At 39.0% G+C, this 121,896-nt stretch overlaps 1 protein-coding gene across 5 annotated transcripts; it reads left to right on the forward strand.

The window, feature by feature from the left end:
- The first annotated feature begins 26,306 nt into the window (after window positions 1-26,306).
- UBE2H (ubiquitin conjugating enzyme E2 H) lies at window positions 26,307-118,666 on the forward strand. 5 transcript variants are annotated; one of them, XM_064487370.1, is made up of 8 exons: window positions 26,307-26,814; window positions 75,163-75,197; window positions 79,110-79,186; window positions 79,782-79,856; window positions 95,854-95,893; window positions 97,211-97,263; window positions 110,555-110,683; window positions 114,354-118,666. In XM_064487370.1, exons 5-8 carry the CDS (start codon window positions 95,859-95,861, stop codon window positions 114,476-114,478), a joined length of 342 nt encoding a protein of 113 aa, XP_064343440.1. In that variant the 5' UTR covers window positions 26,307-26,814; window positions 75,163-75,197; window positions 79,110-79,186; window positions 79,782-79,856; window positions 95,854-95,858; the 3' UTR covers window positions 114,479-118,666. The 5 variants fall into 5 exon arrangements, with proteins under 5 accessions (XP_064343440.1, XP_010973954.1, XP_031311219.1 ...); XM_010975652.3 differs by lacking the exon at window positions 75,163-75,197; XM_064487371.1 differs by lacking the exons at window positions 26,307-26,814; window positions 75,163-75,197 and adding an exon at window positions 48,675-48,738.
- Window positions 118,667-121,896: the final 3,230 nt, after the last annotated feature.

Consider the following 121,896-nt stretch of genomic DNA (forward strand, 5'->3'; position numbering starts at 1 on the left):
TTAGGCTCTGAATATACTTCCTGAACAAACCATTCTCAGTCCGGCCTCCATACTTGTGCCTTTCTCCCAGGAGCAGAATGCCCTTCCTTGGGTCCGTCTCCCTATCTAGATTGGACCTACCTTTCCAGACTCAGCTCTAACCCCAACTTCACACCACCTCACATGATTTATTCAGCTCACTAGCTCTGAACTCCTATGGCATTGACTGCCTACAATATGCCCATTTATTTCTTGCTCATTTATCATCTTGCAACATCTTTGCTCTACCATAGTGATTAAGAATGTGAGCTCTGGAGGAGGGAAAAAAGAGCTCTGGAGCAGAATACTATGAGTTGAAATCCAGACTTTGCCATTGATTAGCTGTGTGACCTTGAGTAAGTCACCTAACTTTTCTGTGCCTCCATCCATAAGATGAAGATCCTAATATGATTTACTTTATAGGGTTTGATGTGATGATTTAAATGACTTAATACACAAAAAGTACTTATAAACATAGAATTGTCATATAATCCACTTCTATTTCTAGGTATGTACCCAAAAGAATTAAAACTAAGGACTCAAACAGACTCTGACACATTAATATCGATAGCAGGATTTTCACAGTGATCAAAAGGTGGAAACAAACCAAATGTCCATCGACAGATGAATGGATAAACAAAATACGGTATTACATACAATGGAATACTATTCAGCCTTTAAAAGGACTGAAATTCTGACATATGCTATAATATGTTTGAACTTTAAAAAATTATGCTAAGTGAAAGTCATGGACACAAAAGGATAAATATTGTATGACTCCTCTTACGTGAGGTACCTAGAATAGGTAAATCAAAAGACAGAAAAGTAGAATAGAGGTTACCAGGGAGGAGAGATGGGGAATTACTGTTTAGCGGGCACAGCATTTCTGCTTGGGATGATGACAAGCTTCCGGAAATGAATAGTGGTGACAGTTGCACAACATTGTAACTGTACTGAATGCCTCTAAAGTGTAAACTTTAAAAAGGTTAAAATGGAAAATTTTATGTTATGTATATTTTACCACAATTTAACCCTCCTCTCAAAAGTGCTTAGAACACTATTTGGCATATATAAGTGTTCAGTGGTTGTTCGCTATTATTACCACCTCTCACATTACTGTCTTTCTTAAAACTTAATAGATGTCAAATGGAGGAGGTGGCAGCACTTTGGAGATCACTGCAGTCCAAGACTAGACTGCATGGATCCCAAAGTATGATACTATCAGTGCATCTGGAGTTGACCAGGCTCAGGAAAATTGACTCATTACGTCAAATTCCCTGGAAACTGATCAACTCGATCTCCAAATGCACATTCTTGGAAAACCTCCTAGGAAAACAACCTATTGTCTGAAGATTCCTTACCACATGGAATCAGAGGCTAAGGGTCAGGGGCTTTTAACCACTGGTGGCATTGGGGACTGGTGGCTTAGGGTTCCCTCATCCTCTGCAGGATGGCTTTTGCTGTCAGGTACACTGCTCAGGGCATCCACACCCTGAGGTTTGTCACTAGAAATCACACTGACTAGTTTTTGCTGTTCAACTTCCTTTTTTTCCAAATTGTGGGTAGATTCCCCCACACCTGCACCCTGATAGGACATTCTGCTTTTAGCCAAGTTTCAAAACCATTAATTCACTTATAAGCCCTTTTAGTTCTGGATCTGACTGTACATACCTTTGAATGGTCTTGAGGGTTTCCAGCAACACACTTAACCCACTTCAAGAGACACACTTTTGCACCTAGCAAATGGGTTCATTTTCATGTCTGCAGGAGACTAACCATCTCCAAATTTCTGAGGATATCCCACAGGTAAACACTGCCTACAATCTTCCTTTATGAGTTACAGCTCCTGCTATTACTTGGTGTATCATTTCATTCATTCATTCATCAAGCACTAATTGAGCACCTACCCTGGATCAGGCATTGTGCGAGGTGTTGGAAATACAGTGGTGGGCAAAATGGACATCTGCCCTCCAGAGCAGACAATCTAGTGGACAAAAGATGACCAGGGGGCAGTAAGATTGGCTTTCTAGGCAACATACGGGTTTAAGACATCCAAACAAGTCCTCTCCAACAGTCACAACAGGAGATGATTCCCTCCTACCCGCCTCTAACAAAGCTGTCACTGCTCAGAAGGTTTTATTTGTTTTTGTTTTGTTTTGTTTTGTTTAGCTTTTCCCATGAAGTAGCTTTTAGAGCCTCTAGTGTAGCCTTTTGAATAACCTCAGTGGTGGCAAAGCTCTGAAGAGTGCAGCAGATCTGACTTTCAGAAAGAGTTAAAAGGCACTCAAAGTTAAGTCTGGCAAATAATTTGTGTGATAAAGCTAGGTAATATCATTGTGGGTAGAAAAAACTTTTTTAATGTGACTCTCTGGAGACTTATTTTTGTCATGCTAAAAAACTGTTTTTGGAAGCAACAAGGAAACTGGAAAGCCAAGAATGTTTGGAGCCACAACGGCATCACTGTTTAGCCGTCCAAAGGTGAAAAGGGCGACACTTATTTGGATGTGAAGTTCCAGAGAATGGCTGGGTTTCTCACTCTAGAACCAAACTTGAGAGCCTCTGGTTCTCTTTTTATATAAAAAGTATTCTCATTATTTTATAGTTATGAACTCCCAGGAGAAGGAAGGGGCCATAGGCGGCATCTTCCCAGCCGCCATTCTATGCCGACAACATGGAGGACAGTTTAGTTCCAGGGTGAATGCCCAGCCTCAGGTGCTGATTCAAATCCCCACTCAGTCCCTCACTAGCTGTGACCTAGGGCAAATTGCTTGGCCTCTCTCTGCCTCAGAATCTCTACCTTGGGACCACCCTGTAACCACTGCATAAGGTGTGAAAATATAAGTGAGTTAGGAATATATGTATGTATATGTATGACTGAACTATTATGCTGTATACCAGAAATTGACACAACTTATAAACTGACTATACTTCAATAAAAAAAAAATTTTAATAAATTTTTTAAAAAGAGAATAAAAAAAAAAAAAAAACGAAATGAGTTAGGACACTGTAGGGCATTGAAAACACTGCCTGGCGCCCAGTCAGGCTGAGTAAGTGCGTGAGTGATTTCTGATGACACTGTTTGCTCTTCAGGAGCAGGGACAGGATTGCTCTTTTTGTCTCATGGTTCCTAGCATGGAGCTATTGATACGGTACATGCTTAATAAAAACCTACTCTGCAATAAAGCCTGTTCGGTTAGTTCTCTGCTCAGCTGACAGCAGAGGTTGCTTGAAGCGGGGTGAGCCAGGGGTGGGGTGGGAGCAGAAAACAGAGGGCCCTCTATTTTAAGCATTTGCTTCAGCTGTTGCATGGGGACCATCCTATCACGATTTAAAATAGAGCCCTCTGGGTGGCCAGAGCAGGCTCTCAAGGTCCACTGGGGCCCAAGAGACCCATCGTGGCAGTGAGGCTGAACCTTACAGCCTGCCGGCCTGACTGGCTGCTCCGAAAAAGAGTGGCTTTGTTTTGGGGTCAAGTGGTAGCTACCTGACACAGTGGGAGCTGCCAGGGCCGGTGCTGGAAGTAAGGCTGTGGTTCCCAGAGGACCGTAACGCCTCCGAGGCCTCTCCATCACCCGGGAGGGCCTCTGGATCCCTCACCAGCTGGCTTCTCACTGGCTTGATTCTATTTTTAGACACTTGTGGTAGGTTGGATTATCTCCAGTCCTGAACACACTCCCAAGCCACAGCAGAACTTAACAGCAACCCAGGCCATGTCTGTCTCTTCCCCAGAAATGACCAGAAAACAAAAACCATAAAGGTCATGGTAAAGGGTGGAAAGTGAAAGGTCCAGCTGCCACTTGGAGGTGGCAGGTCTTGAGCTGAGGTGACTGCCTGCTCTTCATGCTTGAGCTGGCCCAACTGTACCCACACAGAGAGGTAGCCACACTCTCCCAAGCCTCTGCCCCTCACAGAGCTGACCCAGGCCTCTTCACAGTCCCAGGCCTCAGAGCAGCTGAATCCTTGCCCTTCCCGGCCTTCCTCCGCTCAGACTCCTCCTCCAGCCGGCCCTAGTCATGCAGCTCTCAAAACACAGGTGGCTTGTTAAAATCATGTGGGTGGCTTGTTAAAAAATCCAGATTCCTGGGCCCTTCATTAAACCCATTAAATTAGAGTCTCTGTGGTGGAGCCAGGCATCTGAATTATTTAAACAAGGTTCCAGATGATCCTGATTCACACCAAACTCAGAGTCCGTGCCCTCATCAGTCATCTTCTCTTTGATCCTCACTTCCTTGTTTGATTGAAACTGGAAACCCCGAGGCTCAGGCTGGAGCCACACATAATTTCTGCCTCTCTAAAAAGTAAAGTTTTCTGTTTAAATTATGCAGACACTAGATCTCCAACGGGAAGAATTTCCTATTTGCCTAGGGTTGGCACTTCCTGCCTCTCAGACTCTGATTTTTAAATATAAAATATGAGGATTATTAGCAAGGCTACAGAGTCAGGAGAGGTGGCCTGGTCTAGTTCATTTATGTAAGAGGTTGGGCAGCTACTCTAAGCACAGACACGATTCTGGGCACTAGGGATACAGCACTGAACAGACCAGACTGGGTCCCTACCCTCATGAAGCTGACATTTTAGTGAGAGAGTCAATACATGAGCAAATAACTAAGATAATCTGAGGCAATAATTGAACCCGGTTGTTCTCAGGCACAAGTAACAGAAGATCCCAACTGAACCAGCTTAAATGACAGGGGTAGTTTCTTACCATACTGTATGGACTGAATTGGTCCCTGCCCCAGATTCGTATGTTGAAGGCTTAACCCCTAGTACCTGAGAATGTGACTGTATTTGGAGACAGGGCTTTTAAAGAGGTGATTGAGTCAAAATGAAGTCTTTAGGAACTATCTTGTTTAAGTCACCATTATTTGAGTTTTCTGGTACATGTTGCCAGGCTAAATCCATACCTGATACACCAAGAATCAGCTGTGTTTGTTACCTGTGGTGGCCGTGAGAATGGCTTCTCACATCTTTGAATACAGGGAGCGTAACTGATCAAGGGACCCAGTCACTGCATTCTGAAACCCATCACTGCATTTGGGCCAAGGCCAAGGCCGAATTTCCCATGGGCTGCTAATGAATGGACACAGATGGGCTATTAAAACAGCCCCTCTCCTAGGAGATGGATGGAAGATGGGTAACTTTGGCCGGAGGACTCCCCAGTGGCATCACAAAACTTTCCTTAGAATTGCACTGCAGTCTAAGATACTTCCACCCAACTTCCTTTCTTCCCTCTCTTCTTCACTCAGGGTTCGACTTGCAGCATGGTCTGATGGTTCTCCTAGGCTCATCTGACACCCTCTTCATTTTCCCTAACAGATAATTTCCCTAATAAGTGTCTTGTGTATTTAATCCCATCTTGGTGTCAGCTTCTCTGAAGACTTGGACTAACACATTCCCAAACCTGTGTATGCCTTTTATACTTGTTATTATAATCACATAATTGAATAAAGTATAACTCAACAACAACAACAAAATGAGGTTCTTAGGGTGGGCCCTGATGACTGGCATCCATATAAAAAAAGGAGATTAGGACACAGACAAGTGCAGAGGGAAGACCATGGAAAGAAACAGGGAGGAGATACCATCTGTAAGTCAAGGAAGAGGACTCAGAAGGAACCAACCCTGCTGACACTTTGATCTCAGACGTCTAGCCTCCAGAACTGTGAAAAAATAAATGTCTGTTGTTTAAGTCACCCAGTCTGTGGTTTGTTGTCACGGCAGCCCCGACAGAATAATACAGCTGTCCAACAAGAACTGAGGTCAGACCACTCCAGGCTTGAGAAACTCAGGGACTCAGTGGCTTCATCTCTTTCATTCCTCTCATCCTTCTGCTCTGCCATCCTCTGCCTAGCCCTCAGTTCTTCATATGGTTGTAAGTTGGCTGTTAAAGTTCCGGGAATCACACTCAGACAGGACAACACTCCCTGGAATGAAAGAGGGATTGTTCCATGCTAGGTATCTCCTTTTCAGAAAAAATAAAGCTTTTTCCAGCAGCCTCCTAACAGAGTCCCCTCACATTTCATTGGCTGGAATGTCATCACTGCCCAATCCCAACCCAAGCACTGGCAAAGGGGCTGGGAGCACCATAACAAGCTTAGATTAATTAGGATTCACTTCCGAGATGAGCTGGGGGTAGGAATCACCATCTGAACAAAATCAAAGTTTTCTGGGCAGGACAGAGGGAGAATGGGCTTTGGGGAGGCAGCCAAAGATGCCTGCTGTGGATTACTCTGCAGAAAATAAGAGCAGACTGATGTGATAAAGAGTGAGGAAGGTGGGGTGAAGATGACAGGGTTAGACCGGGAGATCGGGGATGGCTTCTCTGAGAAGGTGATGTTTCAGCTGAACCCCAACTGACAGGAAGGAGCCAGCAAGCAAAAACTGGGGCTCAAAGCATTCCAGACAGTGGAAGTGCAAAGGCCCGGGGGTGGAAACAAGTATGAGAAAGAAGTAGAACTGCACTACCTCTAACAAGACCTTCCCTTCCCTCCTCTCCTCTCCCTTTCTTCCTTTCCTCCCCCTCTGCCTCAGTCTACTTACCTGAAAAAGGGGCTTAATGAGGATTGTCAGTCACCTCCATGTGCCTGAACCATCATCAGGGCGGATACCAGTCTGACTCTGCCACAATGATGTCACAAGAGCAGAAAGCCCTGGAACAATCAGGCAGGCATTCTCTTTCAGGAAGGATGGGAAAACTCCAAACGGTAGCTTGTCCAACGGTCCCAGTGAGCAAGCACCTTGGTATTTCCAGCTTTCCTACTGGGGGAGAATTTACAGAGTTTGATGAAGAAAATGCCATATGTCTTGGGTACTTGTGAGAAATGTGTGCAGGTCCTCCAGGAAGATAAATTTCACATGCCAGCTGCTCACCCCTCCATCTCATTCACGTCACTTCTGCCTGGGCAGGGGGTCAGGGAGAGTGTGGGGAGCAGACCCCAGTCTCTCAGAACTCAGGAGTGTGAACTCAGCATCAGGAAAAAGGTGTGGCATCACCAGATGTCAGGTTGGAAGGGATGTCAGGGGTCATCTGTCTGACTGCTTCATCTACTATTTTTCTTTTTTCACTTAAAAATGTCTTTACATTCTCATTCTTAAAAAGTGAGCATAAAGCAGTCATCAATAGAGTACAAAAAATGGTAAAGTCCCATTGGCATATTGATACAACCACTTTGGTAACCTTACCCCATCAAGCTGGACATGTCCATAGCCAGTGGCCCAGCAATCCCACTCCTAGTTAGGTACCCAGAGAAACTCATGTACCTTAGAGAGATGACTGTGTACCAGGCTCTTCAAATGCATTTAAACCCATTACCTGTGTTCAAGGAGTTTTCAGTCTAGCAATGACAAATCAAAAGCAGGTCATTACTTGGTTTTAGAAACATAAGAGACTCACAGACATAGAAAACAAACGATTACCAGGGGAAAGGCAGTGGGAAGGGATAAACTGGGAGTTCAAGATTTGCTGATACTAACTACTGTGTATAAAATAGATAAACAACAAGTTTACACTGTATAGCACAAGAAACTATATTCAATATCTTGTAGTAACCTATAATAAAAAAGAATATGAACATGAATATATATGTATATATATGACTGAAACACTATGCTGTACACCAGAAATCGACACAACATTGTAAACTGACTATACTACAATAAAAAAGAAACAAAAAATAAATTTTAAAAAAACTCAAAAAAAATTATAAGGATTTAGTTAACTAAAAAAAAAGGAAAGAAAGAAATACAGATATGCAGAGATAACAAAATTCTAAAATAGAACATGACAGGGTCAAAATATGAGAGCCCAAGTATTTGCATCTCTGCTCTTCTCCCAGTCTCAACCTAAGAGCCTGAGTGCTAGGAACTGAATGTTTGTGTTCATCCCAAATCCGCATGTTGAAGACCTAACCCCAATCAGTCGTATCTCTATGGGAATCTTGACATCCAAGGGGGTGAAAATCTGTCCCGTGGCCTTGCTCGCTTTGCTGAGTCAAGGGTGGTCTGCAGTGAGAATACATAGGTTCAGATCGGCTTTCGCACTCACTGTATGTAGTGGGCAATCCACTTTCCTCTAAAAAAATTAGAATAAATAACACCTGTACTGTCTTTTTCATAGAATTCCTATGAAAATTAAATATGGAAACATTAGGGTTTTTTTAATTCTTACATTATATTGAAGTCTAGTCAGTTTACAATGTTAGTTTCAGGTGTGCAACAAAGAAATTCAGTTATAACATATACATACATATATATTTTTTGAGTCTTTTTCATTACAATTCATTACAAGAAATTGAATGTAGTTCCCTGTGCCATACATTAGGTCCTTGTAAATATGGAAACATTTGTAAAAGCCCTTTGTAAAGTGTGTAAAATCCTATACAATGTGAGATATTATGATCATTATCTTTGGCACTGGCACTGGAATGCAAGGGTTCTACAGATAGGTAAGGGGTTCTAAATAAATAAGATTGTATGGCTACCCCGTGTGACTTAGCTCCTGACTATGGACGGTCTGTCTGCTTTCTCAGCTTGCTGGTGGTCTGAAGTCATACCAACTTGGCAAGTGTTTGGCTGGAGCCTGAGAAAGACAGGGACAGAGAGATGAGGAGAATGAAGGACTGAAGCAGAGATAAATGGCAGACCTCACCTGTCTTCAGGGCTAGGATTTTCCAGGGTGTGTATCAGAGGACTGCCTTACCCTTCTTCATCCAATAAAAATGACTGTCAGAGTGAGTCTGAGTTCAGAGAGAGCTCATAGTGAACTTTGAGATACTCATTTGAGAGTAATCCTAAGGTCACCTGACCTACTTGTAGACCGCATGGAATATGGGATGTGGAACCTCCTCCCTCCTTCCCTGCACTCTAGCCACACTGAATTATCAGGAATTCATCTGATTCACATTATGCTCTCTAGGTTTGCAAGCCGTTGTCTCCCTCCTGCCCTTTAATTGTGCTTATTCTTCTTCCCTGAGTACCTCTTCCCATGCCCCAAATCCTGCCTTAACTTGGCTCACTCAGCTGTTCTTAGGTCTCTGCTAAAGGGTCACCTCCTCCAGGAAGCCGTCCCTGAATTCCTCACTTTGGGTTAGGTGTCCAGACTGAGCAGCCACACATGTAGCAGGTATGAACTATTCAACAAGGATGATGCCAATTAGGTTACTTTAAAAAAAAAAAAGTTCTTGATGTTACTTAGAACCACCTCAAGCCCACCCTCCTAGATTGGAGAGAAGTCTGATACCAATTGTTCCAGAGATGAATTCCACTCCCTTGGATCATCCCTCACTTAACCCCAGACTCCTAGTCCTCCAGCAGGAAGATGCCCTGGTTGGCTCTGTTGCTTCATGTCCCATTCCTGGCCATCTCTCTGTCATTGGTGTTCCATGGAATCCTGCGGCCTCCTGTCTAGCTTAAGGATTTCCCTCACCAAGGCTGGCTTCCAGCTTCTCCAGCACTCCCCTAAGCTCTGAGCCCTCTACCAATCCACAATTCTCTTCCTTGAGACTTTTCTGGAGTCTGGTTGCTGCACATTTTGAACCCCTGAACCTCCCATCCTTTCCTTAGACAATAAAATCTAATCTCACTGATTATACAAATGACCCTCACCACCTCCAAGTATCACCTTCTGGAGGTAAAGATTTCTCAGGAATCTGAATAGAGGCCTGCTTATTATACTATACTATACTATACTATACTATACTATACTATACTATACTGTACTTCATTCCCTCCTAAGGCATCCACAGCAGCAAAAGCTGATTCTTAACAGACTACTCTGCTTCATATATCACACATTTACATCATCCTAACCAAAAAACAAGGAAAGAAAAAGAAAGAAGTTTCACCTGTACCTTGTATATGTTTCTGTCTCCCTAATAAATAGCTTTAGAGCTATCTTGAGGACAGATACCTCATATTACAAACCTTTGTATTCCCAAGATGAATGCTTAAAAAACATTGGATGAATGAACGAATTGCCTGTGGAATTCAGAACTCTCTGTACAATATGGTACTTACTGGCCATGTTACAAGGCTTAAACACCAAGGTCTCTTTTTTGGCATTCTCTTTTATCAACAGAGAGCTCCTGATTTTCAGAGTGTGATAGCAGCTCATCCTCCTAGACTGGGGACAAGTTTGTAGAAGGCAGAATGTCTGTGCTGGAATTTTCTATCCACATGGCCAAGTCTTTGCCAGCTTGTGAATATCAGTTCCATGACCAGTTGACAGACTTGACCTTCCTGATTCCAGGTAGTTAATAGCCAAAGTGTTAATAACTTAGCAAATAACAGACTTGAGAAAATTTTCATGCAAGGAAACCACTGGAAGATTATTCGTGTGCTTGGGCAGATTTTTTGTTTGTTCAGTTTTGTGTGTAAGTGTGTGTGGGGTGGCGGGGAGCTGCTTTGTTTTTGTTGTGCTTTGTTTTGTTTTGGGCTTGCTCCATCAAAATCTTGGCTTCAAGGTGTTAAAACTGACCAAATAATAAACAACCAAATCAGTGCTGCCCCAGAAACCGAGGTGCCATGGGATGAAATGTTTCCACCTGTGCCGAAAATGAACCTTATTAGCACAAATGGCCAAGGCAAGTAGGGTTATATTCCATTCCAGAAGGCACACAGCCAAAGGAGGGCTTCTGGCACACTCTTCTTAGTATGCCTGACTCAAGATCTCCTTCCCTTCCCCTAAAAAAAGAGAAGGGCTTGAAAATGCACTTAGTTATCTCAATAACAGGCAAATTGTTATCCCTCAGTGAGAGAAATTTAATTCCAGTGATCTGTGTGTGGGAGCTCCAGGGATACCAATCAAAACCCAGCAGGGTTTGAGAGTGAAGTATCTAATAACCAACAAACAATTATTTCTCCAAAACAAGTCGTACCCAACACATTTAGAGAATCTTTTCTTTTCTCCCTGACTTAATTACTGATCTGGTAGATAGCTGGAATGCAACGGGAAGCAAATCCTTGGACTGTAATCAGAAATATTCCCCTCCGGATGCTAAACCAGCCACGCTCAGGTTAGATGTGAGGTTGTTCTACCTGTGACTGGCAGGGAGGAGCACCTGTGGGGGCTGCGAGTGGAGGCCCCCCGCCCTGGGCAGGGGCAACAGAAGTCAGTGCGTGGTGGGGACACTGTGTATCTTCCACACACAGACTACAAAGGGGAGGCCACAGAGGAGAACAGGGAAGTGGGAAGAGGATGGGAACTAATATTGGTGGATTGAAGGCCTCTGCCATGGAATCCCTGAGGGCTTCCTTAGATGACAAGGAAGTCCAGGAGAAAGATTCTCCACATAAGCCTGGGCAATGACCACCTGAGGTAGAATTCGAGAAAACAGCCTAGTGAAATAAAAAAGGAGGTAAAGGACTCCATCTAATCATTGATTAACAAAAAATTATTTAGCATTTGACTATAGCACTGACTGCGGGTACCAGGAATATATTTTAAGAGGGATCTGGTTTTCACCCTCACCGAGCTTCTAGCATCGTGAGAGAGCTGGACATCAGGCAATGAATTCTACCAAGACAATCATGAACTTCGGCATTCCACAAGGATTCCAGTCTCCTGGTATCAACCGGGGCCTTGCCTCAGTCACTCTCTACGTGATCTCCAGCTACAGCCAAAGACAGATTCAGCTCAGACACAACGTTCTGAAGATCTCGGAGAACATCTCTCTCTTCTCTCAACGTCCCAGAGAGGCAAACTGTTGTTAATGAACAAAATGAAGTTCATTTTGGGGAAGAGGGGAGGTCAATTACTGATTTAAATATTATTGCTGGGGGCTGTACAACCTCTGTGAAAATCAAGACTCTTACACAGTTCTGCCCAGGAGTTCCTCTTTATTTGAAATATAATCTAAGAGAGTCTTAAAAATTAGTTGTACACACAAGGATGCAGCGTTAATTACAACAACAAAAAAGAGATGCAGCGAGTGTCCATAAACCTATCAACAGTTAAAAACATCCATAGGATGGAATAGTTTGCAACAGCTAAAAACAACAATATGAGCAGGTGCTCATGGCCTAGTAGATGAAAAAAGTTGATACAAACTCATATAGACTATATACTTCAACTATGTAGAAAATGTGAACATAAAAATGAAAATATGCCAAATATTAAGGAAGCTTTCTTGGGGAGGTGAGGTCACGGATGACTGTTATTTTCTTAACATGTTGTAAGTTTTCCCCACTGGGAAGAAATTACCTTTTAAAAATGTTTTTTATTGAAGTATAGTCAGTTTGCAATGGTGTGTCAGTTTCTGGTGTACAGCACAATGCTTCAGTCATACATATACACACATATACTCCTTTTCATGCTTTTTCATCATAGTGACTAGAAGATACTGACTATAGTCGCCTGTGCTACACGGTACAATCTCGTTGCTAGAAATCACTTTTAAAATCAGAAAAATGTTATTACAAATGAAAAAGAATAATTTCAGGCCTATAAGCAGCTGTGGTTAAATTTTGAATTCTACATTTTTCTTCCGTTTTCTTCCCTCTTCTTTTTATTTCCATTTGAGGAACTACGGGCCTGTAAGGTAGGGGTGAACATTTGGTTCAATAGACTTTGAGGGGCCTCCTGGCACCCCTGGAAAAGAGCTGCTCCCCTAGGCTTGCCTGCCCTCCCAGGGAGGTGTGTGGGTGACCTCACACACCACATGGGCTGGGCAGCTGGCTTCCTTTAGGCCTCAGGAGGAAGCAAATGGCTCCAAGACTAGTGGGGACCCGGGGAGGGAGCTGAGGTGGGGCAATGAAGGGTCTGGGGTGGGAGCAGCAGGGAAGGCTTTGGGGACTTTGCAGGCCACCTTTCCTGTACTCAAGACAGGCATGCCCAGCAGTTACTGACCACGCTCCTTTTCCTCCCTTTCAAGATAGGGGAGGAATATTTGTGCATCTGGGGGTAACCTAGAAGTCAAGGATGTAACAAGAGAACCATCACGAAGGATAGATAAATCCTGGCTGAGTCTGGGCTGGGCCAAGTGTTGTACCCAACTGGTAATCAGTGACAACTGGTCACCAGCCTGGTTGGTAGGAAGAGGCCAGGCTGGTGGTTCTGAGACCCTTAGGGTGTTTCAGAACCTCCTGGGTGAAGGATGTAGGAGGTCTACCCGCTGTTTATGCACTGGTCAAAAATCTTGAGTGAGAAGATAGTTTAGACAATGTTGTAGGTCCTGGGATCCTTCCACAGTGCAAGAGGGTCTTCTGTCTTTATTCAGTGCCAAGAAATACCAGAAAGTTTCCTATCCAGGAGTTCAAAATTCAAGCAGCCCACGGATGAACAGGGCAGCAAACAAAGTCACAGGCAACAACTGAGGGGAGGAGGAGGAAGGTGAGGACTGGCACCTCTCCAGGGAGAAGGGATAATTTATTTGGAGGCTGGAGGAAAAGGGAACTGGACTCAGGGGACCAGAAAGTCTTCCACTATCTTTAGGGGAGGCAGAGCCAGAACCTCCTCTATGTTATTCCTGCTACTCCTGAGGAAATGGAAATAATGAAGGAAAGGAAGAAAGATCTCTCAGGAGCTGGAGTGGAAAGGCCTGAGGGAAGACTCTGCCGTCCTGCTGTTCTTCCTCCAGCAAACCCTCGTTCTCCCTTGTCTCCCTTTTGCAAATGATCTTTCTACACAATCAGGTAAATCGGGTTTATTTCCCCAGAAGGGACCGTAGGAAGACAAAGGTTGTCTTCATTTTGTGTCATTGATTCTCTGATTTACTCAACAAATATTTTTCTGACCTGCTTCCTTTTTTTTTATTGAAGTATAGTTGATTTACAGTGTTGTGTTAGTTCCTGGTGTACGGCATAGTGATTCAGTCATACACACATATATATACATATTCTTTTTCATATTTTTTTGTTATAGGTTATGATAATATGAACAGAGTTCCCTATGCTATACAGTAGGACCTTGTTGTTTATCTATTTTATATATAGTAGTATGTGTCTGCTAATCCCAAACTCCCAATTTATCCCTTCCCTCCCCCTTTCCCTTTGGTAATCATAAGTCTGTTTTCTATGTCTGTAAGTTTGTTTCTGTTTTGCAAATAAGTTCATTTGTCTCATTTTTTTTTTTGATTTCACATATAAGTGATATCATGTGATATTTGTCTTTCTCTGTCTGACTTACTTCACTTAGTATGATCATCTCTAGGTCCATCCACGTTGCTGCAAATGGCATGATTTCATTCTTTTTTATGATTGAGTAGTATTCCACTGTGTATATATACCACAGCTTCTTTATCCAATCCTGTCAGTGGACATTTAGGTTGCTTTCACATCTTGGCTATTGTAAGTACTGCTGCTATGAACAGTGGGGTGCATGTATCTTTTTGAATTAAAGTTCCCTCCAGATATATGCCCAGGAGTGGGATTGCTGGATCATATGGTAACTATTTTTAGTTTTTTTAAGGAGTCTCCATATGGTTTTCCATAGTAGCTTCACCTAATTACATTCTCACCAACAATATAGGAAGGTTCCCTTTTCACTACACCCTCTCCAGCATTTATCATTTTGACTTTTTAATGATTGCCCTGCTTCTTACATCAATTTTCTAAACATTCTCAATTAGCAGGCCACATCAGGGAAGGCAAAATAGCCTTTATTAAAGTGTGATTTATCTCAGTGCTTGCCAGACTTTTTCACGTCATGGCACACGTTATGGTAAACTGTAATATTTATATGACACAAAGGATAAACTGACAGTGTAAAGCTGGATGCTGTCGTCTAGTGCCAGCTGCTCCAGGGCTGCAGGGGTTCATCTCCTCTGCAGACCTGTACCCCATGTCTTGGCACACTATTGGGAACCCCCAATCTGACACTTGGATCCTTGCCTAAACTAAAAAAAAATCCCTAGAATTAATAAATGGAAGTCATATCTATCAGTGACACAACGATGACATAAACTGTGTCTTAAATATTGTGAACACATTTTAAATGTATCCCCAAAGCAAAACAAGGACATTTTAAATGAAGCTGTTATCCCTATTGCCAGTGCTATTCCTAAGAAGTCCCCACCCGCTCACTAAGCCTGGACGACGCTGGGAGAGCCCCGGTGGTCTCTGGATGTCTCTTCTAGCCTGTGTGAAGTATTAGGGCTCATTATCATTATTGTAACATAACAGTGTCCTTCCCATCCACCACAGGTTCTGAACCCAATGAGAACAAGGCTTAGGAGTGAGAAAAGTTGAGATGAAAGTAGAGCCTTATTACTGATAAAGCTGGATTGGAAGAAAGTGGCTGGTACGCACATCCAAACGGGCTTCCTATTTTTGTTTCCCAGAATCAAACTTACCCACACAGTCTTCAGCAAAGCAGCTGGATTATTGCAGGGCAAACACCCTCATCCTTCCTGCCAAGACTGGCTGCTTACCCCTTGATGTGCGGGAGGTTGGGAGAATTCAAGTTATTTTTCCAGTGCCATTCCCTCCCAGAGAAGCCAGCAGTAGTTTCTGTTTAATGGGGCAAGGTAGGAATGCAGGGTGGTGAAAATAGCCCAAAGAGCCTTTGAGGGTTTATAAACCTTTTACTCTCAAATAAATGCAGAGTGTGTCTTGGTTTCCTGGAAAACAGAGCTTGAGACAAAACCTAAGGGTTAATGTTTTAGTGGAGAGGGGAGGTTGCAAGCCCAGAGCAGCAAGAGGGAAGAAAAGAAAGGTGAAGCAGGGAAGGAAGGGAAGCAAATCCAAGACTGTGCATGACCAAGCTGGCTCTGGCCTCACAAGAAAATACGCAGCATTGCTCGCCAGGAGGCCAGCTGGGTTGGACCTGGATGCTGGAGCTCCTGTGCCCTGGCTCCCCAGGGGGGTTGAGGCAGCACCTGACAGGGCAGCACAGTGACAGCAGCTCTGACTGCAGGGCCACAGAAAGAAGCCCGTGCCTCTCTAGCCAGGAGGCAGGGCAAGACCGGGCAAGATGAGACTGCAGAAAAAGTGGGGCTTAGCCAATCTAGGAAGGTGTATAACTTATGAAAAAACTGTCTTGATTTTGAGTTTGCTTAGGGCCCTGATGCTCTGGGCAGTCAGATATCTTTTGACTGCAACTTTGGTTAAGTGCTGGTTAAAAAAAAAAAAGAGAGATGTGCTCTCTCCTTGTGATGAAATGATGCAACTGTCTGCAAGGGCCCAGAGGCCTTGCAAGTTTGAACTGGGCCTGCAACCACACAGAAGCCTGGACCATTGGTCCAACCACTGACCAGACAGCCAAAAACATGGCATTGAAACAGCATCATTTTTATATTTATTTTTTCAAGCTGTATATGGTTTTATTATTATTATGTATTGAGATATAATTTACATACTTTAAAATGCATTCTTCTGTTGGTTTTTTTGTTGTTTTTTGGGGGGAGGGGGAGGTAATTAGGTTTATTTGTTTATTTATTTTGATGGGGGTACTGGAGACTGAACCCAGGACCTCGTGCATGCTAAGCATGTGCTCTACCATTGAGCTATACCCTCCCATCTAAAATTCATTCTTTTCACATGTACAATTCAGTAGTTTTAGATCATTCACAAGGTTCTGCAACCCACAGCACAATTAACTTGAGAACATTATTATTACCCCTAAAAGAAACCCCATACCCATTAGTAGTCCCTTTCCATTTCCCATTCCCTGCAGGAAACCACTAATTTACTTTCCACCTCTGTGAATTTGCCTGTTCTGGACATTTCATATTAGCGGAAATACTCAATATGTGGCGTGTTGTGACTGGCTTCTTTCATTCAGCCTGTTTTCCAGGTTCATCCATGTTATGACATGTGTCAGAACTTCAGTCTTTTTTGGGGGGGGTGGATTAATAGCCCCTTATATGGCTATATCACATTTATTTTTCCACTCATCAATTAATGGACATTTGAGTTGTTTATACTTTTTGGCTATTATGAATAATGCTGCTATGAATACATATATACAAGTTTTTTTGTGTTTTAATTTCTCTTGGGTACATACCTAAAAATGGAATTGCTGGGTCACACATTAATTACATGTTCAACTTTTTGAGGAACTGCCAAACTGTTTTCCAAGTGGCTGTACCATTGTGCCTTCCCACCAGCAATCTATGAGGCTTCTAATTTCTATGTGTTCTCACCAGCACTTATTGTCTGTGTTTTTGATAAAACCCATTCAAGTGGGGGAGAAGTGATACCTCACTGTGATTTTGATTTGCATTTTCCAAATGACAAATGGTGTTGAGCATCTTTTCATGTGCTTAGTGGCCATGGAGAAATTTCTACTCAAATCCTTTTCCCATGTTTAAAATGGGTTATTTGTCTGTGTACTGTTGAATTGTAAGAATTCTTTGTATACTCTGGATAGTATATGTCAGATATATGTTTGCAAATCCTTTCTCCGCTCTGTGGGTGGAGATATGTCCTTTGAAGTACAAAACTTTTAAATTAAAAAAAAACGTTGATGCGTATCTTCTTATTACTTTATGTATGCATCTATCAGTAGGTACTGTTTAAAATCGAGTTGTAATTGACAGAACATTATATTCGCTTCAAATGTACAACATAGTGATTTGATGTATGTATGTATTTCGAAATGATCATTTTTAACCAAGAAGAATGTGACTGAATCAAAACAATCATGTTAGAGTTTGGTAACATTCCCTTCTGCCCCAGCCATTGCCGGCCAGTCAGCTGAGGGCCCGTTTCCTGGATCCTTTGCCGTGTGACCACTGGAGTAAGGCCAAGGCAGCCAGAGTGCCCTGGGGAAAACCAAACTGCCTCTTGAGACACTGGGAGAAAATCAGAGGAGGGAAATTTAGGAAGGGAAAGGAACCAGGAGTCCTGTTTTCTCACTTTAGCTTTCTTTTTCCTTTGATCAACTCAGCAAATTCATACATCTCACTTTCCCCAAATGCAAAATTAGCAGAAGAGACCTGCCTACCATTGAGAGGAATAAGGAAAATTCAGTTAAGTCTTTTTAGACTTACCCCCCAAATTTTAAAGGTCCTGGCTCAATGTAAACTCTCCAACGTGTGACCTTCCTGGTTTCAGGCAGTTTTCCCCCACAGTCTGTCAAGGGTGAGCAGATGAATTCCCCAGGCACCCAGTGATAGCTGAGACTGGAATTCAGAACCCCAGATTTTGAAGCCATCTGCCTCAGGGCCAGAGCCTCCCCTTTCCTTCCCAGAGAGCCAGATTGGAGCCCTGGGTGTGGAAGCCCTGACTCCACACATTCTGCCTTTAAAGTGCAAATGTCTGTTTTAGGCACAGAAAATATATAGATGTGTAAGAAAATTCCTGCTCACAGTGCAATAGGGAAGCTGCACCGGAAACGAGTGGTCACTACGACCACACGACACCCACAAGATAGAAGTGCTGGGTACACATGGAACCTGGCAAGCCTGCCCGCGACTCCAGTAGAGGGTCTCAGATGGGCAGCTGTGTCTGCCCTTGCAGGGGACCAGGACCTGCAACAGCTCCACAGTCTGGGGGAAAGGGAACTCTACCCCAAAGAGGGCAAAGTAGTACATTTAGTAAAAATAAAATTTGTGCTTCTTCTCAGTTGGCAGACTAGAAGATAAAGGCCTTTCCCCTAAACTAGGTAAAGCTTCCTTCTCTCCACTCCTTAATACCATGGCTACTGCGTTCAAAGGGGAGGAGAGGACAGAGGAGAGGAGAAGATGGGAGAGTAGGGAAGAGGATGTTTGGTCAACAATGGTTCCCACTGTGACCCAGAGAAACAGGGAAGAGTAGGACTTTTTTAAAAAAAAAAAACCTTTATTGACCTATAACTCACATATCATGCAATGTACTCAAAATGTACAATTCAATGTTTTTTTTAGCATATTCACAGAGTTGTGCAACCATCACCACAATTTTAGAACATTTTCATCACCTTAAAAAGAAACTTGTGCCCCTTAACCGTCACACCCGTCCCTCATATTTCCTATTCCTCCCACCTTAGGCAACTACCAAACTACTCTGTCTCTATACATCGTTCTATTCTGGACATTTGATATAAAAGGAATCATACAGTGTGACCTTTTGTGACTGGCTCATTTCTCTTTGCATAGTAGTTTCAAGGCTCATCCATGGCAAATCAGTATTTCATTTCTTCTCATTGCTGAGTAATATTCCATTGTATGGATATACCACTTTTATTTATTCATTCATCAGTTATGTTTGGGTTATTTCCACTTCTTAGCATTCTAAATAATGGTGCTTATAAACATTTTGTACAAGTTTTTGTATGGAAGAGTGGACTTTTCAGTTAGTCCTTAGTGATCATGTAGTAACTGCCTATCATGTGCATAGCACAGTGATATGTGTAGGGATGAGGGAAGGTATATAGGAGGGCTGAGACACAAGGAACTATAAATATAAAATGTAATGGTCCAGCTGTCCTGTGACTAAAGGGATCCACAATCAAAGTTCATTCTGTGAATCTTCAATGGATCCTGGCTCCAAAAAAAGCCATACAGGGGACAGTTAAGAATATCTAATTATGGACTGGAAACTAGATGATATTAGGGAATCATTGCTCATTTTCTTATGTTTATGGTTATAAAGGAACATGCCCTTATTTGTAGGATATGCATGCTGAAGTACGTAGGGTTGAAGTGTCACGTATCTGAAGATTATTTTCAAAAGGTTTGGCAAAAAAGAAAAAAAAAGTACACACACTCACACATATATGCCTACACGCAATTAAAGCAAATATGTTAAAATGTTAACAGTTGTTAAATCTGGGCGGTGGGTAATTGGGTGGTCATTGACCTATTTTCTCAAATTTTCAGCATATCTGAGTATTTCCAAAGTAAAAAGCTAAAACAATTACAAAATAAAAAAAACTAAAGCAAGGTAAGGAGATAAAAGTTAGAGGGTGTACCTTTCAAAAGAAGGTGGTAGAGGAAGGACTCTTTGAAGACAGGACATTTGAATAAAGACATGGGTGCAGGAAGAGGAAATTGGCCACGAGGACCCAGGGGAAGGGCATTCCAGGAAGAGGGAACAGCCAGCTCAGAGGCCCCAAAGTGGAAATGGGCTTCTTGTGTCCCTGGACACAGGCACAGAGAGAGGCTGAGAGGATGTGAGGGAGGCAGGAAGTGGGGTTGAAAACAGCCTCACTCCAGACTACATGGCATCACAGAATTGCTTTTGAGAATGACCTGCTGAAGGACTGTGAGTGGGCAGTGACCTGGGTTGAATTATATTTTAAAACATTTCTCTGGCTCCTGGGTGGAGAATATACTGTGAGGTTAGGGTGGGGATCACAGTGGACAGAGAGGCTGATAAACAGAATTTATTGCAGAGAAAATGTTATGTCAGATTAGATAATGGCACCAGGAGAAGGGCTCAGGTTTGGCAAATATGTCCAAGAAGGGGAATTCTCATAGAATTTGCTGATGGACTGGGTGTGGGAATATGTGTGGGGGGAAAGAGTCAAGGGAGCGCCAAGGTCAGTCTGAGCGACTGGCTGGATGGTGGTGGCCGTTTGCTGGGACAGGGAACACTGCGGGGGGGGAGGGGGGTTGGTGTGGACGCACGGACTTTCTCTCTTCAGAGGAACATTAATTTGGTTTAGAATGGCCTGGAAGTCTTCATGGTCATGGAGGAGGTTGAATTTGGGTTGGGCCTTCAAAATAAGGAGTTCATCAATGTCAACAAATAAAGGCTTTCATGTGAGTTGACAAATAGAGTGATTGCTAGAGGCATGGCCTTTGAAGTTGGGGACCTGGATTTGAATCCCGACTGGCTATGTGACATTGGGCAAATTGCTTAACTTCTTTGAACCTGAGGTTCTTCATCTGTGAAATAGGCAAAATAACATGTGTCCTATCAGGTTGTTAGGTTGTAAAACACCTTGGCACAGGGCCTGGCACAGAGTAGGTGCTCAGGAAATTGGTAATGTTTCCTGACACTCTGTGGAGATCATCAGGAAGAACTAACTTTGTGAGCTCCCAAGGAACTGCTTTAAGGGACTGTTAATCTTCTGATGCCTTTTCAGCTATAGCAGTCCTTTCCTCCTTTTATTCACCCAGTATTTGAGCACTTAACTGTGTACCACATGCTGTTCTAGGCATTGGATGTACAGCAGTGAGTTTTAAAAATCCCTGTTTTACAGGGATTTTCTGTTGGAGGGAGCTTACATTCTGGTGGAGGGAGAAGACAAACATAGCTAAGGAATATACAGTATGTAATATATGAGCTGGTAATAAGTCCTAGGGAAAAAAACAAAACAGGACAGAAGAAGAGGACGTGCTAGGGTAGAGCTGGGACTGTAATTTTACAGAGGTGCCCAGAGAAGGCTCTACTGAGACAGTGACATCTCTGCAAAGACCTAAAGGAGAGAAGGGAATAAGCTGTGTTTTTATCTAGATAAAGAATGTTTCAGGCTGAGAGAATGGCTAGTGCAAAGGTCCTGGGGTAAGAGCATGCTTGGCATATCTGAGGAACAGCAAGAAGGCCAGTGTGGCTAGAAAGGAGTGAGCAACAGAAAAGGGGAGGGTCAGCTCCTGTAAGTCCTGGGAAGCCTGTGATGGCTTTGGCTTTAACATAGAGTGAAATGGGAAGTCCTTGGAGGGTTTTGAACAGTGAGGAGACAAGGTCTGATTTACAGTTTAAAAGGCTCACTGGCTTCTATAGGAGGGAATTCAGGAGTTAAAGAGAGGAGGCCAGTTGGGAGGTAGTTATAGTAATGATGATGGCTTGGCAGAGGTGGTGGGGAAAAGATTCTGGATATATTTGATAGTAGAGCCAACAAGATTTCCCGATAGATTCAAGGTACAGCATTAGAGAGAGGAGTCAAGGATTTTTAAGTTCAAGGCGTTTGACCTGAGCAGCTGGAAGGAAGTATTTGGTTGAACCAAATGAAGCTGCCAATACTTAACTGTTCTTAACCTTTAAAAAAATGGCAACTTTACATATTTTAACTTAATAGCGGTCATTTACTGAGATGGGGAATACTCTTTGAGGAAGAGGTGAGGAGGGTATCAGAAGTTTATTTTTGGACAGGCAATGTTCACTAGGCAGCTGCATTCACGTGTCTGGAGCCCAGGAGCGAGGCCCCAGTCAGAAATGTACTCTAGAGAGTCAGAGTATAGCTGGCAGTGAAAGGTCTGAGACTGGATGAGGTCACCTGGGGATAAATGTAGATAAAGAAGAACAGAGGCCTGGGGACTGAGCCTGGGTCTCTAGCATTTCCAGATCAGGGAGATGAGGAAGCAGCAAAGGAAACACAGGAAGTCACGACTGGAAAAACAAAGGTTCCAAACAGGGGTGCTGGCCCAGCTAAGAGCTCCCTAGATGTAGGTGTGAATCATTTCCAACCTCACTCTCTCCTTGAGGCTTGGCATTAGGCAGTGTGTGTGTGACATGATAATATCTTATTCATGATAGAGAGTGCAACATCTCTTCTCCTATTTGATCCATTTCACAGATGAGTAAACTGAGACACAAAGGTTAGGCTATTTGCCCAAGATTCATCAATAACAGGTAGCAGACCTGGGACTAGAAGGGGTCAACTGTTTCTAAGTTCCATGCTGTCATTGAATCACACTTGTTTGGTGGGGTTTGGGGGTCGGTGTTTGCCCAGGGGAACTGCTACCAGAGGTAGTAAGCAAAGAACCCCCTGGGAATGATAGTAGTACAGGAGATGCAATCTTGCCGCTGCCAGCTGCTGCCTGAGCTCCTACTGACTGCTTCTGTGGGGACACATTGTAACAGGGTTACATGGAGATGACTTGAAATGAGTTTTAAGCTTTTATTTCCTGGCAGCAAGGAAACTGCTGATATTACTGCCCTCTTGAGGGATCTGGACCTGTGATCTCAGATACCAAGAGCGCCGGATTAAAATGAACCTATTTCTCAACCGAAATGGTCAGACTGAATCGGGAGACCTTATTTGGGGGACTTTCACATTTGGCAGGGACAGTGATAAATTCACTTTAGTTTTAGAGCCGTTGGGTTAATAGGGAGCTTCAGAGACAGAGTGGCTTCTGGGCTGGGCTCTTCCACTCACTCCATCAAATGATGGATTTCATCTTACTTTCTCTTAGTGTCTTGCTCAAATCATAATATTCTCTGCAAACTTATTTTCTTGTCTTTGAGAAGCTGCTCCTGAGATCGGAGGCTCCACTGGTCAAGCTTGGCCCTGCCCTTGGGAGAGATAAACAGGCCTGAATACATTTCCAGATTGCAACACTGGCGAGTCAGGCAGGGCTGGACAGCTGTTCCCTCGCAGCACCCCTGGTTGTCCCTGATAAGGAAGAACACGGCTCATTCCAGCGTACTGCCGTGTGTGCACATATATAAACAGACACTCCCAGGCCCCGGTGTTGTTTTAGAGTAAATTATTGACATTCTGAATGGCTGAAACATTGAGGGGAAAGGTGAACACAAACTCACTCTACTCAAGAGAAACTCCAGGTTCGTAAGCCAAAAATAAATCAACCAACACTATCATCTGGCAGCACTGTGGAGCCACCTTCTGAACCTACCTGGTCAAGGCCCTGAAGCTCTGGAAAGAGGAGGGAAGGGTTGCAGTGGAGGAAGGGGGAGGAAGTCAGAATAGGGAAGGTGGATTGATGAAGGAGCAGATGGCAAAATGCCCAGAGAGAAAGGTGTATTGTAAAAATGTGAACAAACCTTCACCACAAAGATTGACACTATGACATCTTAAAAACAAAAACAAACAAACAAAAAAGTGAACGCTCTTGTTAAATAATAGTATGTAAGGAGTGGGGCAAATGGGAGATTGACAATAATAACACCACCACATAACATTATTGCACCTTGTAATCAACACTTCATGTAACCTTTAGGAAAACCAATTTACAGTTTACAAGAGGCTTTCACATTCTTCTTTTCCATTTACTCCATCAACCCACTCAAGTGGATAGGGCATTTTAAGTCACATTTTACAGATGAGAAAACTGAGGCTCAGGGAGGATATAAGCAATTAACTGAAGCATAATTAAGAGGTGGGGAGGGGCTTGTTTGTCCTAAGTAATTCAGAGCTAAGATACTTACTAGGAAGGGTGATTCCTTTTCAATGACTGCTCAGAGGCTAAATTGCCATTGCATTCCTAGGTAGAGCAGCTCCACCTTCTCCAGTGCTGTCCAGTGCTGTCTAACTAAACACTCCTCTGATGATTTTTGCTTGGTACTTAGATCACAGCAGCATAACATCTGTGAAGATTAAAGTGCCAGGGAAAATGTCTAGATCCACCCTATACCCTTCATTCTCAAATGCCCCATCCTTGACCAGTTCTTTCTGTTTTGGCAAAAAATACCTTGGGTCCTGTAAGCGTGCTACCTCGCTTTCAGTTGGGGCGGAAACATCCTTATTTGCATAGGACATTATGGAAGCACAGGACCCACCTAGAAGGGTCAGGTAGGTGTTTTTGAAAGTGCCTATTGGAATCTTCCAGCAGTGGTTCTCAAACTTTGGCCTGCATCAGAATCACCTGGGGAGCTTGTTAGAGACCTGGATGTCCAAGCCCTACCCCAGACCTTCTGAATCAGAATCCCCAGGGGGTGGGGCCTGGACATTCATGAGCTTAACAAGCTCCCCAGGTGATTCTGGGGAGTACACCAAAGCTTGGGAATCATGGGAGTGGGAGGTACTCAGGTGCAGGAGAGTAGGGAGCAGCAACAGGAGCCTGGAGAGCCCAGAGGAGACACAGTCAGGAACAACCCTCTGCTCTGCCCTTATCTCTATTTCCCTTTAACAAAGTGTCAAGTAAAGAGGGTTAGAAATCTCTTTCTTCAGACACATCCTCCTAACAGAATTGCTATGTGCAGAAGGAAAGAGCAACATACCCCCTTTAGGGGCAGTTAAAATAGACCATATTTTTCAGAAAGAATAGAGGTTACCAAGGGCTGGGGAGAGTGAGGAAAGAGTGAGGAATTATTATTTAATGGGTACAGAGTTTCTGTTTGGGATGATGAGAAAGTTCTGGAAATGGATGGTAGTGATGGTTGTAGAACATTGTGAATGCACTTAATACCACTGAACTGTAAACTTTAAAATGGTTAAAATGGAAACTTTTGTGTTATGTATACACTTACCCCCCACACATGCACACAGCACACAGAATAGCTGGTCTTTTGAGGGATGGAATGATGGGAGCAAACAACATTCAATTTTATAGCAATTTTACAATCAAACAATGTTGATTGCTGCTGCCCCGGGTGCGTGTGTGTGTGTGTGTGTGGGTATGTGTGTGTGGTAGGCCACATAAGGGGACCCAACTCATAAAATACAAGTGTATATTCATGGAAACAAGGGAATAGATAAAAATTCTGAAAATAGATGGCAGTGAAAATATGATATAAATACAGAAGCTGCCTAGAACACTGTTTCCTGCCCCCTTTGCCTGGTTTACTCCTGGGTTTCATATCATTTCTTTTGGAGTGCCTTGTAGAGCAGTGTCTCTCAAACTTCACTGCACAAAGGAATCACCTGGGGACTTTGTTAAACTGCAAATTGTAATTCAGGAGATCTGAGACAAAGCTCAAGCCTGCATTTGTAACAGGTGATGCTGACACTAGATCTAGACCACATTGGGAGGGCTGTGTAAATTTAAAGTCTTTCTTAGTTCATCAAGATAGTCTCATGTCCAGCAGAGTGATGACCACTCATTAGGTGCTCAATAAATATTTACTGAGTGAATGATGGAGTAGATAGGGTTGATATAGGAGTTTGGAGGGCAGAGCAATGTTTGTCCTGAACAACAGCAGGACAATGTTTCTGCTTTTATCAGTCATTCACTTTGTGAAATCACCTCATACTCTGTAGAGTAAGGATGTTAGTCGTAAATTATTTCTGGCCTTATCACCTTGCAGCTTCAACTCTAATCCTCGAAAAAGTGACCCTACACTCATGGAGGGTAATGAACCCTGATTTGCAAGCTCTGAGGAGGACTTGCTACAGTCTACAATCGCTGCAAACAAATTCTCTCCATCCAAGGAGGACGCAGGGAACCTGCTGCTGTAGGAATTTCCAGATTTTGGTGCTTGTCTTGGTTAATTGCCACCTTGGCCTCCTCAAATCAAGTAAACAGACATTTTAACAGTGTATGTGGGAAGGAGGTTCATCACCCTAAAATACATGAATGTAATATTGCCATGACTTAACCATTATCATTTATGATGATGATGTTAACGACACTGGCAGTTGAGCGAGTAAGTGTGCAGGGGAGTTGGGGGAGGGGGCAGAGGGCTGTGAGGGCAGGAGAAAGAGGGACTACAACTCCCAGAATCCCCTGAGAAAGTCCACGCCGCGGCGGCGGCGCCCCACCCCTTTCGCCGGCTGGGCCCGCCCCTCCGATGACGTCACAGAGGTGACGTCACGGCGCCCAGAGCGAGGCTAGGGTAGAGAGGCCGACTGAGCAGGAGTCGTCCGCTTGTCGTGGAGGCTGCTAGGGAGCCGGCGAGAGGGAGAGCGGGCGAGCAGGCGAGCGAGCTAGAGCAGGCAGGAGGGAGCGTCGCACGGCGCAGAGGAGCGCCGGGGCCGGGCCGAGGCGGAACCTACAGCCGGAGAGGGGCAGCCCGAGCCGGGCGACGCGGAGTCCCCACCCCCACTCGGCCGGACAGTGCCCGGTGTTCCCCCGTGCGGGGGGCGGCTGCGGCGGCGGCTGACGGGTCCCGACAGAACCGCGGGGGTGTTGCCGCCTCCACCGAGGAGCCGGCGCGGCCGCGGGCTCTTCAGAGCCGGGGCCCGGGGCCCGTGACAGACGGGCCGAGGAAGGGAGAGAGGCGTCGGCGGCGGCGCAGGCGACGGGGAGGCAGCGGCGACACCATGTCATCCCCCAGTCCGGGCAAGAGGCGGATGGACACGGACGTGGTCAAGCTGTATCCTTCGTGGAGGGGGGATCCGGGCTGTATGTGGGGGGCGGTGTGGGGATGCCCAGGGCAACCCCTGAAACCTAAGCAGGGGCCCAGGGGCACTCCAGGCCACTGTCCGAGGCTTCCTCCCTCCTCTCCCTCCCCCCAGTGCCTACGGAGGCTCCTTGGCACCTCCCAGGAGCCGAGAGCCTTCTCAGCTCCCCCTTTATCTGCAGCGCCCCTAAATTTGGTTGTTCCACGCTCTTTCTGCACCCCTAATGCCCGTGACTTATATCCACGACGTTTTGACTCCCAAGACGGCTTTTTTTTTTTTTTTTTTTTTGGCAGGACCGGCCACCTCTTTTCACTAGCGAGCCCACCTTTTTCCTGTTTGCTCTCCCTGGATTTAGGGACTCGAGATAGAAATTCCCGGGAGTGAAGCCTTTCTCCTTTTCTTGAAATGCCTCCATTCCCTCCACTCACAATGCTTCTTGAACTGGGGTAACTCAAGTGACCTCCTTTATCCCTAATTCCTTTCTATATTAGGAAGAGAGTAGTCTGCTCGGTGCACCCTCTTGCAATAAAGAGCTCTGAGTGTTTTAAATCAGAGACCCTTATTAAGGTCTCTGGTCCCTAGAAGAACCCCACTGTTTTTCTTTGCACCGACAAAGCCTATCCCACCCATAGTTGTATGTGATGAGGACCCCCAGGCCCTCCAGCAAGCCACCCTCCATATTGTGGCAATGACAGCTAGGGGGAGGGAGAGAAAGAGGATCTCCTTGACAAAATAGCCCCTGTACTAACCACTTAAGCAAACTCCCTGTATGGGGATAAGGTTTTCGGGGAATAATTGCCCTGATCTTGCCAAGTGACACCCTTTATTTTCCTACCCCCCGCAACTTTATGTACTCTGGAGGTAGCAGTGGGTAAGCTATAACTGATAAGAGTCCTTCAGGCAGTGGTTTTGGTTGGAGTCCAGACTGATTATTTCAAGACCAGCTAGAGAAATTCGCGAAGGTTCCTGTGACAAATCGAGACATTTTTTGAGGGGTAATTTAGAGGGTGGGGGGAAGAGAGGAAATGAGCCCAGTGTTCTGAACAACTAATCCCTGGGGAGAGGGGGAACCGGGGGTGGGGAGTGGTAGTGTGTGAAACGCAGTTAAAAAGTCCTGTCTTCTGCTTCTCTTTCTCCGTCACCCCCATCCCCCCACCATTTCCCCCTGTTGCAGGGTTTTGTTTATATAACTCAAGTTGTTTGGCTAGATTCTTCAGGTGAATTCCTTCTTTCTTCCTTTTATTGTTCCTGTTTTTGATTGGATGTTTTACCTCTTTAAAGAGATCAATGATTATTGTCAAATACTCAGTTATGGAATTCGCTAAAGTTTTTAAAAAGTGGTTTTTGCATTCGGTTTGGAAGTGGGGGATGGGAGGGAAGTTTCCTGGGCAAGTGATTTTTCCCCCCCATAATCTTTTCAGGAATAAGGTGTTTTTCTCTTCGCTCAGGAAAACTTGATTAGAAATTAGGCACAGAAGAGGAACTTCTAAGTTTTAGGGTTTGAAGTTTAGAATTTTGGGGGGAGATAGGAGTGGGGATTAGAAAGAGGAACAAGTAATAAAGTATGTATTATGTACCAAATATATGTCTAGGCACAAGTGAAACTGACTGTAAGCTCTTTGTGGCCGTGATTGAGTTTTGTAAACGTGTGAATGATACCAGTAATGTTGGCTTTTCATAAAGTGGCAGGAAAACTTGTAACTATGGCTGTGTGTACATTTTACACAAAGCAGTTTCGGGTTTTATTTTTGTTTAGAAACTAGGAAATGACATGGTGGCAGAACCTGAGTTATTTTTATCTTGAATTGAGACTTACTGTCACACCTAATGCAGATTTCTACCTAATGTTTAATTGGGATGGGGGTGGGAGAGAGAATTCCAGCTGTCTTTGATCAATGTCAGATTCTCAAATTATATACTTATATATTTTTAGAAGACTGAGGATAAAGGGTGAGGCCTAACTTGACCTGATGCCTTTTCCATACAGTGCCTTTTGTTCATTTAGTAGTTGTGGCATCTAGAATGATTACCGTATTTAGGAGTGGGGTGTGGGGGGTGGAGAGGGAGAGGAAAACAGACAAAGAACAGCAGGGTGTCTTTCTTTTTTTTCCTCCCCTAAGTGGCTTATTTCATAGCTTATTTTTAGTAGAAGATGAAGAAAGGCAAAGATGCATTGGCCTTCTGTTCTTTTCCCACCTTCCTCCTTTCTGACAAAAGAAACCAGAGGCGCTTTAAAATCGTGGGTGTCTGAGATAGGAGAACAGTCTCGGGATTTAAGAGCCAGAGGTTATCTTTGTTTCGGGTTTGTTATTTTCTGGTGTAAGTTAAATTTTCTGTTATTTCCTTTTGTGTGTGTTGGGGTGAGAGATTTTGTGGCCTCCTTTCTCTGTTGAATTCACATTAGTAGGCCCAAATGGAGACCACAATTTTTGAGCAAGGTGTATTTAGCAAAACATTTAAGGAAAAAATTCCCCAACCCACTACTAAAATGAATACACTTGTGTGGAAGTGCCGAGGGTTGAAAATGAAAGATGGTGGAGAGGAAGTAGGAGAGGTCTGAAGGAATGTACTTGCTTTTTGCCCCTCAGTGCCCCTTGATGATTTCTTTGGTGTGGAAGCTGATAGCTGGTTTCATTGCAACCTCCTGTTTCAGCCCATTTTTGGATGTCTCCTGAGCATAATTATGCCACCACGATTTACAGCCTGGCAGGGAACCTATATAGTAGGAAAGTAGCAGTGTGGGGGTAGGGAGAGAAGAGGATGTGTAACTAATTGGCCACTGCCTTCCACCCCTCGTTAGGTTTTTTCCGAGACACCGTCTCTGGTTGTTGTTTGGAGCCAGTGATATTTCTTTTGTGATGGGTTGGTAGGAGGAGAGCTGACTCCCAAGTTATGCAGGGAGTGAGTGTTTTGCACCAATGCACTTAATAATCTGCTGGGTGATTATGTTCTGAAACTCTGACTCATTCATTGTTTCTTTTCTGATCCTTTGCTAAGGGTTGTGCAAACCTCTCCAGGAGCCTAGAAACTGATGTACATGACTTTTGGGCCCCGTAGGAATGTGTCCCAATCAAAAAACTTGCAGTGAGCCCAACTCCTGTGGAATGGTGGGTTGAATAGTGTTGCCATTTGTTTGCAAAGTCAGGTAGATGGGTGATACTGTGCAGTTCCCAGCCTGGCAAGCTTTGAGGTTTCCATCTCAAACCCGGCTGATTATTTAGATTGTCTGAGAACTGGGACTCTGGTGACCTTAAAGCGTGATTTGCCCTAAAGGAATATCGGTTTAAGTTCTCCTGGGTGGAGGAACAAACAGCTCAGATTACACAGGTTTCCTTGTTAGTGGGGGTTACTCGTCTCACCCTGTTGCACAGCCTAGTGATCCTTTTATCTGTGAACCAGTGGCCCCTGCTGAAGGCTGGAGCTGCTTGTTTTGGAAAGCGTATGCAGGCAAAAGGCCGCAGGCACAGCTCCTCACAGCTCATTGGCTGCTCTGTTACTACCCGGAAAAGGAGGAGGGGCGGAGCTACCAAACAGCTGATGGAGTGTGTGACCAGAGTGTGTTTACATACAAAAGAAGTAGGGGCTGGGGAGGCCTTGCTAGTGGTGTTACGGGATCAAGCATATTTTCAAGGGGTAAAAAGAGGAGAGGAAAACCTGACCTGGGAGAGTACAAGATATGTTCAAGAAAAGTGAATCTGATAACGGGGGCTTGGCATACACTGTGTTTGTTACTCGTGTGAGATTTTGGAACTTCTATAACACCAAGAGTTTTCAGAGTCCCTTTTTCAGAGGGAGTGTGGTTACTTGAAACAGGATAGCCACTGCTTTAAATGTATTTAAGTGACGCCTGCAGGGATTCAAAAGTATGGCAGAAATGTAAGTTTCTCTTACAGAAGCTTCAAGAGTAATGGTTAGAGAGGAGCAATGTCTTATGCTAAAGTCATTAACAGCATTAGTGAATCTTACAGGATCCTGGGTGACTGCCTTAGGGTTTCAGAAGCTTTCAGTAACAAGTTCATCCCCTCAGATGTTTCTGCACCCTGTTTGTGCCAAGCTTGGGGTGGCAGATAGATGCTGGGGGTTTAGTAGTGAAAAACTCAACGTGTGTGGTCATGATGCTTATGTAACTAGTTAAAGAATTTTTTAAACGTTAAAGTACAGGCTGTTTATAGCAGGTGAGCACTGTATGTATCATTTTGTTTTTTGAATAACTTGTATTTACTTTGAGAATTGACTTTCCAAAGAACAGAAAGGTTAAAGTGAATTTTACATGATGGGTGTATGGGGATATTCCTGTTACTTAAAAAGATGTTAAAAAACTGAAACAAAAACAAACATTAAAATGTGTAGCCATTTGTCTTTGACTTCAACTTCAGTATTTTGCTGTTAATCGGTAGTTATTCTATCCCTAGGTTGGTAGTCTTTGTTGCTCTTTAATTTGTGCTCAAAGTGTAGACTGTTCTGTAGTCTTTTAACTAACTCCAGTGACAGCTGGGAACCAGTGGTTTGCCTTTTATTTCCTGTGGCCTCTGTTTTAGTGGGATGAGATGGAAGATGGAACAGTTTTATGGTCTTCAAGCTAAAAGTTAAATCTTTGGCAACTCCCAGTGTTCTGAATTCGTCTTCTCTGCCTAGATTTTGGTGACAAATATAACATACTGGTACTTACTTTGGTTAAGCAGAACGTACATGAGTAAGCATTCACAGCTTCAGACCATCTGATTCCTGCAATGCAGTTCTAGTAAATTACACACAAGCCTAAAAATTCAGCTTTTAGGGGAGAACAATCTTTTGCAGATGTGATCCATAAAAATTCCTTACCCTGGTTTGTGTGTGTGTGTTTTAAGGACCTGGATTTGTTGGCTTTCTAGTGTTGTGCAAATTCCCCAGCACCTTGACCTGCATTTTATATCTATGTATGTATATATAATTATATATATATATTTAATTTAGTATCTTGTTTCAGTCTTAACAGATCTGATGGTTCTAAGAATCATTGGATTTTTAGGCATGCTATTCAGACCTGCAGAAGTGCTTATAGTGTCATAGCTTTAAAAACTGTAGACCTACGGTGTACATTTTAGTAAAATAGTGAAAAAACTTAATTGGATTATACAAGTAGTAAGGTAATTGAGAAAAATAAAGGTTACAGAAACAGAAAGAAAACAGTCACCCATAATCCTATCCTTTAAACAGTGGTTTCTCACACTTTAGTGTGATCTTAATTACCTGGAGCATTTGTTAAAACAGGTTGCTAGGTCCTACCCCTGGAATTGTCCAGTTCAGTAGGTCTAGGATGGGGCCTGAGAACTTGCATTTCTGACAAGTTCCCAGATGATGCCGATGCTGTTGGTCCAGGGACCACAGTTCAAGAACCATTGTCCTCTAATGTTAACATTATGGTGTTTTTTTCTTATCAGTCTTCCCCGAATATATTTTTTTCAACCTGTTTATCATACTGTATGTGCTTTGTTTTTGCTTAATGTTTTTGCAACAATTTCTCCCAGTTAAAAAGTCAGGTAGATAGCTCGTGTAATATGCCTTTCCAAGCCTGTACCATTGATTTAATTCTTTGCTTTATTTTCCATGATAAGTAAGATTGAAATTAACATCTTGTACATAAGGCTTTTCTTACATTATTTGGATTATTTCTATTTCCCATAAATGGGATTCTAGATCAAAGAAGGCAAACTTTTGAATTAAAATATTTAATTAAAAATCTTAGGGTCAGTGGGCTCTCACTTTGTTCTGTTGCATTCTAGTTGGTGTCATTTCAACACCGAAGCAGTCAGCCTGTCATAGTGAAGAAAGATGAGTTCTGATCTCTCTTTAAACTTTCATGTTTTTTGTGATAATGGCAATTCTTAAATTAGGGATACTGCTCCAAGTACCTACTGTGAGTTGGTAGGTTATACATATATTCATGAACAGATAGATCTGACTGGCAAGAGCTATATTATTAGTTTTTATATTTTGAGTTCTTTTCCTTTTGTTTTTTATTGAGGTATAATTGACATAAAATAACAGTACATATTTCAAGTGATAAATTTGGTAAGATTCGACATAAGTATCACCTATGTCACTTATCACCACAATCAAGGTAGTGACCATATTCATTTTCTCTAAGTTTCTCTTGCCTCTAGGTAGTCTTTCCCTCCTTCCCCTGCATAACCATTGATCTGATTTTTGTCACTGTATATTAGTTTGCATTGTCTAGAATTTTATATAAATGGAATTATACAGTGTGTACTCTTTTTGTGTGAATTCTCTGTACTTTTGTGAAAAGGTAAGCACACTTTATGTTGATGGTGCCCTTTTCTTTTTGTAAAGTATTGATAAAGAATTTTTAAACATTGGTTTTACTTAGCACCTCCAGTTACGTTTACAGCATTTACAAATATTTACACAGGACTCTGTTAAGGTTTAAATAGTATCGTCAAGTTTCATGTGGACTAAACGCAGATAAAAGGGACCAAATAGCAACTCAGTGGCAGAACTGGAAACAGATTCTGAGAGTTAGGGTATCTCTTAATATGTTTTCCTGGAATCTTTTTTTTAAAGTTAATTTTTTGTGTGTTTTACTTTTTGACATCCTATGTGAATTATTTGATTAGTTAATTAATAGACATTGCCATAATAAGAAATTAGACATTGCTTTGTAATAGTTGTTATTATCACATTCTCGTAAATTATGAACATTTGAATCTCTGTGTAGGTGTTTACATGCATGTTGCTTAAAAAGTTAACACCTTATTACTGACAGTTGGAATTTTTAGCTTGGCTAACAAGATGAAAGATAACCCTGTTTCATGTTGGAGTCAGTGGTGGTTTATTTGGTGGCTAGACTTTGGTTTGGTCCTCAAACACGAGGATGGTGCTCTGAGCATATATATTAGAGTGTATTATTTCTGTATTGCCAAAGTGTAATTCAAGTGCAATGTAGAAATTTTATTTAATTTTATTTTATTGGTGGGGAGATAATTAGGTTTACTTATTTATTCTTAGAGGAAGTACTGGGGATTGAACCCAAGACCTCAGGTATGATAAGCAAGGGCTCTAACCACTTGAGCTGTACCCTCCCCCTAGAAGTCTTTTAAACACCAGGAAGTCAGTGTGGACTTTTGAGAGGCTGTTGTTACCTTAGTGATTCTCAGGTTGGGTATGAGAAGAATTGTTACATGTTTATGGGGGTCCTGAGGTTATGGTAGTTTCTTCTCTGTACCTCACCAGATGCTTGAGAAAGGTGGCTGGTTGTTGCAGGCTGGTGCTCATGGTGGCATCTGTCCATGCCTGGCAGAACCCAAATCCTCAAGAGCTAGGTGTGGAAAGCCCCACGGAGCAGTTATTTATATGCACATGAGGGATGAAGGATCCTTATGCCTTCTCCTGCTTTTTAGATATCTAGGGCTTTGAGTAGGTGGTTTAAATAGGTGCTTCTGATCTTTTGACGTGGCCCTGCAGAGAAGTCGGGGAGAAGTAGGAAACTCATGTGAATTGGAGAGGTTTGGCTGGATTTGGTCATCCTGAGGAAGATAAGCATGGCTGGTGGGTCTATCTTTGGGCTCACAAAGGTGTCTGGACTGTAGCACTTGGAGGAACCATATTTAGGAATGTAGAATATTATTTAATTGATAGGGAATGGAATCTTTATGTCTTTTGTTCAGCTTCCTGGCTTCTAATTTTTAAACTACTTTTAGGGAGGTATTATGTGTCAAAATAAGTAAGAGATAGTCCTTGCATGTGAAATTATTATTAATGTTGTAGATTATGCATTTTCTTTTTAGTATTAGGCAAAATGTTTCTTTTTCCTTGTGTTATGTTTTTTATCTTGTACACTTTTCAGGGTTTCTTGGACTGTAAAATCTTAGTTGAGGTAATATAAATAGAAAGTTAGATACAGTCTGTGCCTTGTTCGTGTTACCTCAGAAGCAATTGGGTTACTACTCAGCTTAGTGAATGTAAATTTAGTTTTGTCCAAATGGGGCCAGTATAACTTTGGTTATCTGGATATTGCTTTTTAATCAGTTAACTTTCTATTGTGTAGGCAGTTCTGAAAGGTTGATTAATTCAAAAATTTGGGTAAACATTTTCATTGTAGTGTCTTATCTGTAGAAGATTGATTCAGTTAGAATTCTGTCTGTAAGAATTCACCAGGTGTAATATAGTTAGATATATTGTTTTATGGTCTTTTAGCCTACTGAATGTTTAGTACCCTTTTGCTAATCTATTTATATAAATCTGTAAATAAATTAATAAGTGTCTTTTTGGCAACAGAGCTTGAAAACTATATCACACTGTTTGTTTCACTCCAAAGGAAAGAAACTGGATTTACTTTTTTCCATTAACAAATGGTCACTTTTATATAACCTTGAGGGTCCCCCAACTGGGAATTGGTGCTTGGTCAGGTCACTAATCCAGACTAAAGCTCCTACAATGAAATCATTGTGTGATGTAGAACTTGGACATTTTGGATTATTTTTAAAAATTATATTTACATTGAAATGGATGAACACAGGAGGGAAATGTATTTTAAATGCTTCTGGCATTTCCTGACAAGAGAAGTTAAAACTTTAGCTCTTTATCTTAACTTGGTGGCTGATCTCAATGTTGCTTTAGAGTATATTTGAGTAAATATATTGAAATGTGGAACATAATTTATGTTTGATAACAGAATCAATGATGTTGGCAACACAATTTGACATCATTAGCATCTGTCTTTTTTTTTTTTTTTAATGATTTTAGCATCTTACCAACTAATTCATTCAATTCCCCACAGCCACCATTTTGATAATAAGCAGGGAAAAAAACCCTCTATTTCACCTTTCTGTTCATCTGTATCCTTAGAGGTTAGAAAAACAAAAACAAAATACTTTTAAGTCAGATTTGTTTTATGAGTGGCAGAGGAGAGGAAGTAGACCTTTGAGTGTGTTCTTTTGGTCTGATTATCTGGATTGCTTCCCATTTCTCCTGGGGGTAAGGAAAGGCTGCTCTTGAATGCTGTCTTTGATTGTCAGTTGACACACATTTGAGTATACCTGTATTGAGTCATTCACCCTTTTGTGAACACTCACTTGCTTTTATGTTTTCTTTCTACAGGCTCTTGGGTTAGGTACCAGATTGTATCTGTCTTTGAGTAATTAATGTGGCTTTTCCTTTGAGATTTAGCCAATAGTTTTATAACATGTTAACCATAATATATCAGGAAGACTATTGGTAGCTCATAAAGACTAATTTCATTTCATATATTTCAGTCTATATGTCTGTTTTCTATTAGTGTGCCTAGCTTATACTTTGACTAATTTCTAGAAATCCAACAAGAGAATTAAATTTACTGGCAGGAAAGTACACAAATAAACCTTTGGATAGAAGGTATTTCCAGATCCTTTACAGTATCTTATATTCAAGCTTAATTAAAAAAAAAAAGATAGATTCTTTTTTCTAGAAGATTGAAAGTCAGGAGTCTACTTGGCCTATTTCACTTTGTGCAGTTTGGCAGTTATTTGTCAAACTTACTTATGCTAAAACTGTATAGTCATTTACAACTTAGATATACATTCTCTGAATATAAAAATAGGCTATGCCTTAGATTTGCCTTAACTCTGTTCAATAAGTGAGACATGATGGAACTTGGCACCTGAATTTAATGTTCTTATACTTTAAAAGTCCTGGTCTCTCCTTGGTTTTGGGTTTTTCTAAGCCACTTTTATATAATCTGGCCAATGTTTCTGAGATTCAAAGCTGCTAAGTGACTGTATTTCCTTTCAGTCCTCAAGGTAGGAAGTCTAGAGATCTCTACCACCCAGCATCCTCCTGTGCTCCTCAGGCAAGTTAAATGGGAGTAGTCCCCTGCCCCACAGGCGTTTATTCCCGGCATTAAGTTTTAGCCCTTTTGCATCTTATAATTCAAAGAATGACTAATGGAATACAGTGTCTACTTGTGCTTTTTTTCATTTTTTGGGGGGTGACCTGGTATATATGCTCAAGCCTTCAAACTGGATTATCTTAATTAACAGAGATACATGTCTTATCTTTCTATTCACTTAATGGGGAATAGAGTTAGAAATCCTGTTTTTTATAGTCAGAAATTAGTGTATGACTTACCCTTTTTTGTTTGTTTTTTCTTCTGTTTTATTAGGTAGAATTATTATAGTTCGACTGCACATACACTATGTTGCATATAAATACATACATGCAATATACTGCACATTTTTAACTTATGCTTTTAAATAGGGGCTTATTAATTCATTTGGATGAATTGGATAAAATGATGATTTTAGTCTGTCACTTCTGGCTGTTTTATTTCTTAAATGTCATTCTTACAGTGTTTTGTCAGCTCTGATGAAGTTCTGATGGAATTTTTTTATTTGAAGTTAAATTTTAGTAGGTATTGCGCGTTCATAGATTTTAGCATATTTTTCTACTTGGAGAAGATCTGGAATGCAGATAATAGTATTATACAGCAATGTTGCTTTCTGTATATAAGGGCTTCTTGAATTGAAATTAATAATTGTGTTATTCATAGGCAGTGTTGTTTGTGACCTTAAGTAACAATTTGAGAAATACTAACACTTGGCTATAAGTGCTTTAGATTTAGAAAGTAAATTCTGGTAATTTTGTTTTTACTATTGATAGGCAAAATAGAAGGCAAAGTTGAAATAAGGAGTCTGCTTTTCATCTGTGATTTATAAGATCAGTTTTGCTACTTTGTAGTCATATTTGTTATATGAAAAATAGAATTAAAACAGTATAGCCTAATGCTGTAGTTAATCTGATTTTATGAATGTGTCATAAAGAAAAAATAAAAAGAAAAAATAAAAATGACTTAGTAGGTTTTAACATAAATGTTCTGATATCTCTTTACAATTATAGATTAGATAGTATTGCATTTTGTATTCTTGTCATGTCAGAATTGTATGTGCCCTATCAGTAATTTTGAAACAAAGTAAGCCTTGTAAAAGTCCCTGATTTATAGAAGTTTTTATCAGGCTAGAATGGCAGCATGCTGTTCCTTTCAAAATTTCATGTAATTAATTACCTAAATTTTATTTTGTTTTTTTAAAAGGTAAACTTAGGGAGTGGGAGTATAATTGAGTAAAAGAATATGCCCAGAGCCAGGATAGGCTCCCATCAGTTTGAAACAGTTTAGTACTTAAAAATCTAAAATACTTTACCTTTATGTCTTTTTTTTTTCCCAGATCATATTTTTAATCTTGATATAGAGGCATTTCTGTTATAAGGCCACAAATGCATTACTGAAATATCTTGCATTCTGCAAATAATGAAGTGGAAATAATAGTGCTTAAAGATACCTGCATGCCTTTTAATACTCTCCGGATACTTAAAATACATCTTTCAAAGAAAATTTAGTTGCCAATACTTTTGCTGATATTTAAACTGTCTATAGTGGATCAGTTTTGCTTTGTGTTATGGTAATTTTAATTACTAGTCTCAAGACAGCCAAGCATGTACAGAAACTTTAGATCCTTAGTTTTTTAAAAGTTGGGTTGATTTTTGTAGTAGAAGGCTTGGGATGTAAGCTGCCCTTTGCGTTTTCTTCTGTTTTTTGCCTTAATGTTTTGATAGTTTGTTTCTTTTTTCTTTTTTTTTTTTTTCAGGTAAACTTTTTTTTTCTTTTAGAGGTACTGGGGATAGAACCCAGGACCTTATGCATGCTAAGCACACACTCTACCACTTACTCCCCCAGATAAACTTTTAATTTTAGATTTACAGAAGAGTTGCAGAGATCATACAAGGAGTTCTTGTACGTTATTTAGTTCTAATTATCAATATGTTATTATTTTACAGTACTGTAGCATGTGTCAGAGCTGAAAAACCAACACTGATATGTTACTATAAACTGAACTACAGGCTTTATTTCACCAGGTTTTCCATGAATGGGGGTTTTAGTTTGTTTGTTTTTTTCCTGTTCCAGGCTTCCATGTAGGACACCACATTACAGTTATTGGTCATGTCTTCTGAGTAGTCTCTTTCTGGCAGTTTCTCACTTTCCTTATGTGCATGACCTTGACAGTTTAGGAGTACTGGTCAAGTATTTCTTGGACTGTTCAGTTTCAGTTTATCTGATTCCTTCCCCCGCCATGACTAGACCTCATAATAGTGAGGTATTAAAATTTGGTCAAACTCGTTTTGGGTTTTTGGAAAGAATACCAAGTGCCCTTCTTAACACAAGCGTGGGGGACACCTATGTCCTCATGACATCATTGGTGATGTTAACTTTGGTTCACTTGGCGTAGGTGGCATTTACCAAGTTTCTTCACTGTAAAGTTACTATTTTTCCTTTCTGAATTCTATTCTTTGGAAGCTAGTCACTAAGTGTAGCTGACACTCAAGGGGGCCAGAGGAGTTAAGCTCCACTTCCTGGAGGGAGTTATTGTTACTGACTTTTGATTGTAATGTAATAGTGTATTAATTTTAGTTATTAGTGGATTTTGTACGGAAGTTACATTTGATTTTGAATGAAATGCAAATTGACGCTGCCTTTTTTGAAATAAAAAGGGATGTAAATATATGAGGATGTGGTCTAGGAGCACACAGATTTGATGGGTTTGTTTAGCAATTTGCATGGCATATTTAACTTTCAATATTTGGCTGTTTTTAGACTTAAAATAACATATTGTAAAAGTGAAGATAGACTTAGGATGAGTTGCAAAGGTTAAGAGCCTCATAACTCCAGGAATTCTATAATCTTGAAGAGTTTTTAGACCAGGAAGAGAACTTGGGGGGGGGGTGATAAAATGCTATTACATTGTGCTATCTTGTTATTAACTAGTTATATGATTCACTTATAAAAGAAGAATATATTCTTATCAGCTACGAGTTCTAGTAAAGGGTCATTTCAGCCCATAGAAACATTTTATTCTGTTTTAAAGGAGTGTATTTTTCATCATTTTGGTATCTTATTTTTTTTTCTTTTTAGCCGTTCTAGTTCTAGTTTCAGTGAAAATCTTGATATAATTGTAGTTGGAGGTTTTAACCAGAAATTCAATTATTATAAGAAGATTAACTGTATAGAACTTCACTTTTTCTTGACTTCAGAATTTTCTAAGCAGTTGAAGCTTACTCCTTTAAATGAGAAAACTTGTTCACTTTGACAGTTTTTGGTATATTTTTATTTTGGCTGTGTTTTGTTTTTGTTTTTGTTTTGCTGTTTTCTCCTTTCTCCCTGGGAATAATACTGATTTTCATATGATGAAAGTTTTAAAGTATGTACAATACATTGGTTTCTCGATCAGGGTATATTTATAGTTAAGGTTATTGGGTAAGTGACCTCTGGAAAAGTAATAGTGGGATGTTAAAATTTGGCCAGACCCATTTGGTTTCTAGGTGAAAAAGTTAAGCCAAAGTATTTATCTCTCAGAGGCTTCTTTGAAAATAGTGAGAAAGGTAGAAATTGAATGTTAATGGCAAATATCTTGCTAGTTATAAATATAGTGGTAATACATTCTTTTAAGATTGTAGAGTAGTTCAGAATTTGATATTAACTTGTGGGGACACCTGGGCATTCGTGTGATACGTAAGTCAGAAGTGTTTGTAACCAACTATTTATTGGTTTAGTAACCCTGCTGGTGCATTTTTAGACCTTTGACCTTAAATAATGCAAGCACCTGGGTGTCATGTGGGTGCTAAGAGTCAGTAGTGTGGATCTTAGCTCCATCTTACTGGCTTAATGACTCTGGGCAGATGTTCAGCTGGTTCTTTTGTACCAGTTTCCTTTGCTCATTTTCTTAAAGTTTGAGTTCCCTGGAGGGCCTTTTTTTTTTTTTTTTTTTTAAATCAAGTCTTATTTTTTTTAAGAGCAGTTTTAGGTTCACAGCAAAGTTGAAGAGAAGGTACAAAGATTACCCTTATTCCTTGCGCCTACTCATGGACGGCCTCCTCTCTTATCAACATCCCCCACCAGAGTGGGGCATTTGTTAACAGCTGATGGACCTACACTGACATTATCACCCAGAGTCCACAATTTACCTTAGCATGCACTCTTAATGTTGTATATCTGTGGTTTTGGACATATGTATAATAACACGTACCCATCATTGTATCATTCAGAGTATTTTGACTGCCCTAAAAACTCTCTGTGCTCCACCTATTCATTCCTCACCACCCCACCCCTGGTGAGTACTGATGTTTTTACTGTCTCTGTAGTTTTTACCTTTTCCAGAATCATGTAGTATGTGGCCTTTTCAGATTGTCCTCTTTCACTTAGTAATATGCATCCAAGTTTCCTTCCTTGTTTGTTTGGTTTTTGGTGGGGTTTTTTTTTTTTTTTGGCTCAATAACTCATTTCTTTTTAGAGCCAAATAATAATTCATTGTCTGGATGTACCATAGTTTGTTTAACCATTTACCTTTGTAAGCCATTTTTAGTGAAAAGAGCTAATAACTCTTTAATAGTTTATCATTTTTCTAGATTTGCCTTTATACTTTTTCTCTTAGTAGCAGGTAGCTGAATTTTATACTGCTGGCCCATTCTGTCCTCAGTTATACCTTTCTTGTCCCCTGATACTTGTTCTATAATGTGCTGCTTTACATTCTAATATATTTCACATTTATTCTGGTAGAATCATTGCTTGGAAATGTTATGACCCTCTTTATGTGAGTAAAAAATCTAAACTACACAAATTGGTTGAAAGTGCTGAAATCATAGACTTAAGTCCTTCTAGTAATGAGTCTGGACAGCTTTTCTCATGCTTTTGTCCCTTACAGCACATATATAGCTTTGCATGTGAAGCAGGTGCTCAGGAAGCACCTGTTAAATGAATTTTGATGAATAATATACCACAGGTTTCCACCAAGTCCTTGGATCAGTTTTAGATTAAATTTTGTTTCTATGTAGAAACAATATGGAAATTATGTAGGAGAGAGGCAGATCTTCCTCAAATGATGGGGGCTTTATTCTTTATATGCAGATGCCATTTGCCATTTCATGTACACTGTTCATTTTTCCACATGTAACATGTGCATTTGTGTTCTGAAATTGTCCTAAATGCTAATACTTTAGTTTATCAAATGTCATTTTCAGATGAGTTCTTTTCAAAGATTCTTTGATTGCTGGTTTTATTTAAGATGAAAATAAACGATTAAGGTTGGGGGCTGGGGAAAGAAACAGCTGAAACTTCTATTACTTGTGAAATAGAATACTCATCAAAAATCATATTGCTTATTAGTACTCAATTTTGTACTTTGCAAAATGTTTCAGGTTCTGAAGGTGACTTTTACTGGCTTAATATTTGATACTGTGAACATGTTGGTCTGCTCAGGATTTCATTGAAGACCTTTCTTTATTTTATGTTTGTTTTTACTTTTTACCCAGACTCTGTGAGGAAAGGGATTTTATTAAAGAAATACTTTAACAGCTCACATCTGCTATAAAAATTATATATGACCTATTTTTAGTTACTCAGAATAATGGGGGAGGTAGTTTGTAATAGCCAGATATTTAAAATCTCATTTTACAGATGCAAAACTTGAGGTTTAGTAATATACTTAAACTGTATATACACATGAGTATACATTTTACTTTCTGTGTGTGTGCACAGGCTGTTAGGAAAGAATAAATGTTTGCTCCTTAGGCTATTGGTTAAGTTCTTCAATCATTTGAACCTTCTAACACAAAGGTTCCAGAAAATGTTGCCTGCAGACCCCTTGGGATCCCCAGGAAATTTTCAGGGGGACTATAAAGTCAAAATTAACTTCATAGTTAACAATTTTTTTTGGCTGTATTAACATTTGTGCTGATGGTACAAAACCAAAACCAACCAATGGATAAAACTGTTGATGCCTTAGCACACCAAAACCGTGTTAGTAGTCATCATATTCTTCACCACCACACACCTACAGCTTTTTAAAAAGGCAGTTTCACTTGAACATGCTCTTGAAAACAAGTAAACACAATAAATTTTGACTCTTGAGTACATGTCTCTTTAATATTCTGCATGAGAAAATAGGAAGCACCTTTCCTGCCTACTGAAAATGTGGTGGTTTCTAGAAAAAGCACTTAGGTGATTTGCCAGCCAAACTAGCTGTTTTTTTTATGGAATGCCTTTTGTACTTGAAAGTATGACTGACTGACAAACTGTGGTTATTCAGACTTAGATGTTTGGCAGACATTTTCTCAGAAACCAACAAAGTGAGCCCTTCACTCCAAGGAAAACTGATAATACATGTTGCCAATGATAAAATACAAGCTTTAAAGTGACAGTCAGATTTGGGGAAAACTTGCATCTGCTGCCACATGCTTGACAGTTGTCTAATACATAGACATTTCCAATAAGATCAATGGTGATATTAATGTGATTTTTTGATATTATGTGATGAAATATGTCAGTATTTGGAAGATCTATATAAATTAGTGAACCAGTATTTTCTAAATGGCCAGTGCATGATAAAAAATTGTGCTTGGGTGAAAGATCCATTTGAAGTGCAAAGTAGACCAGTGGATTTTAATGTAACAGGATGAAAATTTCACTGGAATAATTTAGGAAACTACCATTTGTCTAGTTTTGGTGTAATATTAATGAAGAATGTCCAAAATTATCTGAAAAGTCCATTAAATTACTCTTTTCTGACTACATTCAAAACATAGTATGCCAGGTTGAATATAGAAGGATATTTGAGACTGCAGCTCACTTCTATTAAGCCAAACATTAAAGAGAATTGGTAAATTGTTTTTCATTTTAGAAATTAGTTATTTTTCATAAAAATATGTTAACATGCATAAGATTTATTAGTATTTTTAAACAAATTACTGTCTTAAAATTTTTAAATTGTAAAAATTGATAGATATTTCCACATAAAAAAGCTCCTTAGGGTCATCAATTCTTTCAGTGTAAGGGGTACTGAGACCAAAATATTTAAGAACTGCTACTCTGACAAATGTGTGTCGATAGAGAAGTTGTCATTTTGTTTCAAAGTCTAGGGTGTACTTTATTTGTACGTAGCATAATGTTGGCATAATGGCAGGTTCTTTAATAAAATACTTGAATCAGATTGAATTGAATTATGTAGTACACCATGTAAATATACATTTAGCCAAGAAGGGAAATTGGTGTTGTGTGAAGATGGCAAATGTTTCTATGTTAGTAAAGAATGTCAGGCTTACACCATATTTCATAGATTCTAAGACATTTTTCCCCTTAACATCTTTGAAACTGGGATGCCTTAGAATTGATGGTGAGTCAGTTTGATTGTCAGCTTTTTTTTTTCCTTGGTGTGTCATTAATGTGATGAAATAAGGTGGCACTTCTTGTGTGAAGATGAGGAGGAAACACATTGGATAGCAGTTTACTACTTGGGCTACAGGATATGCTGCATTAAATGTTTTTATCAGGCACTGAGTTGACTGTGGGCAGTTGACAATGGGTCTGTTGTTAGAATATTCCATTCATAAAGCAGTTATCTCTTTATTGCAAACTAGAAGACTAGACTCTAATGCTGGAATTCAGGCTTTTAAAATAAGACGTAAAATGTGATATAAATTTTAGGTTTTTATATGCAGAGCTTTTGTTTTCTATTTAATCATTTTGTTGGTGGGAACGTAATGGTGAGTCTTGAGTTATTCCCATTTCTGTTGTAAAGCAGGCTTTGATAGGTTTTACTGTGTAACTCTTAGAAAATGAATGAGAAGGGTAGCAGAATTAAAATTTTTAAAAATTTATTTTAATTAAAAAGTTTAAAATCTGTTAATACTTCACTGAAGCTTGAGGAATTCACAGGTTTTCTTTTGGCATCTGTTATTCTTAATCTGAGCATTATTGATATTTATTCTGCATGGTTTTATGAGGACCTGGGAGGTACAGATGCTCATTTTTTCATCTCTAGAGCTTTCTCTGTTCTCTTGAATAGGGCTATTAAAAGATAAGTTACTGTGTTCTGTTATTAACCTTGTGCCTCTGTTTAATTCTGTCTAAAAATGAATAGGACCATAACATGATGATAGAAAGATACTGTACAAACAAATTACATAGTCACCCTTAAAAATAACCTTAGAAAGAGGATAGTAGCTTGGTAAAGTAAGGAGCTGAGCCTATTAGAAAGGATTCTGGAGGAAGCTGAATGTCATAGAGACAAGAAGTAAATAAGCAAAAGGGCACCTGTGGGGATGGGAGGTGGTTGATGGCCTAGACTGATGAAAGGATCCGAGGTTGTAAATTAGTCACTGTTAAGTATGTGCGCACTCGAGTATAGTGTGTGTGACCAAGATTATGTGGGTTGCTATAAGGTAAATAGGCTGAGCTTTTTGCTATTTGTCATCTAATGGACACCAGTAGGTTCACACCTGATATTAGCTGGAGGTATGATCTCTCATCTTTAGTCAACCAAAGAAGGACTCTTGGTAAAGAATTTACTCACATAGGTTGTTGAAACCTGATCGTGGCAGGTTGGCAGGGTTTTGATGGTGTTAGTAGAAGGGAATGCGTAGATTTTATGGCATGTTATATATGAGAATGATTAAGATAATATTTTTAAATGCATGTACTTTTCCAGGTAGTTTTGAAAAGTAAAATATAGTGGAATGACCATAGGCTTTAGTGATGTATTTGGATTTGCATCTGCATTTTATTTCCTCATCCAAAAAATGAATAGAATACCACATTATAGGATTACTTGAAGGATTATTTGAAATAATGTATGTGAATACATTTACTATGTATTTGTTTAGTGAATAACTCAGGAGTTGTAGTTGGCTATTAACAACAGATCTGAAATAATGTAGCTGTAGCATGGAGTTAGTAGGTAGGCAGATAAGGGCAAGTTTGATATTGTCAGGGACCCAGATGCCTTCTGTTTTTTTACCCAGCCATCTTTAGTGTATGACTTACTTTCCTAAAGAGGTTGCTCCTACCGTCATGTTAATGTTACATTCAGGAGGAGGAAGAAAGGCAGATGAGTAAGGCAAAGGGATAAGAACTGGCGAAGACCCCCCCAACTCTGACTAAGGAACTTTTCCGAGTGTCTCTCCCTACAGGTTCACTTACATCCTGGGCAGGAAATGTTGACTGGCCAATCTTACCTGCAGGAGAGGCTGGGAAACATTGCTTTCTGACTGCCTTTAGTAAAATCAGAATTTTATTAGTAAGAAAGAAGGGATAATAGGTATTGGGTTGGGTAACCAGCAGTGTCTGCCACAGTGAATTTTTTTTAATACATATTTGGGGGTATTATCATTTAGACTTGGCTTCGCATGCCTTGAATCTTGATTCACAAAATTTATCTCTTACCTTTATTCCATGTCTTTTAGGTTCTGCTTTGCTTGGGGACTGGGCTTACATGGTAAAATTATTTATTTGGGCATTAAGGGAGAAGAAAAACCATTAACTTGGCTTTTTTCATATATAGTTTAGCTGGTATCTCCAAACTTTCACTCAGAGGACATAATTTGGGAGTTTGGTCATTTATGGGAGTTTGGTAGAGGAGAGGCAGCATGCTAGTGTGAAAGAAGACTGCCTGGAAGACCATCCAGAGTTCATGTCCTTGGCTCTGGTACTCAGTGCTGTGAGACCTTGTGCCTTTCACTCCTTGGGTATCTGTTTCCTTACCTGTCAAACAAGGAGTTGGCTTATTAGCTCATTCTAAGTCTTTGCAACTTGAATATTTTTATTTTATCTGAAGACATTTTGCATATAACTCTTAGTGTGTATGTGTGGATGGGTGGATGGATAGATAGAAAGGAAAAGCCATGTGTTTACCTGGTGTTGCCTTCTAGGGAATAGAAAATAGAAAATAGATTTACAATACAAATTTAAAATCTTACTTTGAGCCAACTATTTTTGCTGATATAGATAGTAAAAATAAATGTTTTGTAGTTTGTTACTTTCTTGGAATTTTTACTAGGACTTTTTGAAGTTTGAAGTAGAAAGCATTGACGTCTTCATTTCTGACTTTGAAATATGGGAGTAGAGTGTTGCTTCATATATAGAAACCTGTATTAATGTTAAATTTGGGTAGGAAAGCCTCTGTCATATACCTTTTCATTTCTAGAGGTAGATCCCTGGAATAGTTGAAGTATAACGAAGTTTTAATTACTCAAATGCCATTCAATATTAAGTCATTACCTGCTTACCTGAGAATTCAAATGCTTTGTTTACCATGTTTAGATCAAACTTTGACCAGCTCTATGAATGAAGCAGTTGTTACCATTATACAGATGATGGAATTAAGGCAAGATGTTATGGTTCTTGACTGATAATGGAGAACAGCCAAGTTAAGAATGTCTTCTGATTTTGTCCTGTAGGGGTGAGTTTATCTGTTCACTGTATATTTCAAGAGAGGGAATCTTGTGGATCCTTCATGTCTTGTTTCAGTTTTGTTTTTCATATGGACTATATTTTGAGAGGCAGTATGGTAGATGGAGAAAGCCTGTGTTAGAATTCTTTTAAACAATTCATGGAATTTCAAGCCAGTAAATTTCTTTCATCTGTATTTCCTGATCCGTGGTGTTAGGAACCAGACTTGAGAATGGATCCATGTTTTAGAACCAGTCCTGTCTAATATCAGTCACCTTAGATATTTGTAATTGATAATTGGGATATTTTTGCTAATAGATCAGAAAAAGATATTATAAAGCCAAATTTTGGTAAAAGGATTGTTAGCTGGAAAGGTTGTGATTGAGAAAATTGGTTATCAGTTTTATGATTTTTCTAAATTAATGCATAATTTCTAATCACATAAAAGGGGTCTAAGTTTGTCCAGGCTGTTTTAAATTATAATTAGTAATGTTACATAATCAATCCTAGGTTGGCAGTAGTATTTACTGGTTAAAATATTGTGGTAGGCCTTTAATTGGCCATATTGTACATCTTTTTTGTTCAGCTGCCACATTTTTATGAGTAAAACTACAAAAGCATGTAGAACTTTATTTTATTCTGGAAGTTAGTTGATAAGGGTAATTCAAATAGAATTGCATGATGTTGGCGGTATTAAGCTTTTTGCTTGACAAATAATGACTGGAAAATTTTCTTTATAGTTTACTATGAAAAATCTCAGATAGATAAAAGTGGGAAGAATATAAGTAAATAGCTGTATACCTTCCCACTGTGTAGACTAAATAATAAATATTTTGCCATATTTGTTTCATCATATATATTTTTAGTTGAACCATTTGTAAGTTGCAAAGGTAATGACACTTCAGCTTAAATACTTTAATCTTCAGAGAGTCAGGGCTTTTCCTGTATAACCATAGTACCATTATCACAGAATATTAATAATAATTCCACTTATATAATTTCCATAGAGGAAATATTTAAGTGATGATGTTAATTTATCCGTTTTCGGAGTAAGAAAGCGTATATTCTTACTCTTTGAACAGTTTAACACTATTAAAAAAGACAAAGTTAGTGCCAAAAGATAACTTTAAAACCAGTGCTATCCTAGTTGGGAAAATATTTTTCACATAATAATAATTTATAAACTCAGCTTTAAATTAGTTTAAATTAGCTGTTACAGCTGCACATCTTTGAAAAACTTAGCAATTTATGTAGAATGCACTTGAAGTGTACCCATATTCATTGAATTTGTTTTTTAAAGCAAAGTGACCAAATGGAGCCTAGATCAGCATTCATTGTGTGTGTGTATGTATGTGTGTGCACACACACATACATACACACACATATATGTATTTTTTATACAAACTGCAAAGGTAGGATACAGCTGTGTAATTTTGGATTAGATTCTTTGGGTTAACTGAAAGTTGAACAGAAGGAACCCTTTTCATTTGAATCTATATTAAAATCTTTTCAAAAATAGATTAATCCATTTTTCTACCCTTAGAAAATGTGGAATGGTGAGTACAATTGGACCCTCAAGATCCAAGGCCAGAGGCAGTGATGCAGTCATCTTGATAGAAAAATAATAGTGTCTGCCACAGAAGCCATTGCACCAGTTAAGTGAGACTCTGTACCTAGGGCCTAACACAGTGTCTGGTATGTAAGCATTCAGATGTTAGCTTAAAAAAATGTGGAGTATGTATTGATTTGGAGCTATAGACACCAGGACATTTTCAAGATTGTTTTTTTCCCCCTTTGGCTGTATTCTAGTTTTATGTGCTTATTTAAGAGTTTTTTAAATGATGAAATATTTTGAGCACCACCACAAATAATGAAGAATAAGATAGTGATAGTAAAAAGAAGATCTGTTACCCAGTTTTGTCAGATCTTAACATTTTGCCTTATTTTATTCAAAAGTTTTATTTTTAAGAGAGAAATAAGACCCAAAGTTACATTTCCCTCTGTGAAATCCTCCCAGATTCTACTTCCCTCCCTTTATTCATGAAATAGAGGTAACTGCTTTTTTAAGTTACCTTTACGATAGTTTTTTAACTTTCTTACATATGTACATATCCATAAATATGTAGCATTGTTTTGCATGTTTACGTAAATGACATTATACATTTTAATTCAGTATTTTGAGATTTGATGTTGATAGGAGTAGCTCTACTTCATTTGTAACTCATTTTTAACTCACTTGTAAAAGTTACATGCATGTACCATATTTTGCTTATCCATTTTGTTAATGTACATTCAGGTTATTTCCAATCTTTCACAATTATATATAGTGCAGTAAAGAACATTTATGAATGTCGTTGAGCACATATGTGTTTCTCTAGGGCAGTGTTTTTCAGGCTGTTTTGTTCATTGGACACAGTAAGAAATGTATGTTTCAGTGAGACCCAGCATATATATAAGTACACATACATGTAATATATATGTGTATATAATACACATAATTATATATAATGTATAATAATATGTACATGTATATGTGCATAGCAGAAATTGTACTTTTATAAAAACATTTTCTCTGAAAAAATGTTTACCCATACACCCTTGAGATATCTCTATATATCACCTCATTTTCAAAAATGCTGATCAGGACCTACATTAGACAGATAATGGCTCAGTATATGTAACCTGAAGCAGAATTGCTGGTCTTAACGGTGCACAGCTTTGCCAGAGATGAAAAAAATTTACTTTTCAAAGTGGTTGTACCAAACTTTACATTTCAGCAGTATCTGAGACTTCCTGTTTGTTCATATCCACACCAATAGTTGTCTAGCTTTCTAATGCTTACCAATCTGATGGATGAGAAATGGTATCCCAATGTGTTTTCTTATCAAATATTTTGAGTACCTTTTCTCTGTCAGACCCTTTGCAAAGCAGGAAAGATGCTAGAAGCAAAACATAGCTTCTGTATTCTAGGAGAGTGAACTTTGTCAACCGATGAGTGGCAGAGGGACACAGAGGAAGGAGCAGTATGAAGCCTACTTGGAAACTGCTGTTGCAGGAAATGAAGCTTGACCTTGGTCTTGAAAGATGAGTAGCATTTTCAGACAGCACATAAGAGTTGAAGGACATTCCAGGAGGGAACTAGGCAAAGGCATAGAGCTGTAAAACCACATTATTCAAAGAACTTACTGAGTGTTAAGCATTGTGCGTAGAGTCCCAGGATTGGGAGACCAAGGGAGGGGCAGAGGAGAACCTGCAGACAGGTGGGCAGGCTGAAGGAGTTTAGTACTGCAAGCATCCAGAGTCATTGATGAAAGTTTTAAGCAGGGTAATAACAGGAGATTTTTTTAAGTCTAGAAATGAATTTTGGTACTTTAAAGGTTAATCTAGTTTTTGTTTTAATTTCAGTTTCAAACTCATAGCTTGGCTCTTATTTGTTATTGCACCTTTGAAACAGATGGATAATAGAAATTAGTATTTTTCCTTTGAACTGGAGTTGGTCATTTGCTTTCCAAAATAGAAGTAATTGTAGTTCAGCTCAAGATGCAGTTGCTATCATCCATGCTCCTTGGTTTTAAGTGGGACAGCAGATGATCTTCACAGTATTTTCTATTGTCAAATAGGTATAGGTTTGTACAGGGCTGGTAATTTTAAGAATTTGTGGTTTTGGACAGTGTCTTTCATGAGGATATTTTCAGTCATGGTCTCTCTCGCTACATCATATCAAAATTGAGTATAGTTGAAAGAACTTCCTTTAGAAAGCTTGAGAGCCTCTTGTTCGTCAACTCTGTGTGTGTGTGTGTGTGTGTATGTGTGTGTAGATGATTCGAGAGGTCTTTTTGGACTTCTTAGCACTTTGGGCATTCCTGAGCCGCCAGTCCTTTTTAATAGGGGCATTTGTTTTGCTTTAAGGCATGACAGTTGAGACCTGCCAGCACCTAGTTTAAGTAGAAGCAATTTTAGAGACCAGATTGGAGAGAGTTAAAGTATTTTGAAATCCTCAGTGCCTTAAAAGAGTAAGTGTGAAACATATAGCACAGAACAGTCAACACTTACAATAAATCTCACACTTGTGTTGGTTTTAAGGAGAGTATTCAGAGTTACGTTCATTGAGACTCTGGGGCAACACTGCATACTACATAGATGTTACTTCTAATTTAGGAAAATCATGCAAGTAGGTTTTTTTATACTTTAGTTTTTAATTAAAAATGAACATTCACTATTTAATTAATAACTGTAAGTAGATTTTTAATAGAACTTTTCTAAACTTTACAGTTCAAAGTTTTTGTTGTCTTTCCTATCTACTTGATACTGTAAAAAGTACCTGCTTCCCTCCATGATACCTCTGAAAGGCTTTTTATTAGTTTAGGACTTAATCCATGGAGAGCTCCTCCAGTTGAGAGAACCATGCCTGAGATTAAAAGAACTAGACAGAAGTTTGTGTTGCCCAGTTATCCTGCCTGCGTTCTTTCCTCTCAGAAACCCTGCAATGTTGATTCTGTCAGGTTCATCATCTCCTGTCACCCAGCCAGCCTCCAGCGAGCACACACACACACAGAGTTTAACAGGAGGGGAAGGAGTGGGGATGCGAGGGTCTGTTCTCAGAGTGAGGGCCGGGACTGTTGTATTTACTGACTGCCTTTAGCAAATATAATGCATGTTAACACCTTGGCAGCTGAAGTAGGCTGGATCAGTTAGATGCAAGGTGACTGTTCTAAAATAAACAAAATGAAGCAGCATAATCTTGAATTTGTGGACAACATGTGAGACTGAGCAAATGAGACTTTCGCAGGTGTTTTGACCATTAGCTGTGAGCATGCTAAGAGTGTGTTAGGCAAGTGGACAGGATGTTCTTTGTGTGTACTGTATAACCTTGAAGCCTTGCATCTATTTCCATTTCCCCAGGAATGAAATCTAAAACAGAAAAACTACTTCCCCCTAGCTTTCAAAACAAAAGTAAGGTTTATAAATTTGAACTAGACTGTTGTATAGTCCTGAAAAGGATGGCCCTGATCCTGGATTTGATTTTTGGTAAGGGTTTCTACTTGTTAATAATTCTGTTAGAACTTGAACATAGATAAATGGTTTAAAAAAAAAAAAAAAAAAGAGGGTGGGGGAAAGCCCAGGACAGTAATCACTGTGCATATTCTTACCAAATGGCTGAGAAATTTAAACCAAATCTGTTAATGTCTATATAAGCTGAGCGTGTTGATTTCTGTGCTAGATAAAGCTAGTGCTGTATCTGAAGACTGTTTTCTTATTTTTCTTAGATCCCCCTGGAACTGGATGTGTTTAATGGCTGAGGACTTCTATGTTAAGCCAGTTATAGTGCCCGTCAAAACTTTGTGTTTAGGATGTGAAAGTCCTGGACTAAATAAATATGATTATCTGCCTATTGAAAAAAGCTGAAGTAATTTGAAGAAGAATGAACAGGTGCAGGAATATAAGCCATTTGAAAATGTACAGTGCATCTGAGAAAGCCTTCTGAGAGTTGGAGGGCTTTATGGATTTCTTCTGTCTTGTCATTAGTAAGGGAACTTGGTGTGGAAGACACATTTCAGCTGGATAGATTTAACAAGTCTGGTAAAGCACAAGGAAGTTTTTCTTTATAGGTTGTCTTTGCATTTTCTTTGATCTGTTTCTGTATCCTGAGCTAATGATTGAAAGAAAAATCTGTGGAACTCAGTATTTTTATGGTTTTTGAGATGGGGGTGGGGCTCAAAGTTGACTTGTGTGTCGGGGGTAGAGGGAGTTCTTTTGAAAGACAGGCAGGCTGGGGTTGTGAGCCACTTAGCCTGTTTGCTTCTGCTTTGGCCACAGGTGCAGGCAGGCTGTTTTACAAAGAGTTAAAGTTCTGCTTCTAAACAGATGCCTTTCCAGTGTTTCTTCCTGGCGCTCTGAAAACCAGGGGGGGAAATAGTCTTGTTCTGTTTAAAGGTTAAGGGCGTTGCCTGCCTGAAAGCAGCAATAGTATTATTTAATATATATTTTAAAGATTGAGACAAGAGATGGAGAAAACTTCCTGACATTTAACAGAGTGAAGCCAAACCACCTTTTGTGGGTGGTGAGGTGGTTCTACTACTCCTTAAAGCTATAAAGTTAATTTCATAGCCTCAGGGAAAGGTGTTGCTTCCCTTAAAGATCAGTTCTAAGAAGGTTGGAAGTTGACTTGTCATTTGATCTATAACTTAAACTGATAAAAAGTTTTTGTGAGTATTTACTATGTGCCAGGCACTGTGCTTTTGGCATTTTAGATATCTTGCTTAATCCTCAAAATAACCCCAAGAAGTGTAGGTGCTGTTGTCATTTATCCTGTTTTACAGATTAGAAACCTGAGCTTTAGGCCCCAGTCTCAGGTCAGGTAAGTTGCAGAGCTGGATGATAAACTCAGGCCATCTGACTCTGAGCCACGGAATTTTACACAGTAGTACTGTATTTTCCCCAGACCAGACCATATGGCAAGGAGTGTGGTCTCATTTCCAGGAGGGAGCAGGCTCAGAGAAGAGAAGTAATTTACTGTCATAAGGCTGGTGTTGAAACAGAATTCAAACCTGGGTCAGTTTGAAGTGAAGGCCCATGTTCTTTCCACTGAGTGTATCGTATTACCTCTTAGAGTACATGACTGCAATATCTGATTTACTAAGATCTCTTTATTTTTTGTGTTGCCTGCCCTCAGTTTCTAGAGGGGGTTGTTTAAAAGTTCATTTGTGAGGTGGTGGTTTGGAACTCAGAATACATTGTCTGCTGGCAATAAGCGTTGTACTTGGTTGTGTCTGAGGCCAGAGCCCCTTGGGACAATTGATACGCTTCCACCTGTGATACCAGCCTGCGTTCTAAGACCTGCCTTGAGTTGCAAGGCAGTAAGAGAAGCAGACATGTGGTCCTAGTTGTTTCCAGATTCCATTTGTCCCTTTTCAGGTGTTATCTACCATAGCATGGGTCACTATAAAGTGTGGGCTTGAGGCGGAGTATGGATCCTCAGAGGTCAGACCTGGTTCTGGTTGTGTCTGCACAAGTTACTGGTTCTCCCACCCACTCTCTACTAGGTTACCTGAGATGAGGCTCCTAACCTTTCTCAGGCTGTTTCCTCATCTGTAAAATCGGTGAGTACCCTCATTGTAGGGCTTGAATGAGACAAACGGGCATTAGGTGCTCAGCATAGTATGTGGACATCAAAGGTGTTCATGAAGTGATGGCAGTGGTGATGGAGATGGTCGTGATTTATTCTGCTTTGTGGTTCATCTCTTCTGTTACCAAAAGCTTTTTGTAGAGGCGAATGACTGTTTTGTAACATTCAGAATTGGATGTAAAGTTTGGGATTCCCTTTATTTTATAGTCATGCAAATCAGTAAATTGTCCTGAAATTTAAATACTATATTCTCAAATTATATGTTACAAATTTTTATATACTTTAAATTTTTTATTTTAATTGAAAATACATTGGTTGATGAATGGCTTTGATATTAACAACTTTCATGAGCCTTTCAAGTTTTTGTTGCATTTAAACATAATGTACTTTTTGTTTCTCAAATGGAGAAACTGAGATAGGAAGTAGGGATAGGCTTTGCCCAAAGGCTGTTAATTAACTAAAGCAGGCATGGGCCAAATAGTAAATATTTTAGGCTTTGTGGGCCATGCGGTCTTTTTGCAATGCTACTCAGCTCTGCTATTGCGGCACAGAAGCAGCCATCAGCAGTACTTTAATGGGTGGGCTTGGCATGGTACAGTAAAATTTTATTGAGAGTTGGGATATAGCTCATGTGGTAGAGTGCATACCCAGCATGCACGAGGTCCTGGGTTCAATCCCCAGTACCCCCTATTAAAAAAATAATTAAATAAATAGACCTAATTACCTCCCCCAACCCCCCCCCCCAATTTTATTTGTAACAACAGGTGATGAGCTGTAGTTTGTAGACTCCTGGACTAAAGAAACATACTACCTCATTGTGAAGCCCTGCCTTGGTGCTGCATCTCTCTGTAGGTTGATGTGGATTTACCAAAGGTTGGTTTTCCCATGGGCTTCATCCTCAGTCTTCTTTTCACTTAACACTTCCTTTACCATAAAATGATTCATATATATACATCTTCAGTTGAATTGTTTCCCAAACTCCAGATTAGTATAGCTGCCTGACTTCCATCTTCTCTCCAGGAATATTCCAACAAGCCCCTAAACATTTCTGATACTGATTTTAGTACTGTATCCATCAAAATCAGGGTGTAGTCTTTTTATGTGTGTTCACTCATCTGTTACCCAAGTGGGAAACCTGGATGTCCCCTTAACTCCACCCGCATCCTGTTTATTCTGCCCCCTTGAGATCTGTACTCCCCTATTCCCTCCATCTCTGCCACCGCTGCTTTATTCAGGTGCTGATCATCTACGTGGGCTGTTACAAATCATCTTACCACTTTAGGGCTCCCTCTAACCTCTGTCTCCTTCCAGTCTGCCTTTCATTTTGCTGCTAGAGTGATCCTGTTTTTAGTGTATCTGATCATGCCACTTCCTGCTTAAAACCCCCAGTTGTTCTTCAGTGCCTGTGGTTTAAAAGCCTAACCTTGCTATAAAAGTCATTTCAATAGAGAAGTATTGCCTTCTTACCATGACAGTCCGAGATGTGGTGCTGCACCCACGCTGCAGGATGCCAGCCTTTTCAGAGGACAGTCCTTAACTATTCTACATAATGCCTTTCTCTCCTTCTGGCTTACTTTGGTTTATTCTTGAGTATTCACCTCAGGCTTTGCATCTTCCTTAAAATCTTTCTTGGGCTCCCTGCCTTGACTCCATATTTGCCTTGGATGCTTTTCCTGTCTTCTGCACGCTTTAATAGCACCCTTTGTTTTCCCCTCAGATGAGCAGTTACTGCTTTATAAGCAGCCTGTGCTTGTGGCTCCAGCACCCACCTCTTTTAAGCTGCTCCTTGGAGGATAGATCCTGAACCTTCTGTACCTTTGTCCCTAGCTCCTAGAACTGTACCTTGTTCATCTGGGCTTAGACTTTTTTTTTCTTTTTTTTTTTTTTGATTCTAAAGTTTGCAATATTCAAGTTTGCATTCTCAAGTTTGTAATACTCAATTTTTTTTTAAATTGAAGTACAGTCAATTACAAAGTGTCTATCTCTGGTGTACAGCACAATATCCAAGTCATGCATATACATACATATATTCATTTTCGTATTGGGCTTGGACATTTTGAGGAATGGTAAGTATTCATTAATAAAAAATGTGAGGCCACATGTACATTTTTCTTTCCTTTTGGGGGGTTCTTATTTCTTCTAAGAGGGTTAAAAGCCTAAGGAGAGTGGCAGAAGAAAAAGACCCTTGGGCTAGAGGCTGTGTTACAGAGAATGCTCAGTGGACAGGCCTGGGGCTTAGAACTGTCCCTTGTATGCTCTTCATGGGGGGCAGCTCACTCCCTAGGGCAGTGGTGCTTCAGGGAGTGTAAATGTCTGATGAATACCTACCACCCACTATCCCCACCCAGTTATCAGTGGGGCAGAGGATGTTAATATCCTGGGATTCTTACACATGTGTATTTCTTCTTTGAATTTCCAGTCATTTCTCTAGCCTGTCATTTTCTCCCTGCTCCTTACATTTCATAGTTCTTCATGTTGTGTCTTTTTACGTCTTCCTTTCTGAGACAGGGGCTCTAGACACAGTGAGGTTCAAATGATGAAGATGTTAGCATCTCAGCTTACAACTGAATGCATTTGTATTTTCTAACAGAAATACTGTTATCCATGAGGGTTAATAATCCATAGTGAAATAGTGTACTTTAGATACAAGTGAGTTAAATTGTCTTTTATTTATGAGAAATTACATTCTGAGTTTTAAGAAATGATCTTAAGAACTTTTGAAACAAAAGTCTGTTAGCTAAAGACTTACAGAATCAGATCTGCTGTGGTGAAGTGAGTGTCATCCTTACCCTTTGCTGTACCCTCTCCTTTAGTACCCCGATTTCTTAGCTTTGCAGATAGTGACCTAGGAGCTCTGTAAAGGCAGCCTTTCTTGGGAAGATCCCTAGGTTGGCCCCTGGAAGGTGGGTTGGAAAATGGGAAGGAAGTGCACATTTGTATTTCTCTGGAGTTAAATCAGAAAGGTTCAGTTATTTGCTGTCATATTTAGAGTACACTTTGCTGGTTTTGAGATTGAGCCTATGCAGATAGCTGGAGCGTCTAAAGGAGAAACTTCTTTATTCTTAAGTGACTGCTTAGTAATCTACATAACAAATGAGCCATTTTGCTTCAGAGATGTGAAATAGGCATCTATAAATGAATAGTTTTTGAAACTAAAGTTGTTAAGACAAAGTTCATCTTTTCACAGTAGGGTTTCTTCAGAAAACCCTCTTTACTCTATTGAAATGCAGCTAGTTTGAACTAGAAAAGCATATTCCAATAATAGGCTCATGCAATTAGGCTTTACTATAATGGTGTGAATGCTGGAATTTTTTGTGTATTATCATCATCAATTGGTGTTAGTCCCAGGGGAACTACATAATAGCCAGAAAACCTTGATTGAGAGATGCAAACAAAGGTTTCTGTCTTATTCATAGGCTTGCTTTAGTTCTTGAAACTAAATAAATGTTAGGCTCTTAAATCTTACACATTTTTGGTAACCATCTGTCGATGGTAAGATTAAGAAATAGTGCTTCTGAACTATGGCATTATTTTGAATTAGAAGAAAATGTTGAGGGACTCTTCGTTTAGTGCCATATTCATGCTAGACCATGTGTAGAAATGACACAGCGGTGTGCTTGTGAACGCTGAACTACCACCCACGGGGGTATAAAGCCCTGATTTGTAGCATTTACTGATTTTTGAGGTATAAAAACTTCAGACTGCAGATACAAGGTCGCTGAACTTGAAGTTGGGAAGAGATGCATATTATCAGCTGGCTTCATTCACCACACTACTGAATTCACCCCAGCAGCTAAATGTTCAGAATTTTACAGGCTGTATTTTTCATACTTGTCTCATTCCTGACTTTACCTGTGTCCTTTGCTTTTTGAAAATTAGCCTTACAGATGTATAATTTATATACAATAAAATTTGACAGTTTCAAGTGTAGAGAGTGATGAGTTTTGACAAATGTATACCCCACCACAATTTTGATACCATATTACCCCTTCTACACATAGTTGCCAGATTAATTTTTCCAAAATCTTTGCTTTGCATCCATCACCCACCTATGCATAAAATCACCACCGGCCATATACTATCCACAGGATAAAGTACAAAACTCCGCGGCCTGGCGCTCACCCGTCTTGCCTCTTGTCTGCTTCTCTGGCCTTATTTACTACTGCTTGGCTGCATGAATCTTATTCCAAAAAAAGAAAAAGAAAAAAACAAAAGCTGTTCAGCTGGTTCCTAGCACAGTTCCTGCACCTGTGCCTTTGCTCTTATCTGTACCCTACTTGCAATACTGCTGTCACCTCGCATTGCTTCTTGTCTTGACTGTCTTGCCTTTCCTTAAAAGTCTTGCTCACATCCTGTTTTCTTGTACAATCCAGTCTTTAGTGAACTCTCTCATCTGACCTATTGTACCGCTTTTGGGCATTTAACTTGAAACTTGTATTGAAATTACAGGTGTTTTCTGGAGTAGTTTGGTTTTCCCCAGCAAAGTTGTAAACTGTGATAGTGTAGAAAATGTTATACACCTCAATTTTTAGCATTTGGCTTTGCTTAAAAAAATACTTAATAAATGGTTCTTGATGATGATAAACTTTTCAGTGACTCTTCCTACTCAGTCACAACCATCAGTGACTCTGTTGGGGAGAATAGTGCTGTGCTGTATCATAGATCTCTTGGAGAATGAAAGTTTGGTTTGTTAAAGAATATAAATTTATAAATGGGCAGTGAAGTCTCTCAAAACCAGTGTTAGTCATTAAAATGCACATTGGAGCTTTTAAGTGTGCCTTGAAAATTCATCCAAAGGTGGCTAGCATCATGGACTTTGAACTCTTGGCAAGATTTAAACATTTAAAGTAGGTCCCAAAAGAAAATTCTTTGTTCCTTTCAACCAGCTCTATTTCACTTTTTGAAGTGCTAGTAAGAAGTCAGTGGGGTGCATCTCATTGATTTCCTTCCTGTCCCAGGAAGCCATATTATGGTATTCTGAAAGAACTTTTGTGTCTTTTTCACAAAGTTCTATAGTAACTTTACTATAAGCCAATTGTTTTTCTTTTTGTTTCTTTTACTTACTCTATTAAAAAAAATTTGCAGATATGCTTGTTGGAATCTGACATTGAAAGATAACCTAATAAATGTTTAGAACAATTATAGATGCCTGTCTGTTTTACAGCCTACCTTAGAGGTTTCGTTTCTTCTGTCCTTTAAATGATGGGTTTATCAGGTTCCACAGTTGGTCCTCATCTCTTGGTAGTTGGCATGTCTTTCTTGGGTGATTTCATCTATTACTGCCCAAACACTAGTGTCTCCAGATTTTACAAATGCCCTATCTCTTGAGTTCAGTCTTGGATGGCCAGATGCCTACTGGACGTCTCCACTTGGTTGCCCTTCAGAGACCACACATTCAGCGCATCCCTAGTGGGACATCACCTACAAGTCTTACCTCTCTTCTTGCTGTTGCTCCCTTGCTGAACGATATTGCCAGCCCCAAATAACTTGAGCCTAACACCTTGGAATCATCCTTGGTGTGTCCCTTTTCCTTCACTTGTCAGTCACTATCTTCCTCAGTCACTCTTTTCCTTCACTATCAGTCAGATCCACCTTACATATTTTTCTTAAATCCTTTTCCTTCACTCTGAAGTCAGGCTAACCTCATGCTTTGTTGGGAGGGGGACTGCCCCACCCCCCAAGTATTTAATTGGTGAATTAAGAGCAGGTCCACTTCCCTGGCCTTAGATTAACCAAGCTCATGAGTCTGAAAGGTAAAATTGGAAAGCTAGTATATAATTTTCAGTGTGTACCAGTACGTTCTCTCCTAGACATAGCTAGGAGCCCATTCTATAACTAGGAGGTTATCTGAGAAGGAATCAGAACAAAAGCAGTGAAATGAGTCACGTGTTTAATGGCTTGTCACAAACAGATGGTGCCACCATCACATAATAGGGAGCTCCCTTGTGACCAGAAAACTTGGCTCTGAGCAAAGGTGGCTCCTTTCCTGCCCAGTTACTTCAGTGGTACCTGCCAGTCTTTGTCTGTTATAATTCTTCTTCAGTGCTTTCAGGACAGACCCTTACTGTTGAATACCTTATTTCTTTCCGTGTATGAATACATTCATTCTGGCTCTCTTTGAATATTGCTATGCGAGAAACCAAGCTTTCTCTTTCACATGGGTTGTGCACCTCTCTTAGTCATTATTTGTTGATCTTAAGTTTAACTTTGAGGGCTTTCTTATTTCTGGTGTTTGGAGAAACCTTCATTGCAGCTGCCATGTAAGAACAAAAGGCTAATCTCCTCTTGGGTTCAGCTGGCATTTTTACCTCCTGAAAACACCCTCTTCCTTCCCCACCCTCGTTGGTTTGGAGCACCCTCTGAATGCCTCCTTAGCTCCCTCTGAGTAACCCATAAAGTAACACTCATTTATTTCACTGTTTGGTGGTGGTTTCCCTGTTTCCCCACTGAACTTGAGCTGTCCTTCTGAGCTGTCTGAGAGCAGGACCACTCTTATGTCCAGATCCCGCTGTCTAGCACAGTACCTGGCATCTGTTTACATTGTTCACTTAACCAGTGTTGAGCACCCACTGTATGCTAGACAAAGAACAAGTCAGATATGTTTCCCTGCCCTCATTGGAGCCTGGATTTGTTGGCGGTGAGGGAGGATGTAAACAAAGTAGTGCTATGGTAAGACTTACAAGGAAACAGGCATTAGGCTGAAGTAGAGAATAGTTGGGGGTCTGTTGGGGTGTGTACCTGATTCAGGTGATGAGAAAGATTGCTGACAAGTGGCTTAAATTTAAGACACACTGTAAAGGATAAGAAGCAAGCTATCTGTAGAATCGGAAGTCAGGGCTCACCAGAAGTAGCCATTGCAAAGGCCTTGAGGAGGGGGAGAGCTTGTATTTCAGGAAATGAGAGACCATTGTGGCCAGAAAGGCAGAGAGGAAGAATGTAGCATGACTGTACTGTCGGTCATGCTGTGGGCTTGCTCGCATGAGTGAGATAGAGCTATTGATACAGCGATTCACGTAGGTTAAGATTTGTTTGGAACTAGTACTTAGTTATTTGTTAAAACTTGTGATTCTAAATGTTCTTTTTGCATATTCCTTTCTGGAAAGTTAATTTTCACAAATAATGATTGAAAGAGACCCTAGAATTTCAGTCTTACGTGAAGCATAGCCTGCATAAAGTTGGCCAAACACTTGTAGGAAGTTCCTTTTTATGTATGAAACTCTATTCTTCAGGAGCCTGTAATGCAGCCAGATAAGCCTTCTGGATCATAGCGAGAATTTTCACTTAGTCTTATTGACCATCATTATTTTCTGCTGGTTGATCTACTATTTCAACTCAACAACAGTTGAGTTAAATACTATTAATGTAATGTGATATCCTCATGTGAAAACTGATTCAGGATAATCACAGCTGAGTCATTTAGGCTGTAGTACATTAAAAAAAATTTGTTGATTGATGTAGCTTTAAAGGACTATTTAAAAAACTATATATTTTTATTTTTAAAACTATTTTTTTGGATTTTCTGTGGGGGTAAGACTTCTCTTCTCACAAACCCGTTCTGTACCTTTCCCTGCCTTAGGCTACTCAAACTTTATTGGGCTTAATGGGAATCAGAATACTGAGTAGCTAAACATTGAGTAGTAGCTCTATTACTTGCCAGCAGTCTTACCTTGGAAGGTGTCACAGACTGGCCATTTCTTCATCATTGTAGTGGGAAAAAAACACCTGCATGATAAGGTCATTGAGGATTAAATGAAGTAACATATACTAACATCTCTTGGTAGAGGCCTGGTGAGTATTTGGTGCCCATTAATCTTCTGCTACCCTGTGGGGTAAATATGATTATCTCCACTTTTGTACATGGGGGGAAAACAAGCCTTAGAGAATGTCACTTGCTGTAGGCTGGTGCTTCTCAAACTTTTATATGCATGCAAATTAATGGGGGGACCATTTTAAAATGAAGATTCTGCATTTCTAACAAGCTCACCACCTTGAGTAGTTAGGGCCCTAGGCTACTTACCCTAGGAAGTGGTGGAGCTGGGCCTGAAACCCAGGTTTGCTCTATTCCAAAGCCACCTCCCATCCTATAGAACCTTCCTAACTCTCATCAGTGGAACAAAGGTTTTGTTGAGGGACCTGCAAGTTGGTTACTTAATAATTTCTTAGATTAATAAGAATCTGAAGTTGTATTTTATTTATTAGCTCAACATTTACTTAGAACATTTTATGTGCTATATCCCCTTTTTAAAGAAGTGTAGGGCTAGATAAAAGGGGAATATTAACTTCATGTTGTCTACTGGACTGTTATTTGGGGTGTCATCACCTTACATGTAGATGTCCCATATTGCTCTTACCCCACCCCCAGTCTGCTCCTCTCCTGCCTTCCCTTTTATTTTTGTTAGAACAGTGTCATCTCCCAGGTTGGAAACAACAGATATTCTTGCCCCTCATGTATAATTAGTCATGAAGTTCATTCAGTTCTTAGAAATCTCGTTGAAATGTGGCTTCCTCTCTAGCCCTCTGCTCCCCATCAGCTCTTACCTGTTCTTGCTCATCAGTTCCCTACTGGCCTTCCTCCCACCACTGTTTCCTAACTGCTGTGTAGTCTCACTGGAGCTAATCTTCCTAAATCAGGACAAGCCTGAGCACACTACACCCCTCCCCAAAAGCTCTGGTCTGTATAGACAGAAGATACAGACTTGAACTAGACTGCTTGGGTTTCATCCCTAGCTCTCCAGTTTACTGGCTCTGAGAGCCTGAGTGGGTTACTTAGCCTGTCTTTGTAATAATAACTTGTCTCCTTGGGCTGTTGTGAGGGTTATGAGTTAGTGCAAAAGGCTTAGAATGGTGCTCGGTGCATTGTTAAGTGCTGAAAGGGCTGGCTGCTGTGAATATTTGTGATGAAAAGCGAAGTAGCAATTGTTTTTAATTGGGAAGGGTCTGCACCAGCATAGAAGCTGGGCTGAATGCTATCTTTGGAACAAATTATAAGTTGTTAATACCCTCATTAGCAATTGCTAACATCAGTATATTAAGGACCTTAAGCATATTAATGGTAAAAAGTAATTGCGTACTTAACTTTTTTCAAGATTGAAGAACTGTAATTTCAGCTTTGTAGGTTAGTAACTAAGGTTGATTAGACTAACAGATGTACCTTGTGAAATCTGAGGTTACTGTTTTGGAGTATTAATGATAATAGCAAATACTGAGCCTTTCCTTAATCCTGTAACATATTTACTATTACTCCCTTTTTTACATTGAGGACAACCAAGGCACAGAGAGGTTAAATGATGCCCAAGACCCATATGGCATCTTGAGGTTCATACTAATGAGCCCACTCTTTAACCACTAGAATTCCAGACTTACGGTGAAATCTCTATTCTTGGAAAAGAGCCCTCTTCCTTTGGGGAGGCAGAGCTCTGAAACTCGGTGACTTGGTGAAACTGAGTGGCAGAGAGTTGGTTGATAGCACTTCTCTGCCATCCTGTCAGTCTCCAACATGTGCCTCTTCAGTCCTGGATTTTTCTTTCTAATGTTGGTGTTAGATACTTTCTGTTTCTTTTAAAGTGATATTAGTGGTTCCTTTTTTTAACAGAAAAGTTCATTATTTCAGGCACAGTGCAGTCAGGTACTGTTCCCTGTCTGGCTTCCTTCTGTCAGCTGGAATAATCGTTGAGTCACCTTCCTTTGCCGTCCAGCCAGCGTATGCTCAGGGAATGCATACTACCTGATCAAGCCTAAGCGTGAGGAAGGTAAATTTGCAAGGGACAACATGCAAATACAAGTATTCATCTAGATGTGTTTGAACATGTTGAGACAGTTCTGTCAGTTGAGGGACAAATAATGATAGATACTTTTGTTTCTTATTTGCATAGTTTTTTGAGGCAGTGATTATTTCCTTGGGGGAAAAGTACCGAAAAGAAAAAACTTAATCATATGATATCATATGGCCCAGCAGTGAATAATATTTACTTGGTCATTAAATTACTACAAGATCTCTCATTTGTCTTAAAAAGTCTATGGCTTTTGGTAAATTGGAGATTAACATATTTCTTTAAATGTTGAATACCTTGTTAAAGGATTCAAATCTGTAATTCTTTTGAGAGAATTCATTATTTTGTATGCTGTAACAGCAAAAGTAGTTTGGTCCAAGGAGCTATTTAAAATGTCAGGTCCAGCCAAGAAATAAGAAATTAACTTCATAACCTATTTGGGGCATAAATTTAGAGTTACAAGTGCCTTGGGTATTTAGAAGGTAGGTAAGATACTGCTCCTGTCTTTGGAGTGGTGACATGTCAGACTAAAGTTTTCCTGGTTTTCAGCTTTTTCTGCCCAGACTCTGGAGTTAACCTGTCCCATGAGTTAAGTGAGATTTAATTGGCTAGCCTTGTCTTTGGGATAGTTAATGAAAGGTGCTTCTTATCCTAGTGCGTTTTTGTTCATTAATCTTGGAGGGCCACCTTCAGATTCAGGTGTTGTGTTAGAGAGGCAAGAAGGAAGTTCAGTAGAGTTGAATTGGTGAGAAAGAGCACTGAGCAATTTGAAGTGCATATGGCAATTGGGGTAGTGTTTAAAGATTAACTTTGTTTCACTTGAAAAGCTTTAATATCAATGTTGGTGAGAGTATGAGGAAAACAAGTTGGCTCATATGACAGTGGCTAGAAAGTAACCGTACGCAGCCCTTTTGAAGGACATTTAGGTACTATCAAACTTAGGTATATATCCCTTTGACTCAAAAGTTCCAATTATTGAAATTGCAAACAGAAACTTGAAAAAGTACAGCAAGAGACATGTACTGAAATGTTCATTGTAACATTGTAATAGCAAAACACTAACAACAACCTACCTGTTCACTAATGGGTGCAGGCATTTTTTTTTTTAAGGAAGCTGAGATATATATGTACTAATAACGATGTACTCCATATAACATGATGAAAAGTGTTTATAGGACAGTTTACACCTGTGTGTCTGAGTGTACATAATGATATGAATATATGTATATATAAACATTAATATATAAAATATGTAAACAATAGTAATATCTGGGCAGTGGGATTAAAGGGTTAGGGGAATGGGGAGGTTGCGCTAAGCTGTACTCACATTTTAAAAGACAAAAAGACTAAAACTCAGTATTTCACCAGATGAGCTTACTTAGTTATATTGAAAGGCGTTCTCAGAACTGCACTCTGCCCTGTGGTGGTGGCACCAGCAAGCTGTTTGTCTCACTTAGTGGCACCTGAGCCTATCAGTCCTACTTGTCCCCATGGTACAAACGTGGGAGAGGGAAACCTAATAGTTTTGTCACCTTTTCAATGCCAAATTTTCTTGCTATATATACACCCACTGTTTTGTATGTCTGGGTTTGTTTTCTCTTTGTTTTGCTGAATAACTGGGTTTTTTCCCCCCAACACTGCTTAATTATTCAGGAAAGACTCCTTGTGAGAAACTTGATTTTTCGGTTTCCTACTCATAGCTCATAACAATACAGCCTTTATTCCCTTACTGTTTGTGCATATTTAAATCTCAAACTTCTGTTTACTTTAAATTATTGGGCTTGTTTCCATATCACTTATCACTTCCGTATCTCTGAATTGTCCCTGACAACCCATTTCTTACTATATGTTAGTCATTTCTGTGGGTCTCCAGCTAGCAGTCTTACTAGCATGGCAAGAAAGCTTCCTTTCTCAGCTCTATCACCTGTTACTTGTATGGTGCTTAAAATATCTCCAGCCACCCTTGTGGTTGTATCACATTACACACCTAGTTTTAAGTCTACTTTCACCTCACATCTCTTGACTTTCTAGGGTTTTCTTTTTTTATTGAAGTACAGTCAGCTACAATGTGTCAATCTCTCGTGTACAGCACAGTCCCAGTCATGCATGTACATACATATATTCATTTTCATATTTTTTTATTAAAGGTTATTACAAGATATTGAATATAGTTCCCTGTGCTATATAAAAGAAATGAAAAAAATTTTTTAATCTATTTTTATATATAGTGGCTAACATTTGTAGATCTCAAACTCCCGAATTTATCCCCTTCCACCCCCTTTTCCTGGTAACCATAAGATTGTTTACTAAGTATGCGAGTCTCTTTCTGTTTTGTAGATGAGTTCCTAGTGTCTTTTTTTTTTTATTCCACATACGAGTGATATCATATGAAATTTTTTTCTCTTTCTGGCTTCTTCACTTAGAATGACATTCTCCAGATCCATCCATGTTGCTGCAAATGGCATTATTTTATTCTTTTTTATGGCAGAGTAGTATTCCATTCTGTAAATATACCACAACTTCTTTATCCAGTGATCTGTCAGTGGACGTTTAGGTTGCTTCCATGTCTTGGCTGTTGAATATAGTGCTGCTATGAACATTGGGATGCATGTATCTTTTCGCATTGGAGTTCCCTCCAGATATATACCCAGAATTGGGATTGCTGGATCATATGGTAAGTCTATTTTTAGTTTTTTGAGGAATCTCCATACTGTTTTCCATAGTGGCTGCACCAAACTACATTCCCACCAGCAGTGTAGGAGGGTTCCCTTTTCTCCACACTCTCTCAGCATTTATCGTTCGTGACTTTTCAGGGTTTTCTGCTTATTCAGCCATATTGGCATTTTCTTATGATAGCGTGTTTCTTTAAAAGCAACTTTTTCTGTTTTAAAATTTCATTTCTTTTGCTTATTTTCACTATGGACTTTTTTTTTTAAAGCAGTATTCCAGTTTCTGTTGAAATTTTTTATCCCAGTTTTTTCATCGTAATTATTCATAAAGATAATAAAGACAGCTTATAATAGCTACTTGAACATATCTAATGGGATGTTTGCCTACTAACTATGCTTTCATATAGCTTTTGAGCAGAATTTCAATTAAGAAGACACTGCTGTTTTCCATATCACTTTAGATTACTTTTTAATCCTTTTTTTAAATTGAAGTATAGTCGGTTTACAGTGTTGCATTAATTTCTTGTGTGTAGCATTTGATGCTTTTTTAAAAACACTTGTTTTTCCAAGCCTTTATTAAACTTCCAACAGATAATTGCTGCTACCTCTCAAGTCCTCCAAATGAGTAATAGAAACTGGACTCAATTGAATAAAGGCATATTCCTTTGTCTTGGAACACAGAGTTCTCTGTGTGGTGGACTGCAGCTTAATTTGGTGTTCTATCCAGTGTATTCATCTGTAGTTCTGCTTTTTTTCAGTATAAAATCTTAACAATGATCTTGAACCTGTTACTTATTTTTTGTACATGTATTACTTTAAAAACCCTGAGTATGTGCTACTCACTTCCCCCTTATCATTTTATAAAATAGAGATTAAGTTATTAATATTTGACACCTGCTATTTCTAGTGACTGTGGAGTATTAAAGGGAACAGGAGGCATTGGTCATTCATGTTTTGGAGAAGTGAGGGAGTGAGGAGGCACTGTGGCCAGAGCTCTAGAGCAGTGGTTTATAAGGACAAACTAGTTGTTCTCTCTCCCTCTTTCTTCTGGGTTTAAAGAGCTTGCTTTAAGAAATTCTCTTGGAGGTTATTGAAGTCATAACATAACAGTGGGGAATCCTTGGTCTCTAGAGACACATACTCATGATTAGCCAGTACAGGGAAAGAGGAAGAAGAGCTATGGCCTGTGTTGTGGACCTGGGTCTTTCCATAGTTAGCTCCAAGACTTCAAGGTGCATTGACTGTTCTATTTTTTTTTTTTTTAAAGAGGATGACCATATATCCAAGATCTCCTCCTTCTCATTTCTGTGACCCATTGTTTTCCACTTTTCCATAATCTTCATCTGCTGAATGGGTACAACTGCTTGGTGTTAAGTTTTACACATCACTCTGCAGTTGTAATGTACTGTATATCACTTGGAGAGTGCCAAAGAAAGTATTTCCTTTAAAGTGTCACTGTTTACAGTGAATGATTCACATATGCCTTAATTGGAGTGTCTGTGGGTAAGGATTATTGAACACTTGATTAACTTAATTCTGTTTTCATTGAGTGGCATTGTAGTCTACATACCAGGTGTTAGGGTAAAAACTGGTCTACTGTGTTTAAAATGAGTAAAGGAAGTAAAGTTCTCAAGGATTTTCCAAGAAGAGAACAACACTGGAAACATGAATACAAATACACTGCATAGGTATTCCATAATGATACTGAGAAGTAAGTGATACTTAACTGAGAAGCTGCTTCATGATGCCCTGTACTGTGAATGGCTTAGTGAAGAAGCATACAGCCCAAAAAGGGGAGGTAGAATGTGTTTTAAATAGATGTTTCCATTGGGATTTTGCAGACAGCCCCTCAACTGTTTTCATGTTTCTGTATCATCTCTGGGGAAATTATATGTTGCCTGTGACTACGAAGTTTTCAGGTGCTGTTGTCATCCATAAGGTTGTGATTTGTTTGTTTTTCTCCTCCAGTCTACTGTGATTAGGTAGTCTGCCTTTGGAATGACAGGGTTCTTTCTGTTTGCCTCCCTGGCATGTGGACATAGTTTCATCTACTGCCACACTGAGGACAGGAAAACCAGAAGCTGTAATTGAGTACTGGTATCTTGTAATGTGTCCTACCTTCTAAAATTTTTCCCCAAAACAATTTTTAAACAATTTTTCTGGGTCATTTATTTCGATTTTCATTGTGGACTTGATGTCTCTGGTGTGTTTTGTGTCTTGAGAATCTTGCTAGTTTTAATTTTTTCTCTGCAGTTCAAAGTTATATTGCAAGTTTACAGATTTAAACTGGATGTTTGATCAGCTGATAATTCTTTGGCAGTGACTGTCCCTTTTCCACAGAAGTATAGTGTAGTTAAACATATACAGTCTTCTGATTAAAAAAAAATGATAGATATTACAAAATAAAAAAATAATCTTATTAAAATTTTCAAGTGTACACAAAATTAAAGATTAGTTTAATGACTCCCCATTACTCAAAGTTTTGCAATTATCAGTATTTTCTCACACGTCTATTTTTCTTTCATCTTTCTGAAGTATCTTAGGGCAAATCCCAGACGTTGTTGTTTAACACCTACACATATCAATAGCCCCTCTTAAAAATATGGACTTTTTCTTAAAGAACCATCATGCCATTATCACACTTAAGAAATCAGCACTTCTTTTGGAAGGTGCTTTATTTTTAACATGCCATGGGTTTTGCCTTGGAATCAAGCTATAACAAACCAAATTGTGAAAACTAAGCTTTTCCTTAATATTTCATGTGTTATTTACAAGTAATATACTGTATAATTAACTAATACATTGTTAATTTATATATATGGATTTGTACATTTTCAGTTAAAAAGGAACAAGGCATTGTTCCCATAAAATAGCAAAGCAGCAAAGTTTGTGTATTAAAAAACGGTTTCTATTTTATCAGTAGCCTCCTAAATAAATATTTGGTGCTTAACTGGAATTTGAACTTCTTAAAAAGTATAAATCTTATTTCTGTTTTGACTGTATTTTCTTGATCTCAAGATGGCATCATTTTTTAAAATTTATTTTTTATTGAAATGTAGTTGATTTACAGTGTTTCAGTTACATAGCAAAACAATTCAGTTATACATATACATTCATATATATACATATTTTTTCAGATTCTTTTCCATTATATCTTATTACAAGAAATTGAATATAGTTCCCTGTGCTGTACAGTAGGTCCTTGTTGTTTATCTATTTTATATGTAGTAGTGTGTCTCTGTTAACCCAGACTCCTAATTTATTCCTCCTCCCCTCTTTCCTCTTTGGTAACCATAGTTTGTTTTCTGTGTCCATGAGTCTATTTCTGGTTTGTAAATAAAAATTTGTATAGATTACACATATAAGTGATATCATATGGTATTTCTTTCTCTGATTTACTTCACTTAATATGATAATCTCTAGGTCCGTCCACGTTGCTGCAAATGACATTACTTCATTATTTTTCTGTATTTCCCTTTGGTTCTCTCTCTCACTTCTGCAGCTGGGTCTGACTTTGTAAACCTGTTGTATACAACATTTTGTTGGGGTTGGAGTGGGGCTTAGATTTTCTGTATATTTTTCTGATACACTTCCTTTTTCTAAAACCTATTTGAAAAAATATTTTCCATAACTTACGACTCTTAATTTTTCTTTTGAGTGTTTTACTTTATTATTCGGGAATCTGGTAGCAGAATAATGGATCTAGGGAAGAGCTAAGTTATGATTTTCCCATTTAAAAAAATAACATTTTCTTAGATCTTGCCAGTGTTTACTTTGATTTCTGACATGGAAGCTTTAAATGAAAGCATGAACTTAAGAACAACAACAAAAAAAACTCCTTTCCAAAGGCAAGTGTGATTTATAGTCTGCTGGGTGGTGGTGAACATGCATGCTGTTTAAATTTTTGGACACTGTGTAAAATTAAATACATGTATGCTACTTTTTATCCCTTAGAATAATGAGTATTTAAGTATTCAGTATGGTACAGTAAGTTGTCAATTTTTTTGTTTTGCTTTTGGACAATACATACTTATTTTGAAAAAGCTTTTTTCTTTTTGCACTTCCTTTCTTCTTCCTTTTCTGCTGTTTTTAAAGTCACCTCTCCTTGAAGGGAGGAAAGGAGCTGGGGACATTTGCCAAGAAGCCCCCAGGCCTGGCAGCCCCAGCTCTGCCTGTCTGGAGGTGGATACATTGGGTTGAACTGTGAAAAAACTGTTTTTAAATAAGTGATACCTCCTTCACTTCACAGTTGTTGGGCTTAGTTGCAACCCACAAACAGCTAAAAAATTAGGTATTTTACTTATTGGAGAATGTCTTGTTTAGAATTATTTAACCTTATTTTTTAAATAAAATTTCATCAACTTTGGTTACCTGATTTTTATAGTCTACCATAGATACATTTTAAGGAATAGTAGCCCAGTAACAGCTGTGAACCTGTCTAAAGAAGGAAGAGAAACTAGGAAAAGGACCTACCAACCCCTTCAGTCTAGCAGTGTGGGGAATTTCTGTTTCAGAAATTAAGTATATACCTTGTAGTTCCTAAGGGCATCATTGCATTCTGTAGTACCAAATAACAACTGTTATTCCTGACGATGACTTAACATCAGGAGAGCAGTTTTTTTGTTTGCTTCTTGTTGTTGTTGTTTTCAGTATTCTGCTTAAGAATGTAGAAGGAAACTTAATTTTTTAGATAATGTTAGAAGAGTGTTACGTAAGTAAATTTTACTCACGTGGAAATTTAGTCAGAATTTTGTATATTTATTTTACATTAAAAAAATTGAATTCTTGTTGTGTCTGATGCTGGGCCAGGAACCTTTTGTGGATAGGTCATTTCATCTTCAACAGTTCTGTGAGTGAGGTAGTAGCCCCTCCCCAGAGCACACCCCTGACTCCCCCCTGCTTTTTATCCTAGAGATTAGGAAACAGTCTCGGAGTTACATGATATACAAGATGACTCCTTTTAAATCATGAGTTTTCCAAGCTGCTTATAGCATACTGCCCCTTGGTTTGTCCATTTATACTTCAGATTTAGTGTGTTTGAAACTGAACTTAGCATCTTCCATTAAAAAAAAAAGTATTCCTTCTGTCCTGTGTTCCACTTTGCCATTAATAGTGTCACATCACCTCTCTGACAAGGCTGAGTCTATACTTAGATCTCAGACTGGCAGCTTCAGGTTAGGCCTGTCTTGCAACTTCATTCATATATTCATTTTATACATACTGATTGGGTGCCTACTGTGTGCCAAGTGTTCGTCTAGGCTCTAGGAATGTGGCAGTAAACAAAATAGACAATCCCCGCCATTACGGAGCTTGCATTAAAGTAGTAGGAGACAGATAAACTAAATGGGGTAAAATATGTAGTATATTAGTTGGTAGGAATGTAGCAGTATTGGCTGTACGTAGGGCGGTCCCAGAAGGCTTCACTGAGAGAGGCATTGGAGCATATCTGTTTTGTTTACATTTAGAAATTAGGAGATTGACATAGAAATCTCCTTTTTTGGTTTCTCATGAAAATGAGACTTTCTAGCAACGTTGGAGCTTTCTGCTGGCTGTGCTAGTGGCTAGTTAGTTGCAAAGCCTGTGAAAGTGTCTGCTTAATCCCTCCCCTCATTCCCATGGCTACTACCTTAGTTGAGGCCTTGAATGTGTCTTTTCTGCTTTAATTCTATTTAACACACCTTCAGCCCATCATATACACCACAGCTTGGTTATCTTTGTAAAGCCCAGCTATGTGCACTGTGCATAGAAATATAGCAGCTGTCTCTCAGTTCACCAAATAAAATCCATGCTTTGGGGCCCTTTGTAATCTGGTCTTGGTCTACTTTCTAATACTCCCCATGGTCCACTCCTCAAAATAAAAATGCACATTGCTCCCCAGTCTCTGGACCTATCTTATGCTTTTCTGTCTTTGCTTTAAATGCCTTCTCCCCACCTCTAATCACATGCTATTCTTTGGCCTGTGTAAATCCTTAACCTTCCCATAGCAAACCATCATTCTCTACCTGCAGCCTTTTCCTACTCTATAAACTCTAGAAGCACTTTATGCAAATTCTTTTTTTTTTTTGTATTTACTCCTTAATGTACAGATCTCTTGTTCTTTTGCTAAATTTAAAGCTTCTTGAAGGTAGGCTCTGTTTCAGAGTAGTTTTTGTTTGCCTTATGGTGCTTGTGTGGGAAGTTTGTACAATATTTAGTAAACCAACTTTAAATAGAAATGAAGCCTGTGGTCTTGCATGGATTTAATAGATGCTAACACTGTATTCTCCATGGCTCAGCTTAATAGATTCCTATTAAGTCACGTGAGAAGTATAAATACTTTTGGGGGGGATACAGGCAATAAAATTGCTGAGCTTAGGAGGTAGACATAAGTATGTATTTTTTTTGTTGATTGCTCTTGACATTGTTGCCTCCCAGATTGAGATAAATGAATAAAAATGTGCGCTCATCTTTTATATATGTGTATTTCCCTCTTACTGCCTTTCATCTTTTTTCCTATGCTTATTTTCTCAGTAGCTTTTATTTCTGCTATTTTTATTGTTTCTCCTTTGAATAAAAGTCTCCCCTCCTCCTAATATGAAGAGCACACATTAAAAAAAAAAAACTATTTAAAAAGAATTTAACTTTCATCTTAACCAGGAGCCTTTGCTATTGTACATAGCCATTTTGTTTCTTATAATTTAAACAAAGGCACATCTGTAATTATTGTTTGCCTGGAGGCTATTTATTATGGATATGCAAAAGCCATGCTCATCTTCCTTCACTGTGGTTGGATTTTTCCTAGCCATCATTTTGAATCCATTCAAATTTGATTCTTCTAGAATTTGATTTGCTGTCTTGGCAGAGTATTCTCTTTAATCTCTCTTTATTTTCTTAACAAACTTGCTATTTGTTTTCTTCCTCAAACTAAGTATTGGACCTCAGGAAGATGTTGGATCATTTCATAAGCTCTAAAGAGAGCTATAATAGCTAAATTCTTCTAAATTGTTATGATTGTTAAATGCTAAAATTCTGATAGCTGACTACATTAATTTTTCAGAACTTTTACTATGGAAAATTTCAAACTAGAAAGAACAATATACTGAACCCCCCATATACCCATCACTCAGATTCAGTAATTATTGACTCAAGGCCAGTATCCCTTCTTCTGTACCCCTGTCTCCTAACTATCCACACGGGGTTATTTTAAAGCAAATCCTAGACATGTATTTTAATTAGTGAATATTTTGATTTATATCTCTAAAAGAGGATTCTTTACAAACATAACCCCAAAGTATTATTTTTATAATTTTTGCACATTAATGGATTAATAGACTTACTGCATTTTTTAAACATTTTTTATTGAGTTATATTCATTTTACAGCGTTGTGTCAAATTCCAGTGTAGAGCACAATTTTTCAGTTATACATGAACATACCTATTTTCATTGTCACATTTTTTTTCACTGTGAGCTACCACAAGATCTTGTATATATTTCCCTGTGCTATACAGTATAATCTTGTTTATCTATTCTACGTATGCCTATCAATATCTACAAATTTTGAACTCTCAGTCTGTCCCTTCCCACCTCCCCCACCTTGGCAACCACAAGTTTGTATTCTATGTCTGTGAGTCTGTTTCTGTTTTGTATTTATTTATTTTTATTTTTTTAGATTCCACATGTGAGCGATCTCATATGGTATTTTTCTTTCTCTTTCTCGCTTACTTTACTTAGAATGACATTCTCCGGGAACATCCATGTTGCTGCAAACAGCATTATGTTGTCGATTTTTATGGCTGAATAGTATTCCATTGTATAAATATACCACATCTTCTTCATCCAGTCATCTGTTGATGGACACTTAGGCTGTTTCCATGTCTTGGCTATTGTAAATAGTGCTGCTATGAACATTGGGGTGCAGGTGTCTTTTTGAAGTAGCGTTCTTTCTGGATATATGCCCAGGAGTGGGATTACTGGGTCATATGGTAATAGACTTACCGTATTTTTTTATCAAGAAAACTAGGTAGTGAATGCTGCCCAGTTTCTTCAGCTTTAGTAATGTGACTAATCTCAACGAGAGTTGGAAGCAGACTGGTCTGAACATGTAGAGAGAAAGCCACACAAATTGCTTCTACCTTCTGCACAGATGCCCATTCTTTACCCTAGTCCCTTACTGCCATGGACACAGCTCAGAGAAGCCACTCTCTTTTATAAATGCGTTATCAGTAAACTGTCTGAATCCTAGGTCCTTGACCTGTTAACAGGCTTAGCCCTTGGCTTCCTTTCTGGAAAATTCCAGAACTATATAAAAATCATTTCTAAAATCCCGATAGACACATTTTGCCAAGAATGTCAGTTATCTCCTGACAGTTTGGCATTAACCTTTAAATATTAGGTTGTGTAATCATAAAGCCATTCAGGGAAAATAAGGTGGTGGGTGGCTGGCATTTTAAAAGTGACATGAACTTGGGTTCCTGGGAATGTTAATCATTATTCTACTCAAAATGCTGATATTCCTTAATAGTGAAATGCTAAGTAAGTAAAAACAAGTATTTTACGAATAACTTAGAGGTGAGTAAAATGTGATTTTTATGGGTTTATTTAGCATATTTTTATCTGAATGATATCTGAAGGATATTTTATATTTCCAAGCTTTGAAAGAAAGTAATGAAGGAACTTTCTTGTGAGTTCCCACCAGTCTACTAGCCTGACCAGCACATCTCAGAAATAGATCATTATTTTTGTCACTGTATCCTGCCTTCTCATTTGCCTTCCTTGCCCTTGACTTTGCAACAGAGAGGAGAAAGAAACTCATAGCCTCTACCATAAATACACATGGTAACAGCAGTCAAGTAATTTTATATTTTTTGTGGGCAAGTCATTCATTCGTGGTGATGGAATGGCTTATTTTTAATGCAGTGTTTTTCTTTCAACTAAACTTAAATTCCTTTTTTCCATCTGATTTAGTGTCTGGACCATTCCAGGGCATAAATATAGCACAGCTTCTTCATTTTACCAACTTGGTAGAAGTTTTAAAGGTTTCATTCAGTTTACTTCTAGCTTTTCATATGAAATGGCCTATAAGAACTCTTTAATTTACAGTATAATGTGTAATTAATGACAGACCCAGTGTATCTGCATGTAGGTTGTACCAGGCGTCATGGGAAAGAGGAGGTTTGGAACATTAATTTCTAATCTCATTTTAACATGACTGTTTCGAAAGGAGACTCTTCTTTGGAAAGTAGGTAAAATAGCATGGACTAAATCCCAAACATCACAAAATGGAAGCAACCTAGATTTATTGCACCCACATTAAAGGTTAGAAAAGATATCTTCAGTTTTCTGGAAGGGACATTCATGTGCATAACTTACAATTTTAAGTGATTAATTAAGAGTAATTGCTGTAGATGAGTGTCATTCATAGCAAATTAGGTCTGTTTGATGGGGAATCTTCTACAGATTTTTGTATTGCAAAATTAGTTTATGACTTCCTGTGTTAAACTCATCTAATCCTCTCCCTTTCTCAATTATTTATTTTCCTTGCAAATTTATTTAGTTTTGTTTAATGTCTGGGATATCTTTATCTGTAGTAATACAGTATATTCATTTCACTACTTCTGGGTACCCCAAGTTGAGTAGAAACATAAGTCAGAGGAGCAGCTGAGTGGGGAGAAGACCTTAGAAAACATTAATAAATGCTAGTAGCAGCCTATTGTATAATGGCTTATAATTCATTTAACCAGTTTCCTATTGATAAATACTTAGATTATATCCATTTTTATTTAAAATGTTTATTTAATTTTTATATTAAAAAGCATAAACATATTTCTACGTACCAGGTACACAGTCTTATTTTTAGTAAACTTTTTAAAAATAGTAACATATATACAAAAAAATACACAAATCATTTTTGTAGCTCAATGATAAATGGAACAGTAAATAGCACCCTAGAAACCCCCCTCAAACTCTGTTCCAATTCACAGGTGGTAATTACTATCCTAATTTCTATCACCATAGATTTATTCACTTAGCCTGTTTGAAATGTGTGTAAATGGGATCATGTTGTGTGTGCTCTTTGGTATCTGGTTTCTTTCACTGACTAAAATACCTGTGAGACCTATCTGTGTACATGTAGCAATTCATTTTTTATTGCTGTGTAATATTCTGTTGGGTGACCTTACTATGATTTATCCTTTTTATTGTTGATGAACCTTTGGGTTGTAAATTAATTTTTGAATATTACAAATAGCTCTATTTGTGATACTCTTGTTTGTGCTGTTCTTAAACATGTGTTTTGGTGAACATAGCCATCCGTATCTCCCAGGAGTAGTGCTAATGGGCACAGAACATACATGTGTGCAGCTTTACCACATCAGTAGTTTCCAAAGTGGTTGAAACCAAATCACAGTCCCACCACAGCAGTGTCTGTTTTTTGTTTGTCTGTTTTTTTAAATAACTTCAAGAACTGAAATTTGAGTAAAAGAGCAAGTTCATTTTGAGTTTTCGAATACAGTGCTTAATTTGTCCTAAGGAATACTAATTTACACTCCACTGAATACTGAGTTTTATCTAGCTCTTTCATCTTTATCAATTAATAGTGGAAAATATCTCAGTTTTAAACTACTTTAATGAATTTATAGCTTAATTTTGCTCATTTCAGTTTTCTTAATTTCGGTGTTCTGACCTTTTCTTCCTAGTTTGTCCTTTTTTCTAACTTCTTTTTTTCCTAATTTTTTTTTTTTTTTTTTACAATATAGAAGTTTTAAATGTCTCTCTGTGTGCTTACATCTGCTAATGTGTCCCTCTGTGGTTTCTGGCTTTGGTGTCATTCACGAGAAAGCCTTCTTATCTACTTGTTTTCTTTGAGAACTTAATTGTATTTAATTTTGCTGATTGTAACTAGATTTAGCTTCTTTTTCTTTCACTAATACAAAGGAAGTTTTTTGGTTGTTTTTGTTTTAAAATAATTTAAACTTGTACCTTTAATTTATTACATTAGTGTTAGCTTTGGAATATTTTGCAGGGGGACGTCAGAGGGTGACTGGTCAGAAAAATTTAGTACACCAGAGCATACATGTATGCGTCACTTGGCCATAAGAAATAAAGCCAGTTTTCCAAGGTGGATGCTATTTGAATCCTTTCAATGAACATGTTATTAAAGTAGTTAGTTTTCATTTAGAAAAGAATGAGCTCAAATAGACTAAATGATCTTAACACTCTGGTGGATACTGCTCATGGCTCTTGAGCAAGAACTTTGCCAAAAATACACGTGGCCTCTGTCTGTTCTGTGGCCTACAGGACAGAGGATTGGAGAGCCAAATACTTAATTTTGAGCCTTTTTAAAAAAAATACTTTATTTAAGAGATCATTTAAAATTTTCTTTGGCTTTTTTCTCTTTTGTATAATAGTACATATAATTTAATTTACACTACTGTGTGAGAAAAATGAGACCAGTCTATTGTATTTGGTTGTTGTTTTTATTAAATGTTACAGTGGGATTTGAAAGCCCCCTAAAGCCCCCACCAACTAAAATTTCTATCAGTGGAGTCATTATTGGGTTAGACTACAAAACAGAGAAATAAAACAGATGGTAAACCAGCAGCTTTCTCTTCTAGATGTGGTTTGGTTTGGTTTCTATAATTGAATGTTAGTAGTTTAAAGGGGTGGGTCTCAGGACAGGTATGTTTTTGAGGAAGAGAGCACAGAAGTGTTACTGCTCTATGATTACAGCCCCAGAGCAAGTAAGAATCTAGACATCAGTCTAGGAGGATAGAGGTTTGGGAGGGAGGAAAAGAGTAGTTAAAAATAAATACTATAGACAATATTTAAAAGAAATTTTTTTTTCTGATCTTTTGCATTTGGCAGTACTAAGAGTAAGGTTGTATCACTAGTTATTTTGTATTTCTAAGCCAGGAAGAAAACTATGGGAACTTCCTTAACAAATCTATAATTTTAGGAGCACAGCATTTCAGTGTTTTCCTGAGTGCTTAAATTTGACTAAAGGGAATGCTGGATTTACGTTAAAGGATCATTGGGGTTAGGTTGACGGGGAGAGAGTACAGAGGGGAAAAAACTAAAATTAAGTGCCTATTTTTCATTTATGTATATACAGAATGCAGTCTTCACATGTTTTACATAATTAACCTGTTTAATCCTCACAGAAATTTATAAACTAGTGTTTTCCTGATTTGCAAAGGAGAACAAAGGCCCAGGGAGTAAGTTTACATTATTTCATCTAGGCTCAAACCCAGTAAAGGGCAGTTCTGGGTTTTGAATACGAGTCTCTCAATCTAAAGCTCATTCATATTCTTTGCACGAGAGTATATATTGCCTTCTAGATTACCAGAATTATTATGCATGTTTTATATTTTATTGGTTTCATATAAAATGTTGGTAACACTTTAAATGGCATGTCTTGGGGGTGCCAGCTTTAGTTCTTCTGAGTATATAAAGCCTGTGTAATTTCCTTTACCTCCATCTTAGCATTGAGAGTAAGCATGAGGTTACGATCCTGGGAGGACTCAATGAATTTGTAGTGAAATTTTATGGACCACAAGGAAGTAAGTATATGTGTTGGTATGTGTTTTTCTATTACAGTCTTTTACTCTGCTCCTTAATAGGCAATGAGAATATCAAAGCAGATGGTGATATGTGTAGTTTTTGAAAAATAAATTTAATTAAACTCTAGAACCAGTGAGGGAATCTTGCTCTTATCATAATTACCTTACATGTTTTTCTCTTTTATCTCTGTGTGACAATATTAAACGTGAATTGTAAATTCTAGGTTTTGTTATGGATGGTTTTAGGGAAGTGTTTTTTGTTGTTATTTTGGCAGGGTATGGAATAGATTGAGGTAGTAGGCTATTACTTACCAAATAAATTAATAGTGTTTAATCCTTTAAAGAATCACGCAATACTTTTATAAAGAATCATGTAAATTTGGGGGAGAAAATGAATCTTTGCAAACTCTAGATTTTTTAAAGAAAAGTTTTGTTATTGAACATAGAGTACCTACTAGTTATAAGAATTCCTGACTCTTGAAGGAATTAATTTGCAGGGTTCTCAAAAGAGATTAGAGTTTTAGCGTAACATTCAGATTCATTTTCTAATTTGAAGACATAGTTTTAATGTTCAACATTTTTACTTTTATTTCAGCACCGTATGAAGGTGGAGTTTGGAAAGTTAGAGTGGATCTTCCTGATAAATACCCTTTCAAATCACCATCTATAGGTATGTAACTGCCCAGTTCTCTCCTTAAAGAATTTTGAAATCAGAGAGAAAAAGAAGAAAAAATCATATGTTTTATGGGAGATAATTAATTGCAGAAATATTTAGTTACTTAACTGAATTTTTCCTTTTTTTCCTTTAATTAGTGACTTTGGGCGGGGGGACTTCCATAGTGTGATAGAAGATGTTTAAATCTCCCCTTTGCGTGATTGTAATAACTACAACTCTATAGATTTTTCTGTCTTTCAGGGTCAGATTAAACAGTTTTAAGACCCACTGTCCATTCAGGCTATTAGTAAAATAATAAACATCTTAACTCTCATTTTAAATGCCAGATAGTTGGAATTAATATTATATAGTGTCTATTTTAATTCTTTCATTTAAAAATCCTCTCTCTATCATGCTTTGCTTTTTTATTCACTCCACCTCTGGGTACCCTTTTTCATCCTCTTCACTTCCTGTCTTTTTAGCCTTCTAAACAGTTAAAGAAGGTAGAGTAGGAACCTCAGTGAGATTGTTTAAAGGGTCCTTTTTCCTCACCTTCATCTTCCTTCTGCCCTAATTGGTGATATTAACCTGTCACCCCCATTAAGGCTTTTAGCGACAATTTAGGTATTTTAGCAGATGCTACAGAGGTATATTTGGTTGAAGGTTGATACCTTTGTGGAATGGTAGTAACTTAGCTAACTTAAATCAACTTTTAAAAATTTCATTCTGTAGATGATTTTAAAATATTATAAAATACTGACCAATTTTAAGAAGGAAGAAGAAAATAAAATGAATATTTTATGAGTGTTCTCTGCCACACTGAACCTCATGTTCAGAATTGTCAAGAGTTCAGACATCTTGCTACTGCTGTGGGCTTGTCTTCAGAACTAATGCCAGAACTCTTGGAGTTTAGACTACCCCCTAACCCCCCAAAAAAAGGTTTGTATTTTTTTAAAAAGGTGGATTAAAGACATTCTTAGCTTTATGTTTTGATTCTAGGCCTTCACATTTCTGTCTAGGATAAATAATGTGGAAAAGTTAGAACAGACTGATTTCCAATCAAATGCCCCAGCCTGTCTGTCTGACATCTATATATGTTTGAGAGTTTTATGCTATAAAAATATTACAGAGCATCTATAATTCCTTCTTAGGCTGGGAACTCTTAGTGCTCATTTTAAGAGTAGACACAACATTGTAAACTGACTATAACTCAATTAAAAAAAAACTGGAAAAAAAAAAAAAAAAAGAATGAACTAGGAATTTCCTCTTAAGTTCCCTTAGGTGAGTTTTCTAAACTCAGTAATTGAGAAGATACTTTATAGATAACTGAATTGAAGATCTCCCCATTGCTACAAGGATCTCCAAGTTTTAGAGTTATCAAATGGTGATACAGGAAGAGTGCTGTGAGGTGCTGAGTCTTTGATACAATCCCTGAGTGTATCTGACTTAATACCTTAGTACAGTTGGCACAGCAGCCCTTTCTCAGTTCCATTCCAGTGTGGTGGAATGTAGGTTCCACTCAGTTTGTGAAGGCTTTTGTGTCATGTCGTGGTTCCCTGTCCCGTTTATCTTTTAACTTTAGGGTGTTTCTTTATGTACAGGCATTTTAAACTTGTGTGTAGTTGAGTGGTACGATCTTTAAACCTTTACAAAGAGAATGTCCAAACCATGTAAATTCATTCAATAATATTTCATAAATACCTGTTTACTTAGACTAAAAATTGGCTTGCTAGCTCTAGTTTTGTTACCCTTGATTCTTGGTCAGAAAGGAAATAGAGCCTGTTGAAATTAACAGTGAACCTGTGGACATGCAATTACTATCCTGTAGAAATGTAGTTATTTCTCAAATCTAGTCTTAACATATATTTCCAGGTAATATAATTTTACTTTGACTGTTATGATGAAACAAATACCTAAATTTCAGACATTGTTTATTAACTAATGATGTAACTGAAACCTATGTACTTTCTTCAATTAATTATGTAATATGAACTTGGTTAGGACAAATGACTACGCTCATTTAACTTCTTCATAATTTCTCCTTTGCCTTTTTGTACTTTAGAACTTGGTAATACCTGCAAGTGTGTACTATCTTCTCTTAGGGAAGTAGATCTAGTTGAAATATTTGTACAAGCTGTCCTTGTTTCCTCCAAAGGAAGATTGCATAAGAGAGTTCTATCAGTTGTGTGGGGTGACCCATTTTCAGGTCATCAACAATGTAATTACTGTTGAAGTGTGCTTTAAACATTTCGAGAGGTAGTGGCTCACTTAGAATAGGCAAGGATTCCTTTTTGAATTGTATAGATAGTTGCAGAATTGTATGGAAGGCCAAGGAGTTAAGATAAAGCCAACCTCTTTTTAAACCCTGCCTCTATAGTATCTAGGCAGGCATACCCTTCTTTCTTAAGTATTAAGATGTGCGGATTTAGATTAAGCATCTTAATACTTACGTCTTGGAATTTTAAAACATATGTATACTTTTCTGTTTAATATTAATATATTTTTTAAATGTATAAATGCTCCATATCCATAGTAGGAATGTTAAGGAAGTCCAGGTGAGTGAAAATAAAGAAAAATTAAAATGTTTCATAAGCCTATCCCTCAGTGGATATCATTATTTACATAAAGTGTATGAAAATGTACTTTAAAACATTTTTCTGTGTATATTGAAGTATATATTCAATACAATTTGACATGGTCATCTTTAGGATATACTCCAAATAGTTTCAGAGAGTTTTCAGTAGTTTCATGACTGCTTGAAGTTTAACTTAAAATGCTTTTTTAAAAACAATTTACATCTTTAAATAAGTATTTTTTTCTCCCCCAAAATAGTAATAAAGCTACCTCAGCTCCTCTTTGAAAAGAGAGAAGGAATATAAACAGGCTCCCAGGAAAGTTATGAACTTACTCTTAAAATGCTGTCATTGTTCCAAACATCTTAAGCTCATCTTTTGAGATTTTTACATTCTCTTTGTATATCACGAGTGATGGCAAATCTTGATGCTTTTAAAGCTGGATATAAATTTCTGAAATGGTTAAAGTTCATTTAATTATAGAGAATAAGATGAATTGAAAAACCAAGTAACACCAATTGGAGTGTAATATTTGAATCTTTAAGTTCTAATTTATTTGGAAGTTCAGAGTTTTATATTTTTCATTCAGAAACATTTCTGGAATGCTCGCACTGCTGCTGGGTGTGTCACCAGCTTTGTAGGTAGGAGAGTGTGATTGGTCAGTGGACTGGGTATCAGGAAAGAGTGGTTCTGGCCTCAGTTCTCCTTGGCTATTAGAATGATACGTATCTGAACTGTTGTTTCCTCTTCTAGAAATTGAGATACTGGAATTAAATGAACTCTGCATGTTTGATATTGATCTGTGTATTAAATACTCAGGATATATAATTAGGAAGGCTGTGCAGTGCCTTCACTAGTTAGGAGAAAAAATCATATATAAAATACTGCATTTGCTTTAAAAGTGACAGCATTTCATGGCCTTTGGTGGAGGGGTGGGTAGTAGTGTGAGTCAGCACCTCAATTGAGGAAGAGAGAGTATATAGAGGAGACAGGCTTTTACAAGAAAGATTGTGTTTCGTGTATTGAGAGTAATCTTTACAAAGATTCAAAGATGTGACGGTGAGCATGGGACTTTAGAAATACTCTTTCAGAACCTCGAGTGATGCCCAGCCCATGAAGTGTTGTTCTGTGCAAAGAAGTGGCTACAGAGACTACCTATTCCATGCCTCAGAATCGCAATTTTCAGCCACTTACACGTGTGTTCATCTCCTAAGAAAAAGCTTTTACCCATCAAAGGAAACAGACCTGCAGTTACTGTTCAGGGGAAATAAAGATGAGCAATTTCATACATAAATAGGGTTATGTAGAGCAATTTTTTATAAAAATTAAAAATAGCCAATAAGCATAGGATACGAAATGGTTTTATGTCTGATCCAAAGAATGCAAAATAAAAACTGAGGGACTGTATGACTTATCAAATTGACAGGTTAAATATTGTTAGCAAAGGTATTATGATATGGCTAACCTATGAGTGACTTTACTTAAATTAAGGGAGTATTCAGAGATGTGCACTAAGGTTAAATTGCAGTGTTATTTTTAAAACTTAAAACTTGGAAGCAACCTAAATGACCCAGTTGATAATAAAGTAGTTAAATTATGGTACATTTTAATGGACAGAATGTTTCACAGCTGTTACTCATGTTTTAACACCATCTTTAAAGGAACACACAGGAAAATGTCTAACATTATACAGTATATTTAAATACTATAATAAATAATATCTATAATAGTGTTTTTTCCATGCAGATTCCAAGTATGAATACCAAATTTTGGACATAATTATCCATGGCTGTTAAGGGAATTAAACATATTTTTTCTGTAGCTTCCAAATATTCTACGATAAGTTCCCTTTTTTTTTTATAAAAGTAAATATTTAAAAACATATGGCAAGTGTGTATCTTTTGAATGTGCTGTTTGCATCTTTGTCTGAGTTTCAGCTTTTCCTATCTTTTGTTCTAGAAAGCCACCAGGCTATCCCTGACCAGAATTCTCACCTGGTAACTTGCTAAGGCCCCATGCTGGACCCCATGTTTTCCACTACCCTTCTTTATTTTTTCCTTTCAGTTTTAATTATGTGTGCATGTAAGTGTACATACTGTTTCCTTTGTCTCTCTGCTTACAGTTTAGTTTACTCCATCATGGCTACTGTCTTTACACCTTTACATATAGCTATTCTCCACTCCTTTTCTTCCTTCCCCTTTTCCCTTCTGGGCTGTTAGCTCAAGCATTTCTTAACTGTGTCTTTTTTCAGTCTGATTCCCCACTTGTATTCCCCTTCTCTCCTTTTTTCTCTTCATATGAACCAAAAAGACCCCTGTTCATAGATAATAATAACAGCAATACTTTTGATAAATCTAAACTGGGGGGGCAGGGGGAATTACATCTTCTAGTAAGATACAGACCTAAAATACTAGATTTCAGGCTTTCAGCCTCTAAAGGTCTTGAAAGTACCTTGAAGTCCCTAGCACTCCAGAGAAAATGTAAAAGTTGTTGCTTAATCTTATTTTTAAGTGATTACTGGCTAGTATATTAATAGACATGAATTCTACTAATGTCAGATAGAACTATAGTGTATTTTAGAATCTTTTGTAAATAGCCTTAAGACCAGCCTGGGAACTCTCTCACCATTTATACTTTTTTTAAAATAGAAAAAACTGTTGTAAGAACCAGCTGACAAGTCTAGGAACCAACTTTTGAAATACTACCTCTGTATATCTCAATGTTAAGTGAGGAGGACCCTCATTCTCCCAGGAGCAAGCTATATGCAATGTGTCTGGACTGCAATTTGATGATACCAAAACTGAGTTGTGTAAGAGGGATGGTTGGTTGAGAACAAGATTCTGGAGAGACCACTCAATGGTTTGTTGATAGAATGGCCAGGAAAAAAAACTAAACTCATTCTGCAGTGGAATTTTGGCCAAGCACTAGCCAAACCCATTTGAGTAAAGAGAGAGAAAATAAAAGAGTCACGGACAATAACAAAAGTTAGAATGCTATATTGAGCTTTACCAATAGTCTGACCTAATTGTAAAGGCTATCATCTGAATAGGATGGTTTTGGGTCATTCTATTCTAAAGGAAACTAGACTAGATAACCTGTCAGAGTTCTTTCTAAATTTCTCAATCTGCCATTGGTTCTTAATTAAAAGATATTCTGATAATCAGTATACCATTTTCTTTTTACTTATGCTAGTGATTAAGGGAAGTGATTTAACCTTTTTCATTGATGAAATAGCAGACTCTTCTGGCATTATGCATTTTTTATTTCACTATGACCAGAAATAACTTCACAATATTTTGGAAGGGAGTTTTATAATATGGTATGACTAAACTAACTATAGGGCTTAGAATATTTACCATTTTATTTTGTGTCTTCCTAGATGGAAACATTGTACAATTACTCCCTCAGGAACTAGTGTGAGTAACTTAAGTGAGCAGTGTTTAGTCAGGGGTGGACCAGGATTTCCAGTAGAGAGGAGTGTGTCATTCATGAGAGATTTTGGATTAGTCATTTAACAAAGACCTACTTGAACTACTGAATTTCCACAAATAGAATGAATTCTTAGACTGAGGAGGCAAAATTCCATTAAGATCACTGATACACTTCTCTACTTTCATGACCTTGGGTTTAAATTTAGATTCTGTTTCAAACAGTTAAGTAATTGTTACTGTGTAGTGATCTATATCTTTTGTATATGTGCTGCTGAAGCAAGCACAATATATCTTTTGAATACCAGTAGAGAGAAACAAGGTTCTAGTAGAAAAATTTCATTAAAAAAATCTTTTTAGATAATGCATTGAGAATGTAAGCCATTGTTAAAATTTCTCTTTTTACTGGTATTCTGAAAATATAATTTTTTTCAGGGTAGATTTTTTTAAACGATTATGTCTGGCAGCTGAGGTAGAACCTGCTTTCTCAGAAAATGGATTCGTCTTATATCATTTCTTCTAATGAGCTCCACAAATACATTGGATACCAGCTGTATGCAGGGGATCATGCTAGGAATATAAAAGTGAAAAAATTGCTCTTGTGACCCTTACATTCTTGGTGGTGGGAGGGGTAGGAATAAAGCAAAATTTAAACTGTCTGATAGCTTTATGCAGAGAATTGATGTGATATAATTGACATGATCACTACCTTAGATTAGGTATTCAGGAAGGTCTTCCCTGACAAAGCAAATTTAAGCAGAAGTTTAAATGAAGAGGGAATAAAAGCCAGCCCTGATTCTCCAAGATCAGGAATGAGAGCATTTCAGGTAGAAGAAGTTGTAAAGAGACCCCAAGACAGAAGCTTAGTGTGTTCAAGGAAGAGAGATGAGGCTGGAAGGAGAGTGCGACATGGGAAGGGTCCAAGCAGTAGGCCGGGTGAGGTCCTGTAGGGCTTGGTAAGCCAGGTTGCGTTTTACTTTTAGTGTAATGGGAAAAAGTCATTACAATGTTTTAAACAGGTTCAGTCATCACTCTGCTGTTATGGGAAAAGAGTAGAGATATTAGTGGTTTGGATCAAATGGCCAAAGTTAAACTCTGGTGTATGTAGATACACATTGCTTTGAAGAAATCTAGCTATATTGAGGAAAGCATACACACAAGGCTGGTACCTAGAGGAAGATAAAAAAGGAGGCTTTGTTTTTAATTTTATTTTATTTGAATAGGAGTTTCTGTAGCATGTTTATATGCTTGTTTTAGGGAGTTGTCTAGAAAAGAGGGAAACCTTGGTGATGCCAGAGGTCAAGGGGAGGATTAGAGGAGCAGTGTGCCTTTGAGACTGTAGGAAGGGACAAGGTCAGAACACAAATAGAAGATTGGTACTTAAGAAGACCATGAACATTTGAGTGAACTCTTAAGGAAGGAGGAATGAGCACGTATGGGGGGAGGATTTTGTTGGGAAAAGTGAGGGATCCTACCAATTGGTACCCATTTTTCCAAAGAAAATGGACAGGGCTCTCGGGTCAAAGTGAGAAATGGAGGACCAAAGGGAATGGGAGATTTGCAGAATAATGGTAAAATGTTCAAGTCATTGGAGAAGGAGGAGCAAGCTACTAGAGAAAGGAGAGGGGAAAATTATAGGAGATGTTGAATCCACAAAAGTTTATAGAGCATACTTTTTAAAGTTGGTATGTTTGTTTACTTATGTCTTTCTTCCCTGCCAGCCCAATAAATACAAACTCCATGAAAGCAGTCCCTGGGTCTGTTTTATTAACAGTCCTCCCCAACTGAGGGCCTGATACATTGCCTGTTTCGTAGGAGAATATTTATTGAATGAGTTAATGAATGAATGAGTGAGTGAGTGCCTACTTAGTGGCACCCTCAAATTCAAGTATAGGGAATTGTGAATGATTGGTTTCCCCCAGTTGTAGATGGGAGTTTTGGTGGGAGAGGGCAGGAGATTTGCAGAGGATTGCTAGAAAGAGGTGATGGTAATGGCTCTTAAACATAGTAATAAGTAGTGAAAATAGAAAGGTGGTAGGTAGGAAGAGAGGGTTAGTGGATTAGAGTTCACAATTGAAAGGATTGTTTTAGGGTGAGAAGCTCTTTGACAAAGCTAGGAGACTGGTGGGTGAGTTTGCAATTTTGTAAGTGAAGCTATTTGTAGAGATGAGAAAGTTCAAGGTATATCCTGGGAGTGTGAATGAAATAGAACAGAGGAAAGATCATTGAGGAGAAGCTGAAGGAACTGAGAGGCCAGGGTGTCAGGAGTGTGGTCTGTGTAGGTGATAATGTCACTAAAAATGACAGACAGGAAGTAGTTGGTGGAGGAGAGACTTTGGAGCTGGGTGCAGAAGTTCTCAGTGATGGGAGAAGCCAGTGGTCAAAATGACCCTATCAATGAAAAACCCCTTAAAAAAAAAAAGAAAACCCCTTGTTAGCAGTCTGTAATATGTACATTCATTCAGCTTCATCTTGCTATGTAGCCAGAGTAAAAGTATCAGTTGGCTTTCATTTCCATCCCCAGGCCACCTCTAAGGGGTAACCTTGCCTTTGCTTGCTTCTATGAGATTTGTCCATTTCCTTCTTGAAGCTGGGTCATTATGTCGATTTTAATTCTGCCTTTGGCAATTCATTATTGTATAATCTTTCTATTTGCTGTATAAAAATTCCACCTACCTTGCTGTTTGGGTTAGTTCCTACTTTAACTGTAGTAGGTGACCTCTAGCTTTTAAAAGTTGGTTATTCATTCTGACATCTTCTAGGCATTAAATTCATTCCTTCCCCTTTAGGATTGGAGGTATAATGAAAACATACATCCTTAGCTTCATTTTTCTTCAAACTGAAGTTCTTTTAAAAACAAATAACAGTAATATTTTAGTTTCCTTGGAGAAGCTTGTTCACACAGTTGAAGATTTATTCATATTCTTGGTGTTGAAAATGGTTCACCAAAACCATTTTGCTGAAAGGAACTTTGGAGATTATATCATCCAGTTCCCTTATTTTAAGGATGGTAAAAATGAAGGCGGAGGATATATTACTACTGACTAGTTGCAGAGTCTGCCTTCTGGCTTCCAGTCTAGTGTTTTTTCCCTATACCAAATGGAATCGGAATGGTCTTTTGAATAATAAATATTAGAGTAATTGTATTTTCCATTTCTAGTGTGATACAGTTATATAAAAAAGACCCTAATATCCCAATAATCAAAGTATCTTCTAGTACTCTTGACAATTCCTAAAGGATTAAGAGATGAATATGTAGGGGCAGATATTTTTGTTTTTAGGATGAGGAAAGTAGATGAAATTACTTGCCTGAGCTCGTTAGCTATAGTAACATCATTGAGTGCTTACTGTGTGCCAGTTACTGGTCAAATGATGTGTGTATATTCGCTTAATCTTGATGATAGTCCTGTGATGTGTGGTTACCATTATTTAGCCTAGCTTTATGAATAAGAAATCAGAAAGGCGAAGAGATTCAGTAGCTCTAACTTGCCCAAGGCTCACAGAGTGGAACTTAGGCAGTCTGACTGGAGCCTGAGCTTTTAACCACGACTTTGTGTAATAAGTGGCAGAGATTTGAAATTGGTCTCAAGATTTCAAGTCCAATGTGTTGTGTCCATACTCTTCTGCCTCTGACCATAAAAAGAAATCCTGCCTGATTCAGTCAGTGTGGTTATATGAATGACCAGGAGAGTGAAAGATAAACTATGGAGACAGGAAAGAGATTACAATCTTCCAAAAGCAAAACTGCAGGAGAGTAGATTTAAGGTGCAGGTTTTGGTAATTTGCTAGGTTGGTAGAGGGTTATGCTGTTGAAGGATAACACTCCTCCTTCTCTGAGTTATAAATGAACTTTTCTTATCCATCCAGCCCATTCCTCAGATTCCATATTATCAGAGAGAAAGGAAGAAACAGAAAAGAGGACCCCTTGTTGAGTTTAGATCTCCTGAACACACACAGGATCAGTTCAGAAGTTCCCATGACACAGGGCAATGAGAGTGAGCTCCTTGCTTGGTTCCTCACCCAAGAAGAGACCAGCCCAGGTCCATCTCTCCTGAGTAGGAAAGGCTCAGCTCTCGGAAGAGACTTCTGCCCGGGTGCAGGCTGCCACGGCCTGGGCCTGGCTGTCTGAGGTAAGATGAAAATCTATCCCAGGGTGCACTAATGCACAAAAGCTGGCAGTAAAGCTGTCGCCAGTGAAGCTGGCAGCATCCCGACTCCTTTTTTAGCTGCAACACCCTAACTGTAATCACTTCCTGCATGCTAGGAATGGAGATCCAATTTATTGCCCTTAAAAAATTTATAGTCTGAGATACTGCTAGGGGAGATGGGACTCAACGTTTAATATATTTTTTTTTTAACAATTACGTTTATTTAAAAAAATAGAAAATTAATCAGTTTGATTCTGAATGGTCTATTTTATGTGGGCATTTGTCCTGAAGATAGACTATCAGAATAATTTAAGGTATTTACTTACTGTTTTCTCACAGGAATTCATAAGCTTGTAATTAAATTGCGTCTGCCTCAGCTGCCTCAGTCCAGGTTCATTTCAGGCCTGGGATAGCGCTGCCATTTTTGCCTTTGGTGCTTTTCACCCCTTTACCTCAGGGCAGATTTACCTTGTTTCATGAGTCACTTGTTTGACCTCTCATTGCTTCAGGATTATTCTGGGTAGGATTTCTGAATAGGTGACTGGCCCTAGGTATTTCATTCTATCCACAAATTTGAACATTAAAAATATCCCCACAGTTAAAGGAAACAGAGATGGGAAATACAATTAATTTTTGCCTCTTTTATTTACATATCAATACCAATATCAGTTATTTGAAAGTGTGTACAACTTTGTAAAGATCCCAACCCCTGCCCCAGAATTGGACACAGAAACAGGCTGAAATAAAAACCAGTTTTCAGCATGACTCGGCAAGGCACTATTTACTTTCTCTGCCCATTAGTCTATGGGTCAGGAGATTTGCTATTCTAGAGTGGTAGAATATTTGAGTGGAACAAGCAAAAGCACGGCATATTTTCCTGTTTTAATAATCTGTGCTTTTATTTTTAAAGATACATAGTTTTGCATCAAGTAAAAGCATGGTTTGGATCTTTCTCCAGAATTACAAATCTCCTGATTCCCTTCTAATAAAAGATAGAGGATAGAGGTGGTAAACTTTTTAGCTTAGCATTTGTACCTGTTGTCCCCTTTTCACAAGAGCTTGAGCCACGTCAGAGAATAATTGTCCAAAAGATTTCAAACAACGGAGCTTTGAGTTTTATCTGACCAAATCACTGTGATTTATCGTTAGAAAATGTCTGATAGTGAATAAAATCTTAAATCATGTGGATTAAAAATGACTTGCTGCTTCCACTTATCATGTTTCCATTACAAACAGTTTTCAAAATATGTTCTCTTAAAATATCTTCAAAATAGTTCCTGGTCGAATGGAAACGAGTGTTGGGAAAATTCTCTTGTTGCAGACATATTCATTAGTGTGGTGATAGCATTGCCAAAAGGAAGGAAAACATGCCAGGGCAAACACGCTCAGTCCTGAGAACGTTCCTTCTCTGAATTCCTAGCCTGTTCTTTCTTCGTCTCCTCCCCTCCTTGTCCAGAAGTTCCATTGTTGTCGTCATGATCCAGAATGTAAATGGCTTTGCCAGAAATGCTGTCCACAGCTTGTCCAAGAACAAATGTAAAGGAGATACATACGCCCCATTCCATTTATTTGCTTTGGGTATTTTTCTAACAATTGAAAAATCCTAGCATAGGAAGAGATGGTTATAGTGTGGAAATTGTTTTTTGGTAGAATTGGTCTGGCTTTGCTTGTTCCTCAAAGGCAAGGTTATAAACTGTTTCTGCCTACTTTGGAATAGTCAGCGGGTTTTGTGTCTCTTTGCAGTATTTTAGCATGTTGGTAGCTTTGTATTATATTCTCCAGAAGACTTCTGTACTGAAAGTGTGCCTTACATTTCCCCTTAGGTCCTCTATTCTCAGAGCTCTGGCTATTGTTATTAAACCCTAGATATTAGAGTTGATGGTCCTTTTACAAACAGGAAGAGTGGAGATTTTGGAGATCATATAATCCAACTATTTCTCTTCGTAGGTAAAGAAACAGAGCCACAAAAGTATAGCGACCTGCTCAAGGCCTGCAGTTAATAGAGTTGGGACTAGAAGCCAAGTTCCTATTAGTACTTTCCTCTTTCCAGTCCGGGTCTGCCCTCTGTCTCAGAGCTCAGATGGGGCTTTATATTTAGCAGGGGCACTGGGGACTGGGCTCCAACCCATTTATTGCTAGAGAATATGTTTACTAAGCCCTTTTTGGCCCTCTTTATTATGTAGTCTTGGACTCAACCAAACCAAAAGTCTAGATTTGATTGGAAACAGTGTGGAAACTATATTGATTCCAAATGTAATCTCCTTAATCTTTCAGAGACAGTTCTGATAAACATTTAAAGCTCTCTTCACCATAGCTGTTTGCTTATACCTTTGAGGTTCCCTGTGACAACAGATTATTGAAGCTTATTCTTACTGTAGGAGAGACGGCCCATTCTGTTTTCCTTGAGATCTGCCATTCCCCAGCACTGAGGTGCTGTGACCTGATTGAGCTGTTCCCTGATTAGCCTTTTTTTTTTTGGAGATAAGCCTTTTGTTAAAAACAAACAAAAAAACTTAAAGGATTTGTATGTCGATGCTCTAGCAGCAGTCTCATTGGCTTCCCACCTCCCTCAGAGTGAAAGCCAGCATCCTTAATAAGACCACAAATGCTCACCACCTCTCTGACCTCACTTCTTGTCTTCTCCATATTCATTCCACTTCAGTTTCACTAGTCTCTGTGCTGGTCTTCAAACACATCAAGCAGACTCATGATGCACGGTGCACTTGGCTGTTCATGCTTTGTACACACTCTCCCCCCAGATGCAAAATGACTCCCCCTTCACCTCCTTCAAATTGAGCCACCTTCTCAGTAAGGCTCTCCCTCCCCATCCTATTTAAAGATGCAGCTCCCACCTCAGCATTCCTATTCCAGGTCCCCTTCTTTTCTGTGTTTTCCTCCAGAAAACTTGCCATCTTCTCTTAACAGAGCACTTTTGTTTTCTAAAGAACTCTCCAGGTCATTCTTAACCTGGAGGCCGCATTGGGAACTTTTGCCATAGACAAGGTTGCTTCACTTGATATTACTTATGAGAATTCTTATCAGGGGCAGTATTTTAAGTATCAAGAACGAGTTTCAAGTTCTTAATTGTAGCTTCAAGCAAAATACGTTTTGCATAATAGAACAAGTCCCTAAATTAAACCCATATAGTAGCTAAACATTAATGTTTCCCACTCATCAGGAAGTTTCTGGGCTGTTGTAATAACAGTACATTCCTATATGTAACTAACCTTGAGGACTGCAGACTTTGTAACCTGAGGATCTTCTGACTTTTGTAACGAATTAGTATTATTTAAACAAGAGTGTTTAAGATATGAGATCTCAAATAAAATAGCTGATATTAGTGACTTCCTTAAATGGGTTTAGCACTAGATAACCTATGTATAATTAGGTCTACTTTAGAGTGATTGCTGCTATTCATAATTTTTCAATTGAAGGTTTTTTCCAACTATTAAAATTACACATTATAGAAATTTGGGAAAGTCAGAAGAATAGTAGTAGAAGAAATTATGGGAGAGTCTTTCAGAGTTGACTACTGCTGACACTTGTTTCCTTGCAGCCTTTTTCCATTGCTGTGCTCCTGCTTCTGGTATAGGAGTGGGAGTGGTTTGAAAAGGATAACAGAGAAAATATTCCCACCAAGAATTAAGTGCTATTAATAGCTGTACATGTTTGCTTCCACTTTTTTATCTGTGTGTACATACACACTTTTTTTTAAGCAGAGGAAATAATATACAAGCACATTATCTCTTTTTAGTATATGTCCTGCCAAAGCAAGCAGTATCTCTTTTTTAAAGGAATATAGTTTTACAGATAAATTCTTTGATCACCGTTTCTTGTTCTGTTCCCTTTTCCCACCATGACCTTGGCCCTGCACCCTCACTGAAGTAATTAACTCTTGTAAATTTGGTTTAAGTTGGTCCAGCACAGTTTTCTATACTTGTTACCATAGAGAATATGTAGTGTTGCTTTGTTTTAGTTTATCTAAATGGTATCATGCTATAAATACATCATTTTGTAACTGTTTTCCCCCCCTCAGCTTTGGCTGTATCCAATTTGATACATACTGACCTAGTTCACTATCTTGGCTGTGTGGGACTCCCAGTATATGGATGTACTACAAGTTGCTCCAGTCCCTTGTTGATGGGGTTGAATTTGGTTCTTGGCTTTTTTAAACAATGCTGCAACAGATATCCTTGTGAATCTTCTTGGACATGTGTGTTAGTGCTTTTCTAGGGTTACATAGAATTTTTATTCTGTTTTTTCTTCTCTTAATATTAAGACATGAAAGTTTCCATTGGCTAAGTATAATCTCTTCATAAACACATACCTTTTAAATATAGACTTTGAAACATCTTTATGGTAAAATTAGTATGAAATAGTAATTGGGCACAAGTCTTTTTGCATCAGAGTAATTTAAACATGGCATAGGCCTCTCTTGATGTTAGAGGATAAAACATTAAGCTATTTCAACACAAAAGATTAAAAAAACAAAAATTAGAAGCCTGGTTAGTACTTGGAGTGGCTAGAGCAAGTGAGACCGGAAATACCTGAGATTTCATAGTCTTAGCCTCATTTTCTAAGCTAGAGAATTTTCTTAGATTTTCAGAGATGACCACTGTCACCTCATCCTTGAGGATCCTCCTTTGATGCCACTTGTCTGCATCTTTCCTGACACCTTCCTCTCCCCAAATGTGCTACCCCTGACTGTCAGTCACCTCCTTGTGCACATTGCAGTTATTTCTTCATGTCTCTTGTCCCACTGTTCCAGTGACGTCCTCCAGAAGAGTACTATTTGGTTTTGTACCCAAAATAAACAGTGTGCCTGACACATAGGTGTTGACCAAACATATTTTGAATGAATGAAAGAGAACCTATGTGAGGTGAAGAGGTGAGGGTGGGATTGGGACATGGTGATGGGCGCTTTAGTAAAGAACTTCAATTTATTCAAAGGATGGAACAGAATGAGGAAGTTGTAAAAGGAAGTGAGGTGATAAAGATGACAAAATGACAGCTTTGAGAGTGGATCTCTGCTTTAGCATGCTGTCATTTGTTTATACACAGACTGATTAAATCACTAGTTTTAAGTTAGAAAATAAATTAATTTCTCCTTGGAATTTAAATGTCAATATATTTGTTTAAAAGTATATACATGTATATACATATATATACTTGTTTTTCTAGGAACAAATAAAAAAACTTGAATCTCTGACAGATATAGCCATCCTATGGAATTTTTTTAACTCTTTGCCTAATTTCTTGGTTGCCCCAATTTTAATCAAAACTGGGTTTCCTGGAATGAATAGACTAAAATTAAAGGAAATATTTTGGTCACTATTCTTATGAAATCATTTGTGGTTTGGAAGAGTACTTCTTTAGCATTTCAACAGCTTCATTCATGTTCTGCACACGGTATAGCAGAATGATGCCAGTAACTGAGCTACAGAAGGAGAAGTTCGAATGCAGAACCTCCACATTTAGAAGTTGAACAATAAAACTTTTGGAAGGGAAGTCATAGTAGCTTAACTTTTTATCATGGCACTAGTTATAAGCCATTTAGTACTATACATCTTCTTGGCGAGCACCTCCATAGCTCAGAAAACAGTTTCTTTTAATGACGTTTTTATATTAGAAGCCTCATTGCTCTCAGAGTTTTGCTCATTTGATTAATAGAACTCTGGTGTACTTTAAGCGACACTGTCAGGGGAGTATATTCTTACCAATAAACAAAGATCTAAAATTGAAAGTAATGAGTTACGGGTACCGTCACCTTTTCTACTACTGAAATTGTTTCCAGCACTGAAATACTTTAAAACTGGTAATTCTCTGGATACTTTTTGCTGCTAATGAACATCTCTTTTTACAGGATTCATGAATAAAATTTTCCATCCCAACATTGATGAAGCGTAAGTAACTATTTAAAAATGTTTAAAACTTAGCAGCAACCACTCTTGATTAGAGTTCATCTCTCTCTTCATTATAAAAAAAAAAAGCCTCAGTTACCTTTTTGGATTTTGTCAACAGATAGGACTGTAAGAATGGTCATTTAAACTGTGGAATTCCAGGGATATGATATTCTAAACCACTTAGTTCAGAATCTACTGTTGGACTGCTTGGGTTTTTCCATTGTCATGGATGGGTCCATCATTTCCCTTGATACCCAGCTAACATTTGTAGTATTCCGCTCTCCATTCTCTTTGTATTAGACACAATTCAGAGATATGTTTTCAGCTTACAGATTATTATTTTCAGCCCTTAAAGTATTTCTCTTGAGAGTAAAGCAAACTTGAATAAGTCGTTTGATTTCAGTTAATGAATCTTAATTGTCCCTTTCTTCTGACATTTTATTAGTGATATTTAAAAATGTGATACTAATGCCTCCCACTTTGCACTTCCAGTGCTGTTTAGAAGACATTATTTGTCCTGCAGTTTTTCTTTCTCATGCCACTAAATTTTGGTATTCACTTGCACGTACATGTGAAGTATTATGAACTGTGAGAGTAGGTTTTACATGTACATCACACCCCATTGTCCTTTAATGCTTTCCTGTATCAGTCATCCTAATGACAGAGATGTTCTCTTATGTAACCACAGTATCGTCCTCAGATTCAGGAACTGAGTATTAATGCAGTACTTTTTCATCTGCTGCCATATTCCAATTATGTACTTTTTTAGCACCTTTTTTTTTCATTTATTAAAGGATCCAGTCCAGTATCATGTATTACACTTAGTTGCCATGTTTCTTTAAACTACTTTAACCTGGAACAGTTCCTCACCTTTTTATAAAATTTTTAAAGAATAAAGACCAGTTATTGTATAGATGTCTCTCAGTTTGGGTTTGTGTGATTTTTCCTTCTTAGGTTCAGAGTCTGCGTTTAAGGTGAGAAAACCACACAGTGAGATTGTGTCCTCTTCAGGGTGTCCTGTTCAGAGGCACACGGTCTCTCTGTCCTGATTACCTGTGTTAATTCTGACCACCTGGTTAAGGTGTTGTCTGGTTTCTCTGTTGTATAGTTACGGTTTTTCCCTTTCAGTCTGTAAGAAGGCACTTAAGACCTTGTATATAGTCTGCTCCTCCTCATACTTTGCCCAACTGGGATTCTTTGGGGGTTTTTTAATATGAACTAATAAAAATATTTTTCCTGATAATAAAATTAGTTGCCAGATATATGCAACTAACTTTCTAATTTTTAAAAAAATGCCGTTCTTTCCATCTGTTTCAGGTCAGGAACTGTGTGTCTAGATGTAATTAATCAAACTTGGACAGCTCTCTATGGTGAGTTTGGCCATGGAATATTTTTTAGAGATGTTGAGACACTGCCTAAAAAAATGTTGTTTGGATTTTCTTCTCTGGTTTAAGATGTTTTGTTGGGAATGGGAAGGGCTTTTGAAGTCCTGGTGGGAAAGTTTGATCAGTGAAAGAAGTTATTTTCTCATGAGTACAAACTTCGGGTTAGCAGTGGAAGTTTACAATCATCTTGTAAGATTCTGAAATAAGGTATAGTGATACACATATGGAGACACATAAAAACATATGCAAACATTTTATATATTTGTGTATTCCAAATACATGTGTATTCCAAAGCACATTGTATACATGTTTATCTGTAATGCCTTTTAGTTTTGGAAAAACTCTTAAGAATGTCCCTGTGAAATGAGATGATATGTTAGGAGGTTTGGGGGATCATCTATTTCAAAGGTCAAAACTTCATTATGAAGCAAAGAATAATTTAGCCTTACCTTCAGTTCTGAAATTGACATCTCATCTCTTAGCAGTGAATTAACACATAAATTGAGATCAGAGAGAGAGATTGTATTAGACCTTCTCCCCATGAGCTCCCCAGTTTGGTTGGCGAGCTAAAAATACTTCTAAATATTTTTAAAGTCAATTAGGGATACAACAAATCTGTCTGTCCTCTCCACGTGTCCAAGTCCTTGGGCTTCATAGACTCTCCATGCTCTCATGCCCCTACCCCATGAAGTGTTCCCTGATGCTCCAGCTGGAAGTAATCTCTGGACATGCCTACATTTTATAGCTCTTTTTCTTGTGGCCTGCTTTTACTTTCTACCTCATGTTCGTTGTTTGCATCTACATTTTTTGTGCTACTGGATTATTTCCTGCCCTAAGGGCTGTCAGGATGCCCATCTGATTTGTATTTAAGTCCTGGCACTCCCAGCACAGTGTCTCACACCAGTGTGTGTAAGAATGAGTGGCCCAGACAACAAGCGGTTGCTGAGAGGTACGGGAGAGGGAATCACTTCAGGTCAGGGTTAACCACAGATGGCTGTCTTTCGTTGAAGAGTTACGAGAACTTTTAGTGATCTTAAGGTACTCAAGACCCCTTATTCCACCCAGTCTACGAGTCACCTTGTACTAGGATGGTGCATGAGAATCACAAAGTAAGGCTGATCACCCACAGCACACAGTTAATCCTTTTTATCCCCCTCTCCTCCTGATTCGTTCAGGAGTTATTTCCTCTGCCTGGAGTTACTCTCCCTGATCTTTGTGTGCCTGGCACCTTCTTTTCTCGTCTGAAACATGCTTCCTCAGAGAAGCCTCCTTTCCTAGCCATTCCATTTAAAATAACACCCCTCCATAGCACAGCACCCTCTTTAAAAAACCCTAAAATTTATTATTTAGCTTGTTCTATCGGATTGTAAGCTCCACAAGAGCAGGGACTTTGTCTCTTGTATAAGTGTGCATGTGTGGGCAAGTGCCTAAAACAGTGGCTAGTATGCAGTAAGGGTTCAGATATTTGTTGAATTAATGAGTGAATTGATCATGCCCAGTACTGTTATTAACATGAGCATTTTAAGGAAACAACAGCTTATGAAGAGATGAGGTGACAAGAAAGAACATATACTCTGAGATTGATTAAATGGATTCCTTTTAAGATGATGTTTTTGGTAAAAATGTCTTATGGCAGGCTGCCTGGAATATCTGATGTAATGATGTGTTTTCTTAAACTGCATTCACATTTTAGAAATATACATAAGGAAATACTGCAAGCTGGTTCCAGTTACAATAAAGTAAATTGGACTTTAGTTTAACTAATTCTTTTAGTATTGACCAGAAAAGCTTTGTGGAATAGGTTTGCTTATTTTCAAGTACTTCACGTCTCAGGACACTTTTAAAAAAATAACAGTTTTATTAAATTATAATTCACATATGTAAAATATACCATTTAGTTAGTTTTTAGTATATTCACAGTTATGTACAACCATTACCACATTGTTATCATAGAACATTTTCATCACCTCAAAAGGAAACCCTGTACCCTTTAGCTGTCGACCCCTTATCTCCGGGCCCTAGGCAACAACTAACCTACTTTTTGTTTGTATAGATTTGCCTATTCTGGACATTTCTTATAAATGGAATTATACAATACATGCACTTTTGTGACTGTTTTTTTTTTCATTTCATATGATGTTTTCAGCATCCATCAATGTTGTAGCGTGTATCAACACTTCTTTCTTTTTTTATGGCCAAATAATACTGCATTGTACAGATGTCATTTTTATCTGTCAGGTCATAATTTGGATTGTTTACACCTTTTTAGCCATTATGGATAGTACCTCTATAAATATTTGTGCACAAGTTTCTATGTAGACCTATGTTTTCATTTCTCTTGGGTATGTACCTAGGCATAGAATTGCTGGATGATATGGCAGCTTTGTTTAACCATTTGAGGAACTGACCTTTTTTCAAAGCGGTACTATTGTACATTCCCGCCAGCAGGTGTATGAGGTTCACAATAGACTTTGAAGTGAAAGGCCAACATGACTTAAGGTTTCATCACATCTATAAAATGTTAGAATATGTTCTTGTATTACCTTGCAAAGCATTTAGTAAGTAACAAGAATTAAACCACATTGGTCAAAGCGAATTTTGATTTCCATGTTACATGTGTATGAGTTACTGATAAGTGTTCATAATACAAGAGCACGGACACACAGGTAAGTTTAGGAAACCACAAAGAAAATATTTTTAGAGTGTAGTCAAAATTATACTCAGCATGGGAGAATTGTTTTGACATTTTGCTCAAACCCAAACTATTCCTCAAGAAAATTCAACATTTCTTTCATGGAAAGTTTTAGGAACAGGTAAATACAATTTATATGAATGTACTGGTAGAAAGGGTTGCTTCAAATAACCTTGAAGTTTCTTTTAGACCTATCTGATCTTGAGATATAAACTGAATTTTTATTACAAGCTTCTAAACCTGGCATCGAAGGTTAGTTCATAATTGGTGAATTTTGAATCACTCAATTTCCTGCTGATTCTTGAGAGAATTTTAGTTCAAAGGACAAAAAAATTAATTTAATATGAAACAACTAATAGGAGAAAATTGGCAAGTTAACACGAATATTCAACTGAAAAGCAGAAGGCTTAGCTTGGTAACTAAAACTTGTTCTAGCACCTCTACTATATAATATGGTAGGGAGCAGGGAGTTACTTGTGAAATTTCCTGCAATTAATTTTGCTGCAGGGCATGTACTGTGCAATAGATACTTGTATTTTTTATTATAACAGCAATTCCCAGTTGAAATCTCAGATTTATACTCATCATAACCTGATAATAAACCATGTTTATGTTTATAGCAAATTTAGTACTCTGTTCTTTACCTCCACCACCACCACCTGGAAAAAGAAAATTGATTTCTGGCAGCCCATTTGACTCATTGCTTCTGTTCTCCTCCTGTTTTCCTTTGCCAAGTGTACATGCAGTTTGTTCATTCAGAAGCTCAGAATTGGTATACTTGTAGTTTAATCACCCAGTAATTTTTAATTTTATGTTATTTAACCTTGTAAGAGAGCTAGTTATAGTGGGTAATATGGTTAATTTTGTAAAGATGTTTGTCATCAATATAAAGTTATCTATTGAGTATAAAGTTTCTATTGTTACTCTTTGTGACGTTAAAAGGAAAATAGCAGATGCCATCACAAAATTGATTCATTTTGACTTCTGGGATGATAACATCTTTTTTCTCTTCCTTTTTTTTTTTTTTTTTTTTTTTAAATGTCCCTTCCTGCTCTTCTAGACAGCAATGATAAAAGCTCTGGAAAACTTAAAATTCAGCCAAGGGGATCTAGATTTCAGTTTCAGAAGCAACTGTAATTTTAAAGGCTGATGAAAGGAAAGTTCATCAAGCCATAGGTAGCTTTATAAGATCCCCTTCTGTTTTCCTCTTTACTCTGAAATATAGTTTATCCATAGTTGTGTTTTCAGCCCACACTCCTGGAAACACCTTCACTGCAATGCACCTTCAGTTTCCCTGCTGCCCTTCTGGGCCACACATAACTCGACCCTCGCAAATTGTGCTTCTCTTGCCAGTCATTCTACTCATTTCTCGACTGACTCTGTAAATTACCTATTTTGTGGATTAAGTTGTGGACAAGTAATGTGGAAGACAATTTTCTTATGAAATTGAGCAGTTTATAATTTTATTCTCACCCTTAGGGTTGCTAGCCAATGGAGTGGATACTCCTCTTATTTTGCCGGTGAGAAAAATCAACATTTTGGAAATTACTTCCCCTCAAGTCATCTGAGGAGTCAATAACAGACAAATGAACTTGACTGCAACAAAAGGAATGCTTCAGGGACTTTGAGATTAGAATTAGACAAGAGAAGCTGCTTTTTTTTTTTTTTTTTTTTTTTACTAGGCATTCAGAAACATTTTAAGTCATAAACTCATTTAATAGTACTGTGGCCTAATGATTTTAAGCTGCTACATGAATTTAGGCCTCTCCATGTTGGAAATAAGTTGTTATTACGTCCCTCTTTTTAGTTAGATAGCCAGTGAATCTTTCTAAACAATTCAAATTTTGGCTGAGGGTAACTATATCTTAAAATAATGCTTTATGTTGATTAGTGTTTGCTAGCAATGTTTCTAGACATTTTAGTGTAGTTATACAGACAAGAGATACATTTATCTGCATGGATGATTGATTGGCCAACAACTAATGTTGAACAGGCTTGAGAACTCAGTATTGATCCATCCATGTTGGAATCTCACAAACATCATCCTACTTTTGGAACAGCTGGATGTCATTATGAGTCTCCTAGACAGAGGCCAGGTAGAGCAGTTTCTTTCTAGTACTATGGGAGAAATAGCTGTAGTAGATAAAGAAGAAATACGCTGAGTTTTAGATTTAATGATTTCAACAGTGCTTGCTAGCTCCGTGATCCACCTCCTTTGTCTGCTTTTAGATATTCAGATTTGGTGTTGGTACATGGCCCAAGAGTTTAATTAGCTGTACACAGAAAAATGGAGACTTCCTGGGTTGAACAACTTAGTGGAAATTCATTAAAAACACCAAATTCACATTCACTGGTGTTCAGCACTAGAACCGTGGAGTGGTTCAGGCCTTGTGGCTTGTGGGATGTGAACCAGGGTATGGCCCTGAAGGACAGCCACAGCTGTGTTCTTCTTTCTTTGGAGCTGTAGTTTCAGGGCTCAGTTGTGATTATATGGATTTGTTTTCTCTTCGTTTGTTTGTGATCACTGTATATAAGTAAAGCCTTTCCCCCAAGCATGGCCACTTATTTTATAATTGCATCTTGTTTTTTTCTGACATTAAAGACAAACTAAATTATTGTCTAGTAATATAAAACTTTAATAATGAGTTTTAGTATGACTGTAAGAATACCCAACTAGTTAATTATACATTAACTGCCCTCATTTCTAGAAGGATAATAACAAATCCTATTACTATGATTTAGCTTGCACTTTTTTAAGGCAGTCAGGATCATACCAGGTTTAAACTAGGATGAATGACCTCTAAAGTACACCTAAGTAAGGTGGGAAGCGTTTTGAGATTGACATGGCAAACGTTTTTGATGTACAAGAGCCTGTTTTCTTCATTCTGATCGGTGTAGTAGCATTCATTTCCTCTTGCAGATCTCTACAGTTTAAATACATTGGGAGGAGGGAGTTGCAATTAGGCAGTGGGTGAGAGAGGATTTTCTCAGTAAGTGGAATTCTTTAAAATGTTCTGTGTTCTGAAACTACACACCTCTGATAGGTGACCTGGTGATCTGGCACTTCAAGGTATGTATCTGGTATTCCTCCAGGCTTTAGTACCCTGTGTCTTTCACAGTCCTCCTTCCTACATATAAAACAGGAATACCTGTTTTTAGCTTGGAATACTTAAAAGCCTGTAATGCTGTCAGTGGTGAGATTAAGTCTATCTGTCATGAATATTGCTGAGGGGAGGGTATAGCTCAGTGGTAGAGTGTGCTTAGCATGCACAAGGTCCTGGATTCAATCCCCAGTACCTCCATTTAAAAAATAATAATAATAAATAAATGCAGATAAAACCTAATAACCTTCCTCCCCTCTGTGGGGAGAAGGGGAAATAACAAGCATAAAATACTGGGCTTTAAAAAGAAAAAAAAAATAGAGGAAAAAAAGAATAAAAAAAGTTCTTTTAAATGAAGTGTGACAATATAAATTGTCAAATTAAAAAATATAGCAAAAATTCTTCAGATGTTTAATTCTTACTAATTCTGCTAATTGCACACTCTCTTTTAAAAGGTGTGAGAAAGGAAGAGTTTTGTTTTATGCAGGCATGACCCTCTTTATGAGATGTTATTCTGTCTTTAAAAGATATCCATGGATTAACATGAGAACACGTGTAAATCTAATGAGTTCATACCTTTCATATACTTTTATCCACGCAGGATGCCCTCTCAGTTAAGTGATAGGGTACATTCTTGAACATATCATCTAGCACATTGGTTTGCTGGATTTCATTGAAGCATGTTGGAATTTGGTGAACTAAATACAGCATGGCAAGCCTTGTGGCCAGCTGGTTCTGTGCCACAGTGCCACAGCAAGTCTTTGTCGTGGTCTGCTTCAGCTTGCTATGTTTGTGCCCTCAAACAGGCTTTCCTCATTGAAGTTAGGTTCAAACTAGTTAGTGTTTAGTCTCAAAGCCATTTCTTTTTAAAAGCCCGCCTGCCTATCTGAGGGCATTTGTCCTGATTGGCTTTATTGAAGTCTTCCTCTAGGGGATGTCTGTCACCTTTTAGAACCCGCTGCTTACTCAGTCTTTCGTACATAACACCTGCTTGGTCATACGCAGTGCTGATCCTCCACTGCTGATCCTCACAGACTGTAAGTAGAAGAAAAATTAAAGTGGAAAACTCAAATTCATCATTAATAGTACAACTTCTTAAGGGCTGACAAAAGAGTAGAAAAGTAAGGATCTGTTAATTAACCCCAAATTATTAAATGACCGGAGGAAATCTGGAGATTTTATTTTGCCCTGTTTCAATCTTATAGACTTGGACTACACGTATGTTAGTTAGTACATGTGTTTTTATACATATAGTAGATCCCCCCCCCCAAAAAAAACTTCAATGAATGAAATGGAATTTTATGATTGGTTTTATTTTGAACATATGGCTATAAATCCATGGCTTGCTTAGCAATCATGATGAATTAGTTTCTTATAAGATGAGCAAAGTCAATCAATGGGATTTTGAAAGGTCAGCTGCTAATTTTCTCTAGCAAATCAAGGATAACATGGTTTTAACTCCTAGATGATCTCAACTTATTTAGCCATAAACTTCAACTATAATGGCCAAAAGCCATGGAAATAAGGAAGTCATAGAGTTATCAGTTCTGGGCCACTAGAATCAACTCCTTGTGGGTTTTGACCGTCTTTTTACTTCTTTAATTGTGGGGTTTTTCTTTCTCTTTTTGCAGCCCTGCTCCCTATTGATATGAAACATATAATGTCTTAGGGAGCTGTGGCTAGCTCAGTGATTGTCACCTTGGGAGGCCAGGGGTCCTTCTCCTGGGGGGTCAGTGAAATATAAGTCTGTTTGGATAGCATGCTTCTGGAGTATGAGGTTTTGAAGGAAAACAAGAACTTGCTATTGATGAGAAATGACCTGAGTGATTGTTTTAAGGACATGTTCTCTGATTGCAAAGGCAAGAGTTTGGAGCCTGGAAGGCCATCCAGAAACGGTTGTCCTGATCCATGTCTGGAAAGATATATTGAGCTTGATGTAGTTACATGCCAGGGGAAACGGAAGAGGAACTAGAGGCATTTCATTAGCACAAGTAGTGACTCTGAGAAGTTGGCTGAGTACAAGGAATAAAAGAGGAAGGCCTAACCGAGGTCCTTCCAGAGGTTCAGAGCCTAGGGACAAGGATGTTGCAGGAGAAAGGTATAGGTTTTCAGAGAAATAATTTTAGGTGTGTCAAGTTTAAGAAGAGAAATATAAAGGACTGATTAGAAGGTTTGGTAGTTATCAACATAGACTTATTTCTTTGAAATTGTAAGATGATGAGCTTCCTGGAGTAACAGTATATAAAATACACTCTGTATTAATACAAAGACCACAGAATTCACACTGCTGTGCAAGTGGCTGATGTCTTTCCAAACAAGTTTTTCTGCATGTTATTTGTTTGGCTTTAAAAAGAAGGAACCCAGGACATTGGGCATCTGGGGGACAAGGAGTAGGGTGAGAAAAGGGGGCAGGATAGGTGGTACTGGAGAAGGGAGGAGTGGCTTTGATGGCTGGTGGTGCCTGGCTGTGACTGTACTGTATTTATGGTGTGTTTTCTGAGTTACAGTGTTTGGGGTGTTAAATCTGAAAAAACAAGTTGAAGATTATGTAAGTTCCAGTCTCTGAGAGGACTGCCTGGTAATTGTGGTTCCTGGTAGGGCTGACCACATCAGGCTTCAGCATCCACAGGGTTTTAACCTGAAGATAGCAGCATGCTTTGCAAAAGTTTCCATTTTAATGTTCAAAGGAAATAGAGGAAGAAGAAATAACTTATGGTCACTGGTTCATAAACAACCGAGAATAAAACATGAGATATGTGATTCATCCCCTCCTGTGTTTTCTTTAAGCCTTGTACCCGTCTTTTTGTGAGTCACCTGGAGTAGGGTGGCTATACTTTAAGAATTGGTGCATTTGTGTGTGTGTGACTCATTTTAATTAACGTATTCCTTGAGGGATACAAGTAGCTGAAATTTCTTCTGAGAAGATGGCATATATGTATTAATATTTCAGTCTAGTCCTTTGATGCAGTTTGAAACCTGTTTTATAGTCATTTTTAGTAACGTGTACTACTTTTTGCAGGATTATACTTCTCTTTTTGCAGATGAAGAAATTGAGATGCAGAGAGGAAGAGACCTGCTTTCCTACCTATAGTTTGGAATACCTCCACCTGGAGGAAGTGATGGTGATAGCAGTGTGCAGAAAAAGAATGATGAAAGGGTCAGGGAGGGCTACTAAATTAGAGCCTCTTGGCAGCTTAGCTGCCAAGACCTCTGAACATTTTCTTGAGCTAGAGAACCTACAAGCAAATAGCTCTTTCCATTTGGTCTCTGAGGACAGGGATGTGTAAGGGAGGTAATGCATTTCTGCACACACATCACACATGCAGATGCCAGCCTGTCCTAAGTCAGAATCTCTGGGGTAGGTTTGAGGCCTCAGCATACATATTTAGAAAAAAACTCCATGCGTAATTCTTAGGGACAAACAGTCGGGACCTGGACTCACCCAAGACTCTGGACTGAGTAGGGTAAATGATGCTGCTTTAGATGAGAGATCAGTATGATTTGAGTGTTTTTAAAAATTAAATATGAATATAAATCATAATGTGCTTCAGCTGAAGTCTGAGTGTTGTAACATTGTTAACATTAATACTATAAGGTTAGGCTGAAGAATCAGTCTTAATGGACTGTATTTTGAGAAGTGCTGATTTAGTCCAAGGCAAAAGTAAGAGCTGTTTGCTTATCAGAATTTAGACTTCTCAGGGATCTTGGGACTTCCTTTAAAAATTAAGGCAGCCAGTAATGGAGCCAGCTGACTGTAATCTCTAGGTAGCTCTTGGGTAGCGTATGTCAGGCACTCTCCCTTTCAAAAAAATGAAAGGTTAATGTTTTTCTAAAAAGAGTTGAACTGATTTATTAACAATTTCAGGGGAAAAAATGTTTATTATGATGGATTTTTTTCCAAAGATGAGTATCTTTATTTCATTCTTGGTTTATACTTTGTCTCTTCTACCAAAATACTTATCTTGAAAGCAGATTTTGTGCACATCTGCATGTCTGAGAGATGTTTCTTTGTGGAGGACCCTCTCAATGGTAGTCACTCTGTTAGCCACTTTCAGGAATACTTTATTGTTTGAAAATGGCCATGGCCACAACATCCTGGCCTTCAGAAGCTGTCATCTTCACCCCAAACTGGGCTGTGTACTTTTCCTTTTCTGCTCTTCTGTTTTAGAGTTATGACTCAGCACCTCTGTAAAATGGATCAAAAGTATGTTAATGCCTGAAGACAGTAGACACAGGAAGGAAAAACCAATCATTGAGGGTTCTTTTATTTGTTTTGGACAAATACATAAGGCAAAGCCACTTATTGGTAGCTTGAAAACCTTAAAAGTAGTGGGGAAGGGTATAAAATCTTTTCCTGGAACACATGAAACACCTAGTTATGAGACATGTTGTCTGCAGTATTTCTCAAATCCTGAAGGACTTCTGAACTGAAAGAGAGTAAAACCTGCACTTTATTGTTTTCTTCAAGTTCTTTGTTGTTTGATAGGAACATTCAGCTATTAAATCTTTTGGGAGCAGCACCTGTAATGCTGATATGGCAGGAGAGGCCCCCAGTTCACTATGTGTGGGTATCTGTGAACAGCCACGGGCTGTTTCCTGTGGTTGAGCTACTTGAAAACAAGCCACACTGCCTCTGTGAAATACCTGACAGTTCAGCCAAGAAATTCTTGAACATTCTCTGCTTAGGGACCATCCTGTTGGCCTTGAACTTGTGAGAAAGGAAAACTTTGGGGAGGGTGGTGACCATGCCTGAGGGTATACAATTTTGATGCAGGGATTGGGGAGCTTGTCCCTTCATGGTTGAGACAGTGTTCCTTTTATCTATTAAGAGAAGCAGTGTAATTGATAAGCCCAGGTTTGAAACCCAGTTCCTTGGGTAAGTTACCTGACCTCTCTGTGCTTCATTTTCCCCATATGCAGAATGGAGATAGTAATGGTACCTATCTCATTGGCTGTAGTAAAATTAAGAATGTATATATAAAGTGATTACAGGGCCTGGCTTACAGTAGGGGCTGTGTAAGTGTAAACTGTTGCTGCTGTTACTATTACTGTTACTGTTATTAATGTTACTCTAACTCTTCCCTGCTCTGAGGTCATGTTCAATTTGTAAAACTTCCGATTCACACTTTTTGTTCTTCTTAATTTGCTTACCGTTTGGCATTTTCTGCCACTGCCTTGGTAGCCCATCTACTTAAGGATAAAGAGAGGAAAATTTTTTTCAGAATTTTTGTGTTTTATTAAATGTTTCAAACATATGCAAAAGTTGAAAGGACTTATTTATAGGAAAATGCTATTTTTACAGGTAAACGAAGTAAAATGTCATTTGAAGTGTGAAATATAGAAATTACAAGCCTGTTGCTTTAACATAACTTTTAAAATATTCTTATACACACTGTGTACATCATAATTCTAGAGAATATACTATTTTACAGACTTTCCACTCAGAGCGTGAGCATTTTTCTCTGTCCCTTAGCCTTTACAGATAGTTCACAATGATTTTGTACGATGAATAACTATTGGTTTGTTAAATATGTTGCTTCGTTTTTTTTAAAAAAAAAAAAAGTAAAACAGTGGTGAAAATCCTGCCACAAATTGTTGGGGTTGTCTTCGAATATCATTTTTCTGTGCTTTTTGATTAAGAATCTCTGCATTTGTTTCCTGGCATGTGAGAATTTTACTATAATGTGGTTATTTAGAAAGCTAGCCTTATCAATAATACCAAGTCCTTAACTTGGGGTTGAAGGTAAACCTGCTCTTTGTACTGACAGATGAATGAGAACAGGACTGCTGGCTGTCGTGGGATTGTCCATCCATCACTCTCTGAGTTGTTCAGTATGAGATCTGTGAGCCATATGTAGTTATTTAAGTTTAATTTGGTTAGAATGAAATGAAATGAAAAATTCAGTTCCTCACAGTCAAACCAGCTGTATTTCACGTGCTCAACAGCCACTTGTGGCTAGTGTCTGCCATACTGGTAGCAGATACAGGACATTTTTGTCATTGGAGAAAGTTCTGTTAAATAGTGCAGCTCTAGGTCATTCTGACTGCTCAGTTTCTTAACTTTATAGCGACAAGGAAGAGCTGCTTCTTGCTTGTAGGATTTTCTAGAGCAGAGGTCAGCAAATGTTGACTGCCTGGTTTTGCGTATAAAGTTTTATTGGAACATAGCCACACCCACTTGTTTATCTGTTATTTGTGGCAGCTTTTGTGCTGCGGTGGTGGAGCTGAGTGTTGAGTAGCTGTGACAGACCAAATGTGGCCCACAAAGCCCAAGTTAGTATTTACTCTGGCCCTTTACGAAAAAGTTGGCTGACCCTTTTTATCTAGACCAGGGTTTTTGAACCTCTACATTATTGACATTGTGGTTGTGCAGGGCTATCCTGTGCATTGTACTGTAGTAGGGTGTTAGCAGCGTCCTGGCCTCTGTCCACTAGGTGCTGGTGGCACCACCTACCCCCTCCCTCACCCAGTTGTGACAACCAAATCTCTCTCCACGTGTTGCCAAGTGGCCGCAGGGGAGCAAAATCACCCCTGGCTGAGAACTACTAATCTAAAGTGATGGGCTTGACAGAACATTCCCTTATAATACTGTGTGAGAGTGCCCACTCTAGAACAAAATTCATTAAAAGAGCAGAGTAAATTAAAAGAGTAGTTTTTATGCTACTGTGCTTTAGCATTCCCTCCAGAAACAGAAGTGTTTTTTATAAAACATGGTGAGTAACTAGAGTGGGCAGAGAAATGGAAGCCTGCTTTCTTTGTAAAACACTAGGTGACTGCAGGGGTTTTGTTGTTTGCGCTGTGTGTGTAGATGTCATCGGTGTACACCCAGCTGAATCTGGCAAGAAGGGAGTTAATAAATGTTTATTAAAATTAGTATTAATAAATACAGGAAATTGGTACTTATCTGTCTTACGATTGTTTATGATTTTAAGTGTCCATATAGGTTCCCACCCTTATTACCCAGAATAATTGAAGAACTGGTTATATTCATCTCCATTGGAAATTAGAAGAATTGAATTAAATGTTAAGGCCTATAAAATTGTGTTCACTTCTTTTAAGATGTGATGCTTGAATACTTCTCAGGGTGGGGATTTTTTTTCAAAGTTGTAGAAATGGCGATGTTAAGACATTACTCAGTTTGTGAGAATGTGGAGTACTATAGCATATTGGGCACAGGTTTTAATTCATAAGCAGTGTATGTAATGTTTCTCAATTCTCAGTTTAGAAAGTAGAGCGAATTAGAATTGGGACAACTGCCTTTCAAAGAGAGTATCAAGTGTACCTCTATCTGATTCTTCAAATTAAGTTTAAAGATTGGTTTTGAAAGGAGTATGTAAAATATAAGTCACAGGTAATGGAGCACACTTTTATGGAAAAATAAATTAAATACCTAGGAAGGTAAGACATTTTGACTACTAAATTCACATGAATTTTAGGTGAACTTGCTTGTTCCGTGCATGACGTATTTCTGTTTGTTTTTCAGATCTTACCAATATATTTGAGTCCTTCCTGCCCCAGTTGTTGGCCTATCCCAACCCCATAGATCCTCTCAATGGTGACGCTGCAGCTATGTACCTCCATCGACCAGAAGAATACAAGCAGAAAATTAAAGGTAAGGCAAATAGTTGAGCCTGGGGACAGAATAACTTAAGTCTGTTGTGTTTTGATCATTAAAACCCTTCTTAGTTATTCATAATTTTTCTCAGGCATAAAAAGAGACAGCTGTGGGCTGGAGCAGAGTTCACTGGCCTCAGTAGCTAGGTTCGAGGGTCAGAGACACCTTTAAAAAGCTGGAGGTTTCAGCAAGGAAGAAGGGAAAGAGAGAGGGAAAAAAAAGGGAAGTTGAGGAAGAGGGGTGTTTACTAACTGGGTGGTAGTAGACATAGCCCTGCCCAGAAATCCCTGTGACCACCTGTATGGAAGAACCTTTGCCTTCATTTGCTTCCTCTTGTCGGTAAAATTAGAAAATTGGCTTGAGAGTAAAGGATTAATTGAAAGGCATAATCTCACATTTGTTTACAAATGGAATTGTCCTGGCCCATCAGGACAGCAATTAACTTTGGGAGTTGGGGAATAATTACCGAATTCATCAGTAGACTTTTAAAAAATTATATCATGTTATCTGTTGAGTAAAAAATACCCAACTGGCTAACTGGCTGCTTTTCTTGGTCTCATACTGATATGCTTGTATTTTGGGGAGTTTACATCTAGGCACATTTCTCTTCTACTGGCCCCAGTGCCCTGGAGCTGCGGATTTTTCTATTAAAACTTAAAATGTGCTATCAAAGTTTAGAAATGTACGGCACTACTACATTTAGAAATTTAGTAGCACTAGTTGGCTCATCCTGTAAGATTTAGAATCCTGTTTTCCCATTCTTAGTTTACATGCTCATGGGAACGAACTTCGTTAAGATGAAAACGTGGTTCTGAAAGGACAGCTAAAGCTACACACAAGGTTACCCCGTTCACCACATTGTCCTTTTATCTCTGTGTATGCTTGAGAACTTTCGTAGTGAAAAGTCTAGATACATAAAGCTCCACCAGAAAGGAAAGAAATTTAAAGTCCGTGAAAATAGGCCTGCTCTTCTTAACAAATGGCTTAGCATGACTTGTTCATCTGCAACCGTTCAGAACGTCAGCTTCTACAAGGTGTATGGCCCCTCTGAGCACGTTTGCAAGAGATGGCAGTAGAAATAATTCATGAGAGCCCAGAATACATTGGTCTTCCCTTTTCTGTGATGGTTTGAGACGAATGGGAGCATCTGAGGCTACTGAACAGTAGTTTTCCTTTTCTTCATTTTTTCATTCTTCCCTGGTCTCCTAGGATATCATTTGGTACTTTTGTTGAGAATAAAGTAAAAATAAATTTACTGTAATTAATTTACTTAGGGCTCAGGTGCTTTGCAAATTAATATCTAATTTATGTAGCAAAATATCGATAAAGGCAAAGAAACATACATTTAAAGAAAAACGTAGTCATTTTCGACCAGATAAAATTCTGTTATGAGACTGTATTAAAATTTTGACATAGCAGTCACTTAACAGTGTCTGCAACCCACAGATATCTCAGTGCAGAGCATATTTCTATAGTTCTTATGTTCATTATGCCTCACTGTTTAACACTATTCCTGTTTTAGTTCCTATCTGCTATAGTCCCAATTACAAATGGAACCCAAACTATGTTTTTATCTTAGAACAGCAAGCTCTAGCTTAGGCTCTAGATTTCTGAAACATTAGTGTTGGCTATCATTAGTGATCTGAGGTCTGTCAGACCTGAGCTCACCCCAACTTCCTACTGCACCTTTATATATATTCCCCCCACCATCTTTTCTTTGTTGCTTCCTATGGAAAATAAGAGATCCTGTCTTATTTCTCAGACCCAGGCCCCCACCAACCTGTGATCTTGGTCTCCCATTTATCCCCTTCTTCCTAGCATGTTGGTCTTCCTCCTCCATGTTACCGCCTCAGAGGTATCCCCATGTCAGAAGCCTTTATCTGCTCCTGTGGACTCCTTTAAGTCTTGCTGTTTATTTCCTTTAGTTTTCAAACTTCTCACTTCCTTGCCTTAAACTCCTGGGGTCTAGTTTTGCTTCTCCTCCCCTTCTGAATTTGTGACCCTCTCTCTCCCTAATCATTTAGACTTTTCTCAAGACCCGTTTTCCTGGACCTCTCTGCAAATATAGCCTTCCTGGCTCTCACAGGCTGCAGTCCTTTCCTCCTGCTTCCTTCTGATGGCACTTAGCAGCTGACTGTTTTTATCTTTGTCTGTGACTCCTGCTTATTAGTGACCTTGCTGTTCATTTTTCTATCTCCTGAAAGGCCTTGTCCCCGTAAGCACTTACGACACGTTGGTCTCCTTGAATGTACTGAAGAAGGCTCATAGCATCAAATTACAGTGTCAGAGTGCAGCAGCTTCTTTCTACAAAGGAAGAAAAAGTAGCCAATCTGTTAGAGAGTAAAAATAAAATTTCTAAGACTTTAATAAACACTTTTCTCACTCAAAAAAGTAAATTAAGGTAAGTTTCTACCTAGCCAGGGGCTTTTGAAGTCTCATTATCTCAGCATAAAATTTTGTTATAATGAATTTGTAGGGCTCTAAGTCAGAAGTCTGCAAACTTCTGTAAATGCCCAGATTTGGCCACATACAGTCTCTGTCATGTACTCTTCTTTTTCTCTTCCTTTTTTTAACAACCCTTTGAAAATATAAAAAATATTCTTAGCTGGCCCTGCACTAAATTGTTCAGACTTGATCCTTTTACCTTCTCTTCTAGTCCCTGCAACTCCATAGGACGAAAAACAAAGCACGAGGACACGAGGATATGTTTTTCTGGATAGGATTCTGTCTCGTCTTTTCCTATTGTGTGAATAGGCTATTTACTTAAACTGTCTGCACCTGGACTTTTAGGAACACGCTTGTTTATTTGGCAGTTCTTAAATTTTTTTTTTCAGCTAACCTAGATTCAGCCTAGGCTATAGCAGCATAAATCTTTAGGTAAATAAATAATAGGTAGTAATGTCACTCAGGCTAGCTGTGTCCCCAGAGAGCAGCTTGTTCCTGAGCAGCTGAGAGACTTTTTACCAGCTTATTCAAAAACCTGACAGGCAGGATCTGTTTAGACTAAAATCTCTTCCTAAAATAATAGACTTGGGCTGATGGTAATTATATAACTGTAGATCTAAATTGATGTGGGATTTCCTTGTAAATTACTGTGGACTCATAACTAGTCCTGTTCTATCTGGGGGGTGAATAGTTTAGTTAACCCAGAAAGTAAAAAGAAAGTATAGGGCTTGCATTTCCCCAGTCTATCAAGTTTGGAGGAGTGCAGTAGCATATCAGTAAGCAACAAGGGGTGAGTGAGAGGACGCCCTGGCTGGAGAACTGGGGGTTCTTCAACCCCAGACATCATCCTGGATGTCTGCCGGCTTTCCTGGGTCTTGCAGCCAAGGCCCAGGGTGGTCAGGCTGTCTTGTACACGTCCGTGAGGGAGGTGATGGCCCAGAGGAGAGCGGGGGTGGTGACGCAGTGTATTTATTCCCCTGCAGATCAAGTGTTAAGTTTTGCCTCTTCTTACTTAAGGGGGCAAAGAGCATCAACTCCAAAGGCATCTCCCTGTGCAATTTTCCCCTTAGCTTTAGTGACTAGAATAACTGTCATCGTCTGTTTCCCCCCTGCCCACACCGCACGCGGAAAGCTTGGGGACTTGTCAGCTTTGGGGTTGTTGAAGCACAGGCCCACCTGCTCACTACCTTTGTGTTTTTTTTATCCCCCCAACCCTGTGCAGAGTACATCCAGAAATATGCAACGGAGGAGGCACTAAAAGAGCAGGAAGAGGGCACCGGTGACAGCTCGTCGGAGAGTTCTATGTCTGACTTTTCAGAAGATGAGGCCCAGGATATGGAGTTGTAGTAGAAAAAGCACCTGCTTTTCAGAAAGACTATTATTTCCTAACCATGAGAAGCAGACTATAATATTCATATTTAAACAAAGCAATTTTTTTTATTACTAAACAAGGTTTTTATGAATAATAGCATTGATATATATATATTATATATCACCCTTTAGATCTTGATTTCTTGGTCATTTCTCAACCTGAGGTGCATAGCATATTCCCACATTCCATTTTGGTAGCAATATGCGGTCTGGATGCATGCATTCATAAGTCCATTTGGCCAAGTCAGCCTGTGTGCTACTGAACTGTCAAAAGAAATAGCCGCTCTGATAGATAGACATGAGTAAAAATAACAGGAAAAAGTTGCTTCTTTTATTGATGGTTCCAAAGAAACATACCAAACCAACCAGCTCTTGGACGTGAAGATAGAATAGTGCTTTTTCAAAATGGAAAGGAAAAAACTGGGGAGGAAAAGGCCTGCTGTGGGAGCATTTAGAGCCAGCCACGTCAGAACTGGAGCTGCTCCTTCCTGTGTGCATCCTAGGTGGCCCCATTTCTGTGGAGTAACAATATAAAACAGGGAGCTAATTGGAGGATTGAAACTGAAAACAACTTTTTGACTTGGATTTTAAGTACATTTTTATATGTAGATTCCTGCCCTTCTCACTACCCGGCCCTGCAACCACAAGTGTTTTGCTTTGGAGAACCTTTTGGAAGTGTTTTCTGAACCTGATTCTTTTTCTTGGGGGTAGAACTTGTAATCCAGACCTTTTTTGAGAGGACAGGACAGAAGGAGAAAAGTGACTGGGAAGATGTTTCCTTTCATCCAACACGTGCAGAGTCACATCCTCACCCTTTGCTGGCCACTTTGAGACTGCCACCCTGGACTGAGAGCTTTACATTTGAAGGAGGTTGTGGGGTTTTTGTTTCGGTTGTTTGGGGGGTTTTTTGTTTGTTTTTTTGGTGTGTGTGTGAATTGTGCTTAGACAGGTTGCAAATTTAATCCTCACTTACCAAGAGATGGCCTCCTCCTTGGACAGCTGCTCAGTGGACCATTAGACTTGGGAAGAAGACCCTTCTGGTGGCTGTGACTCCTGGGCACTCTTTCACGTTTTGATTTTGTTTTCCCTTCTGCTGCTGCTCTTGGCAGCAGCCTGGTCATCATCTGCTTGTGGGAGTGGGAAATGGGTATTTCAGACCCAACACACATTCTAAATTTAAAATGAGTAATAATTGGAATAAATAAAGGTTCTTGTACCCAAAGTGACTCTACATGAGAAAAACAAACACAGCTTTTTTTTCAGAGTGAGACTGAATAAGAGGAAAGGATTCAGAAATAGGATGTAGTAGAACAGGTTTTGAAGGAAGAAAATTTTCTCTCCTGTATATGTCAAAGGAAATAAGACAGTCTAAATGCCTGCTAATCAGATGTTTACTCAGCTAACCATATGTCCAGGTTGCTGGCAGAGTTTCTCCCAGATCCAAGTGTTGCCTGCTGAATTTGGAGAACTTCAGACAGTAGCTGTGTATTCTTTTTTGCCACAACCAGTAGGACAATAACAGAATTAGCCAATCCTAAAATCTTCTAAAGATGATTTTGAATGTCCCACTGGGATAATTTTTCTTTCTGTTGTGTGTTTTTTAGTTTAGAAGTGTTATATTCCACAAGATTTGAGTCAGTAAGGTTGGAAGATATCCTATCTTTTTTTATTCAAAAAGCACAATCAATCTTCTCTTTGAAAATCTATATAAAATACAACTTGCTTTTAGCATGATTATTTTCCTAAATAAAAAGCAAAGAATTTACTTATTTTATGTTAATTACGGGCATGAAGCAAAAGGTTTTCTTTTTAAAAAAAATTAAAAGTGAGTTATGTAGGGCTGTGGTTAGTTAACTGTACTGAGGTATCTATCTAGCATTTGTGGCTTGTTGGAAGGGTAGTATTAACTATTTAACATGTAATGGTGTACTTTAACTCTTATCTAGCACGTTGTCTTCTCATTACTTGGGGGAGGGAGGGTCTGTCTCTGCTGGCACTGTCTAACTTGCTTCCCTGCTGAATTAGCAGTTTGCTTGTGCTATAACCATTATTTGTAGGTGCGACTTAGGGTAGGCTTAAAGTGCTGGGTGGTGATTTGAGTTCAAACAATAAAAAATTGTATTTTTTCAATATTGTATAAACAATAGTGTTCTAATTACCTTTCAAAAATAATGTCCATATAATAATTGCCTTTAATCTTGTCAAAAAAAAAAAAAAAAAAACTAGTAGAACCAAGTTTAGGAAAGGTATGTGAGCGGTGCCACAGCTCTGCTCCCCGACTAAATCCATGTTTCTCTAACCGAAAGACATCAGCTTGCCTGCGATCAAGAGCTCCAGCACTAGGAGTCTGGTGGTACAGAATTTCCAAATGAAGATTTGTTGGGGGAGGTTGCAGGGGTTAAGAAGCAGACCTGAGCATGGCTGCAGTGTGTGTGCACGTGTGTGTGTGTGTGTCCATTCCAAGTCTGTGATGAAGGCAGAATTAGGCTTCTATGTTAGCACTGGAAGCTAACAAATTGCTACCCAAATCACGCTGTACCCTCTCGTCCTGTGCAGGTCTGTCCTTTCTGGGCACTAACCTTGGTCCAATGCATGTTTTTGGCTCTGTGTGGAGCTCTTCCTCTCCACTGGGAAATTGACTTTTGTTGAGTTGAACAGAATCCCTTCTCACAGTAACTTTTTATCCCTTCTCTGTGCCTAGGAGAGGTAGGAGTAGAAAGGAAGCTGGAAGAAGGCCTGGCTGTGACTGTGAGGACATTGGGCCCCCAATAATAGACGGTAGAGTGAGTCTGGAGCAGGGAATGGTATGACATCAAAAGCCTTTCTAGGCTGTCCCATCATAACACTCAGAAGAAGCGTCCAGAGCCCCTCAGAAAGGCTGAACATTATTGCTCTTAAAGGTGGTGGTGGTGGGTCAGAGCTGCTTCTGGCAGTTTCCTTTCCCTTCTTTTCTTTAGTACCCATCGTTGTTGACATCCTACCTTGTGGTTTATCAGCACAAGCCATTCTTCGCCCCTGTTCAAAGAACTAAGCTCAAGCTCTCACCGAACATCAACAAGCAGGAAGGCTGCACCACAGCAGCGTGGGATCGCTGCCCTCCAGCAGCCCCGCACCGGGGCCTCGTGGGTTGTTTCACAGCAGCCAACCTAGACACTGGCATTTTTGCTTTTCTGTCTTCATTCACATCGCCCTCCTTGAGGTTACTGTGCAGTTTCAACCAGCATTTTATACTAGTGGGATAACTGTCAAAAGTTGCCATATCTCTCTCCAATACCTAACATTTTTCTTCCACTTCAAAAGCTGTTCTAATTGCCAACTGGCTGATCTAAGCTCCAGAAGAGTGTCTCCCCTCGAAGGAATTTTTTCCCTCAAAAGACTCCCTGAAGCCCTAACTGGCCTTGGCCTGGCACTTGCTTTTTATTAGGCCTCCTATTGGGATGACTGAGAATCATGAAATACAGATCCTCTGCTGGCCTCCATGGTGAAGTTGTTAGACAACCAAGTTTCCAGGAACTAGTGTTTGATTTTAAATGGCAGGTGACCCTTCTATGTTCTAGGGAATCAATTAGGAAATTTGAAAGCCACTAACAAAAGTTAGTAAGAATTTTATTCATCTCATCAACTTCCTAACTGGGTTCATGGCCTTGTTGACTGAAAACAAGTCATTTCTGATTGGGTGCAAAGACCTGCATTTCTTTGGACTTCTTAATCCATGTTCATATTTTCTCTGGCCAGTGAAGATCTTGGCGATTCCATTAGGGCCTGGATGGAGTGGAGGCCCCTTGGGGAAGGGGGAGTTAGCCCTCAGGTGTGCAGGCTCTCCACTCACCTGAGGAAGGGCCAGGACTCAATTCAGCAAATAGTTGTCTTGGCTGTGGGCTTGGGAAGAAATGGCCATTATTTACTGATTGTATTTGGTACATATTGTGTGATACTTGAAGAGAGAAAAGGGACTTACCAGCCCTTAATTGAAATCTAAGCTTTTTATCACTTATTTTTTCCTTGCCCACCCTCCTCCCTTCCACCTCTTTCCTTGCATTGTGATGATATAGTGGGCACTTCTGTCAACAGGACAAATGCCTCCTCTGACTATAACCTCTTAATAGTTGTGTATAATGAAAACTGTAAACTTTTTTAAATAAAATGTGTATATACCTTGGCAAATGGCTGGACCTTGATCAATAAGATAATAGCCCCCGTGATTACTAAGCCTGATTTTAAAAACATCCTCCCTGTTCATCCAGCTCCTCTGAGCAATGGACTTTGGCTTTTTTTTTTTTAACTGAGAACTCTTAGAAGGCAGGTGACTGGGTTAGTTTGGGAAGGGAGTGTCATGTGTAAGCAGTACTAACTGAGAGGCTTTGTCTATAGTCCTACCCCTGTACCTGGAGTGACAGGTGACTACTGGCTGTAAACAGCTGGCTCTGAGGCTTCACCAGAACCTTGAAAAGCCATCTGTTCTGTGATGTCCTGTAGCCTGAAGGACTCCACCTCCCCCCAGGTGGATCAGTATGACTCTTGTGTTGCTGTTCAGCCCAAACCTCTAGGCCATGACAAGTAATGCTGAGGAAAGGGTACCCACCTGGCCTGGAGTTCACAGACAGTACAGCTTCCTGCCAGGCTGATCTGCCTCAACAGGGAAGAGGGAAGCCATGAGTGTTACATCTGAAGCCGATCACTGGATTTCAATTCCTCTCTAAAGTGTATGCCCACAACAGCCACCAGATGGCGATGTTGCCTCTTTAGCCTACAGGAGAAACTACTTGTGCTTTGCTTAAGACAAAGGTTAGACAGTTTTCCTTTGGTCGTGTGCTCACTCCCCCAACCCTCTTCCACTGTTTCCTTCTCCGTACTCGTTTCCCCGACACTCCATTTCTTCCCTCGCTGCATCCTGATATATTCTACAGTAGGTGCAGCTCTGTAGCTACCAGAGAGGAGGAGGGTAAGGCCGTTATGGTGCCAACAAACAACCCCAGCTCCACCTGGCTGCCTCCAGTGCTCATACACAAAAGTCAACAGGCTTTACTGTTGGTCTTCATGGACTCCTCAACCAGCGGCAGAACGGACCAAAGGACTGAACCAGCGCTGTGAGTCGGTCCCATCTCTTCCGTTCAGCTGCGTGTGGCCTTGGGCTCCGGGCCTCAGGTTCATCTGTGACATGAGATCCCTAAACCAGTAAGTTCTAACTCTGACACTCTATGACTCAGAGCTCTGTCCAGGCTCTGAAACAACACTGTATCATAAGCTTTAGTATCCGGAGAGAAGATAGTATGTCAACCCCCAAAACACCAAGGTTTTAAGACCAGAGGCTAGAGTTTTGGAACCCAAGGAGCTTTGGGGGTTTAGAGCACCCATTTTTCCAGTTGAAAGGAGAATTAAGAGATCTGTGGGTCACGTGAACAGTCATTCTGTTGATCTCACACAAGGCAACTGCTTTAAAAACTCCATGGGAAGTCCAGGTGAATTCAGTGGGCCTGAGTCCACCAAATACCAGTAATCTCACCCAGCATCACTCTTACTGCAGCCTCAGTCCAGCTGCTTCCCGAGGGGCGGGTGGCTCTTCGCTGCCTGCCTGAGGCTCTGCCCCTTTCCTTGGAAGGGGGACCCAGGGTTTCCGAAGTATGTTGTCCTGGAACAGAAATCCGTAAGCTCAGAACCTCAGAAGTTTTACTCACTTTAAACTCTTGCTATCTCTGAAGGCTGCTCTCTACCTCAGGAAGTAATTTGTGTGAGACTGGATCTTGGTGTTTCCCGCTCCCCAACTAGAACCAGAGCAAAGATGATTTGTCTGACTCACATGCTTGGACCTGCAGAGAACCTGGATTCACCTGAGAGACTGAGCAGCCTCGCTTCTGAGGACCCCACAGGCTTCTCAGGGACTCAGATGCCCTGATGAGGCTGGGACAGTCTACCTTGGGACAGTCTACCTTGGGCCAGCCCTGCAATCCAGTGCCTCACATTGTAGGGTTTGTGCACCCAGAACTTCTTAGAACTGAAGAGTTACCCTTACTTGGGATTTAATATTAGAAGGTAAAAGACACAGCATTTCCTCTCTCACTTTGTGTGTGTGTAGACGTGTGCATGTCTATAATGAAGGATGCTTAATTTTGAAACAAGACCAGGGCACTTCTGTGCACCTGGGTTCCTCAGAGCTCTTTGGGGCTCAAACTTTGTTCTTGGTGTCAAGTGATTGGGGTGGCAGGAACAGACTTGGGCTCCCCAAGAGAAAAACTTGGCCCTTCTGGCTGTCCCATCACTGATGATTAACCTGGAGAGGGGCTGCTGGACATTGGTGGGGTTTGGCCACCAGATCTCTTTGCTCCCCTTCCCTTGGCTCCTACCCACTGTCAGCTGGCGCAGGGCAAGTAGCTCCCTTTGAGAAGCTTCAACCTAAATTCTGTTCTCTCCAGCTCTGTAAACAGTGGATCAGGTGCCTGCTACAGTCCACTGATGTGCATGTCAAAGTGTGGAACAAAGCTTTTAAAAGATGCGCTTCAGATTTCAAAAGAATTCTATGTGCTGGTAATAAATCAGCATTCCAGAAACCAGTGTAAATCCTCCATGGTGCTCTCCTCAGGAGAGAACCACTATTAGCAACGGCTGGAGAGGGCTTCCCTTGTGATCCTCACACTGGCCCTGGGAGCCCCTCTGGAAGCAGACCAGGACTTGGCCCCACTTCATATTAACTGCTTGTGAGGTGCCTAGAGACCTGGGCACAGAGTGCCACAACCAGTGCTGGACCCACATCTTCAGACCACAGATGAGTGTTCTCGCCACAAGCTCCCGCTGTGCCAAGTTGCGTGCTCTACTGGGGTTGTGGGCACCTGTGTCTCTGAGCCTCCTCCTGCCACCTGGGCTCCTATGAGACGCCTCCTGGTTGACCCTGTGAACCTGGCTCACCCTGCTCAGAGGCCCCATGGGCTTGGTCCCTGAGGGTCAGAGCCTGTCCACACACACACCCCTATTTACACTGATCTCAGTGTCCCCAAGCTCAGGGGCCTGCAGTGGAGTCACGAAACTTAGACTGAGCCCAACCCACTCCTTAGAGCAGAAATATAGAAGTAGGATGCCATCTAGATAAATAATTTAAAACTTTCTAGTAGCCACATTTTTAAAAAAGTAAAATTAACGTTTTAACTCTATATCCAAAATATTATTTCAGTGTGTAATTACCATTATTAAATAAATAAGATATTTTGTATTCTTATTTCTGTACTAACTCTTTGAAATCCAGTATGTATTTTACACAGCACATACCAATTTGGACACTTAAAATATTTTCAACATTGAAAGTACCACGTAGTCCTACCAAAACAAAGTTATGTTACAGAAAAATTTCCATTGCTTGTTTTTAAATTGAAATTAATTACAATTAAATATGAAAAAGTCGGTTC

Source organism: Camelus dromedarius, chromosome 7, assembly GCF_036321535.1.
Source record: "Camelus dromedarius isolate mCamDro1 chromosome 7, mCamDro1.pat, whole genome shotgun sequence".
Lineage (NCBI taxonomy): Eukaryota > Metazoa > Chordata > Mammalia > Artiodactyla > Camelidae > Camelus > Camelus dromedarius.

Coding starts and splice junctions, on each gene's coding strand:
- UBE2H (XM_010975652.3), top strand. CDS start 26,762: ATGTCATCCCCCAGTCCGGGCAAGAGGCGGATGGACACGGACGTGGTC. Junction 79,187..79,781: donor ATTTTATGGACCACAAGGAA/GTAAGTATATGT, acceptor CTTTTATTTCAG/CACCGTATGAAGGTGGAGTT. Junction 110,684..114,353: donor ATACAAGCAGAAAATTAAAG/GTAAGGCAAATA, acceptor AACCCTGTGCAG/AGTACATCCAGAAATATGCA.